The sequence below is a fragment of the Accipiter gentilis genome, chromosome Z (assembly GCF_929443795.1).
Source record: "Accipiter gentilis chromosome Z, bAccGen1.1, whole genome shotgun sequence".
Classification (NCBI taxonomy): Eukaryota; Metazoa; Chordata; class Aves; order Accipitriformes; family Accipitridae; genus Astur; species Astur gentilis.
The window spans coordinates 18,126,904-18,271,082 of record NC_064919.1 but is presented as its reverse complement, the minus strand read 5'-3'; the positions used below and the strand labels follow the sequence as shown (position 1 = coordinate 18,271,082).

The 144,179-nt window shown below is 41.5% G+C and overlaps 2 protein-coding genes across 6 annotated transcripts; one reads left to right on the top strand and one right to left on the bottom strand.

Annotated features, from left to right (window-relative positions):
- Window positions 1-71,619: 71,619 nt before the first annotated feature.
- Window positions 71,620-100,557, top strand: RIGI (RNA sensor RIG-I). Of its 3 annotated transcripts, none has more exons than XM_049795880.1 (18): window positions 71,620-71,790; window positions 71,935-72,066; window positions 74,947-75,125; window positions 76,457-76,607; window positions 78,343-78,468; window positions 79,278-79,388; window positions 80,947-81,100; window positions 82,008-82,263; window positions 82,911-83,073; window positions 83,491-83,592; window positions 85,690-85,847; window positions 86,165-86,300; window positions 87,200-87,348; window positions 88,643-88,733; window positions 89,460-89,630; window positions 91,186-91,337; window positions 96,118-96,264; window positions 98,032-100,557. In XM_049795880.1, exons 1-18 carry the CDS (start codon window positions 71,685-71,687, stop codon window positions 98,329-98,331), a joined length of 2,784 nt encoding a protein of 927 aa, XP_049651837.1. In that variant the 5' UTR covers window positions 71,620-71,684; the 3' UTR covers window positions 98,332-100,557. The 3 variants fall into 3 exon arrangements, with proteins under 3 accessions (XP_049651837.1, XP_049651836.1, XP_049651838.1); XM_049795879.1 differs by having other exon boundaries at window positions 79,275-79,388; XM_049795881.1 differs by lacking the exons at window positions 71,620-71,790; window positions 71,935-72,066; window positions 74,947-75,125; window positions 76,457-76,607 and adding an exon at window positions 77,694-77,858 and having other exon boundaries at window positions 79,275-79,388; window positions 98,032-100,556.
- A 1,368-nt stretch (window positions 100,558-101,925) lies between these two features.
- ACO1 (aconitase 1) lies at window positions 101,926-141,713 on the bottom strand. Of its 3 annotated transcripts, none has more exons than XM_049795885.1 (21): window positions 141,587-141,713; window positions 129,615-129,735; window positions 127,935-128,103; window positions 126,400-126,537; window positions 124,333-124,402; window positions 124,041-124,224; window positions 117,814-117,953; window positions 116,652-116,823; window positions 116,078-116,178; window positions 114,915-115,031; window positions 113,490-113,649; window positions 110,053-110,188; window positions 109,454-109,538; window positions 109,022-109,178; window positions 108,336-108,460; window positions 107,456-107,560; window positions 106,660-106,802; window positions 105,104-105,251; window positions 104,562-104,684; window positions 103,878-104,063; window positions 101,926-102,622 (listed from the first exon to the last, which is right to left on the bottom strand). In XM_049795885.1, exons 2-21 carry the CDS (start codon window positions 129,709-129,711, stop codon window positions 102,509-102,511), a joined length of 2,670 nt encoding a protein of 889 aa, XP_049651842.1. In that variant the 5' UTR covers window positions 129,712-129,735; window positions 141,587-141,713; the 3' UTR covers window positions 101,926-102,508. The 3 variants fall into 3 exon arrangements, with proteins under 3 accessions (XP_049651842.1, XP_049651844.1, XP_049651843.1); XM_049795887.1 differs by lacking the exon at window positions 141,587-141,713 and adding an exon at window positions 139,462-139,481; XM_049795886.1 differs by lacking the exon at window positions 141,587-141,713 and adding an exon at window positions 138,004-138,086.
- Window positions 141,714-144,179: the final 2,466 nt, after the last annotated feature.

Genomic DNA, 144,179 nt, shown 5'->3' with positions numbered 1-144,179 from the left:
AGCAAATGCCTGCTTTGGGCTCCAGCCTCTCCTGTGTGTGAAACTTGCAAGCTAGTAGAGGTAAAGAGTTGGATTCCCAGTGAGCCTGGGTCAGGTTTTTCAGCAGATGCATTTTGGTCAGTCCTGGGAGATAAATAGTAGCCCTTGGCAGATGGTCCACCGAAGGCAGCAGGAGAACAGCCCATGAAGGAATACAATGGCAATACTGTTTCCCATAGACTAAAATAATGAATCATGGCTTCCCCTTGCTACTGTCGTTCACATAACCTTTACAATAATTTATAATTAGATTAGTTGCCCTTTGGATAGGTGCATATGCTTTTTTTTGAAGGGTTGCTAGGGTAACTGATGATTTCCTTATTTCATCCTGTTTAAGGGGAAATTTTACTTCCTAGTGAGCCTGAAATCGAGACTCACTGAAAACAGATACTTGTTTATCAGGACTTTCAGTGCTTCTACAGTTATCAAGCAGAGAGGACTGTCAACCTGTTTTATGGGGGGTTGATCGTATTATTTCATTTTAACGGTAAAAGAAAAGCTAGTGCAACTTTGCGAATTCCTTCACCTCAAAGATAAGAGAGTGGAATTTTTAATTTAAATTTTTAAAAGGTTTTGATACTTTCTTATAAACTTTTACTCAGCCTGTTTGCTTTGCTATTTTCTCTCCTCTAGCTAAAAATGCAGTTACTGCTGTGCATAAAAAAAAGAAAAAGCCAGAGCAGTCTGTGTGGGTGGATGGTAGTGTGCCTCTGCTTGACCTGACTTAATTATCTCTTTTGAAGAGTAGAAGCAGAAGTTTTATAAATCAAACAGCTGAGGGGAAAATTATTTCTAGATTTCCCCTCTCCTCTCCCACTTGCACAAACACAGAGGCCCCAGAACAGAGGGAAACTACAACAGAAACTAAGTTGCATGTCTCTCAGCTGCGGGAAACCTAATACACACCTTCAAAATAAACAGCAAAATTCCCCAGTGTCCTTGCCCTCTACCACTCTGTAGCACACAACAAGAGGAAAGAAGTTCTCCAGCTTCTGGGGAAAAAAAAATAAATCAGCGTACTAGATTCAGTGGACAGCTGACTCTGTAGTCCCTCTGAGACCCTGCGTGCTGTTTAGCAGCAGCCCTTTCCACCCACAGCATGCATACTGTGAGCAGCTTGCTCCCAGGCAGCCTGCTTGTGGTATGAGCAAATGGACCAAGAGGGCCGACAACGCCTTGGGAGGAGGCCAGAGATGGGTAACAGCACAAAGTACCAGATGGCCTTATACAGGGAATTTCCCTTGTCTCATTGAAACTCTCTTGTGCATCCTGCTCTAGAGATTTTATCCCGAAATAAATATCCCCTGGCTTGCCGTCAGCAGTGGGATGGAGCAAGTCAGCCCCAGACATCTCCCGCTCACCCTTCAGAGCCTGCGTCCATGCAAGGCACCAGAGCTGCTGGCAGCAGAGCAAAGACCTCCACTAGCCAGTGCTTTGCAGCTGTGCTCGTGTGCAGAGATGGAAAAGAAATTTATCGAGGAAATATTGGCTGGAGGTTTAAAAGTAGTCTGCAGTTCGATGAGATAAAGGACAAAGGTGAGTATATTTTATTGTTTAATCTGTCAGAAAGTTCAATGCAATTCAAGGTTATTGTAATAAATAGAAATGTTTACCTAACCTTTCTCCATCTGATTCATCATGAATTATATGATACGTCCTCAATGACACAGGAATGTATAACTATAATGAAGAAACAAGCAGATAAGAGCTTTGCAGTGTATATCTCTGGTTTTATATAAAAGAGCACATTAAAGATAGGCATGTCCTGGATGCAGGTCTTACGTATATTCCACTGACTATGTTGCTCAGATGAGGTTTCACACAACAACCAAACCCCACAGAAATTCTTCAAATTGTCATACCGAGACCTTCCACAGTTACCATTTTTCTTTCTCTCTCCTCCCTGCACTCTCAGTAAGGGTTTTCTGTAATACTCTTGAGTAATTGACACCAATATTGAGAACAAAATGGTTGATACCATTCTTCCTATTTGACCATGGCAGGACATACTGGTTATTTTGAGTCACTACAGAGTAAAAGTCCCAGTTCCTCATCGAGACTAAAGAATTGTGTCAGAAGGTGTCTCAAACTGCTTATGGAGTGTGAAAGTCTCCACTGTGCCTGTTCTCAGGTTTGTTTTTATTGGTAAATTAACATAATCATTTGTCAAAAAGATACCATACATTCTAACCAATGCTTTTCATAAGGAAAAAAGTAATTTCTAAGAAAATTTGTCAAGCCAAAGTTATTTAGTTTTCTTTTTAGTTCACAATTTAAAAAAAATTTAATCTTTATTTCTAAAAGAATTTTCATTTAAAACTCACTTAGAATTAAGTTTATGGTAGACCATTTAGATATTAATGATTATTGAGAGTAAGTCTGTGGTCAAAATCAAACCAAAACTCATGATGTTTGGAATTTCCAAATTTCCACTATTGATTTTTTTCTTCATTTTTTACCTTTTGTCCTGATTAGGTTTGGAACTCTGTATTCTATGTTGAAAACTTGATTTGGAGGCAGGAATTATTTTCCGCTTGAGATTTCAAGTTTAAAAAGGAGATATTTACTTGGCCAGTGTACAAAAACACACACACACACAGAGCAGCAGCAAGCAACTGGAAGAGTAACTCAAAACATCTTGCAAATCCTGAGTTTCTTCCAAGACCTCAATCCTTTTCTTCTGGAGAGTTCCCCCTTTTATATAAATTAATGGCTCCTCAGGAGAACCAAGCCAATTAATTATTGGGAAGACTGGCTCTTGCTAAATGCACAGAGAATTTTAAGCTGTCTATGACTGCCTGTTGAACCAAGTTGCACATTTGGTCTCATTCTGGCTTCTCCAAGAGTAGTGGTGGCACCCTTTAACTGGCAGAAATCCCAGCTGTCACCTCAAGGAGCATGGTGGGATTGTGGAGTGCAAAGTTAAGGCCTTTGTTGGACAAGAGTAGAACTCGTATTGTGTGCAGAGTGCATGGGAAGGGAGGTTGCTCCTGGAAGAAGTGTGATATTCCCACACTGGAACAGGTCGCTGATTTGGTCTGTTGAAATGCACTGTCGGAGCATGATTGCAGCAGTTGTTTCCAAGCCAAAGGGGGGACACTCACAGGAGGTAACAGTATGAGTAACTGTGGTTAAGCCCACATCTGCTAGTGGGGAACTAGAAGTTAACATTGCAAACTGAACATCATTTCTCTATAGATGTATCTTTTAACTTAAACAAACAAACAAACAAATCCAGAAAAGTCTTTTAGAAGTAAAAGAAATAGTTCCTTTTCAGAAAGTTGGAGTCCACCTCGAGTACTTGGACAAATAAATTGTTCAAACAATTTGAAATTATCGAAAAGATAAGCTGTAACATGTGGGAGTAACCTGGGATTTGAACTTGTCTGACTAGAAACAGACTCAATGAATTTCGGAGTGCCAAAGTGAGAAGGCAATTTTTAAAGGTATGAATAACAAATTATAAAGGTGCAAAATAAAAGTAATACTGATTCTTGCAAGGCAAAACACCCCCTCTTTGCTTTTTAAAGAGTGTTGACTCTTTATCACCTCAGGTGTTTCAGCTCTGCTAAATGGTACAAAATGGATGACATTTTAATCATTAATGTTATGTGGGCCTGTACAACCACAATCTTCAAGTGGCTATTCCCTTTCTTTCTATAAAACAAAGCAAAATAATGGAAGTTAAGGACACAGCCGTTCACACAAAATTCTACTGGCAGGTCAACACTGATAAAGGAACTGAAGAGGTAGGATACTGCAGAAAACAATCAAACCATGGCATCAACTTTGCCATGCTGCATGTAGGGAAGAAAAAAAAAGTATAAATAGAATACCACGTATCTATTTCATTTCTGCTGTCGTCTTTGCTTTCCATGCTAGTATACTACATAGCAGCAGTTCACCGTGTGTCATAAAATATAGAGGAAACTTACTGTGTCCAAATTGGTGTCAAATTAAAACTTTATTAATCATTCACATGGAAAGAATAATTAACATTACAGTTACACTATTTGCAATACTTTGAAGAGTCCTAGGCATGTAAAAACATCCTACTGGAATAAATTAGACACAAAATGTCAATTGTAAGCCATCTAAATCCAAATTTATACTGCATCTACAGTCCTTTAATTTGGCTCTGATACTCTCACACAGAAAAAGGAGTTTTCTCCTCTGAGCATTTTTGAATGGCATCTTAAAGGTGTTGGGAATACCACAAGAGTGAAACTGTACAGCTTATTTGAATAAACACTTGTGTTCATTGTGTTGTTGACATGCTTTAGTTCAACTGGTTCTCATCCAGTAAGGATATATTAACAGTACTATCATCTTTCCAAGGCAGGGACTGCTTCTTACCAAGAATATGTAATAGTACCCAGAGAATAAGTAATAACACCCAGAGCAAAAACAAGTTAATGTTAACCAGGACTGCCACACGGTTTTGTAACACAAATAATAAGATTACCATGAGACAGTGATTATGCCTGCAACCTTGCATAATCTGGATTCTTGCCAGCTCTGCTTCATCTCTACCTTTATAAGCAAGTTCCTATTCAAATCCTCTCCTCCTTGCTTTTAAGACCTTCCATGAAACAGAAGTAAGCTGTTCCTCAGCTCTTCTAAATATTCAAAACACCATCCTCGCTACAACAATGTCTGTTGCTCCAGAACAGATAGTCTTTCTGGCATGCTGCTGCTTCTGCAGAAGACACTTACTCCCTACCCCAGCCCTTCCCCCTGCCAGCTAGTTATCATACTGCCTTTGGGTAGGAGGGTAAGGATTTTCCAAATGACCTCAGCACTCGTTTTGTTCTCTAGATTTGCAGTGCCTATGGTGCAAGCATGACGATGCCTCTGGGCAGGTAATAGAGGGATTTCCACAGTAGCTGCCTTGGTACATGCCCTCAGTCATGAAGGGTGTGAATGTCCCACAAAGCACCTGGTTTGTTCAGACCTTCATGAACTGGGAAGTGCAGGGCAGTCAAGAGTCTTCCACTTCTGCTTCATTTCACCTGGCAGAGGGTAAAGGGGCTGAAGTGCAGCCTGTTTTATTCAAAAGGAAGATCTATGATGTAGTGCGAGGAACCTTATATACTCAAGTATTTGAGGTGAACATTGCATAATAAGATACTCTCTGACCTGATGTTCTGGTTTTGTCTGTGAGCACAAGGTTTTCAGCCTTAATGTCTGCACCTGGGACGCCTCTTCTGTAGAGATTCAGGAATTTTCGGCAGCAACCTCTGGAGGGGAGAATGTGCACTCTGTTGCTGTGGTGGCACAAGTCTAGGTCAAGGTCAAGTTGACATGAAGAGTGACTGGCAGCTGACAGTGAGGCAGCAAACAGCACGTGGCACTAATCACCTCTGCTTTTTGAGATCTCATCCCAGAGTTGGCAGCAGCATTTATGCAGTGCACCAGTATCACATCAGCATGCACTACTGAAGTCTGCCCAGACTTGGTCTTGGCCAAAGACTACTGGGTTTGGGAAGACAGCCTCTATGCATTTTCCCCAGCCATTTTTAGCTATTTATGCTCTTTAATTAGTGAAATAAGTACAAAAGTAATCAGCATGTAACCAGTGGCCACATTAATTTATCAAGCTTTATGGATTCATTAGTTTCAAGTGGGTGGCCCTCTCTTTCAAAGGCACTAAAAGCTTGCGGCTCCCATGTGTGTTGGTGGGACTGAACACATTTTTGGCCACTGTTAATGAGAAATCTGATATCTGTTACCACTAGATGAACTAATGAAGCCCTTCACTGTTAAGCCACACAGCCTAAACAAACTTCTGAGCAATGTGAAGCTGAGATATGTAAGGCCAAACAGGATAGACATTTGCATACAAAAAATCTGTAGGCAAAACTTCTTTTTCTCCTATTCATACTGATTCTTCAGCTATTAACACTGTAACTTTGGACTTTTAGTATCAACTGCAGTTTTTGTCCTGCTTGCATGTTTCATAATTTCTCCTTGGCTAATCTTGGCACTGCCCCTCTAATCAGCCATTGCAGTTAATTAGGAAATGGGATTGGAAAGGGGTCCTAACATGTAGGCATTCATAGAAGACAAGAATGACTGTGAAGGACTGACCACAAGGCTGTGGGTGGCTGCATCCGTTTGTAACATTATTGAGAGACAAATATCCGGAGGCTTCAGTGGAAAAAAACAGTCAGGAGAAGAGAGGAAGTTCAATGTACTTAATGCAAAGTCCTCAAAAATTGTAAAGGAATGATCCTCCAAATAGGTAATAAAAGGGGGAAATGAGAATCATTTGGGGATTTTTAGTGGTATCCTGTGATTTAGCTTATAAAACATGTATTTTTAGGTAGTTATTTCACTATATATTTTTCTTTATCATATATAAAGAGGTTTTGGCTACCGCTGGCTTTGGAAATTTTCCCTTGCCAGGTATGGATTTCCTTGATTCTGCCTCTGGGTGCATGATCTTTTAGGAAGGACAGACGATTTAACACATATTATGAGCAATCACACTTTAGACCAGGGTCCTGGTGTCTTGAATCTCAAGGAAACCCTTTCCCCATGTGTGTAACTAAGGCTTAGAGCTGTATGAGTGGGAATACACAGCCAAAGCACCTATGTTCAGCAGTTCAGTTAAAAATGTTTTCCCATACCTAGTAAATAAACAAACGATATTTTCCAGTTGGCCATTGAACATCAGCAAGGAGAATCCATAGGTCACTATCCCCAGTCTTACATTCTCTTTTAACATGTGAGAATGAAAAGATTATACAAATCTGGAAACTTAAACATTGAATGACTGAATGACCTAAGTAAAAACTCTTTAATGCTGGAGTTGCCTACAATTTGCATCACATGAGTCTTTTTCCAAAATTAATAAGGTATAAGGACACCTAAGCAAAGTGCACACAAGTTTGAGTTGGAGTACTATTAAGTAATCCAAATTATTTATATTTATTCTTTATTAGTTGGATTAAAATAGCTCCAGGCAGGTGTGGAGCCTGTTCACCTGACACTGCAGAACTGAATGGCAACAGCCACCCAGCCCCAGGCCCAAACCCTTTCAGTGTGTAAATGGGTGCTACCCACCCCTTATGGCTATACAGGTGATTTAAACCCTGGTGGGCTCTGGAGAAGTGGCACCCTGGGGGCTGATGAAAGCCATAGACTGAGCCCTTGTAGCCCAAAGAGCCAGAGAACAAATGGAAAATCAAGGCAAAGGGTTCATCCAAAAATGATACAAGATTTTAATGGTATGTCCAAGGTTATTTATCGTGAGTCATGTATGCAATGCTTTTACTTTCACAGATCTCATCTTAATGAGGAAGCTACATGGGACAAAACTGTGAAAGATGCTTGTGGATAAATGAGCAAGGCAGTTTTACATCACAGAGAGGGTCAGTACGCTGGGTAAGTAATGGCAGAATAAGAGAGAAAAGCAGATAAGTAAGTGTGTTGGGAAAACTCTCAGAACAGGAAGCTGGGAAAATTTTATAGTGCGGTTGGAGGTAACAGAACAAGCTTGGAGAATGTTGTGAGCCTGGAATATTATCTTGGACATTCAGAGAAAATCATATAGGAGGGATCTTCAAAGTATTCAAATTAAGACTTAAGGTGCCAACAATGGAGAGGATGGAGTGCAACGGACTAAACGAAAAAAGAACAAAGGAAGCAATGGCTTGTTTTTTTAGGGCAGAATAAGCCAAAGATTTCGCCTATGATATGGGAAGGGGTAAAAATACTAACACAGTTGAGAAGAATGCCAGGAACAAGATGAAAAAGAAAACACAACTTAATCTGTCTGGAACAGAGGCTAAGTCAGAGGTGCTTATGGATAGAATCAACAGGATGACAGAACTGATTTCATTGCCCAAGGAGAAGGCAGAAGCAGAGGGAGAAAAAACAAGCTCTAAAGGACAAGTGCCAAAAATTGTAGGAGTGAAAGGTAAGCCTATCATGAAAGTTAGGAAGGAGCAACCAGATGTACACAGAGAAGGACTGAGTCATGAAAGCCAAAAAAGAAAAAAAAAAAAGACAAGGAAAAAAAAAAAAAAAAAAAGACAAAATCTCCAGCAGATAATGGTTGATAATCAAAAGAAAAAATACTTTGGAAAGCTTTCCACTCTGAAGTACATAAATAGTATTTAATTATTGTGAGTAACAGGAAGAAAAATCCCAGGACTCTCTTTAAATCCAAAATAGATTGTGAATCCAAAACATAGGAAGAGGAAGAAAGCATGTACAATATTGTTTCCTAAAGCAGTAAAAACTAGACCCATGAGATACATTGAGTGCAACAAGGCATTTGTTTGAATGAATTAAGTTTGGATAGTGCATATTACTCTTTCTATTCAGTCTGAGAGCTAGCTAGCTAGTGTTTACTTGACCTTTCTCCCTGCTGTACTTGGTGTCTGGTCACACAAGTGTGCCATTCACAGAAATTCTGTATATTCCTGTCATGTCTGTACCTGCTCTTGACTGTCTTTGTGTCTGTCTGGGTCTATATTCAACCCTGAATTTCACCGAAGGAAAGCCAGTTGGCAGCAGACAGATGAATTCAGCTCAACACATGTCTTTCTTGCCCCAAATGCAGATGTTCAAGGTGACACACCCTTTGTGTACTAGTACCCATGAACAACTCTTCTGAGAATCCACAGTGGTGGGAAGAGCATTGCATGTATTTCAGCAGATAGAAACAGGCAGGTGTTTGATAAATCAGCTTACATGTGTGTGTTTAGTTGGGGAAGTGGTTATCATGGTTAATAGTTATAATGACTGTCATTTACTCCAGCCTCTTAGACAGAAGCTTGATTTCTGGGGGTTGATTATAGACATGATAACCTTGCAAATTCAACAAAGCTCAATTTGCTAAAGCTCAGGTGCTCTGTAAAGTGGGTGCCAAGGGGAAGAGAGTGTCTGTGGCTCTTGGCCATCTGGCAGCACGCCCATCATTGCACCAGCAACAGGCAGCCTGGGCATGGGAAACTACCCCTGGAGGAACCCACCACATCTCCTGTCCCTCTCTGTGCTCGGAGGAGACACTCTAGTTTCAAAGCAGTGATGGAGGTTGATGAGGCACTTGGTTAGAAGGTGAGGCAGCTTTTAACACAGGGTGAAAATATTGAGGGAGAAGGAGAAATTAAGGCTAGTCAGAAGGCTAATGGTTGTGGAAAGTCTGATGCAGACTACAGCGAGCCAAGGATCAGACTGTGTAAAATTTTTCTGTGTCAACATGTTTGTTTTTACAAAAAAATGTAGTCCCTTCTCAGTGAGCCTATTCACCATCAGCAACCTGTAAGTCTTGATTTTGTAAGGAAAAGGCACAGTTTAAGCTGAGCCAAAGGCCAGCCATGCTATGTCCTAGACATGGTCATGTTCAATGACATTCCTTGAAGGCACTCATCTTGTCTGATCACAAGAGTAAGTGAGATGGTGTAAAATATTGTGTAGTCCAGATTTTGATTTGATACAGGTCAGCTGAGACCCTGATGCTGTTGTACTGGTTTATGCCAGTCCAAGCAAAGAGTAAGCCTTGAGTTCTTTTATACCTGCATTTCCTACAGGGCACACAGTGCTTCAGTGCAATTACTAAAAGGTAGCTACCCATAGTTAACAATAAAATAGACTTAGGCCATAAGAAGTCTCAGCACAAATTGTCAAGCAAGGCAGTTGTTTGGTTTTTTCTGCAAATGTCAAGGATAATGCTTTTTAATATATTTTTCTTACTCATCAAAACATCCAACATAGTCCTAGGTCTGTTGCTCTGACAAGTGTGTATTTGTAACATCAAAAAAAGGCCATAAGAAGTTAGACTCATCTCTATGTATGGACTATGTGAATTAACTGGGCGTTTTTGGCATTGTCCTGTTTCCTTTGTGCCTGAATTATTGAGGTCACTCTTCAAATCTTACTATGAGAGACAAGGGGTAGACTTCCCAATTAATTTGCAATGCTTCTGAAAACAACCTATCTTCTGAAATGCATGGGCTATTTCCTGAGATCGTGGAAAGGATCTCTTAAAATTGTCCATGGCCCCACATATTCATGGAAAATGTAGCTCTAAGACAGCATTTATTCTGAAAACACCGATTACTAATTAGGAAGCTCCTCAGATATATGCATAGAATTAGATGCTCAGCCAAACCTTGAAGTGACTGAATCCCAATGACTTTATAGATGTTTGGTTAATTTTAATACCTTTACTTGCATTATTTTCTGGTTCCACCAGAAGCAGAAGGTTTGGAAAGTCAGTCATGCAAGTGTTGTCTGAGTCTTGAGCTAACCTATTGTTGCAAAATTTATCTGAATCAATAATTTTGTCTACCTAGAGGAAAACTTCACATCTGGGGGAGTTTCATTCATTGTCAACATCCAAATATTTGGATGAATGCAAAAAGCATATAGGGAAAAAAAAGAAGAAAGAGCCTCAAAAGGTGGTTATAAGATAATTACATGACAGACTGTGCTTTTGTGACTTAGCAAAAATTGTTAATATTTAGCAATTATTTGCGTGTGCAGAGAGGTGTATGATCTGATGACAGTGAGACCTAGTTACTCGTTTCAAGATTTCTCTTCTTCCTTTGAGCTGAAGAAACATGCATCTGAAGCCAATCAATTTGCAGTGATACACAGGGGAGAGTCTTAAAAGTGGGTGTTTAGGCTTGTTGTTTGTATTCAGTGTAATAGTTCATGGAGCTGTCTATTGCGTAATTTTTTGAAATTGCTTCAAGCACCTGACAATACTAAGAGGACTCATTCTTACAGATCTCTGTGGATACAGGAACCTTGAAAGAATGAGTAGAAAGCACAGTCTACAGACAGTGGAAAACACAAGAAAACATATTGCCATTTACACACACAAAAAAGGCAGGAAAAATAAGTAGTAGGTTTGGCTACTTAGGTGTGTTGCGGACTTCATGTTAAAATTTTCAGGTGGAGGAAGTGTTTGGGGGCTGGTGAGAACAACCTTCAGGGAGAAGAGTTGGTGTTGAGCAGAACTGCAACAAGTAGGGCTTCTGTGGTGAATATTAAATCAATGGGAACAGTTCTGTCTTCATGAGGTTGGTGCCCAACTCTGAAAAGAGGAACTGTTGCTACCCCTTGCCACTCACACACTTCCTCATCAGCACTGAACTTGATAACATGGCCTGCAAAATACTGCTGTATTCCCTGGACCCTTGCTGATAACAGCAGATACACCATACCCAGCACTGAACTCTGCGAACCCCATGAAGATGTGCTTTGCTCCCAGAGTTGTCTTATCAAACCCCCTCTGCCTCACCACTCCTTGGAAATGATCTTTGCTGTGGAGACCTGATACCTGACCTGTATGCAGAAAGTAGATACATAAACAACCCTCTTACCTAAAAACACAGTTGAGGTGGATGTTCATTGGAAAAATACTCCAGGCCTTTTGGTTGCTGAGGTCCCTCTGTGCCATCAGGTGTGTGGGGAAAAGAAAAGGGCCTCTTGAGACTACAGGGAGCAGTGGGCTGAGCATGTGCTGGCATGAAGTATCACATTGGTCATCCGAAAATCACTGTGAGGAGTAGGGACCTCTACTTCCAACACCACATGTACCTTTGGTAGAAATGGACCCTGTAAATCTCCCACCACGCTGGCTTTGTCCAGCATATCACACCTACTCTTTCTGCCTGTAGGGCTGCATGCAAGCTGCAGGAAAAATTTTGCCAGGTGGTAACTCTTGTCTGCACGTTTTGCAGGCTTCCATGCACAAAATTCAGGTGACCTCAGTCTAAAAACTTTGGTCCTTGCTGGGTCTCACCATGAGACTGTCGGTCAGGAAAACTCAAGCAGGCATATATGAGGAGCAGGAGGAGAAGGAAAGAGCCCAGGTCTCTTTTGCTGAAGGTTGAATCCATGGGAAGACTTAAAGATGGCTGTGGTGTCTCTGAGTGTGCTGCGGGGTGGAAAAGGGAGCTCTGAAATAAGAAAGGTAAAAAACAAACAGAAAGCCCTATCAGCTACACTGGAGTTAGCAGAAAGTACACACAATGCTGGGAACAGTTCAGACTTCCCTGTCTACACCGTGCCCCTTGGCTTTCTCACTCACCCATGCAAAATGCTGGCTACCAGTGCGAAAGACTGGGGCAAGGTTGCTGGTCCTGTGGGGGTGAAAAAAATAGCTGTCAAGTTTTACTTTGCTTTCTCTCAGCTAGTTATGGATTCTCCAGGCAGCCCTCATGCAAGGAAGACAAAGACGATCTGGTGGGGTCTTCACAGCACCCTGGCAGCACTTGGTGTTGAGAGAGCTGCTCTGTGCTGCTGGGTGGTGTCTCTGCAAGGTGCTGGAAGTGCTCCAGAGGGAGCGGGGGTACAGGTTGCACAGGGCTGTGCACTGTGCATTCAGTAGTGCTTTTCTTCGGTGTTACTTGCAAATGCTGTTTGCAGCTATGTCCTGTTTACAACTAGAAGTGGGCAGCTGGCTGAGTGAGTTTCTCTGCCCTTGTGAGATGGCGTTGCTCTGCAAGCAGGCACAATAAGGCATGTGAATCATACCATCCCAAATGCTTGGCATCCGCGTGAGTCATTGTTTTGCTACCACGTTTTACAATTCCTTCCTGTTTTGCAGCATCTGGGAGTTTGTTATCCCTGTGACCTGCCCACAGCACTTTGAAAACTGACCGAGGTGCAAATGTAAAAGTTGGCTGGGTATGGTATTTTTCGTTTCCTAGGAAATCTCACAATTACGGTCTGTTTCAAAGAAGAATGAAAAAAAAAAAGAAACCTTTGAAATACCCTGCAGGAATGAACACTTTGAGCGCACCTTTGGTTGACTGCTTTTTAAAAAATTTTGAGGCATTTTTGATACTATTTTCTTCTGATATTAGCTGTTTTAAGGTTTCTAGACATCTCCTAAATAAACACTGAAAATTGGTTGAACTGAAAAATCAGTGTTTCCTTTATTAAAATGTCAGTAGCAAGTTTTGACACTACCAAAACACAACACTTAAAAAAGCTTACAAATATGGGCCCTGTTTTGAAATGTAATTTTGACAAAAAATATTAATTTGTCAAAAGGATTAATCAAAAGATTTTTTTGCCAAATCGTTGTATACTGATTCATACACACAGAGATATGCAAACAAAAACTTGTTAGAAGTTAAGGATGAAAATTTGGAAACATAATTATGCAAATTGAAGACTGTCACAATTTTATAGGTTTTGGAGCAGGTGTTGAAATTCTTTTTCCATTTCCATTCCATTAAGCTTAAGTCTAGCACATTTGACACTTCAGTCAGTTACTTAGGGAAAAAAAAGGGGCTAGTATTTAAAGCTTGCATAAGACATATTGGAGAATTGCTGAACTGCGAAGAGACTGCATTATGGATTTAGCAATCTGATTTAAATATATAGATATGTGCAACAGTGTATGTTACCTCAGGGTGAGAATGTAGGTGACATCGTCTAAATGGGAACCAGTGACAAGATATTTGTGGGTGGTATGTAAGTTCCCCCTGTAATGCCAGTGCCAAAATAGCTTAAGAAATCTATTGGGAAGTATAAAGTGGAAACGAAGCTTTGGCCTTTTTTTTTGTTGTTTTGTTTTGTTTTTCTTCTTCTATGTGTGCCACTGATGCAACTATTTCTGCAATACTATTAAAGATGTTGATAAAGTACAGAGGGTTCATAGAGGAGCCACAAGGATGAGTAATGGCTTGAAAAACATGTCCCATACTAGCAAACTCAAAATAGTTGGTTTACCAAAGAGGAAGTTAGGAGAAGATTTGATCACAGCCTGTCAGCACTCACATAGTGAGCAAACCTTTGCCTTTTATCTCCTAAACCTGGCAGATGAAAATATCACAGGAACCAGTGAATGACAACTGAAGCAAGACAAATGAAGTTTAGCAATGAAGTGCAGATTCCCAGCAGCGAGGCTAACTAATCTTTGGAACAATGTATTAAAAAATATGGCAGGTTCTTCAGCTGAAAATTTTAATTTGGAATATTGTTGCTTAAAAGAATAAAGTCTGATTTTGTCAGATAAAAAGTAATGCAGAGAAATTTGGTGATCTGTGTTATTTAAGAGGCTAGCCGGGATGACAGAAGTGATTCCCTTTCACCTTAAGGTCTAGAAATGCTTGGTCCTTGCTTACTGTCATCTCGTTTTGGTATGCTTTTCAATATGAAGGTGTGATGCATGGTGTTTGTGTTGCTTGGGTGTTTTCAGTGATACATTGTGTTCCATTAAGAAGTGAAGAGGTTGGCTTCAACCCTCTGGAAGGAAAATGAGTGTAGGTTGCTGTTGCCTAGGTAGGGACCAGACATCCAAGTGTCAGAAGGTTGGAAAAGGGAATTTCCTAGAGAATACTAGGAAAAATCTACTGCCACTCAAAAAGTCAACAAGTTGGCTGCAACCGGCCATGGGCATGAGGATCTGCCTGCAGAGGCACAGTGGGCAGGGGAAGAAATGCATATAAATCTTTCTATTTCTAGACTGTCTGATCTAGTTGCTTAGAGTTTTCCCAATTAATAAAGTGAAGTGTTCTAGTTTTAGTTCCATTAAAACTAAGATTTTCTCACTTTAATTGATATTTGGTAATTTTTGAAGGATCTAATTTAAGATAAGGCTTTAGGCACATGGCCTGAAATCTGGCCAGGTTAAGATATCCTCGCAGCTTGCCTTTCTTAGTTTAACCCCCCCACTCCTTCCAGAAGTACTAAAAACTTTTCTATTGCTTCTCTACAGTGTGGTGCCCATGTGACATGTTGGAAGGTCTGGAGCAGGTTCAGACACAAATCTTGTTCATCTCTTTCTTTCTGACAGCTAATAGTGAGGATTATTTGTTGGCTGTGTCTACAAGAACTTTTGGTGGGGAGCCTTCACAGTGTGTCCAGGTGACATGAGCTATCCAGACCATGCCAGTAGTGTCTGATCTCCACCTCTCTTAGTGCAGGTTCCCTAAGCTTGTCAGTCCTACTCTTGCCCTAGCCTCCCTTTAGTCCTTTCTCAAGTAGATTACTTCACTTCTTTCAGCCTTTCCTGATCAGCTGAATTTTCTAGCCCTCTGATCATCCTCATTCTTCTCTTCTGGATCTCCAGTTGTAATGTATGTAATTGTAGGTATATTTCACCCTTCTTAAGAAAGGATGCCTAAAGTTGAGCACAAAAATAATTTGAAAATATATCAGTGGAGGACAAGCAATTTCTCCCTGGATGTCTCAAGTTAGACATCTGATCATGTGTCCCAGTGTGAGCTCTTCACCTTTCTTGACACAGTATAAGACTTTGGCTTGTTTGACTTAGAAACCACTTTTCCCCAGATGCCCTTTGCAGGGCAATACCCTCCTATTATTTCCCACCCTGCATTTGAACTATTTTATTGCCAATGTTTGTCTAGAATTTTACACTTACTGAAAATTGAACCCAGTGTTTCTAGACCTTTTCTTTAATGTTTAAAAGTTATGCTGAACTCTAACCTTGCTCTCCATCACATCTGACCTTGCAGCTCATTCCATACTGATGGTACAATAAACACATTTACTCTTCAATCATCTAAGCTGTTAACAAGAATATTGAATACCATACTGGGATAGACCCCAGGAAAACTTACTCAATACATATGTCCTGTTTGACATTTGTGTCATCATTTCTTGAAGTGTGCTTTTCCAAAATGCTTAGCAACCACCTTAGAACAGTATAATCTAAACCATGATCACGTAAGAGAATGTCATCTAGGACTGTGTTTCAAAAGTCCTATTTAAACCCAGATTTCTAAAAAAATGAAATGCATACCAGAGGACACCCAGCATGCTTTTACTTTATTTCTGGGGCCTATTGTCCTGTTATGTCATGCACATACTCCCTTTCGCTTTGATATTAAGTTTACACTTCCTTCAAATATCCAGAATGATGTAGATCTTGAACTACCGAATGGGACACAGAAAACAGGGACCTAACAGCTGGCTCAGCAACTGTTGCTTTTCATTATCTACATGAAAAGCAGGTTATGATTTTGGTTTCTTAAGAAAACTTTCATAGAGGGAATAGTTTGGATGGGAGCTTAACACAAATAAGATAAAGAAACTCAGTGTTCCAGTAATAATACTATGCATTTATAAAATTATTTTCTTCAAGGCCCTTTATAGATCTTATATAGTAATTGCAACAAAATATTCCTGGATCTATATGGATATAGGAGACAGAATATCCTGTAATAACTTTGAATGGGGTGGAAAGATTTAAAGGCAAGAATGGCAACTAGAAAAACCCATTAAATGTTTTGTGTATGGTGTTCTATATTCCCTGAATTTTACATTGATATCTTAGGAGAAGAATAATAAAAAGCTGTATCATTTGCAGTTCCATCAGCTGCAAATGCAACGGATAGAAAGAGGGGAATGAGCCCAGTAAATCTTTGTGGGAGTGACAAAAGCATAAACTGCTAGGTGTACTCATCACCCCAGAGAAATTGTTGTCATCTGCTTTCCACACACTGATAATAATAGAGCTGTGAATTGGGTGGGTAAAGAAGAAGGTTATCATCCTCCTCAAGTGTGAGACCTCTTACCTCTTGTCCTCACTGTACCCTTGCAATGCTTGTACTCTACCTACACAGTTTTCTTATTAGCCACCCAGAGGTTCCCAACAGCTATGTAACATCCTACCTTACAAATCAGCAGTCCCCCTTGCTTGGGATCCCTACTGCTCTGTCTCTATTAGGAAATTCTGCCTATATGAAGGATGTAGTCTGGGTGCCATAGCACCTACCTCTGTCCTCAGTAATGGAGCTGCAGTCAGTAAGGGGTTGGCACCTGGGATCTGGGGACTGTAGCACACACAAATTAACTTCAAATTACTGAAACAGTGGGCTTCCAGCTGCAGAGAATGCAATTCAGGTTGCAAAACCTGAGGTCCTTTATGAGCCCATTGGTATCTCGCCCTACAATTCTAGGACTAGGTCTGCAGCTCAGACCTTTGCATGACATTCATTCACGCCTTTCCCTCAAGGCAGGCATTCACTCTTGTACAGATATCAGCTAACTCTTGTTTAAAAATTTGAGAATGCAGGTCTTTTGCTGGCCTCTGGTGTTTGTTTGAATCTGAAATTTACTGTTTTGCAAACCATTTACACTTAACCTGCTCTGTTTTGCTTGAGTTTCTGCTGACTCATTTCCATCAAAGTCCAAGCCAGGGCCTGAGAAATTACCTAAGTTCAGTGAGATAGATACTTCAGGGATACTCAGCCTTTCCTTTGAGAAAGATGTGGCTGGACAGACTTCATTATTTCCCCTGCAGTGCTATCTAGGTTTTAAATGGCAGGTGAGTGTAATGGCAAGTCTCCAGAGAAGCACTGTGGAAAAGGCCAAATGGCTTTACTGACAGCAACAGCATCAGACTACTTTCACCCCCATGTATATCTGGTCTCACCAGACCTTTTTTCTTTAAGGTTTCCCCATAAGGATTCCTATACAATACAGTACTTCTGCTTTGGAGACAAGATGCTGCCACAGCTGTAGGATTTATCTTTACAGTTCCAGGAAGAGAGAACTTCACTTTACTTTTTAATACACTTTTGATGTTAGACCAAGAGCTTGACCAATTCTGAGCTTATTGTGATAAAGGTCATACAAAGATACAAAAAATTGTGGGTCCTGTCCAAAGAACACTCAAAATTTCAGCCCAGCCTCCTTTTCTGCTGACCATCAGTCAAGAGAGGTATTACATCCTTGCATCAAAAAGTCAGTATTGCACCTTTGTGTGCAAATGACAGTCTCAGAAGTATTTTGCTTTCAGCTGTGATTGTCAAAAAGGAAGTGTATGGTGAACAGGATGCAATCAGGCAGTTCATAAGATGGGCAAGACTGTCTCACCGGAAGGGTTACAGTGAGGTGAATTTCTCGTTGTTGCTAAAACTTTGTCTGAATGTATTTATGTATGCTTAGTTTGGGGCTTTGGCAGGAAGCTTTAATGCAGAAACAGCATACCCTTCCGTCCTCCGTGTGTTTGAAAGCTCTTTCAGTGTGAGTCATCGGAATCCTGTGGTTTGTGTATCCTGAGAGGAGAAGGGCTCTCTGTGATTATCAGACACCATGAAAAACTAGCAGTTTGAAAATAAAATGATAAGGAAGTTCATTATTTCATAGGAAATGTCTGCTGATGGCTTTTTTTTTTTCTTCTCCTGTAGGTTTATTGTTTTGTGTGGAGGTCTTGTGAGTGTGCATGGTCCTCTGTCATTTTGCTTTGCAGGCATGTATCATTTGTCACAAGTGCCACTGGTTGCTAGAAGGTGGCTCTCCTTATGAGCTGAAGGAAATAAGATTTAGAAAATAAGACTCCTTGAAGCAAGGGAGTCATCCTGAATGGTTGTCCATGTGGTGAACTGACATGCAGACCTGTGCCACTGTGTGATACTGCTCAGTAGCTGTCACAGTGCATCTTATCTTGCAAGACATTGATGGGAAGATGTCCATTGTTACCAACTTTCTGTTAGTGCCCCAATGACACATAAGCGGGCGAAACCGAGTATGTTTCCCCAAAGTGATGAGGATTTCTTGTGGTGCTTTCTCAAGATGGTTCTCAGCAATTGCCATTGATTTCTTTGTCTTTATACTCTGCTGAAATCAGGGGACATTAAGGGTCCTGTCATTGTGTCAGGTTGTTGTGACAGACATGTTAACAAAACAGGCAAATGGCATGCAGAATTATAACTAAGTGTTTTTAAATCTCCTGTTATGTCCAGAGTGAATCTGTCACTGTCGTGGGATCTCCAACATTTTACAAAACTATTTCACAAAAGAGCATTAGGAGAATGCTCTCACTGATGTGTTTGGGGTGTATTTGCCTGAGGGGCCGCTCACTGAGTGAACAGAAGTGCCCTTTGAGAAAATTCTCTTCTTCTTGGCAGTGGGGTGGGAGAAGAGGAAAAAAGAGGCATAAAATAACTCCATGGATCTAATTATTGCTGACTAGTTCAGCAAGCTTGTAAAGCTGAATAACACATTGGAGAATTGTGGTATGTGAGTTTATTTAGAAAAATTAAACAGCCTTGTAACATTCTCAATGATCTTTCATCCCACAGAAGCAGGCCTTCTAAAAATTTAGAGAAAATCCAAATTCTAGGAAGTGCCTGGAACACCAAGGCCTGTGTAATATTTGAAGGATGAGTTAGAGTCTGTGGGCTGAACTTGAAGTGATGTTCTTAGGATACTTTTCCGGTGTTCAAAAGGATTCTTTACAGATAGCAACAAAGTTACTGTTTCATTAGAGAATGTGTGCAGGCACCCTCCCTCCCTCCCCTGCCCAAGCACACAGGCACGCTGGCATTAGCAGGAGCTTTGTGAAGGAGCTGAGAACTGGAGCAGCATTGCGGTGGTACGGACCGCACCACTGCTCTGTTGTGTCTTGTAAGCAGTGCCTATACAGGCATTTGGAGCAACATAACCAAGTCCAGGGCGTTTAAGTTTGGAGCAAAGCTGCCATGTGCTGTATTAATTTGGTAGGAGTCTCTTAGCATATGAGTAAGACGATAGCCCACGCGGCATAGTAGAGTGTGTTGTAGTTTCTAATAATAACTGTATTTCTTTGTGTACACTGCCTTAGAAGAAGCGTATTCTCCACATGACCTTTATCTTGACAGTCACTTTATCAAAAAAATTAAGAATGCACAACACTTCTAGAAAATATAATTAGAGATTCTACTGATCTTAGAAAGAAGAGAGGGTTATAAAGGACTGCCAAGTCTTTTTATGGCTGTAGGACATAAATGAGACTGCTCTCAAGTAAAGCAAAATATAATTTATGTGAACATCTGGGTGACATCCAAAGTCTTCGGTTAAATAGAATTACAATGAAGAAGAGAGTTGCAGCCAGTAAAATACTAGTAATAAAAAAGTTAAATACAGTTGGTGAAATTCTTCTCAACTGAGGTAAAAATGGCAGACTACCCTTTGGTTTTCATCTGGGCAGTGTTTCACTTTAATTCTGAACCCAGCAATTTAGGGAAGAGAAACTTAAAAGATGGTTAATTTGGAAAAAGGCAAAAATTTGTATAAAGCATTACCCGGGAGGATGAAGTTGAACTCTGTTTAACCCAGAACCTTGTGTAATTGGGATTCCGTTACAGAGGACTGTACATATTTCCACAGGATATTGATTCATTCTTAACTTTGATAGGGACTCTCCATAAACCTCCCAAGGCATTCACAGAAAACCGGTCACGTGCTGTGTTAGAATCTTCTTCAGTAACCTTAGGAACTGTAACTAAACACTTAATTTCCCACACAGAGCCTGATGCACTCAAAATGTACAGTGACATTTGCAGTGGCTTATTTGTTCCTTGTTCTTCTAAAAATATGAGGCTCACCTAAAAATATGAGGCTCACTTTTGCAATCTTATAAACTATTTGGAAATGTTGTGCCATTGCTAATCACCTGTGTCACATGTATTGGTCAGGAATTTGACATGAAGTGGTTTGCAATCTATTTTACATTTTGGAGAAATTTGAAGTTGTAAGCAAAAGTTATAAGCCCTAGAAAATGAAGGCCTTTGATATGGGTGTAAAGAACTGTGGTTGATCTTGTCATATTTTATTGCCGTGTAATTTGTTCTGAATCACAAAACACTGTTTGTTTGTTGTTCTGTCCTATTTTGCACAAAGTATTTTCCTACATTCTCTTTCAAGTATTGAGTGAAGTCAGGAGAAAAGCATAACTGATGTTTTCTTCACTACATGGAACTTGGTTCATTGTAGGAAAGTAAATAACAGAATGTCTCAGAAGAATTAGAAAACCTGTTTGTGTGCTGATTTGAATGAGCAGACATGGTTGATTCAGGTTCACTAAATATTGGATCAAGTCAGATGTTTTATCAAAACTGGCCTTGTTGTTCACAGTCTCAAAGATCAGTGAGAACTACTCTGCATCCGGTCCCTTCAAAACAGCTGACATTTTTTATTCCCACCTCTACCACACTGATATTTTTATGACTTCTTATTTTACTCAGAAATAATATCTGTGGAGGATATACTTCTGTTCTGTAAATTTGCTCCTAGTGTAAAACCTTACAAGGCAAGTTACAGACACCAAGTGTCTTGCTGAAATTGGGGAAAGGAGATTTGACTCTAAGCTCTCTCCTGCTTTACAAGCAAGATAACATAAAGACAAAAGGTGCCTGTAGTGAATGGCATGATTGCGCAGGCCTTCTGTTGGCTAAGGGTGTGTTGCAACCCACCATTTAGGGTTTTATTGTTAGCAGTTGAAAAGTGGTACTCGGTGGTTTAACCCCAGCCAGCAACTAAGCACCACACAGCTGCTCACTCACTTCCCTCCCACCCAGTGGGACAGGGGAGAGAATCAGAAGGAAAAAGGTAAAACTCATGGGCTGAGATAAGAACGGTTTAATAGAACAGAAAAGAAGAAACTAATAATGATAATAGTAACACTAATAAAATGACAACAGTAAAAATAAAAGGATTAGAATATACAAGTGATGCACAGTGCAGTTGCTCACCACCCACCGACTGATGCCCTGTTAGTCCCCAGGCGGCGATCCCCCTGCCCCCACGCCCCCCAGTTTATATACTGGACATGACATCCCATGGTCTGGAATACCCCTTTGGCCAGTTTGGCTCAGCTGCCCTGGCTGTGTCCCCTCCCAACTTCTTGTGCCCCTGCAGCCTTCTTGCTGGCTGGGCATCAGAAGCTGAAAAATCCTTGACTTTAGGCTAAACATTACTTAGCAGCAACTGAAAACATCAGTGTTATCAACATTCTTCTCATACCTAACTCAAAAACACAGCACTGTACCAGCTACTAGGAAGACAATTAAGTCTATCCCAGCTGAAACCAGGACAGATACCAATAGCCAGCTGATGTAGAGCTTCTGGAGAAATCTTTACAGGTGTGTAGAAGGACGTACATTTTTTTGGTAGTTATAATATGCTCACTTTTATGTACACCATTTTGTGATCCCCTAACATATGAAGTCCCATTTCTTTTCAAGGATGTCCTTCACAATGAGATTGCTCCAACCAATAAAGGTGCTTTCCACAACATACCTTGCAGATGGGAAGTGTTGCTTAAAAGCTAAATTTTGTATGTTTTTAAAACTTAACAGTGTGTAGGAGTAAGAAAACCCCACTAATTTTGAAGGAATCTCAACCAGAGCAGAAATTCTTCAGGGCGTATGTGTGTGTGTGTGTGTTATGGGGTTTTTTTTGCTCCTTCACTTCATTATCTGTGCTGGTAGCTCAGACTTCTGATGGAATGTGGTTAGTCCTACCTTAGCACAAAGTTGTTCTATTAAGACCTCTATTTTCTTTAAACTATTGGATTTTTGTGTGTATTAGCAGTGACACTACACTTTGAATTCAATGGCATATCAAATTAAAAAAAAAATCCATATAGCTTTTATGACAAGTAAAAGTGATAGGCATCAAGAAGAGAGCTATCTAAGCAGAAACCCATCCTCAGACATACCTGTCCCTCCATATTTCCTAAACTAGGCAGGTATTGCAGCTAGGTTTCTGCTTGAAGCCTACTTTTAGTTCATAAATTCAAGGAAGCAAACAACGGTAAAGCTCTGTTTCTTTCTTTCAGAGCAACTTGTTCTGGCCTTCGTGACTACTAGCTCTGGGTGTAGAAGATGTATTTAATTTCTGCATTTCTTACTGTTTACCTGCTATCTGGAAAGCATCTGATGTTCCTGTCAATAACCAAAGCAAAACTTCAATGGAAGATTTTTTTCAGACTTTGCTGATCTCTTTCTTATAGGCATTCAGCATCATCCATAAAGTGATCTTTAACCTGTCTTTGGTCATGGTCCTCTGAGAATCCCTCCTAAGTCCTCCTTGGATCTCTGTTAAATATATAAAGTCCTACTACAGCCAAGGCCATGAATACCTCTGACCTGGATTTGGATCATCTGTCCTCCTCATGACCTTCAAATCTTCTTTCTCTTCACTAGACATACCAAATTAATGAGTCCATGGATTCCTTTTCCTGCCTTTTCCCACACTTCTTCCTAGGTGCCTGTTGAGTTCCCACAGCAGGAGATGTTTCTCTGTGAATTGTTTCTCCAGGCTCTTCTTCAGCCTTCCCAAAGCACCAGTCTTCCTCATTAAAAAGCCATCTCCAATCTGTTCATTTGTGCATTGGACAGAGCAAGAGCAGGGCTTGCAGTTAAGTGCTGCATGAGACATGCAATGTCCGGACAGATGAGCAGAGGCAGCAGCATGTACACTCTATAAGAGCATGGAAAGGAAGCAAGGAAATTCAGCAAGTGCAAACTTAGTGTAAGATGAGAAACCAAGCCAATACAGTTATTGTGAAGGAAAGTAAACAGTTAAGTTCCAACTTCTTCCCTGGGTGTCTCAGTGGCAATCAGCTTGCTTTGTGATTAAGAATGCTCTTTTCAGGTGTTTGAGAGAGGAATGTGAAATTCAGCAGTAGAAAGATGAATCAGAGTCTGTTGCGGTTAGTTTGTAAATTCCCACTGCATAGTGTAAGATAACAATACCCCGAGACCTGAATTCCTCCACCTTGAGGAAGCCCAACAACAACATCAAGACAAGCTTATTTCTGCACATATCGATGTACATGCCTTGAAATTATGGATCAATTTCCTTGTAAAGAAGGAGGTAAAAGGTTATGTGAGAGAGCACGGGTCACAGAGAAACGAATATACAGTCTGGTGACTATGAAAGTGAATTATTGTGGGCTGCTTGGTAAATGGCAGCAGATTTTTGTGGAAGATAATCCTTGTGAATAACAAACATGAAAGGTATTTATGAGAAGGATTTGAGGTGTATAAAAATTATACCAATCAGATCATTCACTTGGCTTAAAAATACAGAGTGTATGTGCTTTAAATGTATGAACTTCTAACATTCACAATAACACAGTATTTCATTAATGCTGAGCTAATTGGTGCAACAGATGACTGAATAAATTTTAGCAGGTTTAAAATCTTATCACTTACTTACGTATTAGTGACCACAACCCCTAGAAGCTTGGAAAATATACATGACTTCCATGAAGGTAAGTTCAGACACAGAGACATTCAAGTGAAAAGAACATAAAAGAAATAATTAATTAAAGATATTTTCAGTACAACAAATAAGGTTACCAAATACTGGACAACTACCTGTAGCGTGTTAGATTAATATGATTTATTAACTTCTCTTATGTCAATCTAAAACTGTATAACTTTATCTTTTTTTTGTTGTGCCCTGAAGCACTAAGTTTTGCAGTATAACAAGACAGCCTGAGTTAAATGTTCAATAAACATTAAACCTTAAATATTCTTGAATCTCTTTGTCCTGAAATTATGCTGTTGATTCTGCTTTTACAGTCTCCTCATTCTCTGTGACCAACCCTCCCAAGAAAAGAAGACAGACTTTGCAGCTGGAAGTTGGTGCTGTGTCCAAAGTAATTATTTTGGTAGCTAAAGTGAGAACTAGATGTCACTTACATACAATGTCCTGTCCTATAGCACCAAGGCCGCAACTTTCTTGTATATTTTTACCTAAAAGTTATTAGGAAACAGGGGTTGCATCTCTGAGCAGCCCAAGACCAATCCTATTGTGAAGGGGGCTGTTTTCCATGTATTTCGTACCTCACTCAAATCCAGAAATGGAGCATGTCTACTTTCCTGGGGAATACTGATTCAGAAGCTGCTCTCAAAACATACTTGAACATGTGCCATTGCACAAAAGGGCATGTACAAGGACAGAGAGGGAAAGGAACACAATGAGTATGGCCTTCAGACAGAATAAGAAGACATATCCTTCTTCTAAAAATTACTCTCCATTTTATTCCAAATCTGTTTAAGGTAGGATAAGAAAATAATAAGTGCATCAGGGCTGAGACACAGAATTATTACTGGCCAGTTATGTACTCTTTATTTGCCACTAGAACTATTTTGAGGGAGCATTTTCATTAAAATGGTGGAGGCACTAGAAAAACAAGGTATTGCAATATTCCACTGTTCCTGACTGAAATGGTGTGTCATCTATCTGTCTTTGACCTGTGTTTGGTGTTGGTGAGGCTGGGAAAAACACACTGAACTCTTTTTCACCCATTACGTTGGTTTTGCTATTGGCAGTATTTACTGGCATAAGTCCTCAAATAGCCATATAACAAACAGTCTTTTGTATGATACCATACTTTGCTTTCTCATCTGTTCTTGTTTTCATGCCAGCTTGTCTGTAACATATAGGTCTTTTTATTGTTATCAGATACTGTCTGCCTAGCAGTAGTATGGGTAGCAACATCCCCTCCCCTTGCCTGGCAACATTTAACCTGCTCAGTAAGGGAAAAGAAAATGTTTGCTTGAAATGCAGATGTGGTGTGTCAGAGGCTGTGTTACACCTCTGTAGGATTTCAGTGGGAACTTGAAGGGCATCCAGAACTCATGGCGCTTGGAGTCAGGGAGATGTAGCAAAATCAGTTATCACTTCTTCAGGGCATGGATCCCTGCATCTAGGTGTGACAAAAAAATTCAGTTGTAATTCGAAAGGTTGTTCCAGGCTAGGTCTGGGTGATTAATTAACTTTTGTCATGCTGACTGAATGGGGGGAACTGCTGACTAAACAAGGAATAGAATTAACTAAAGTCTGGCTGAAACAAAACTACTTTCTGCAAAGCAAGCCAAGAACTACGCCCAGATTTATTTGGGTTCTCCATTAGAACAAACATTTTGTATATTCCTCACTAATACCTCTTCCTTATTTCTAGATTATTTAACCCCATTCCTCCCCACTGACTCCCCTTAAATTAGGTCCCATTTTCAAAAAAAAAAAAGTTGCATTTTCAAAACTTGGAGTAAAAGTGTTCTGTTTTGAAAAAGGGGAACAAATGCAGACCTTTTCCAAATGAAATACATGCGGAAAAGCAGAGTTGTGAAGTTTTAAAAATCCTCCTATGCTTTTTTTAAGATAAGTTTTGATAAATTTGCTCCAATTTGTGAATAGTTTTTCTCCCTGTGCTACTTCTTTTTTCAGTGAAGTGACAATTTATTTGAATGTTTTGTCAAGCTCTGTTCCAGCCACTTGCTTGCTGCATGCAAAGCTGAAAGCCACTTAAGTATTACTTGTGATTGCTTATTCCTTGGATGTGCTGCAGAGCAAGAAAAGAGAAATCATCTTACTTGAAGAGCTATGTGTTAGTTTTTACTAATTTCCTGCAAAAGCTTAGCCTAAACATATCCAGCAAACCGCTCCTATTTTTATAATACTACTTCCAGCTTGGTTGTCAGTTTTCCTGCTGCACAGTACTTTCGAAGATGCTCGGTCAGTCTGTTGATCTTCAGGGAAACCCCTAGATTTCCCTTCCTATTATTCACGGGGATTTCCCAGTCTGCTGCAGAAAAACAAGGGTCAAAGTGTTTTACACGCTGTCGGATGTCTCCAGCTTCTTCATCACACTTAAAAGCTTAAGCAAGTGAGTGACCATAAATAGAATTATTGAAAAAATTGAAGTGGGAGGGACACAAACATATTTTACAAACTGTTTTATTAAAATAGCATACATAAGACAGCTTAAGGATTTAGTTTTTACCATACGACATGGACTATGGAGAACAAAAGAAAGTAAATCTGCAGTTTTATAACTGTATTTTTTTCTAGCAAGGTAAGTAGGAGAGACAAAGTTAGGGACATGTCTTAAAACAAAATGAATTAGAGATAGACCTGAGTGTGCTGTTTGAGATCTCTCTGTGTAATCGGCCTGTTTAAGGACAAACAACATAGATCTTTCAAGTCAAACTGAGGGCATTGGGCTGGAGTGTAGATTTGTGTCTGTTTTGCTAGTTAAATATAGCAGGAGAACAGCCCAGTTCTGCAGTTTGCTCTGGGTTTCAGGAATCATAGGTCTCCCACGTATGCATCTGGAGTGCCTGGCCCTGTTTCCTATAGCTCACCAAGCCATTAAAAGAAATGTCATATTTATGCACACATACACTTCCCTCAAATGTAATAGAAAAGAATGCCGTACCTGGAGAAGATATTTTCACATGTAGTGGGTAATTGCTACTTTGTTTTCTAACAGCAACAATGTTGGAAACGCTGACTTTCAATCATTGCCAAGAGACAGTATATCTGTCTTAGTAATACTAGGGTGGAAAAAGAAATAGGCATAAATTTTGCCAGAATTTATCTTGCATACCATTAACCAATCCATGATATCTCTAGATTTCAAATTATTTACTTATTCAACCTTGTATTTGAGACAGGTATTAGTTATAGGGAGAGTAAATATTTAAAATATTTATTAAACAAATATTTATTTTAAATATTTATTTATTAAAAAATCAAATATTTTAAATATTTATTTACATATTTAAATAAATAAATGTATCAGTGTTTTTACAATCCAGTAGGGGTGGGAACTCTTTCAGGCAAGATATAGGTGTACAATTTATTTGCTCATGTATTTAGAACAAAAGTGAAATCATGATGAAAGGAGAAGTCCATTTCCCACCAGTTTGATGTGACTGAGACTGAACACATCTCCAAACGTAAGCATGTATATGGTATAATGCTGTTTTTACTCCCTGCTAACTTCAAACTTGGCCTTTTTTTCAATGAGTGTCATATTTTTATGTTAAAAATATGTTAAGTTAAAAACCCCAAGAAATCCTGCATGTATCCACAATTGATTGTAATCATTATCTTTCAGTTTTTCAGCAATGTGAGGATGGTTGCAGTCCCTCTGAGAACTGTGCAAAAACTTGCTCGTTCACCCTTGAATAACGCAAATGTCTGCAATCACAACTAAGTTTTTGAAGTGTGAGGGATTTGAAAATGAAAGAAAGATAGCCACTTTGACTCTAGGTGAAAATCTGTCCTCATAAGGGCTGGAATTCACTGCAGTCTGCTTGAAAAATGTTGAATTAAATGTTAGAAAATAAATGCTTGCTTACATATTTAGGAATAAAAGTAGCAAATATTAAATGACTATTTTTTTTGCACCTTTTGAGAATAGTGGGCCAAGTTAACTTTAGCAATGAGCTTCTTCCTCTTATGTTTGAGTCCTGAGTTCAATATGTTTAAATAAGAAAAGATTAAAAATCTGTGGTAAAGTATTGGTGGAATTATGCAGGAGTTAACTGTATATATCTAGGGAACGTGAGAGCTTAAAATAATGCTCATTTATTATTTAATTATTTAATTCAGCCACAAGGAATTCTTTTTCATGCATTTGTCATTGACTTTCCTATTTGGCTTGATGTTATATTCTGCTGTGTGCACAGTATGGCCTCCTTGGCCCTGTGTATGTACGTTTGAATCCGTCATAGATTTCTGTACACACAGAGAAAATCAGGCTGACCTCTGTGTGAGATGCCTGTTGGTGGAGGTTTTTTCCAAGCCTTTATGTCCTTGATTGCTTTTTTGTAGTGTATGGATACTGTTAGAGTGCCTGGAAAAGGTCCCAAAACTCTTGGCAAAAGATGTAATAATGCCTAATACTAATTATTTTTAGTTTTGGTCTTTAGGGTTTTTTTAATTCCCTGGTCATGATCATCTTGCTTTGGAGGATTGATTGAGGGAGATAGCTTGATGCACCCTTATCAACAAAGGAAATAAAACTATGGAGGGCATGAATTATGGTGTGGCTTTGAGCCTTTCTGTGTCCTTGTTCAAGACTGCTTGGGACAGAGATATCTAAGAAATCAAACTACATAGCATGTTTCCACGCTGTTGAGAGATACTGGAATGAGCTACCTCAAGGGCCTCTACCCAGAAGAGCCGCAGGGGCAGGGGGCTCTCTGCTTTGGCTCATTTCCCTTCCTAACAGAACCATCTAGACCCTCAGACCTCTGTGCTAATAAAGTGATGATGCTGCAGGGCTGCCTTTCTATGGGCAGAGGGTGGCACCCTCTGAGGTTACTGTAGTGGACAGCAGTGATATTGCCAGACTTTTTATCTGCTGTGAAGGGGACTAGAGCTGGGAAGAAGAACTCTCTCTTGCTGTAATGGTGGCTGCTCTGTGCACAAATGCACATATGAAATACACTGGTCATGTGAGACTTAGCTGCAAACTATGCATGCATTCAATTGTTTTTGTAATGCTTAGTCTTCAGAAATTATGAAAATAAACCTCACTTCTTCTAAGTAATACAAATAAAGTGGAGAGAAAACTCTTGCCCTTAAACCAAAGGCTTCATTGAGTCCAGTATGGACAGTAAGCATAGCAAAGCAAAGCTGTCCAAGCCTGTCAGCTGCCTGGTTTCCTAAAAGGTGAGAACTAATACTGTCATGGCATTGTACCTCGTTTCCTGAAAAGACGGGCTCCAGGACCTGTCATTTATTGTCATCCAGGTTGTTCGCTTTACGCTTTTCCCTGATGACCGATGTAGTAACAGAGTCGGTAACTCTTCCTGCCACCCTTCTACCTGTCCCACGGTGGTGGGACAACGGTTTACGGGGCTGGGTCACACCGTGCTTTTTCCAAAGGCCAACGCTAGATGGTGTCCCTAAACCTCCCGAAAACCGCTCAGCCTCGTCTCGGCTTGGAAATCTCAGAAACGGTTAAAAAAGTGGAGTGGTGTGTTGTGCTGGGATGGGATTCGATGGGATATGTGTGTGTGTCTGTATGTGTGTCTGTGTGTTTTAACCCCCACACACTATTTATGTGCTTAGTTAGTGATATGTGAAACAATTTTCTGTGTTAGTCCCTGGTAATAATTATTTTAAGCAAGCACGTGCTTTTCCTTTCCTGTTTTCCCTGAACACCCACACGGAACTGGAGGACAGTTGATTTGAGGGCATGTTAATGATATTTCCAGAAGACAGGACAGATGTTAGCTGTTCTGGTCCCGATCAAGTGAGCTCTCTGTATAAGGGGCAGCCATCCTAGTGCAAGTTGCCTCCTTGAGTATCATAGCTGTGTTATGTGCATGTATCTTTGCCAGACAGGGACCTGCATGTACACAAATGTCTCTCTAACATAAAGTTTTCTGCAGACCATGCTGAATAAGATGGCAATACACACTTTAGGCTTGATTCTGCTCACACCTGAGAAAAACATACATAAGTTCACTTGTAAGAGAAAAATCCACAGGCATGCTTGTGTCTGGAAAATTGGATATGAAGCCTTTTTCACCCTGGTGTTATAGTGCTTAGGGTGTTTTGGTTTGGGGTGGTTTGGTTGTGGGTTTGGGTTTTTTTTTTGGTGTTCAGCAAGTAGCATGGAAATTGCAGGAAGATGTGCAGGTTGCAGTGTGGATAAATGAGGAATAGACACCGAGCTGGCACCCTTGTTGCATCTTTCCTGAAGGTGCAGGATCTTTTAAAGAGGAGCCAGTTCAGTCCTAAATGTTTGCAAAAATGCATCCCCTGTAACTCAAGGCACCCACCTGGACCATCAACTGGCTAATTTCCTTGTATAGACAATGAGCTGGGGAAGACAGGCATTTCCTAGTACAAGGGTGAGCCACAGGGAGAAAAGTTTCCAATTTAGCTGGCAAGAACTAATTCAGTGGGTGTATAAACCAAGCTGAAATGACTGTCAATCACCCAATTACTCAGCACGGGATGTATTATTTGTTACTGATGTTAGCCTTTACTGTCTGTTAGTGTATTAGAACTGTGGCTGATGTTGCCTTGTGGCCAAATATTTCTTTTTTTTTTCAAGACATTGTAGTTAGAGGTTTTCTTCAAGCCTTACTTCCTGCAAAAGGGACTATGTGACATAACCTCTTTTTTTTTTTCTACTTAGTTAATTTCTAGAAAGAAAAGGATCATTTCAAGCTTTCGTGATTGACTTAGAAGGCCTCTGTTGTGGTTTAACCCCAGCCAGTAACTAAGCACCACGCAGTTGGTCACTCACTGCCCCCCTCTCCCCCTCCAGTGGGATGGGGGAGACAATCAGAAGGAAAAAGGTAAAACTCATGGGCTGAGATAAAAACAGTTTAATAGAACAGAAAGGAAGAAACTAATAATGATAATAAAAAATGACAATAATAATAATAATAAAAGAATTGGAATACACAAAACAAGTGATGCACAATGTAATTGCTCACCACTTGCTGACGGATGCCCAGTTAGTCCCCTTTGGCCAGTTGGGGTCAGCTGTCTGGGCTGTGTCCCCTCCAAACTTCTTGTGTCCCTCCAGCCTTCTCACTGGCTGGCCATGAGAAGCTGAAAAATCCTTGACTTAGTACAAACACTACTTAGCAACAACTGAAAACATCAGTGTGTTATCAACATTCTTCTCATACTGAATCCAAGGCATAACACTATACCAGCTACTAGAAAGAAAATTAACTCTATCCCAGCTGAAACCAAGACAGGCTCTTAATATTTGAAAGACAGGAGCTGGCAGCCTACGTACCATGAGTGCTAATACTGTTTCACATACTCTTGCAACCTGCTACGCCGCCAACACCTCAACCCACCTCTGCCAGATGGCCCCAAGAACCTCCTGCAGCACCCTGCAAGCTCTCATCCCAAGGCTGGATCAGCCCAGGACCACGCTGCGAGTCTGGCTGGTTCAACCAGGAGCTCTCTCTGCTTCCTGCACAGCCCTGAAGGAGGTGATGGGAAGAGATCGACAGAGGTTAAAGCACGGGTCGGTCCTGAGCAGTGGCTCACTATCCCCAGGGCAGTAGGTGGCACGTCTGCAACTTTCTTTAGCATCTTCCTTCACGGGATTTTCTGTGGTTGTCCTGTAAGCTGAAGGGCATCACCCGCTGACCACGCAGCGCTGGGGCTGGGTGGCACCTCTGGACGAGAGGCCGGAGCCGTGCCTCCGGTGGTGACACCTCTGGACGAGAGGCCGGAGTCGTGCCTCCGGTGGTGACACCTCTGGACGAGAGGCCGGAGTCATGCCTCCGGTGCCCACGGAACACAGCAGCTGGCAGTCAGGTCAGGCGTGGTGTGATTCAGTTCCCCCCGCTGCCCGTGACTTGCGCTGGCTGGTGTGCTGAGGGCTCCCTCTCCCGTCCCCACGCACGGCAGCTGCACAGGCCCTTCAAAGGGTCCTTAATTCCCCGACTGCTTGCGGTCACAGCGTGATTCACGAGGCTGAGGCCAGGGCTGAGGCCAGGGCTGAGGCCAGGGCTGGTGCCAGCCGATTTCAACCCTCCTGCTGTTCGTACAGCCTCGCTCCTGGTGCTCCAGGGTTAAACTCCATCCCTGAGCACTACTTGAGTGAGATAATCATTCTGGACCTCAAAGGGAGATGAAGTAACTGCTCTAAGGGGGGAAGGCTAAGAGGCTGTGCAGCTGCTTTCCCTGACAGCCTTCACTGCTGATGTTAGCAACTACAGCCGGTTTGTATCTCTAAGGTTAAGGACATGGTGAGCTTTAGGGTTAGATTTTTGGGAATATAGAAAGTCCAAACCCTGGTAAGATATTTTAGTTTCAGAAGGTGGAGTCAGAATGTCGGTTGGGAAAGCAATGCGATTTGACCATAGCATACTTGGGATTAGAAGGTGTTGATGTCTTACTGGAGGAGGTGACTATGCTGAGATGTTGGTAAGGGCTAGCAGCTGTCTTCAGGGGAGGAAAGGTGTGAAGGGAAAAGGAAAGCAGGCTCCACTTATATTTCCTGCCAAAAAGCTGTTTCCCTATTGCCCTCTCATCCAATTGAGTAGGCATGGTAGGTAAACTCTGAGACAGGGATTACAGTCTGTGTTATTAAAGTGCTCTGAAAAGTGGGGGCAAGCCCAGTTTAGGACTGTTTCTAGTTAGGACCGCTGAGCAACGGTCAGACCTGGGCTGAAGTAGTTCACTATGGGTAGGCTATTTCTCCTTTGAAAGGGAGGTTCATGGGGACATACAAGAGAAGGCTGGAAGGTATCCTGGTGATGGTGGTGTGGTGTGGTGTGGGCAGGGGAGCCATGTCCCACATGTCCCCATGTATGGCTCTTAACAAACCGCTGTGCCACCTTCTGGAGTTAACAGGTTGCTCGGTGGGTTAAGCTTAGGGTAGGTTTAGCTTTTAGGAATGGGAAAAACATGGAGATAGGGCATTATGTGTTTGCAAAGCTGGACCCAGGTGATTTGAGGAGTGGCACCAAAGAAGGTCTTCAGGATAATCTCTGGGGTGGGCCAACTCAGGAGGTCCTCACTGATGCTTTTGTCAAAGCTGAACTTAAGGACATCGTTGGGGAAGGTCTGCACTACGGTCAAAAGGGGCAAGCATCCCTTTTTAACACCCGTTCCCTAAAAGAGGTTGCTGGCTGCTGTTTCTTTCTGCAGTTGGTGGTTACGCGTGGGCCAAACACTTATGCTGAGGATCTATTAAAGGAAAAAAGTACGGAACTAGTGCAGAAGCATGTTTTAGATGTTGCCAGGCTGGTTTGAGGCTTGGTTTTTGAGCCATTATGACCATTCTTTTGGTGGAAACAGTGCAAAACTCTTGCTGTTAGAGGGTTTCACTGGGAAACAATTTGGGAGTTTTAGTGCTGCACACAATTTCTCTCTTTTTACCTATTAATTCTCTGCTTATTTCATGGGGCTTATAGACATTATTGTGATAGTGGAAATTTAGCACTCTAATTGTAAGCACATGCATTACTCACCTCACTAGGGGTACCACATTTGAAAGACACATGCACTTGTGAGTCGGAGTTACTACACATTGCACTAAGTTTTTAAGAAACCTTCCAAAAAGCATACTAAGTAAATAAAACCAAACATGATAGGACAAGTAAAGAAAATTATCATTAGGAGAACTTTGTTGGACTTCTAGTTGGTTACATCATCATACAACATCAATCACCGGGTCTTTCCATTTCTTACTTTTGTAAGTCACCAGAACACTTGCAGGTGTTACTTTTGTCATGATTTTTAATATAGTGTTAAAATTTGATCATTAGAAATTAGTTACCTACAGTAGCATTATTCAAGCATCAATATGTTGTGATTAGAATTGCTTGGAAAAAGTAGGAATTGTTTGAGTGTTGTTTAATTTTTTTTGGTCAGAATTTGAACCAGGTTTTTTAATTGATAAAATACCTTAACAGACTTTAAAGGCATGTTTTGCTAAATATGTGTATGCTGGCCATGATTTGAGCAATTCCAAAATAAAGTTTTGTTTTATGAAAGATTCAGAATATGCCCATGAAAAATGGGCAACTTAATGCATGCAAGAAATATTGTTTAGACAACTACTTTCAATACCTCATTTTGCCAACAGAGACTGAAAGGGAAGAGCTGTATCTGAATTTGAGGCTGTAAAATATGGCAGCATCATTTGGCTTCTCTGCTCAAGAGAATGGAAACAGTATGTCTTCCCTGTCTGACATTGAAATTGTAAGCTTCTCACTTCTCATAGTAATGGGGCTCAAAGAAGTGCTTCAGGTACATTTGTGAAACAGGTCTATTCTGCTATACTGAAATTTTCCCCCTGTATTTCTCTCACACCCTGGGAAAATGAAGTTCCAAACCTAAGTTACTGAAAGTAACTTCACTTTTTGTCTTTTGAACTCATGGGTGGTTCTGTGCAGATCCACAAAGACGTGCAGGTCCACTTATCAGCCATGGACAAATCGAGATAATGAGTGAAATGTTCCTACTTATACATTCCTCCAGAGAGTCAGAGGTGGTGTCCCTTTTTTTTTTGTTGAGTGAGACAAATGTAAATAGGATTTACACTAATTTTCTATTTCTTAAGTCCACATTTTTGCAGATTTGCCTTATCAGTGTGTGGCTTAATAACAGAGGGTAGACGTATATTCTAAAAAATCATCAAAGGCTGTTCAGAAGTGGTGTGTGTTTGTCTCTAAGCATAACCATGCAAAAGACAGTCACTTGTTTAAAGGCCTGAAAGGCCTTACCATCTGGATTTCCAAAAGTTAGATGAACACAGAAAGGAATAAAAGAGAAATATTAAGCACTCTGAGATTGTTACAATGGGTTCTCAAACGGAAAAAAGCCTACTGGGAGAAGGTAATACTTCATTAAAAATGTCCCATAACTTGCTTTTTTTTTTCCTCTGTGTGATTTCAAGAGAAATAAATAAAATATTTACTTTTTTTTTTTTTTCCAGTTAGAGATGTAAGTAAAGAGCCAGATTCTGCCCAATAGTGCTCAGTGAAAAGACAAGAGACAATGGACATGAAGTGAAATACGGGAAATTTTACTTAAACACAATTAATATTTTTTTCACTCTAAGGGTAATTCAGCACTGGAGCGGATTACCCAGAGAGGTTGTAGAGTCGCCATTCTTGGAAATATTCAAAACCTGAGTGGAAACAGGCCTGGACAACCTGCCTTGCTTGATCCTGCTTTGAACAGGGGACTGGACTAGGCAATTTCCAGAGCTGCTCCCAACCTCAGCTATTCTGTCATTCTGTGAAATACATTTTCATATAGAATGACTTTTATGATTTTAGATTAATGGCAGTAATAATAAAGAACACTCAATACACTAATAGTAAATTGTCAAGGGAATTAAGAACCTAAAAAATTTAAAATTGTATGATTGAGGTTTTAAGACTGAAGTCTCAGAAGTCTGTTTTGAGAGCTCAACATGTGCCCCATCTGGATCTGTATTAGTTTGGAAATCTGGACTTTGGGTCCTTGATCACTTAGCTCATTTTGAAAAACATACTTCAAAACTGCTGTTTGCCTGGAGTTGCATGGGAATTGAGCTTTACAATGAAGTTTTGCTCTGAACTACGGTGCACATTTTTGAGGCATGCTCTAATGACTTGGTGTACTGCCCACAAGCATAAATTGCTACTTGATCTGACAAAAATCATTTGTCCCCACGCTACTTTATCATCTGATGTTGTGACATTTGAAATTATTAGCTGATTACTCTGGGCTTCGTATTTGTTCAGAAGAGCTTTTACAGGCACAAGCTCAGCCAAAAGTGTCAGATTTGTTGTATTTCAATGTTTTCTTCTGGATGTGTTTTCTCATAAAAGTAACAAACTGACTCCTTCATTTCATTTTCCATTAAAAACTCAATGATGTCCACTCAGCACATTAATAATTCTTGTAATTACAAAGTGAGGGGGTATTTTCCCATGTACAGTTATGTCTTTGTGTGACTGAGCAAGAGATCTGTGCAATGATGTAATGGATTCAAAGTTCACAGTATTTACGCTGGCTGGAAAATAACTTCCAACATTTTTTAGGGTGGTTAGAAGTATTACATTTGAAGAAGCCCCCTGCTTCAATGCCATGGCATACCTACTCATCAGCAGTGTCAGTATGAGGAACTTTGTACCTTAAACACGAAAAGTTTAGAACAATTTCATTGTTTGATTTACATTCCCAGTGGAGGGAGGTTTGCCACCCACGGGCAGGCATGTCCTCAGGGAGTGCCTTTGCCAAATGGTGCAGGTGTGCTCCTGGCCCTCATCCCTGGTGAGATGTGAGCAGGCAGTGCCTGCATCGTGGGAGCAGGACAGCATGGGAACCGCTGCCTTGTTTTCCCTCCCAGGTCTTTCAGATCTTCTGTGCTCACAGCCAATTTCTTGGCCTGTTTTCTAGGGGGGGGAGGACCTTGCCTAGTAGATACATTAAAATCAGTTGTGTACAAGCCACTGAGGCCAGCAGATACCATTGGTTTTCTAGTTTACAAATCCATAATCCATGATATATCACAGATTTCTGTCCAGCAGGCAGCTGTGAACTTAAATTAAATGATTAGTTATTTCTAAAATACACCAGCAAGCATAACTGGATTAATTTGGCAAAACCAAAACTCCACATTTTTAACAGACTGGCACTCTGTTTTTCACAAGGAAGTTTGCATCCATGCTGTGGCATTTCCATCAGCCACCTTTTAGTGACTGGGCAGTAGGATCACATGTGGGAATTCAGGAAACGTGAGAAGTTGCTGGGTACATTCATTTAATGAGAACTGTACATTTGTGCTTACAGAGAGAAATTTTATTGGAGGTATCGTGGTTTCGGCCCAGCTGGTAGCAAAGGACCACGCAGCCGCTCGCTTACTCCTCCGCCCCCCTCCGGTGGGATGGGGAGGAGACGGAGGAGAGAAAAGGGAAAAAAAAAACCAAAAAACCAACGAAGCAAAACCCCCCCGGAACCTCAGGGGTTGAGATAAGGGCAGTTTACTGCGACAACACACACACAAAAAAAGAGAAGTTACAACAACAACAACGGTACTAATGAAAGAATATACAAAACAAGTGATGCACAGTGCAGCTGCTCACCACCCGGACCCTGATGCTCCGCCACTTCTCCCACCGAAAGTCGAGAGAACCCCCCCATCCCGCTCCCCATTTATATACTGAGCATGATGGCACACGGTATGGAATAGCTCCTTGGCTAGTTCAGGTCAGCTGCCCCGGCTATGCCCCCACCTCCCAGGTGCCTGTAAAAATTAACTCTGTCCCAGCTGAACCCAGGACAGGAGGGAAACAACATACGCTCTCAGGGTAGTACACCACAGTGCTGGTTACTGCTGAGGGACCCTGGGACTGCTTCTCGGCTTGCTGCTTGGATTGCAGGTCACGGTACATCCACTGTGGTCAGTGGTGTCACATCAGCGGAAAGGTGGCCTGAAAGAACAGTCAGAGATTAAAGGACTTGTCAGACTCATGTGAGTCATCCTGTGCTTAGTCCACTGACTCATTCGTGCTTTCCAGTGTGACTACTTTTACTGTATTTTAAGCACAGAGGTGGACACAACAATTCCTACTTTTGCAGAAATTCTTGGCTCTGAATATATCACAAAACTTGATGACAGCTCTGGACATACTGAGTTTTTTCCCCTGCCCTTTGGAAATAAAACCTGTTAACATCTTGTGATAAATATTGAAGAGAAAAGTTAGATACTCAGGATAATGGCTGAAGGAATAACCAGCCACATTTGAATAGTGTAGCATGCAGTTAAGTTCAGGTTCTGATTCAGGTCACTAGCCAATGATCACATAATAAATGAGCATCTGCTTAACTGTATTAAATGGCTACTGTTGTTATTTTAAATATTATGATTAATTTTTATTTTCCATAAATCTGCTAATGGTTTCTGGCAAGAGCAGGACAATATTGTGCTTTCCCAGGACAACTTCCCTCAATACTTGAGTTTGCTGAAGTTTTGAATATACCATGGGGTGAAATGTATTGCATAGTTTGATTGAACTGATTTCAACTAAGGCATAAATCAGAGAATGGAAAAGGTAAATTGGAAATTGTATGTGGATTAAAGGAAAAGGAATTAAGAAGACTTAGGAGGAGCAGCTGAGGTCACTTGGTTTGTTCAGCTTGGAGAAGAGAAGGCCAAGGGGTGACCTCATCAGAGTTTACAACTTTCCCAAGGGGGGCAGCGGAGGGGGAGTGCTGATCTCCTCTCTCTGGTGACCAGTGATAGGACACGAGGAGATGGAATGAAGCTGCGTCAGGGAATGTTCAGATTGGACATTAGGAAGAGGTTCTTCACTGAGTGGGTGGTCGATCACTGGAACGGGCTCCCCAGGGAAGCGGTCACAGCATCAAGCCTGTCAGAGTTCAAGGAGCATCTGGACGATGCTCTTAGTCATGAGGTTTAGTTTTAGGTAGTCCTGCGAGGAGCAGGGAGTTGGACTTGATCCTCCTTATGGGCACCTTCCAACTTGACATGTTCTATGATTCTAAGAAAAAAACCCTCTTACTGTAATCTGTGGATTGGAATGAAGAGTCTCCTGTAAAATTTTGCAGTATAAACTGATTTCTTTTGTTCATACCAGTGTAAGAGGAAAACTATATTCTGAGACTACAATATGTGTGTGCATACCTCACTGAGTTGAACATAAGGTAGTGAAATTCACAGTTTGGTGTGTAGTACTAAAATTGAAAGTCCAACATGTTATTGACATATGACTAGCTTCTTCTAGTTTTAAATATTTCACAGTAGACTAAGGATGTTTGATCTTGGACAACGAAATGTCTTTTCACCTTCACACGAAAGTGAAAAATACTTTTCCCGTTTGCATAGTGAAAGAAGCCAGCTACATGGACAGCTGCAATTTCCTGCTTCCAGCTTTTCATAACAGAAGCTGTACAGTTTATTCTTGCTGTATGTCAAAGCTGTGTCCCTCTTGTAAGCCATTACATTCTAATTATCCAGTTACTCTATCACAGGATACAAGTCAGAAAACGGAGAAAAAAAAAAGGAGGTCTCATGAACTCTGCAATCAAATCAAGTCATTATTGATTTTAAAGTATTTATAAATGAAATATTTAGCAGACAAGAGTTGGGTGTCATGCAATTTTTTAAATAGGGCTATATAAAAGAGCAATTATGCAGTTAATAATATAATTGCCAATATTTCTTTCTTTTTTGACTTATTAAAAATAGAAGACATCTTGACTTTCCTGGAACAGTTGGTGTTTGAGTAAGCATGTAGTACGCTTGCTCAGTGTAAGCACTTTTCATTTGTTCACCCAAAGATGAACCCAAAGGAGGGTCAGCCAGGCACAGTTATGTTTATACACATAGACAAACATACTGACATGAACAGTCTTATTGTGTGAAGTGTTGCTGCCCCTGAGAAGGGTGACAGAGCTCCCACTGACTTTTATAGCAGCAGCTTTTACCCACTGAATCCAGGTGGATTATTGTGTAAACAACAGTTTGGTGCAAACAAAACAGTGGCTATAAATAACTGTAATGGCTGTGGCGCTGCAGCGCACCTGAAGTCTGTGTTTGTTGGCTGAGCACCTGTCCTACCTGTGGTGTCTGTAGGAACCAAGTATTTGCAGGGGTGCAGGTGGACTTCAGTGTTGTGAAAGCACTTGATCTGCAAGAAACTTAGGCAGACACCAGACTGAGAGCTGAAAATATGACAATGTATATATTAGGATTTGCTTAATAAATTGAGCACCCATCAAGCCGGAGGGTTCAGGCTGCTCCTCTTCACATCCCTCTGTCAGTCTGCACTGCAAGAGGAGATACATAACTTTCTAAATGTTCTCATGTCCTTAGATTGAAAATGTCTCACAATTTTTACACTAATTCAAATTCTTATTAAAAAATAAACATTTCCACATCATAACATGGAAATATTACAGGTATTTCCTGCCAATGTGCTTTTTCTAGGTGGAACCTGATAGAAGTGGTAGTAATTTCTTTTTTCACCAGATGCTTCCCCTGCAAAGACACTGACCAGGATGTCAGTCCCACTGTGTGAATGTGCATTTCTTTGAGAAATTAGTGAACAGGGCATTCTCTTTCTAAAGTCTATTACAGCTAACCATGAGGTTAGCAGTGAATCCTGCCCTGTGTCTTATCTGAAGCTTGGTTTTATTGCTCACCTGCAAGTCAGGCATTATACACTTATTTTTACTTTTTTTTGCTCAGGCCACAGGTAAAGTCCATGAAGCCCGAATTGGCTGATAATTCTGACTATCACCTATTCGTTACTTCATGCAGGAGGGAGCCTTTTCGGCCAATCAAGCCTGTAAACTCTTTAATGCACATTAATCATTTGAATATAATTGCTTCTTGGTACCTATGGGACATGTGTACACTCAATAATGTGGGGAACGCACAAGATTATACCAGAGATTTTCTTTCCAGTATGAGCCTTCAAATGAAAAAGTGGACAATAAAATAATTGAGATAATGAAGATTTTGGGTCCTTCAGTTGCTGTCAGTCATACGTGCAGTCATTCTACTGCACTACTTTTCAGGATTTAAAAAAATATATTGAACCAATGGCTCCTACAGTATTTTGGAGGATAGGACTGTGGAGTTCCAAACACCTGTTGAAAAACAGAACTGAAATACCATACACATTGGTTGACACAGAAGCTTTAGAAACCTTGTGAAAAATAAATTTAGCTCTCAGATGGGCAGGGTTTTTTAGTGAGCAGCACTGAACAGCACCGCTGGCAGCACTCACCAGCTCTGCTCCTTAGGCCATAAACATTAATGACAGTGGTCAGCCCCGGTGCTATTCCCTCTGGTTTTTTATATGTTAAACTCCCTGGTTTAGGTGTAGTTTCTGTCGCAGTGTATCAGGACCCAAAGGGCTTGAGATAAAATATATTGGAATGAAAATTTCACGGGGAATGGGGGAATGTTGAAAGCGTTAGAGGACATTCAGGTCTTCTTCAAATGACAGTACCTTGAAGAGTCTCCTGGAGCCAAGGATAAAAGAGTGCAACAAGGATCATTTCTCTGTTACAAAGCTACTTACAAACTATGCTGAGTTCCTGACATAGTACAGGCAAAGGTAATTTAAATAATCTTTTCTTCCATTTCTTGTCCTTTGCCTTGCTGAGGGTAAAAATAATCTCTAGTATAATTTTATTGTCTTAGAGCTTTGCATGTTGCTTTCCCATGCCTTCGTGAATGGCGGGATATAGAAATCTTCAGATAAGAGAAACACTTTTTTAAGGTGGAGAAAACAATTTTAAACCACAGAGACAATGTTTTTCCCATGAAACGTATAACATCATGCCAAATGTCACTTTCAAAGTGCATTAGCTGCTCTTACAGGTTAACCTGAGGGGACTCTCAATGGGATCAAACAGAGGACACACCAAGGAAGAGGACGATGTTGTTTGTCCAAATGCTGTTCTGGAGCCTTGGCTTAGAGCCAGAGAACTGTGAGGACACTGCAAGTGGAGGCTGCTACAGAAACATTGGATTCTGCAGTGATGCACCTAGCCGAGGTGCTGCTTCTTATTTTGAAGCATACCCATGCATTCTGCAGTAATGAAAGGATTAGGGTTTGCACACCCCGCCTTGTGTGTTGTCCTCCATCAAAAACTTTATGCTTTTCTCTTGCCACAGCAGAATCTAGCATCTGTCTCACATGACATTAATTATGACATAATTAATTTTTAGTAATTAATTATTCTCTGCATAGTGGACAGTTATTGAGGAACTTATGAAAATGGGCAGTTTTAATCACCTTAGATTCATTCTGTAGAAATAAAGCTATGCTCAGAAAGCTGCTATTGACCTTTAGGTCTGATTTTAGTTTTGATCACCAGAGGGAGTTACAGCATAACTTATTAAAACATTTCTCAGGTGAGTATACAGTCCATTCAAATCTTCCACACAAAACACAAGGGACTTAACAGATCTAATTAATTTTGTATTGATGTTCATAGTTAATGTTTCTTAACTACTCACCATACATATAGTATTATGGACTCAGGACCATCGAAGAGCTCTTTTGGGTCTCAGTGCTAAAGAAATGCTCCTGTGTACTCTAGTTTTATCAGCATTAGTCATGGAAAGCCTAAGCAGGAGTTTGTGCACATTGTAAACAGCCAAGGACAGCGTGAGGAATGTAGGATCCCTGGGGAGAGAGGTGGGGATACATGTAAAGAGCCAGGCCGGGAAAAGAGCACTCTGGCTCCCACAGGCACCTTACCTGCTGCCAGATCCCCTTGTCCCTCAACAGCCCTGCTCCTGTGTTTGGAGCCAGTCTAGTCCTTAAACAGAGGCATTAGCCCACAAGCAGCCTTTTGGCAAAAGACTACTATGATGGAAAGAAGGCCTCTGAAATTCCTGGGGTTTCTTATTAATATCCTCCTGACTTACAGAAGGGAAATGCAATTACCCGTGGAAGACCTGCTGCCCCTTGCCCACCCTGTCGCTACAACCCACATGCTGCTCTGGCTCACGCTGTTTCACATCAGGTTTGCATGACAAGACATGCTGAACACTTTTGCAAAGCTCCCTAGTGAACTTTATAGCCCTTTGTTTGGGCTATCAGAGAGGGGAAAACACCTGCCTATGACTTTTAGTCTTTCTTCAGAGGTAAGGTTTCTGTGTTTTGTGGCACAGGTCTCTGATCATAAGCTGAAACATTAAGTTTCAGCTGCCCTATCTGAAGACAGGCAATGAAACTACGGAAATTAGGTCAGGCATACAGATTTTAAAACTGGTTTTAATGCTTACTTGTAAAATGTTTCAGAGAGCAGCTGGTGGTTGTCCCTGGTTACACCTGCATTCAACAGGACACTGATTGAGAGCAGCTGGTCCCCAAATCTCTCTCTCTCAGGAAGGGAGCTGGGGGAGGAATAGCAGACAGAGGAGGACATACAAGCTACATGCCATCATCTCATCATCTCTTCACAAGCTGATAGTATAGGTATCAAGCCACAGAGCAGGATTCACAGACAAGATATATGCCAGCTAAGGGAGCAGCAGTATTTGCCTATCTGCCACAAAATCACTCTTCATGAGAGATGTGTCAACCAGCTTTGTTCAGAGACCTCTTTGTTACTTCTGACCATGATCTCACAATGTCTCTTCAATCGTTGTGTCCTATAGTAACAGAAAACAATCTCTCAGATATGCTGATTAGTTAGTCCTACTTGAGGTCTTCTCTCAATAAAGCCAACAGGATTTAGAAGAACAGTATTTTCCTTATTTACTCTGATATAATCCATATGACCAATTTGCTGAATTAAAACCATAATTTTCTGGGTAAACAATATACAAATGTCAAGAAAACAGAAGGGGAATAATTTAGTAAAGAGTATCAGTGAAATAACGGAAATGAAGTCTTGAGTCCTGCAATAAAGAGTAGCATACCATATTAAAGGTGAGTGAGCAGAATACAGGAAGATCAGGTTACTTCATTTGGACCAGGATATATAATATGTGGTCCTGTTCCTTGTTTATCATGCTGGAGTATAATTTCATAGCAAAAGAGTCACTGGAGTTACGGGCATTAGTTACTGAAATTAGTATTTGTATCCTAACAAATGCATCCACCTGATAACATGTGAAAGATGCATTTTTCAGACCTCGAATTCCTCTTGCTCAACACAAAAATCACACAATCCAATACAAATGGCAAAAGGCATCTGAGACACTCATAAATTGTCATTTCCCTTCACTACTTGTCCTCTTTATAAGTCTGCCCTTCCCCAAGGCACACTGATCACATATTAACACCAGCGTTAGGGTACATTGTCCTGTGGGAAGGGGAATGAGCGGGTTCAACTGTCTGTGAGGCGTGAAATTTCTTCCCTTCATGGTCTTAGAACCACCGGACAATTGGGGCTGGCAGGGACCATGGGAAGTCTCCAGTCCAAGCTCCTGCCCAGAGCAGGTTCTGCCATGGGGTCAGACCAGATTGCTCAGGGCTTTACCTGGTCAGAGGTCAAAACCCTCCAAGGGTGGGGATGACCCCAGCACTTGCTCTTGCTGTTTTCTGCCTGTCCCTGAAACTCTCAATTCAGAATTCAATTCAGTTGTCACAAACACAAGGCATGTCTTCTCCTGATTACTGGGAGGATTTGTACAGGGCTAAGAAAAAAAAAGTTTATTGATTAGGCAAACCATCTTTGAAAAACTAATAATAGCCTAAATGGCTACCAAACACATCACCATTATATGACCATACAATGATATCACTGCAAGTAATACTCAGTTACAATTCTATTGCTTATTATTACTATTAGTATTGACACACGGTTGTACTACTGTGAAGATAATTTATAAATCACCCACAGAAGCACTGTTTCTACTTGCACCATTTCACTTCTCAGAAGATCCTTTTTTAAGGCTGTTTGCGGCACATTGCAGAAATGTTCTTAAGCTATTACCTTTAATTCACTATACAGTACTTTGGTTTTCGTGGAGGGGAAAAATATCCAGGGCCACCCTGGACTGGGATGCAACCCACAAGACTGCTATGCAAAAATGGTGATTTTGTCACATATATTTACTGCAGCAAAATTTAAACCGTGTTATTGCAATAGCAGTTAAACATGAGTATTCATTGTGGCTGACAGTCCTCTCTTGCTGAAGACCCAGGGCTGTGGCAGAGAATAAATAGATGAATTCCTTAGTGGATACTTGACAGAGAAATGAAGGGTAATTGGATAAAAAGTTAGAAAAAAAGGGACTGTGCTAGAGTGGTGAACACTCATTGCTGGCTGTGACTGCCAACTATAGCAAGAGTTTTGGTTGTGCTAAACCCAGTGAGAAACCAAGCACGTCAGAGTCGGTGAATGCTTGGCACTCAAGTTTTTACTCTATGAAACACAACATCTTCACATCCAGCATCAGAGTTGCCACAAAAAAGCTATACTTAGATGCAGACTGCAGAAATTACCTCCTTGTCAGGATTTTCTTTCTCTTTGGAAAGCCAGTAAAATGTGCCGTTTAATGCAGAATCTTGGTCCAAAGGCCTTAGAGACGGAAACCTAGTGGGTTTATTGTTAGAATGTGTGCTGATGCAAGGGGCAGTGCAAGCGTATTTGTCTGTACCAGGCTATACCAACACTTAGAACTCACCACAGGGTCCTAGAGGAGATGGTGTGATGTGTTGGGAGGGGAGTGTGGGGTAAGTGGGAGCTGTAGGTGGGGGAAAGCCAGGCTGTCAGGGCTGGAGCCAGGGTGGGGTGCGCATCCTCCTCAGGCACTTCTCTGTGCTGGAGACCTTCGGTCACCCTCCTCTTCAGGCAGGGTCTGGTCTGCAGCCCCCAAGGTACACTAGCATTGAGTGATGGCATCGCAAAAGGAGTGGATTGATCAAACAGGCTGGAAAGAAGATTGAGGGAAGAGGCTGGAAAGGGGAGGCCGTCATTGGTGGGTACAATTTTTGCTGTTGTTGGCACTGAATACATTAAACTATACCCTGTGTGAAGATTTGTAAAATATTTTAGTTCTGGTTTAAGGGAAAATCTGCGCTGTTTTCATACTGATCAAAAAGTGCAGCATGTAGTGACTGTAACTGATGCATGTGATTAAGTCTGATTTTTGATGTGTACCTATTTACTTCTCTAATGCTAAATGAAATTTCTTTTTGATAAAGGAAAATTTCTGTTTATTTCCAGCAGTTCTTATTATTCTTATTATATTTTATAGCTTTTAACCTGTTCTTGTAGGGTCTTATAAAGCTTGGATGTAGTGGTCTATCAAATGGAATTCTAGGCATTTGCTCATAAGATACTTTTACAAAACACACAAGAGAGTGCTCATTGTCTCCAGTAGTGTAAAAATAACAATTCCAGACAAAATATGGCCATGTTTTCTTAACTTTCAGTTGATCTATAGGATTGAAATATGGGGGAATATTTGTATTTTATTTTACACTGAAAGTTTCATTGTTATGAAAACTGTAGGATTTGGGTTCAGATGAAAGAAAACCCTACAGAGTAAAGCTGGGAAAAAGTCTGCTGAGATGCCTGCAAGTAACTCCATCTATGTGTCTGACAGCAAAAATTTGACCTGAAATGCAAGCATGGCTTTAAGGCTCATGCTGGCTGTGTGCAGACAATCTCATGAAGCTTTCAGAGTGGAGAGAAAATTCATGGGTTCAGTGCAGAACTGGACATCATGGGTTCAGTGCAGAACTGGACATCTGTAGGATAATTAAATTCTCAGAGATGGCAATATTTAAGATTAATGCAAATTTTGGAAGAGATGTAAATGCTCTGCGATCTGTCTAATCGCTAGCAGTTAGAGATCTGGATGAGTCACAGAGCTGGCTAACATGAGGGTCTTGCACCTTCTGAGGAAATGGTACTAAGTAGTGTTGGAGACAGGATGCTGGGCTAAACCGACCTCAAATTTTATCTTACATAATAACTCCTGAAAACTCTTGGGACTTTATTTTGCCTTTTTTTTTTTTTTTTTTTTTTTTACACTTGAGGCCTGTGGTTACCTCCTGAATGTTCCTGCATGACTTGTTTCTGGACTTCTTTGATACCACCATATGCCTTTTTCTCAATCTCAGTTGCTCTGTGCATTCAAAATGTTAAGTTCTCTGGGACAGCATCTGTCTCTTGCCACATGGTTGTATAGTTTCTGGAGGTGTTGTACAAACAAACAGCAGCAACAAGCCAAAATCTATAGTGTATCCATTCATACTATATTACAGAAAACTAAGATGTAGCTGGAGGTTTCCCAGTTGAAATGATATCCTCATTGTTTGCAACTACTAAAAATTTTATGCTCTCTAATTTGCAATCCATGTCAATTCATTTAACAAAACATAACTCAATGACAGGCATGTCAGTAAACATTCAAACAGGCTCAGCACACAGAAGAGCTAGCACAGCCTTCCTTCGAAAAATATATCCCATATATAATTTACACCATTTTTTTCTGAAAGAATAAATTGTGTCTTCTGTTATGTATTTTCCATGAGAAGAGAAGGTGTGGCATTAGGTTTTCTGAGAATGTTTTTTTGGGTTGTTTTTTGTTGGTGTTTTGGTTTTTTAATAAAAAGTAGCAATATGCACCACCTTAACTGCAGGTCAGTAAGGAAAATGAAACTTACCATGCTATTTTCTTCTAATATGTAACTCCTCCTCCCCACTTTGATACTTCACATGACACCATATGGACGGAGAGTCTTGAAACGGTGCCTGTGGCTGTGAGTGTGGTGCTTGGGCAATACTTGCCATCATATGTGTCTTGCACTGAAGGAAGTGTCCCAGAGATGTGCTCTTCCTGGCCAGTCACACGTGGTTCAGTGCAGACTGTCTCTAGGCAGCACACAGATCTGGATACAAGAAGTCTGTTATTTCACATTAGCTAGTTGGTTCAATGCATAGACTCATCTGCAGCACAGGAAAACCTGCTGTCCTATTTGTTTTAAATCAGAGGCGTTAATATTGATATTAAAAAATTTAAAACCTGACAGGATTTGAAGAAGGAAAGAGCATGATACTATGCAAAAATTGCAGAAACCCGAACTCCTCTACTCTCCAGCATTTTTTTGCCTGGGTGATTGAATATACCTTATGGAAAAAAAAAAAAAAAGAAAAAAAAAAAAAAAAGATTTTTTCCTTAGACAGACATTCTCAGTTTATTCCAGTGTGATTTCTTTCAGGTACCTTAATACAACTTTTTTGACAGGATGGTGTCACTTCAGGTATTAAGTTCATTATGAAAGAACCTTCTGAATAAGACTGATTTTGTTTCTATTGATTAAATAGTGGTGTTCTTTGTATGTGCAGGGTTTGGGTGTTTTTTTGATGAAATGTACTTAATGCACTTGTAAGACAGTTTATGGCAGCATAGTTCATTTTGTTTTCATGCTGGAGGTGACAAAATTCAGTCTGACCTACTCTGCCAAGAAGCCTTGAGCTGGGTCTGCTCAGATACACCAGAATACAACTATACAAACACCTGGGAAACCTGGGGTTACAATAGCTGTTCCTGTGCACATTGCACTTTATCATAGCCACAGAACAGATATAATTATGGAAACAGATATGACTGGGACAAGAACTGACTGAGAATGAATAAATTCAGACAGCCTCCTAACTATTACCATTAGGTGGGATTATTTATATAGACCTGAATGATGGCACTTGTGAAATGTATTGTGTGTGCATCGGCCCTGCTGAAGTGGTTTAGGACTCGTAAATCATTAAGGCAACCAAACACAAGTTTATATTTGTAGTCAAAACAGTGCAAGCATTTCTTTTAAAGATATTTTGCAGTTGAATATAGGTTAAACAGATCCAAAAAGCATGTGGAGAGATTTTATTGGCTGGCATGTGTTTGAGTAATAACCAGAAGACATAGCTACTTGCACTGGCCAGTTCCAGATGCAGAAAACTGAGTTCCATTTTGGGGGGAAAAAATTCATTTTAAAGAAAGAATAGTATGTGGCTGTGTAGAAGTGTTATAAATACTTTATTTCCTTTCCAGAAAACTTTCTTTCTTCCTTGGTGCATATTGAAGCACACATTCCCATATGCCATTGTGTACCAGTGTAGAATTTAAAGTTCAGTGTTGACTTTGCCTTTGCTACTACTTAGTTCAAAATAAAAATAAGTGGCAATTTATTTGCTAGACTTTGGTGGATTTGTACAAAAGTGTTTAGGATATAAATAGTTGCTCAGATGGCTTCAGTAATCCATGCCTTAGTGTGGTTGTATGAACCTCCTGTGTATATACTACAACAGAGATGAAATGATAAAACCTAATGAACTTGTCAGAACATGAGGAAAATGAGGAAAACCTGGGTTTTCTCATTTTTTCACTTTTGAGAGGAAGGAAGTTAAACATAAGGGTTTATATCAAGATTTTTTCCCCCCATCTTTTTAATAGGAAAAAGGTACTTACTATTCCTTTCTCAGAAGACTTTAGCCATGCCTTAACTCTGCAGTCTGGGGACCTAGGGAGACATAATGATGTCCACAATGAATTCTGCCATACATTGTCATTACTTACACAGCCATTCAAGCCAACTATCTCCACAAAATACAAACTCACTTCTCCGTCTACAGCAGGGACGATACTATTTCCTAACAATTAGCTTTTGATCACCAGAATGTGAAGAACTACTGATGCATAATTAACAGTCTTGTACAATCTTAAATGTGAATAATGGTTAGTCATTGCCACCATCTATCTGTAGCTGAGAGACTAAAGATCTAATTCCTAGGGGTAAATTCTTCTCCCCTATGGAAGAGGAAGTGTGTTTACATTGCGTGGAGACTGACAATGGCTGATTTTGGGGGGAGATTTTAGAAGGACATTTTTAACACTTGACTTTAAAATTTATTAGCTGAAATTTCTTGGAAGAAAGGATGAGATGCTGAAATTTATGTTTTCTCTGTTCACAGTGAATCTAGATACATGTACCCATTAGCCAATGAGAAAGACTTCTCTGGAAATCATAAATAGAATGACTGTTTAAAGAATTGAATTGGGTTTTTTTCTGTGTATATATATATATATATAAACCTATTTTATGAGAAATACCACAACAACATTTATAAAACTTATCCTATACTTGGATATAACCTAAAGAGGATATATACTTATCCTATGTATCCTAATTTAAAAAAAAAATTCCTATATTGCAAACTTTAGAGATGCTGTACTTGCTATCCAATATCTGCTTGAGCTGAAGCTGAATTATGTAGTTTGGCTTCTAAATCCAGGAAAAATTAAGCAAAGCATTTGCTTGTTTTTTTAGATTTGCATTCCCACTGACAGAACCTGATGAGTCCTTCTATGGCCCCTTGAAATTAGCAACCATATTTATTTATGCATCAGCATTGCTGAGTATGTTACTACTGTGAGGATGCACAGTGCATTAAAGATAGTAAGTCTGAATTTTTACGCTGCTTGTGTCAGTACCTGTGTGACTGGATGTCATGCAAACCCAATACACCGGAGCAAATCCAGACACCTCACTCCACTATTTTTCTGTCTGGGGGACAAGAGCATTATGAAGTCTGATCTGTACATAGTTTTTCAGTTCACATATGATGAACACTTCACCAGAAGATCAAACAATGTCCGTCCTGCTAATATCATCCCTTGGTGCCACAAATCCCAAACGTAAAAAAGAGCAAGATCCTGTTTGTGTTGATCCAACTGTGGGAATAATCAGGACTAATTGGCAGAAAAAAAAGAGAAGGTTGATTTCAGTTGTAGTGATATGGCTTCTTTGTTCTGCTTGAAGACAAAATCCTTCTTTGCTTTTGTTTTTTCCAACATGAGGCACAGAACTTTTCCTGCAGCGAAGTACTTTACTTTTCAAAATGAAAGAAGTTTTGAAAAATCCCAATAGAGTAAATTTGGTAGAGATTTTGACCATGTTGCTATCTTCAGATGTGATGAATAATCATAATTTGTGAGTCACTGATCGTGAAACAAAAGACAGACCTGTGAGTGGAAAGAAATGCTTACAGCTTTGTTTTGTTAGCAACAGACAGAATATTTTATTCAGTTCTACTGATGCAATTCCATTTTCCACTCCATTACACCTAAGAGCACTTCTCTAACTTTGAAATAATTTGTTTGAAGAACACATTCTGTGGTTCTTTTTTTTCTTGTATTAAATTGACTTGGTGACATTATAGGGCTTATTTCCACTGTATGAGTTAGACGTTATGTGTCCATGAACTGTAGCTGTCGGCTGGCCACCTGGAAAAACAAGCTGCTCAACAACCATGTAATTTGTCTTTTGTCTGGCTCTTGGTACTGTGGGGTTTCTTTGGATTAGTGCTGAGCAAACACTGAAAGGAAGCTTTCCTTGAAGCAATCTCCTTTCTCTAAGGGGCATCTTACTCAGTTACAAATTAACAAATGGTGTAATGCTGCTAAAAGCTTTAGTTAACAGCATTTCTGTATAACTGGATTCCATAAGAGAAAACATGTCCTTTCCTTTCCCTTTCCTATGACCCCAAAGCAGAATTAACAGCTTTGGAAGAAAGACATGTTCCTGTGTTGATTCAAAATGTGGCTGCCTGCCACATACCTTGATGGAAAGGGCTGAGAAGAAATACTTAACTCTGTGTCTCTCTATCTTTCATGTTAAAATAAGTCATATTTAAGAAAAGAGCATCTTCTCTATGGAATAGTGCTCCATAACCCTAGTGGTGACCAGATCTGATCAAAAGGACGCACTGACATGGGACTTAAATGATTAATGTTTCATTGATTAGGTGTGACATAAAACATCAGTATTGGCTCTTGAGGGGCTGTAGGTGTTTAAAACCCAAATAGGAATTATTTAACTTACTGTCCTGGCCAAAGTTCAGAGCTTGGCTCATTCTGTTTATCCTAAGACATTTGGTGCTCATCAGCTGGAGCTCCATCTTAGCTCACAAATTAAAATGTTCCTGTTAAGCAGATGCCAAGTTATAACCGAGGCTTGCATTTCACTGATGATTTTAGTAAATGTAAGGCTACTGTATATGCTTTTGGTGCAATTCACTGACCATTAAGCTGATCTGGTCTGACATCCTCTAAAATGTAGGCTGAAGAGCAAAACCCACTTACTTTGCCTTCAAGTCAAATACTTTTTATTTAAACTACAAACATGACTTTTGAGAGAGACATCCAACTTTGTTTAAAGACTTCAAAGTAATGAGAAATCCATCTCTTCTCTTGGTAAACTCTTACATTTAACCTTATTGTTAAAAACCAGGTTCCTTACTTCCAGTGGGTTTTTTTATTTTTCATTTCACTGTTATTAAAATTTATAACACATCCATCTGCAAAACTGTTCAAACCTAAGCTATCACACACATCCTTTGTAGGTTGACCAGAGGCTCTGAAAAAATATGTCTTAATTGGGCAACCCCTCCCCAGTGAAAGCTTGCAGCACAGGTTTCTCAGGACCAAATTTTATCTATGGAGATGTCAAAAAACTCACTTAAAAACATCCTCTAAACCCACAGCCAAATCCTATTCCATTTATGTCCTGTTCTGAAAAAATGAATAGGATTTTTTAGGCTAATATGTAATACAGAAATAAAATGACAATCATCTGTTTTTATAGGATGGAGCAGAGAAAGCAAAAAAATGAAGTAATGTCTTGTTACTTCAGCTGCTGAAACCATCTTTTTGCTTATGTCTTACTATCCTACTCTTCATCTTGACCTAGTATATGAAGAAGCTGCAATTACAAGAAACTAAGATCAGTTTTGTCTCACCTTCATCTAGGCTGGCTTTTGCTGTTTCTTGTCAGGTCCAATGAAGTCTGGCTGAGCCGAAAAATCTTGTTTTTTAAAAACAGTCCCAACTGCTCTAAATAAAGTGGTTACTCCTCATTACAGCTTTGGCATAGAGAGAGGAGAAATGGTCATTTGAGGTGAACCAGGAGCTGATGAGTCACTCAAACCTCTAAAATAAACAAAAGACAAATTAGGAATATATAGGGGTTTTTTTCTTAATGTTTGCAGTGTTTTACAAAGTAATCTCAGGATTGGAAAACTTCGGATAACTCTTGTGTCTGACATTTTCCTTGTGTCTGATTTGCAATCCTGCCTGCACCTCTGAACATAGATGAAGACATAGGTATAGTTTTGCATTTATCACAAAAGTTCCTCATTTAAAATTTCAGTTGACTTTGTTACTTGGTCTGCTAAAGTCAAGACTGTGAACCCAGTTTGCTGTTTTGTTATGCCTACTTTATGTCTGTGTCATTGACTGATTCCACCAGTGCCATTCATTTGAAAAAAGAGAAGTGATGATACAGACCTGAAGTGGAACTGAAACTGAACTCTCAGCTCTTACAAGTTGGCCTTCTTCAGCAGATGTGGCATGTTTATTCTCACTTGGAGTCACAAAAATAAGACTCAAAGTCTTTGTGAAAGACTTAATGTAAGTTTTCCGCAGTCAAGGGGCAAGTGGGTGGTGTCACTGAGTGCAGTTCTGCAGGACTCTTTACCCAGAAACACAAAGTACACTACATTCATAAAATCTTATCTTCTGTTGTTTCAACAAAAGCTAAGGAGGAAGTGACAAGGAATAGTCAGAAGAAGAATAAACTTTCAGCAAGAATAGCTATGGTTTTCTCAGAAGAGATGTATAGTTCACAAACTCTTTTAGACACCATTGCCTCATCTTTTGATTTTTTTTTTTCTTTGACAATTGCTGTACCCTGCACTCATTGTTGACTTATATTGGAAGAAGGCAGTTAAATTGGTAGGTGGAGAATTAGCAAAGCTCTTCCTCCACTGCCATAAACTACCTGTGGCAGCACAGGCAACCCGACAGGTAGTACCTTATCCCTGTTCGCAGGCATGAAAGCTGGAAGCCACTGAAATGTCAGAGAGTGTAAAATATGGACATTTATCTCTGGGCATTAATCATGCCTTAGTTTCCTCTTTATAAAATGGAGGTGATATGAAAGTGGTGTGAAGGTATTTGGGATCTAAAAGAGTAAATAGGACAGGGAAACTATATGTTCTTTCCATCTATGAAAATCAAGCTATTACATCTGGCTGAATATTTAAGAAATAGTCAATTACCAACCTTATGGAATAATTACAGTTCCAGTTGAGTTTAAGGTGAGATGTGGGTGTTCAGCCTCTTGGAAACATGGATGCAATAGCATCAAAAGTAATACTGCAGCTGAAGGAAACAATGCTCCCTCCCAGTTAGGGATCTGTCTCAACCTGCATGCTCAGGAGTTTTCCAGATGCCACAGAGAAAAAAACCCAACCCTACTGATTTTTTGTCTGTAATGCACAGAAAGTTTGTCATGTAAGGACCTGAACTGTTTTAGTGCTGCTTAGTATACCTGTGCTGCCTTTACCATGAGGGTTAAGCATACTTGCCAAGATCTATTCAGTTTTTTTGATCTGTGTTTCTCTCAATGGCATAATATGAAACCTGCTTCTTGAAGTATATCATAGTTCACTGCTTCTAAGGAGTACTCTTCTTAGTATGCATAAAACTTATTTATGTTCTCCCGGTAGTGTACACAAAACAGAATACTTTCAAAGCAGCTGACAACCTGTAAGAAGAAAAAGAAACTTTAGCATTTTAATGCCACTAAAGTTTGCTGTGGGAATGGAGTAGTGTTAGATTTTCCCACTGCAGGTTACGAAAAAAGTAATTACGTGGATGTCCTTGACAGTTGGCATAGCAAAGCAGAGACATTCTCTTGATCATGTTTCTTAATAGCTTAGCAGTGAGGGCTTATGAAATGAAAATATTCTTTTGAAATCATACAGTGATAGGCCTGTTCAGTTATATGATACTGTAAACCAGCTGACATAATAGTAGGTGGCTGGATAACCTACCCATCCTGGCAATGCAAACCAGAGTTGTGCTTGATAGTGGTCATATAAACATGGTGTGTCCTTAATTTATCCAAGTAGCCATTGAAGGAGCTTGCTGTCACAAAGCCACTTCAACTAATGGGCATTTCACTTCATCTGAGTGATTTTTAGCCTGGTTTACTTCAAGTAGGTGTGGTATGGGGGACATGTGATTCATGAGCCAGCATTACGTGTCTAGCACACGTCCTGGCACAGCGTTACTTCTGATCAACAGTCTCTCCCTTTTTTCTTTTTTTTCAGGTTAGGTCAGTTTGGAAAATAAGCACCTCACTATTACTGCTAAAAATGGTAATTACAGAGAGGACTTTCAAGGCAATTTGGTTGGTACCCTATTCCTACTGGATTTCAGTGAGTTTTGGGTGGTTTTTTCCATTTGGGACCCTGAAATGAGGGCATGAGCCAGAATAAGTTCCTGAAGGATGGCCAACCTTCTTCCCATTACAGAGCTGTGCCTCTTGCATGATCTTTTCTTTTTAATGCAACTGCTAAAAATGGCTGGAATGCACTACTGTATCATAGAATCAGTCATAGAATCATTTAGGTTGGAAAAGACCTTCAAGATCATCGAGTCCAACCATCATCCACGCCCACTAAACCATGGCCCGAAGTGCCTTGTCTAGGCTCTTTTTGAATACCTCCAGGGATGGTGACTCAACCACTTGTCTGGGCAGCCTGTTCCAATGAGTAAAGAAATTTTTCCTAATATACAACCTAAGTCTCCCTTGCCACAACTTGAGGCCGTTTCCTTTCATCCTATCTCCAGCCACCTGACAGAAGAGACCAGCACCCACCTCATTACAACCTCCTTTCAGGTAGTTGTAGAGAGAGATAAGGTCTCCCCTCAGCCTCCTTTTCTCCAGGCTAAACAGCCCCAGCTCCCTCAGCCGCTCCTCATAAGACTTGTGCTCCAGGCCCCTCACCAACTTGGTTGCCCTTCTCTGAACACGCTCCAGCACCTCAGTGTCTTTCCTGTAGTGAGGGGCCCAAAACTGAACACAGCACTCGAGGTGCATCGTCACCAGTGCCAAGTACAAGGGGGCGATCACTTCCCTGCTCCTGCTTGCCACACTATTTCTGATACAGACCAGGATGCTAATAGCCTTCTTGGCCACCTGCACACACTGCTGGCTCATATTCAGCCAGCTGTTGACCAACACCCCCAGGTCCTTTTCTGCCAGGCAGCTTTCCAGCCACTCTTCCCCAAGCCTGTAGCGCTGCATGGGATTGCTGTGACCCAAGTGCAGGACCTGGCACTTGGCCTTGTTGAACTTCATACGATTGACCTCAGCCCATCGATCCAGCCTGTCCAGATCTCTCTGTAGAGCCTCCCTACCCTCAAGCAGATGGACCCTGCCTCCCAACTTGGTGTCATCTGCACACTTGCTGAGGGTGCGCTCAGTCCTCTCATCCAAATAATTGATAAAGATATTAAACAGAACAGGGCCCAACACCGAGCCCTGGGGAACACCACTTGTGACCGGCCACCAACTGGATTTCACCCCATTCACCACAACCCTCTGGGCTCGTCCATCCAGCCAGTTTTTCATCCAGTGGAGTGCACTTGTCCAAGCCATGAGACACCAGCTTCTCAAGGAGTATGACGTGAGAGACAGTGTCAAAGGCCTTGCTGAAGTGGAGGTAGATAACATCCACAGCCTTTCCCTCATCCACTAGGTGGGTCACCTGGTCATAGAAGGAGATTAGGTTGGTCAAGCAGGACCTGCCTTTCGTAAACCCATGCTGACTGAGCCTTAGTAGTAGTTAGTATTGAAAAGCAATAGAGAACAAAATATGGCTTGGAGTGATGAAAATGAGCAACATGTTTTAGAAAAATCCAAATATGTTTGAGTCTGACTTAACATCACTTGTTTGAAGAGACAAATAAAACATGGTAAAGCATTACTAACTTATATAGCTTTGAAAAATGCATTCTGCATTTTCCTCTGTATCTTGTGCAGAGATGACCAGCTTATAATTCAACTTCTACCAAGCGAAATTACATTAGCTTCCTTGTATTCCGGTGGCCGAAGTAAGATATGTAGATATTAAATCAAATATTAAACACATTGAAATTGTAAGGTTTGGTTTTGAGGTTGGCTTTTGTTGGTTTTTTTTTCCTTCCAGAATATGCTCAGCTGTTTATTCTGTCAAAGTGCAAGGAGGTACCTGAAGGTACTCACTTGGTCCTTGAAGGTACCTGCATTTGGTACAGCTCCAGAAAATTTGCTGTTAAGCTTCAGCCTCCAAACTCATTTTACTTATGTGCTAATCTGAAACTGAACAAATTGACTCATGCTTCTCCCATGTGACCAAGTGTGCATGTGTTTTCTGAGAAATTTGGAAAGCATACCTGTACCCCACTGAATATTCTGTCTATATTAAACTGTAACAGAGGAAAAGAGGCTGTCAAGCCTAAACAAACCCAAAATAAAAATAAAATAAAAATGGGGGTTACTCTTTGTATAATCTTCATCTGAAGGAGCAGACAATTACTGGGGAAGCTAGACACTCAGAAAATCATGGTGGCAAGAATGCCCTGTGCATTTCCATAGAGCCCAGTAGTTACCCTGACACAGTAGGCAGGATTAGTGAAAGCTATCAGGTGTAACAGAGTTAGTATTTGTAAGAGGAGGCAAGTTTTCAGCCATTTAGAGGCAAATATCCACTATAATCCTTTCTGCCTTACCTGCTGTCTCTTCTCCTGCCTGTTTTTCCAGCCTTACTGGCATTATTCTGTGGCAAGAATGGGGAGCAATGATTTCCATGCTCCTTTCCTTGAGCTTTTGTACATATTTTCCAGGGTTTAGGGCTGTCTCATCATCTGGCTTTTCACTCCTGTCCTTAGTCATTGTGTGCAAATCAGCTGCACCTTTCCCAGCTAAGCCATGCCACATGTGGGTCAAGTAACATACAGTGTTATGTTTTGTCTTGCTGTCCCTAGAGTTTCAGGGCTTCAGGGGAAGCTGAGGACAGATGTGAGCTGTACTAGCTTATATGGAGTATTTGCTTTAGGCCTATGGGAAATTTTGACCATAAAGGATGTTAAATGAAGAAAATAATAGGGACACAAAAGGAAGATCAACAGCCTTTCAAATCACTTATCATGTTCGGCAAAAAAGGTACATTTTTAAAAGCAAAGTTAATTTTCCATCAGATATTATCATGCTATCCAAAGAATAAATTGTATCTTGGGTTTTTCTTTTTTGTTTAACATTCCCACCTCAGTAAAACTTGAACACATGTAACTGGAGGAGGTATTCTTAAGGTAATCCTGCCCAAAGGCTAAGATTTTACATCTATTGTTATATATTTGTTCTTTATAATTCTTGAACTCACTATCCCTAAATCAGCTCTTTCCTTTATTCTTCATATTTTCCTTTGCCCCATTTTTGTAAATGAACTGTGAAAACACACTTCTCTCCTTCTTCTCCTGCTTATGTCTGCCAGTGTTGCAGACAGTAGGTTCTCCACCTTTTGCTATGACTACATGTTTGTTTAATTAAGGCTTGCAAGGAATGAAGGAAGGAAAGGTTTTTAGGACTAATTCATGCACAATGGTGTCACAGCAGGTCTTAGATGAAGGTTGAGGTTTATATAAAGGATATAACTTCTCAATGTAACAGATTGACTGTTTTCTAGATCTTTTGTTTCTGCTTAGCCTGAAGGGAAATGGGGTTGATCTGTAAAGTGACTACTGCTAGTTTCAAAAGCAGAAGCAGCTCTTTCGTCCTCATTTTGCAATATTCTGGCAGTTGACCCCTGTGCAACCTAACCGAAGACAGCTTCTGCAGAGTATTTGGCCCACCTCTTCTTGGCAGAGCCAGTAACCAATTAGATGACTGTGTCAACAAAGTAGGGAGGATAGCGGCATGGCAGAGAGCCTAGGTGGCTCATTCAGCACAAGGACTCCCACGCTGCATTATCTGCAGAATTGCTCATGGTTATAAAAGCAAATCACAGTTTATGACAAAAATAGTGTAGAGGTAGGTCAGAGTCAGTTGTAAGTCAGAGCCAACTGTAAATCAGTCAGCTATGAAGACCAAAGTCTGCAAATATATTAGATCCTACTTAGGTACCTAACTTCTAATTGATTTCACCTGAAGATCTCTGAAACATAAAACAGGAGTAAATTAACTGTCACCAATGGGTTTAAAGAGACCTGAACATTAAATATGGAGCACTTGTGCCACTCTAGTTGCCTAACATCATGTTATTCATGTCATGTTCATCAACACCTGAATGCTTGCCAGCTGGCTCTTTATTTTTTTAAGTGTTCTTATTTCTAATACAAGGAAATGAATAAATTCAACAAATTACTCTCTGGAACATAGAATCATAACATGGTTTGGGCTGGAAGGGACCTTAAAGATCATCTAGTTCCAACCCACCTGCCATGGACATGGATACCGTCCACTAGACCAAGTTGCTCAAAGCCCCATCCAACCTGGCCTTGAAAACTTCCAGTGATGGGGCATCCACAGCTTCTCTGGGCAACCCGTTCCAGTGCCTCACCACCCTCACAGGAAAGAATTTCTTCCTAATATCTAATCTAAATCTACCCTCTTTCAGTTAAAAGCCATTACCCCTTGTCCTATCACTACACTCCTTCACAGAGTGCTGTCCCATCTTTCGTGTAGGCCCCCTTGAACTACTGGAAGGCTCCAGTAAGGTCTCCCCAGAGCCTTCTCTTCTCCAGGCTAAACAACCCCAACTCTCTCAGCCTGTTCTCATACAAAAGGTATGCCAGAGGCCTGATCATCTTGTAAACATCATCTAAACTTTCTCTTAGAAGTATGTCATAAAAGCTTAAGGTAGAATCATAGAATCATTTAGATTGGAAAAGACCTTTAAGATCATCGAGTCCAACCACAAACCTAGCTCTGCAAGTCCACCACTAAACCATGTCCCCAAATGCCACATCTACACATGTTTTAAATACTTCCACGGATGGTGACTCAACCAATTCTCTGGGCAGCCTGTTCCAGTGCTTGATAATCCTTTCACTGAAGACATTTTTCCTAATATCTGACCTAAAGTTCCCCTGGTGCAACTTGAGGCCATTTCCTCTCGTCCTATCACTTGCTACCTGACAGAAGAGACCAGCACCCACCTCACTGCAACCCCCTTTCAGGTAGTTGTAGGGAGCGATAAGGTCTCCCCTCAACCTCCTTTTCTTCAGACTAAACAACCCCAGCTCCCTCAGCCGCTCCTCACAGGACTTGTGCTCTAGACCCTTCACCAGCTTCGTTGCCCTTTGTAAGGTTCGGCGCCCGGAAGATCTCGCGATGTTACGGAAAGACGGAGGGTTAGTCACAGCCCTATGATGTATCCGTAACCCCGCCTACCCTTGTTAATATAAAAGGAATCAACTGCGCAATAAAAGGTGGAAATTGGCGCTCACGCTGTGTTTGTTATCTGTCTCTTTCCCCAGTCCGGGCCGACCAATGATCTAATCGCGGCACCTTGATATTTAGCGAACGCTACACCCTTCTCTGGACACACTCCAGCACCTCAGTGTCTTTCCTGTAGTGAGGGGCCCAAAACTGAACACAGTATTTGAGGTGCAGCCTCACCAGTGCCGAGTACAAGGGGGACGATCACTTCCCTGCTCCTGCTTGCCACACTATTTCTGATATAGGCCGGGATGCTAATAGCCTTCTTGGCCACCTGCACACACTGCTGGCTCATATTCAGCCAGCTGTTGACCAACACCCCCAGGTCCTTTTCTGCCAGGCAGCTTTCCAGCCACTCTTCCACAAGCCTGGAGCATTGCCTGGGGTTGTTGTGACCCAAGAGTGAGGATCCAGCACTGAGTCTTGTTGAACCTCATACAATTGGCCTTGGCCCATCGATCCCGGCTGTCCAGATCCCTCTGTAGAGCCTTCACGCCCTCAAGCAGATCAATGCTCCTGCCCAACTTGGTGTCATCTGCAGACTTACTGAGGGTGCACTCGATTCCCTCGTCCAGACCATTGATAGGGACATTAAACAGAACTGGCCCCAATACAGAGCCCTGGGGAACACCACTTGTGACCGGCCACCAACTGGATTTAACTCCATTCACCACCACTCTTTGGGCCCAGCCATTCAGCCAGTTTTTTATCTAGTGAAGAATACAACTGTCCAAGCCATGAGCAGCCAGTTTCTCCAGGAAAACACTGTGGGAAATGGTGTGAAAGGCTTTACTAAAGTCCAGGTAGACAACAGCCACAGCCTTTCCCTCATCCACTAAGCGAGTCACCTGGTCATAGAAGGAGATCAGGTTAGTCAAGCAGGACATGCCTTTCATAAACCCATGCTGATTGGGCCTGATAGGTGTAAGCCAGTATGTTTGTTATCTCTGCTAGACCCATATAAATCAAGAGTTTCACTTTGAAAACTTCACATTCATTCAGGAAACAAAAGAGCCCATGAAGTCCTAGGAGTTCAAAACGAAGGGTCAAATATGTCATTACTTTTGACATTAAAATATTTGGATGTCTTTCATCATTGACAGGCAACAAACTAAGTGAAGAAACTCACTCGAGATGGGAAAAGGACCTGGGCTCTTTCCCCATCCATCTGTTCTCTGCAGCCACATAGTTGGGTTTTGCTGTAGGAATAATAAGGACATTCTTTTTCCTGCATTCTCTTTTTCCTAGCATCCTGCTCAAGTGACTGCTCACTGAGGCCAGTGGTACACAAAGCAGCATCACCAACACCACTGTTATCATGAATATTTATATTCTGGATGTTCTTATCTAACAAAACTAAATAAAATATTTAATATCTTGCTCCAGCCTGCAATAAGCAAGCTGCTTAAACTGTTGGACTTTTCTGAAGAAGAAGTGTTAGGCAGGTCTGATGTCTTCTTCTGTAGACAAGGTGCTCCTGCAAGACTATGGAGTGCTCCTGAGTGTGCTGTGCTTAATCTCTCTTACATTCAGTGGGAAAACTCTTGAACAGCTAGTGTAATTCATGTCAGCTTCGAAAGAGGTGAAATTTTGCCCCAAAGGTTCTGGTCTGGAGCAATAAGAACACCTGGCTTCCATTTTATCACATCAAACCAGAATTACCAAAGCTGAATTTCTGAAAGCAACTTCCTGTAGAAGTCTGTCTTCAAACAGCATGTGAAGTCATAAAATAAAAGTTGTGCTTCATACTTTTGTTACTTTATTTACCTCTTTGTTAAAACAGAAACCACAGAACTATGTCATAGTTAGAACAGGAGAAGAAATTTCAAACTGAATCCCCTCTTCCTGCAAAGACTTACACAACTGCATGTCTGCAGGTACATGAACAGTAGCAGTGGGCACAGTGGGACTGAGTTTAATAGAGAGCTATGCAGCAACAAGTCATTCTGCAAGTACTCCATCAAACTGCAATAACCTTAATATTACTAAGCATGGTCCCTATTAAAAGTTTCCTTTCAGCAACAGATTGTAGATTCTTCCCAAAATATTGGGAAATTATGGTTATTTTCAAAAACTTCTTGTGCTTATTGAAAAAAAAAATAATTAAAAATGGAAGACTACGATTAGCCTAGAGAAAGCTTTTGAGATGCATAGAAATTTGTGAGGCAGTATGATTTAGAAGGAATAAAAAATGTAGGTGTAGCTTGAAGAGAGAAGAGTGGGGAGACAGAAGAGGAGTGGCAGGAGCTAGTGGTAAATAAATAACAGTAGTCCAGGCAAGAAAAACTAAAAGACAAAGAAAATCAACAAGTGATTTGACTTAAGCAGATTCAACTGTATTTACATTCAGTGAAAGGGTAGATACATGGTCCTGAGTATTTACGGGCTCCAAGAAGAAATTACTTTAAGTGAATTCTTCAAATCTACTGATATTAAACCTCTGTGCAGACTCTCATTCAGTGTTAAATTAGATTTTCTTTAGTTCTGAAGTATGTTAAATTAAATTGAATCAAAGCCATTTAATTTTGAGCAAGAATATTCACAACAGGGTTTTGCTATACTTCAATATATCTCCCTAAGATTCTTATCTTTGGACTCACTTTCTCATCACTCTTCATGCTGACAGTTGCCCATGTGTTTTATTTGGATACTATACAAATTTTACAAATTAGAATTCCAATGCTTTGATTGCAGTGGTGATAAGAATGTAAAAATGTTCTTTAAAAAAGAAAAATCAGTTTAAGAAATTCTCCAGGCTTCTGCAGCATCCCCAAAGAAAGCCACTAATAGAGAACACAAATCCTTGTATGATATCTGTCATGTTAAATAGTTCATACTTTACCACTTAGGACAAGAAAATGGTAACAAACAAATAATAAAAAAATACCACATCAGGTGTATTAAATGTGTCTAGAGCCTGAAGTTTCTGTTGCCTCCTGGTACTTGCCTTTGTATTGTTAGTGATGGCTGCATACAGCCTGGAGGAGGAGGTAAGTTTAATTTCCCCTGTCTTTGCTTTCCTTCCAGTTAAAAGTACATCAACAGTGAAGATCTCTCTGTTGGCACACAGTCAAAATTAGCTTACGAAGTTAAATAACAGTTGCCTGCATCTTCAAACAAAACCAAATATAAAACTTTTCACAGAAGGTTTTCTTTGCAATTTGTACTGGAAAATATTGAGTCATTGTAGCAAACCCAGGATGATAAATTGCTGTGGAATCTCCCTTTTCGTGCACTTTCCTTGCCTGTCTCCTGAGGTCCCAGTGAAATGTTAGATCATGAGATGAGGATGAAATGTAAACAGAGCAAAGACTCGTGCATGTTGGAATTTCTAATGTCATGTTATTTTAATTAACTCTTACAAAAAACACCTGGCCCATTCGCATCACGTTGTTCTCTCAGCAGTCGCACTTATGAGGGCAGGGACCGGCTGCCTTGCCGATAACCATGATTGCAGCCTCATAATACAGCTCAGAGATAGCTGACAAATGTCATGTCACAGGCAGTGCTGGGGTGAGGGGAACCTCAGGGGCACACTACGTTCCCTGCTTCCACGGTGTGTTGGGGCTGAAAAATGCTCAGTTTTTCAGGGCTGCTCAGCAAGGAGTGCCTTAGCACAGGTGGGTATCTGCACAGCCCAGCAGCCTCCACACCAGTTTGCCAGTGCTGCCAAGAGGTACGATGCTGTCTTGAGGGAGGCAGCTGAATTGCTCATACCCCTTGATAGAGCAGGGCTAAAGGCTAGCAAACTGTCACTGAATACCGAAACTAAATGGGAATGTCAGGATCTCTCACCTAATAAATACCAAAGTGAAAACAGTAGCTAAGTGTCCGCTAGGAAAAAATAAAACTAACCCTCCCTCAAGCCCAGGATCTTAGAAATTAGCAGGAAAAGAGTAAAGAATAAACCAGAGGAGTTTGTTATGTCCTTGTACAGCTCCATGGTGTGCCTGCCTCTTGAATGCTGTAGGGAGGTCTGATTCCCCCCATCCCCATCACAAAAAAGATAAAGCAGGAATAAAAAAGGTTTGTTCAAGTTCTCAGAGTGTCAACATGAAAGCTCAAACCTGCAGGATTGTTCCCCTGGGAAAAGCAGACTGTGGTCAAAAAAGCAGACAATAAGGGATGAATATGGCAAGACTATAATATCATGAGCAGGATGGAAAAAGGAAAAGAAAAAAAGAATGTTGTCATGTACAGGAACAAGGGAACAGCAGGTGATACCAAAAGGTGTCAGGTTCAAAAGGGAATGAAACAAATTTTCCCACGTTGTCAATCTGTGGAAGTGAATGCCACAAGACATTGTGGTTGATGAAACTGTATAAGGATTCCAAGAGCTTTAGACAAGTTCATGAAAGAAAAAAAACATCGAAGACTAGAAAAGTCTGGAAAAGAAGTCCAAGGTGCAGGTGACTGGAAACCAGGAGAGTAATACCTGAGAGGTAAAATTGTTTGGTTGCCTTTATCTTACACTTTTGTTCGACATCTGCAATTGGCTGCTAAGTTTGACAGGCCTTGTGGTCCAAGCAAATTCTTCTCTGAAAGATCACAAAAGACAGAGGACAACCAAAAATAAGACCATCAACATGTATTTTGGGCACTGCCATCCCTAAAGTAGTGGCTTAATAAACCACCATGAGGCTGAGCCAGTTTAACAGAGTTGTGTGGACTGTTTATACCATGTAAGCAAAGGAAAGGGCTTGGAGACCAAAACAGAGCAATTGGACAGGGACTCCCAGGGCAATGACATACCTCACATGTATATGTCACCTAGATGAATTAGTATCCCAAAGAGATAATCTCTTTTCTCCTCTTGCTTCTATCTGCCTTACAGGAACATGGCATAGGATGCTCTCCAGGAGTCTGGCTTTGCTCTACAGATTGTTTTAGTACTTGGTCCAAAGATTCACCACTGTTAAACACATGAAAGAGTCTCTGAGGCTTCCAAAATATGAGACACATGGGAAATCCTTAGTTCTTAACCAATTCATTAATGCTGCCAGGCTTCTGATATTTAGTCAATACCTCTTCTCATACATCAGCAAAGTCTAAGCTCACAGAAATGTGATTTATAGGAAAATCCATAAGAGGATTCTAGGCACTGTTGCCATACAGCTGTAGTGGCTCCTCCCTGGTTATGGAGATTTAAAATATAAGGAGCCTTTAAAGGAAGCATATTTCTCTGTGTATGAGTGTATTTGTACTCTAAGAAAGAAAAGTGGCATCTACTTTCACTGCTCAGTAAGAAAATAATTTTCTTATACTGCAAGCTTTAAAAGAACTGCTTTTCTCAAACTGCCTCTTGCATCATTCATATGAATGATCTGCTGGCAAAACACAAAGCTGGAGGAGGAATTTCTTCCTTCCAACAGCATATTTCCCTTGCTGACCAGGTGTTTTCTTCCCTTAGATTTACAAAACCAGGAGAATGACTGCCCCTTTCAGCTGAGGGTGGATGAGGATGCTGGGCACTCTCTGCAGGAGCTGCTGTCATCACCAACGCTGAAGTGAACAGAGACTTTGCTGGAGCAAAGCTGGAGCTTTCCTGAGTAGGTATTACGTTGCTGCAAAAAAATGGAATCCAAATCATGATGGCACATTTGTGGTGTGATGATTAAACAAGGGATAAGCATCTGCAGGCAAGCACTGGGCTGCAGAACATGTAAAATTCCTACTTCCCACCCCGAAGCTCAAATATTCCAAATGAACAATCTTTTGAATAGTGGCATTTTTAAGTGCTTAGTTTACCTAAGGTGTTAGAAAGCAAAGAAGTGCCGCTTATTTTCCCACCAGAAATAAGCAAGTTTTAGTATGCTTTTTTAATAGATTTTGTCTCAGATCTTTTCTAATCTGTTTCTGTATTGTTGGTTTTTTTCCCTGGCTTTTTTTCCCCTTTGTGTATTGCATGGTTGCATATTGGAGTATTTTTGTCATCATCTTCATTACTGATCAACAGAGATTTTAAGTACTAGTTCAAGGCAGTTTCATTTAAAAAAATCTGAACAGTTCACATATTAAAATCCAGTTGTCTTTAAACGATTCAGGCAGCTCAGGATTAATTTTCAGGCTAGTTTTCAGAGACTCCTGTCAACATATTCCTCAGTTTTATTCAAACATGTTTGTTCACTAAATTGAACTAAGTTAACGTAGTTCACACCAGTTCCTTAAATACTCACTTTCATTCAGTTTTAATAATAAGCTAACTCCCCCCCCCCCCCCAAGTATTTCTTTAAACATTTTCACTCTAGATAAACACACTGAAAACCTGAGTTTCCATTTGTCAGTGGTGTGCTGTCTTTTAAAAATCTACAGGAATAATCTGGGGGGCTGAGAAGGGGAGACACACTTAACCTCAAGGCTGAGGAGTGAAGATTTGGAAAAGACATTAGGAAGGCTGGCTGCCATGATTTGGGTGTATATTACAAGAGATTTCACAAAGCTGTGAAGATGTATTTTCTGAATATCAGGATCCAGAGTCTGTTTAGCTTGTCAAATTTGAAATGTCAGAATGACATTTCAAACTTTTTAATTTAGAAGATGGCATTTTATTTCTCATTTCTGCTGTGGGCTCCTAGTATGGCCTCTCTATTAAGATTTTTAGCTTTTTCAAATGTATAAAATTATCCAAGTCATATTTCCAAATAAGGAATTCTTTCATGCCACTTTAAGTATTTTTTACTCAGAAAATACATCCATTCCTTTCTATATACCATTTCTGAGGAGAGCTGTTTCCTTCATTATTCAAAACCAATTGATTTGGAAATCAATAAATCAAGATGGACTTTTCTTCTGTTTTGAACAGTGTGGGAAAGACTTGCAAAACTTACTTAACCCCTTCTGTTAAGTAAGACTGTGTCTTGGGTTGCAAGTTTCCTTGTATACAACTACAAACTTGTCATATTTTTTCTACAAAGGGAAAACGTTACCAAAATTTCTTTCTGATTGAGTATTTAATTCTTATTCCTATCTTTTATTAAGGTTTGTGTTGGCCATAACTGCAATGTATTAGTGAGTTTCATCAGGGGTTTGCTGCTGTCTAAGGTCTACTTGGGGAAAAAACCCCCACCTGTTCTGATTTCAAGCTTGATTCTGACCTCAATTCCAATGAGAAAAAGCAAGGTACTAAAAACCTATGGGGCAGGCCCTCACCTCTGATCAGTCAATGGAACTTTACCAAGGGTATCTGGAGGAAGAAGGATGTCAAGAAAGGGTTAACTATGAATGTGGCTGCTTCAGACAAGTCCTGAAAATGGCTATTGGAGTTCTTTCTGAGCAGGAATATTCAGTACCTGACACCTAGGCGATATGCATTAGATATTCAGCAGAAATCTCAATTTCTGAAAAGCAGCCATGGTAGTGGGTTTGATTAGAAGTCGTACTTTGAGGTCTGCTTTAGGCTTTTTTCTTGCCTTTTAAAAAACGTTAGCCAGTACAATATTTTAAAGCATTTCTCTTTACAGACCTTGTACCAGGGGGTAGTCAGACCTTGGAAGTACCTACAGAAAGTGAGCGCCATCTCCTGGCCATTCCCGTTCACCGCAACTAGGTGTGCTGGTCTGTAAGGACTATTTTACCTGGAGAGCGGGAGGTGTTTCTTCTCCACTGATACTCGAAATTTTTCTTCCATGATTAAGTTACAGAGTTCCCGGTTGCCGCTGGTTGTCTTACATACGAAAACATGTGTCAAGGAGCGTAATTAGCAGCAAACAATGTTCATGCAAAGGATTTACGTCTGCTGCCTTTTCCTTTTCCTCCATAATATACCTACCATTGAACTCAGGCTCTTGGGTGAGATCCCTGTAACTAGTGAGAATGCCTCTTAGGTAGGGTGCTTCGATATGTGCCATGCAAATACTTTGCTTTGGGCATGTTAAGTCATCCTCTTTGGTGGAAGCATTTGTGTGAACTAAGTCATGTGCTCATAACCTGTTACAAGACTGGAGACACAAAGCTATGTCCTCCCTAGGGCTGTTAAGCATTCAGCAAACACTGCACTTCCAAGGTGCTTTTGTTGCTCCAAGTACAGGAAAAAGTGTGGATGCATATGTGTGAGTATTTAAAAAAACTTCCATAAACACCAGTGCTTATTTTGCTTGGTTTTAACAGTTGGCCAGTTAGTGTCTCCATCAAGTGTTAGGAATTTTGCAAGTGCTCAGAGGACTCAGTCAAGCAAGAGGAAAGCGTTAATGGGTTACGAAAAAGGTTATATTTAACAGTACTTGTTAAACTGCATTTTAAAAATAATTTATTTTTACTGAAGTATGGAGCAATTTATTTGCAGTGGAAGGCTTGAGTGTTCTTTAGGGATGAGGGGTGATATTTTGGTGAAAACTTTCTAACACAATTCAGTAGATGTTTTTACTTAATTTTCTGATGTTCTAGGAACCACCAGAATTCAGAAATGTAGTTAAACATGTGCTCAGTGGGCACTTGTGGCTGGGCTAAGGACCATTGTGTACATATACACAAACACTCTGTAGGTCCCTAGAGTAACTGGCCTTACATGCTCAGTCTACCCAGTAAAAGGCCTTTCACCTGATATTCCCTTTCCCCTGCTTTCCTCCCCTGAAATAAACAACCTGCCTTATTCATGTTTTCCTCATTTGCCCCGACCTGCTCACTCAGCACCCTTATTTGCTGATTCTGCACCCATGTTCAGCAACACCAGTAAATCAGCATTTTCCCCTTGTTCAACATCTTCTGTCATTTGTCACCTTCAGGCTCCCTGACAGAATCCTTCCACGCCTTTTCTCTGGTAGTTTCTCCCATTGCTGCCTTACTACTCCAGGGGCAAGTCAGGGTTGGCCAAACACCTGTTTGCCACGCCTGGTAGTTTCTTTCCTTGTGCTCCCATCAGTTTAACTTTGGGCTAAGGCTGGCCATCGGCCTCAAGACCACCTGTGGTCTTCACTCTCTGCCATATGGACAATTGCTTGGCAATCTCCAGGTGGTTATCCTGGGAAAAATCTACAGCTGGCAACCTGCAAAAATTTTGGCCTGCAAAATTTAAAGCTGAGGACCACAGCCACAGGCTCTGCTTTGAAAATGGCAGTGAAATGTGAGTAATGAACCACAGTAGCAGCATTCCCTCCTTCAGCTGCTGGACTGCACTCTAAAGCAGGATTTGTCGGGTCGCCTGGGGATCCTTCCAAGCACCACAAGAGTTTCAGTGGGAAAAACTAACACTTCTCCTACAGCCTGGCCTAGAAAGATCTCCAAGAAACTGCTCAGCACCATGATTTGCTGCAGCATGAACAGGTTAAGGCATTCCCACCGCTGTGGCTTGTTCTCACGTGACATAATGCTGTACCCTCCCAGCCACCGCAACCCACCGCTTGCGCTGCAGCACCCAGACACTGAGCGCAAGAGCAGTATAAAACAGCCACCGTGGACATCAGGGTTGAGAGGTTCAACAGGCCACAGCCTGGCTTGCTGCACCACCACCATGCAAACGTAAAGGCAGGCACAAGCCTGGGAGAGCCGCCTGCTTTCACCAGGTGCATTTCCAGGGAGGTGGGACTGGTCCCCACTCTCTGCTGGACCCAGTCTGGAGCCACCCTGCTCAGTAAGTGCCATCCCACCTCCTGTATGCAGCTGCTTTTTCCCTGTGCCAGCTTTAAAAGCAGTGTGTCAATCTGCAAGGCTGAAGAAGTGACAGGCAAGGATTTTGTTTCCCTCTTGCTCTCAAAGCACAGGACTGGGTTTCTGCATGGCAGGGTGTCTCCTACGCAGTTGCAACACTGATTTTTGAGTCCCTGAACACCCTCTCTCTGTGACAGGCAGAGCTTGAGTACTGAAATCACTCATCACTGATAGAGTGAAAGCTCTAATAGGGACTTCTGAAGTCAGCTGCTGAGCAGGAAATGCTCTCTGCTATGTCTGCTACTGGCCCATCTCTGCAGGGTGAGCTGGGTGACTAGCCTGAGGGAAATTAAGCCCTAAGGGATCTTCTTACTGCAGCAGACTGAATAAACAAAACCAAAAGTGATCCCTAAGAAGTCAAAGCAGGCTGTTTGCCACATCATTAGGCTGCAATTCACTTACTTTATAGAGGTGAACAGGAAGAGTTAGTGTCCTTCCTTCCCACACCAAATAAGGAGCTGGAAGGTATATGGTCAAACCAGAATTCCAGGCTCATTACCAAACCAATTCTGTAACTGTGTGTGTGATTTTTTTATTTTGAGTTATTGATGTGCTCTTGAAGTGTGGATGTGGCACTTGGGGGTATGCACAGAGCTAAGGTGCAGAGTGGCCTGGATCTCTGCCTGGAAATACTGGCTTTCCCTTTACTGGAGGGAGAAGAATAATTTTGGGGGTTTTGGAGAGGAAGGTTTGAGTTCTCAGTTCTAGGAAATCTGGGGTCCCCTGTGAGGACAAAAAAAGCATGTTCAAGGGGAAAATTTAACCTACCCATTTGCTCATTTTAATATTAAACTCACTGGCTGTTATTTCTGTTCTTCTGTAATTGAGGGCTGATGTGCCTTTCTGTGGAAGCTGAGCTCAGGTACAGAGAGGTGTGAGGAGCTCCTGCTTTGTTCACAGCACGGGAGGACGTACAAAGAATGGAGAGGTGACTGATGCTGCCACTTAGGCCTTACTCACCTGTCTTTTCTTGCCATAGACACTGTCCTCTCCCAGTTGTTTGACATTTCCGCAGCTAGGGGTGGATAACCTTCAGCTGAGTGTGGCATTTCCCTGCTCCTGCACAGGGTTAATACTGCATAGGGTTAATACTAAAAGTCCAAATGCAAGTCTTTCCTATGCTAGGGTCCTTTGAGAGGACAATGGCCAACGATACTACATCATGGTGGTAGAGGGGATGTTTCAAATGAAATTTCCTAGAATCCCTTTAGAACTGGGTGGAATAGACAAAAGAGAAGACTTGAGGGAACGAAAAGAAATAATATTAAGTACTTGAGAGTAAAGATGGACTTAGAACAGAGTAGAAAATGTGATGCCAGCGGCAGTGCTTCCTTCTGCCTCCCTCCACGCAACTTTCCACTGTAAGCCCAGTGGCCTTGTGCTGCCAATGGCTTTGGGAAGCAGGTATCTTGTATTGGGGCAGTACCTGTTAGTTGTCTCTTTGAATATGAGATTTATGAATCTGTAAACAGCTGGATGCGTCCACTCGATACACTAGTGGTTAGAGGGAGGTTTGCATATGGAGTTGTCATGTTTAGCAGCACTTCAGAACTGTGGGTGCTTTCAGCTCTGCGACCCGCTGGCCCCCTTTGTGAGACTTATCCTTTGATGCTCACTTCGCTGCTACAGGGCAGTCAGGCAGACTTCTCATTTTGACGTTCCCAGGCTATGCTAATGCTAGCAGCTTAGCAAGCACTTGCCCAGAGCATGTGGGGGTCTTGCCTTCCTGTAGAGGATTATTTTTCAGTCTCTAAAAACCAAGGATCCAGCCCATAAAAACCAGTTCAGGGTTTTCTAGGGGCAAAAGGGAAGAGAGGGTAAAGCGATGCCTTTATTCCTGTTACCTCGCTGTGCTTTCGCTCACCCCGACGACCGCAAACGGCCGGTCACAGGCTTTCCAACCGTGCGCGGGCGCATATGCTTGCCTTTTTTCTTTTTTTCTTTCTTTTTTTCATTTTCTTTTGCTAAGGGCAGGCGGCAGCGGAAAGCAGCCGGCTGCCTCCGCCGGCGGCCCGGCCCCTCTTTCGGGGCCGCTTTCGGTTTCCATTCTCCCGCCGGCCTGAAGTTTCTTTTTCCCGTCCTCTCCCTGCCCGGCGTGGGCGGGGAGCATCCTCTCGCTCCCCGCCGGCTCTCCCGGTGCAGGGGCAGGGTGGGGGCTCGGGGGCCCCCGCACGCAGCCGGGGCCGGGGCCGGGGCCGGGGCCGGGGCCGGGGCCGGCGGCGGCGCGAAGACGCCATGACGGCGGAGGAGAAGAGGAGCCTGCAGTGCTACAGGCGGTACATCGAGAAGAGCCTGAACCCCGTCTACATCCTGGGCAACATGACGGACTGGCTGTCCGACGGTGAGCGGCCGGCCGCGGCTCGCTTCCCCCGGCGCTGCCCCGCGCTCCCCGCGGCTGGCGAGCTTTGCTCTCGCCGCTGCAGACACCCCCCCCCCCCCCCACCCCCCCCCCCCTCACTCTTTGCTGGCTTCGGGTTTTTGCTAGAGGTGAAGGAGAGAGTCCGGAAGGAGGAGGAGAAGGGGGTGACGGCGGCCGCCGCGCTGTTCCTCGACGCCATCCTGCAGCTGGAGGCGGAGGGCTGGCTGCGGGGCTTCCTGGACGCCCTGGTTGCAGCAGGTCGGTTCCCACTCGCAAGCGTGGTTTCTCTCCGCGTCTCCCTTTCCCTGCCAGAGCCACCGGCGCCGCCCGCCTTCAGCGGGGCAGGGCCGGCCCAGCGCACCCGGGAGGTGGAGGGTGGCCCCCTTTCCCTCGGGCGCCTGCTGTCGGGCCCTGTCCCCTCAGATGAGAGGCGGTAGGAAAAAGCGGGCCGCCGGCGGCTGGAAGTCAAGCTCTTCCGGGGAAACGTCCATCTGAGAAGCAGCTGGACCCATTTCGATTACGGAGAAAGTCAGTGACGGGTGAAGGGGTGCAGGATAAAGCCGCACTGTCAGGAGACTTGTCTGTCTCAGGGTGTTTAGAGGAGAAACGAGGCGGCCATTGTTCCCGCCAGCTGTAGTTAAAGGAAGCTGAATTCCCTGGAAGAGAAAGCTAAATGGGTTTCAGGGTGTGCACGGGGGCTAACTGGTGGGGTGGGATAACTTCATTCAAGGACAGAGTCTTAAATTAGGAACTGATTTTTAAAATTATTCAGGAGTCTTAAAGGTCCTAAGTTTCAGGAAGTAGGTAACCATTAATAGCTTATAAATTCTGGTTGTTCCTCACTAACTGTGACTGCTTGATGTGTGAAGTCCTAATGCAATTTCCTTCTGAAAATGTGACGGAAGAGATCGTGAAGGTGTAAAACTAACAGGAGTTGCTGGCTTTCCTCTATACCTGTAGGTTCTATTGTAGATTCTTCTTGGTGGTTTATTAGGTGTCTCAAACCCGAAAATCTCATGCCATAAGCTACTTTGGTTTTCATCTACTCACTGTTAACTACAGATAATTACAGTATCTCAGTGAGCAATTATTACAAAATTTCTTATCGCTTGGATCTAGAGCAATTATTACAAAATTTCTTATCACTTGGATCTAGCCCACCCCCCCCTTAAAGCAAATACTAGGTCCAGAGCAACTTTTTACCTGCCTGTAATAGTCCTAACTTATGAAATACAAACATACCTTCTTTGAACACATTGATAGCGTTCAGTTTAGTGTATCTTCAGCAGAAAACTGAAAAAGTTAACCTGCTGACTTCAAGCCCTATCCCAAGTACTTACTAATTGGGCCCGAGAGTAGCATTTAGCATTACTCTCTCGTATTTGGCAGATGCAGAGGTGATAATTAGCTTAAAGACTCTGTGGTAAGTATCCACACCATTCTCCTGCTTCTCCAAAAGAAAATAAAAAGTTAGGCAAATTCCTTCTGTTTGCCCACAGTTCATCTGGGACGCTGACCTGCTTGCTTCCACCTCTGGAGCCCACCCAGCAAATCACATAAATCCTCTAAATCCGATTCCCTGCCACTGTCTGTTCCAGGACAGTATTTTCAGCTGTTTGCTGACTAGGCTGCAGGTGTCTGCATTGCTAAGGAGGGTTGTCGTGTCCCAAGGCTGGAGTGTCTCAGGTTCATAGATTTCCTTTGTCAGAAGAGGGTGAAACGACACCAGGGGAGTTCAAACAACAATCAACATTTATTCAACCAAGCTAACCTTGCCCAAGTACAAGTGAACTTATCGATATGAACCTTGCATCATGTCATTAAGCTGCCGTTTGAAAAGGGAAGGTGTAGAAAAAGAAACGAAAAAAGGAACATGAAACTGTGTCAGTGAACTGTACAACGCATGCTAACCATATGCAAGCCTTACTTAATTGGGGATCAATTCAAAGAAGAAAATACGGAGATCTCTTCTGTTGAGTCACGAGGTTCAGAGTGGACCCCCTTGCTTTCTAGACTCCTTTTCAGAGAGGAGTCCAGGGGTGGCTGGATCCACTCCTTGTCCCAGACTTGGTCAACGGTTTATGTTTAAAAGGATGAGGTGTAGGGACTGTGGAAAAGAGAGAGAGAAAGAGAGAGAGAGAGAGGAAGAAACCGAGAAGAAAAGGATTTTATCAGTCCTGGGTCCAGTGTTGGTCCAGCCAGTCTAGAGATCCAGCTCCGGAGGACGCTTGCTGAGAACTCGTCCTCCCTTCTTTTGTAGCCAAAGGGTCTGCCCCTGCAGTTGGGGGCTTGCCGCCAGTGAGCAAGCGCAGTGTGAACTCAGGAGTGTTCCAGAAGTGAGTCGGTGGTCTCGACATGCGCAGTTCACATTCCTGGGATTCTCTGGAAATGGGTTGGTGGGTTTGGGGGGACATCATGTAGTTGCTTCTCTCTCCCACAGGCATGACCTTTATCTGGCCTTTCCTCCAGGTGTGTACATTGTGCTTCTTCTCATGGTTGCTTAAGATAAGGAATTGTGCCTTTGGAGAAGCGCGGTCCCACCTTCCGTGGGGCCTTCTCCTCCAACCACATTTTCCTGTTCACACAACTCCAGCACTTCTACAGAGGCTGTCTTCTCCACCAAAGTTCTTCAACAAATGTTTGAGACATTGGCTATAATTTGTCAGACTGTGACAAGGGTGTAGCCAAGGACAGGACTAAAAAGGCTAGTAAATAAAAGAAAAGAGGACCAAAGGTGTTTGTCATTCTGAGTAGTGTTCTGTACTCTGGGAGATCCTGTGGAAGAGTATCATGGACTTGCAAGGATCTAAGGTTTGTATGGATCAAAGAAAGGGGTTTGTTACAGTTGCTTGGGTGATGTGAGCTGTGACATCATGTAGCTCTTTTTCCTCTTTGCAAGTGTTACTGCTCTTTTAGCATAGGGTTTTTCATGTTATAGTTACAAGTGCTGTAAAGGAAAACGCTCACTTAATCCATAAAATCCATAAAATTCTTTGTGGTTCACCTGGATTTTTGTCAGTTACAGGCCAAAATAATTTTAATTTCTCCAGTGGGGCTGAGAAGGTGTTTTTTCAGCTTGTTCCTACCTATTCTAGCTAGACATTGAATTCATAGGAACAATTTGTCTTTTTCTGAAAGGGTACACTGGACTGGCAGAAGCAATTGAAAACTGGGACTTCAGCAAACTGGAAAAACTAGAGTTGCACAGACAGCTGTTGAAGCGGATAGAAGCAACAATGCTAGAAGTTGATCCGGTAGCACTCATGCCGTACATAAACATGTGCCTGATAGAAAGGGAGTGTGAGGAGATCCTGCAGGTATGGTTAATGGTAAAATCCTAATTTTTGCCTAGTTTTGCTGTGGAGAAGTGCTGGCTGCCTCACTTGCTGGATGAATTAGTGCCCATACGTCAGGCTGGTGAGTGAGAAGGGTGGCCAGCCACAGTCCCCCAGGGAGGGACTTTACTTTCCTCTGCTTAGAGGAGGCCTTGCTGTGTGGCTGCAGCTCCCCACAGCAGCGCTGTCTACAACAGCTGCACGCCTCGTTCTTCACCCCTCTGGCTTGGTGGATAAGGTGGTGTGCGAAAGGGTTGCAGGCAGGGAAGCAGAATGGGGTGGCTTTGGCATTGACAGTGCTCAGCTCTATGTCTTGGCGAAGTCCAGGCTCCTGTGAAGAGACCGCAGGGGCTCTGGAAGGTGTCATATCACAGTGAAATGGGTGCCTTGCTATGCCTTTGAAATAGACCCCTTTCTGGAGTGTTCACTCTGCATTAATGCTCCTAAAAATACAGATGGAAGTAGGCAAAGCGGCATTTAGATGTTGCCTAAATTGATTCCTTCTTGTCATGGGATTTGATGTAATCATAGTCTATTACCTTAACTGTGGCAGCCAATAGAAACTATGTGTATGGCTCTTCGAGTTTTGTCAGCACCCAGAGGGATGGTCATAGGGTGAAAAGAAACTTCTAGTCTGAAGTCATTAGCTAAATACTGTGTCACATAAGTCAACAACATTTTCATTGCCTTTGGATGTGAAGCTGCTGCACTGTTAGGCGGTTCTAGCTCAGTGTTGTTATCGATGACTGATAACAAGTGATATTACCGATCACTCATCATTTATGACTGGTTAATAATAAGTTATGATGCTGCATGAAGGAGTCTTCTAGGTGTTCTCACTCCTTGTGACTCCAGAGAAAGATTGTTTGCAGGTGTTCTGTTTTTAAAGCGGTATTTCTTTATGGAGGTACATAATATTTGGAAAGCTATTATGTCTGACTAAACATCAGGCCTGCATACTTTTGCATTTTCCTATTCTGGAATGTTTTTTAATCAGTTCAGCCTCAGAGATTTATGGCACATACGACTTATTACAAGGACCTTGCCAGATGAAATTTCACAGAATAATTCAGACCTGGTGAATATTTAAGCAAATAGCCTACCTGTTGATGTAGTCCAGCTAATTTTAGTGTATGCCTAGGCTGGCAGAATTGCACTGGTAGGTAAATGACTGAATTTTACTGGAAACTTTTATTCTGTGAGAAGGAAATGCAATTTTCAACTGAACATCAAACAAAACAAATCAAAATATCAAAGAACAGTGGTTTTGCTCACTCAGAAGCTACAGCAGCTTCTGTTTGTTGTGTGTGCAGGTCAGCGAATACAGAAGCAAAGCAGCTGGGATAACTAAACTCATTGAATGTCTCTGTCGATCGGATAAGGAAAACTGGCCAAAAAGTCTTCAGCTAGCACTAGATAACACAGGATATTACAATGCAAGTGAACTGTGGGATATAAGAGAAGGTAAACTGCGAATTGGTTTTATGATGCTCTTTTCCTATTCTTGTACGAGACAGTAATTATTTTTTTTCAGGAGAGTAAGACTAATTTAAAAGGATACCATCAGACTGCATTGCTCATTGTTGTTTAAAAATAAAACCTTTTTTTTTTTTTTTCTATTTGAAATGTCTCATATATAAAATGAAATACGGGTACTACCCTACAAACCATCAGAAATTATCTTTTGAGTATTTTTGCTCCCATATGGTTATGAATGATGCCTTTTTTTTTTTTGGCAAACAGAATCGGACAGCATACAAGATTCTGAAGGTACAAAGCTAACAAAATATTTATCTTCTTCCCTCCATTCTGCTGTAATTCACCTTTTGCCATCTTTTTGGTTGCTTGAGTTGTGATAGATGCAATGTTTTCTGATAAAACATGATTAGTAATTTGATATTCTAGAAGGTGATATATTTCCATGGTGCACAAGTGACTAAGTTTGTATTTTGTAAAAATGCAGAATTTCCCCTAAGATTTTGCTTTTGTCATTGATTTACCTCTCCCCACTTGAAAAATACCTATATGAGTGCCCTGCAACATGGGAGAATTTAGAGCAGAATACAGTATTTCACTACAAAATAATCGAGACAGACAAGCAATTTTAGATAAACTGGACTGTGGTTCTTTATATCTACATTTGCTTTCTTCCAAACCATAAGTGATTGTTTGAATTGTTTTTAATTAGCAACTGGGACAAGCTACTTCTAAGTGGCTTCTTAAACAACATTTCTTATTTTGAAATGTTTTTTTTGCTGTAGTCAAATGTGTGTAATTTCTTATCTGCAGATTTAATCATTATATATATAAAAAATATATACATTTATAAATAATAATATATAAAATAATATATAAGAATAATACTTATATAGATATTATTTTATGTAGGTGATGGCTATATATATTATTTGGTAAATGGTTATATTTTATAAGTTAAAGATACCACTGTCTTTTGGCACAGCTTCTGCTAACATCCAACTTAATAAAGCCAAAGTCAGCCTACTGAGCAAATGTTGTCCATATTGGAAGCATTTTAACGCTAGCAGTTAAGAAGAGTTGCTAGTGTACGTTAATCACAGATACTGTGTGCTTTCTGGAGCTGGATTATGGTGCAAATGTGTTCTCCCTCCATCTCCAAAAGCAGCGTTTTGTGATCATGTGTTCTGTTTGCAACAAGACTCTTCATGCAAAGCCCAGTGACAGTTCTTTGAGAAGGTAATGCTTATGGGGCCGAAGAAAATTTTGGCAAGCATCTTTGGAACCTCTCTTGATTATCATGTAAGATAAAGGGTGGAGATATTCTTACAATTTCTAGGTTCTTCCAAAAGGTAAGGGGAAAGGGAGAGCAAAGTCTTGAATTTACAAAGCTTCTTAAAACTCCTAAGTATTTTTCATGCTTGTGGTTAATGTCCATGTTAAATCTGTAATCTTGTCACTTAATATAGAGGATATAACTTTCTTCCCAATCTATTATCTCCTTTGATTTTTAAGGGATAGGTAAATGTGCATTGTGTACGTGGGTCTTCTAAACCCAAGACTGTCAGTGCTATCCATCTTACTTGAAAGGGAGCCTGGATGCAGTGTCATTTTATGTCGTCTTTCCATGCTAGCTATGAACTCCTCCACCTTGTCATCGCAGCAAATACAACATTTTAAAATCAAAAGGATCATTAGCATGCCTTTTTTTGTAATTGTTCAGATAATGGCAAAGATGTGGATGGTGAAATGACAGATGCCTGTGAGAACAGCTTTGAAACCGTGGTGACGTTTTCTGAAGAAGCAGAATGTGATAATAATCTCAGTGAAAATCTCTGTTCAGCTTCAGGTAAGACTTAGCAACTTAAAACAGTTTGTGGCTGGAATTCTCTGTTTCTTTAGACTCCTGAAGGATGCAGATGCGGTGTGCCACAAAGGAACTAGTTCAAATCTCTGACTTGATTTAGCTGTCTTCTGTTTTAAGGATCTCATGCTGGGCATCATGTATGTTGGGCGTTGCCACCTCATTTACCACATTTCTCGTGCAAAGTTGTTCTGCCAGCACATTATCAACAAGGTCTCCAAACACCAGACTGTTGTAGATACATCTCTTTTCTGATACAACTAATTCACACGTGACCTGATATTAGCCAGTTTAGAGAGCTGAATGTGGCTGCAAAGGATCTGTGCAGTGGCTGTCATGTGTCCTATAGCAAATTTTGCTCCACAAGTGGTTTCTAGTTCCTGTTCCATAAGTGCAAACCCTCTGACAAGACCACAATTTAAGAGAGTATTAACTTCAAAAGTCTGTAGAGCAGAAGGCTAAAAGGAATACTGTGCATATATTTGGGGGAGGATAAGCCCTTTTGTTTTATTTCTGAGTTGAAAAAAGACCAGTTGAGCTGACACTTGTCAGCCAAGACTTTGAAATTAGTTCATTTTAGGAAACACAGTCAAGTGGTAACAAAAGTATGCCATCAAACCCACACAAAAATCTTGTCTGGTGCGTATGTCCTGTTAAAAGGCTTGTCTGTCAGAGAATGCTCCATGTAGACTGCAAGGACTCTATCCTTTTAAATAGCAACTGTGTGGGGCACAATATATTTTATGCATTTCTGTTGCAATACTTGTCAAAAAAACATGGTTCTCTCCTAGAAGGGATCTATCAGTCTTCACGTGTTTATGAACCAAAGAAGGCTCGGAGCTACCAGACTGAACTTGCGCAGCCTGCTATCAATGGGAAAAACACATTGATATGTGCCCCTACAGGTAAGAAAACATGTCTCTTAGAAAAATTCTGTTGGTGGAGAGGGCTATGAAGGATAGGGAAGGGTAATGGTTCAGTCAACCTTTTCCAGCTGTTTATTTAAAAGCAGTCTTCCTTGCAGGACTAGATCCAGATCTAACCTGAAATTAATGACTAAGGGCAGCACAGAGACTGAGCAAGACAGATGTGTCTCTTTGCACTTCAGTGCTTGTATTCAGATTTCTGTGTTCGGACCTCTGCTTTCTCATTCTCTGGTGCAGATTTCTGAGTTAAAATCACTCACTGGTCTTTGCAGATCTTTAAGAAATTTGGACTGCAAGTTGAAGGAAAAATAGGTTGAGTTGCCCTGAGACTCCCCTGTCTTCTGTACTACAATGCCTACAACATCAAAACAGCACAGGGAATTTTTGCAGTAGCTCAGGACTGTAAGAAGATGGAAGTTCAGCAGCAAAAGAGAGATCGATCAGCTCTTTCTCTCCACCTGTGTTTTCCATGTTGCTAGCCTGATTCTCCCCTAGGCCTTAGAGAAGCAGGTGGGTGTTGTGGTTTAACTCCAGCCAGCAACTAAGTACCACGCAGCCGCTCACTCACTTCCCGCATCCAGTGGGATGGGGGAGGAAATCGGGAAAAAAGGTAAAACTTCTGGGTTGAGATAAGAACGGTTTAATAGAGCAGAAAAGAAGAAACTATAATGATAATGATAACACTAATAAAATGACAACAGTAGTAATAAAAGGATTGGAATGTACAAATGATGCACAGGGCAATTGCTCACCACCCACCGACTGACACCCCACCAGTCCCCGAGCAGCGATTCCCTGCCCCCCCACCACTTCCCAGTTCCTAAACTAGATGGGACGTCCCATGGTATGGAATACACCGTTGGCCAGTTTGGGTCAGGTGCCTTGGTTGTGTCCTGTGCCAACTTCTTGTGCCCTGGCTGGCCATGAGAAGCTGAAAAATCCTTGACTATAGTCTAAACAATACTGAGCAACAACTGAAAACATCAGTGTTATCAACATTCTTCACATGCTGAACTCAAAACACAGCACCGTACCAGCTACTAGGAAGACAGTTAGCTCTATCCCAGCTGAAACCAGGACAGTGGGGTAGCAGAAGCAGGGACACAGAAGAGCTCTGGGTGGCCTGCACAGTGAACCTGAATGCTGAAGGAAAAGAAATGTGAGGAGAAAGGCTGCATGGGGAAGGATGGAAGCTGGAAGTGCCCAGTGTCTGTACCATAGTCTGATGTGGGATCACACACTAAGAGCAGAAATAGACTCAGTGATTTCAAAGACCTCAAATAAAACTGCAAATGGATTTTCCTTCCCATTGACTGCTACATGGTCTTTACAGACTGAGACTGCAAGGGCGAAAGGGATGATTACTCACCAGAGTAAGCAGCAATTGTGTGTTCAAATCTGTCCCCAGAGAGTCTGGAAGTGTAACAGCCCCCATGTCAGCTCCCCATTGTTACAGGGCATCCAGATGAGACAGGCATCTGCTTGCAAATACACCCTTTCATGCTAGTACTTTACCTTTCATGTTCTTCATTTAAAGGATCTGGAAAAACCTTTGTGGCAATTCTGATTTGTGAACACCATTTCCAAAACATGCCCTCAGGACAAAAGGCGAAAGTTGTCTTTCTTGCAACCAAAGTGCCAGTGTACGAACAACAGAAAACTGTATTCAAGCAGCATTTTGAAAGAAGTGGGTAAGTGTAATTCTACCTGGTGGCTTCCTCTGCAGAAAATAAACTGCTCTCTAGGTCAGCTGTGGCTAGGGAAAAATGTAATAGGTTTACTGGTGACGTGAGTGTTTGGCGTTAACATGAGGATAATGCCTAATGGTAAGAATGGCAAGTTACTGTGGTAGACTTTGTTTGGAGAGTCTGAAGTCTGCTTTTGGAGAGTTTAAGCACCGGTTGTGCAGCATCTATGGAAATGGCCAAAGTATACCTGTGCTTGCCTCTGGAAAAGGGTGAAGTGTGCTCTCTCTTGAGACTCCTTTCAGTCCTGCTTCCAAAGATGAGGCAGTTCCAGGCAGCAGTAGTGAGATTCCACTTGCCATTCTCAAATGGCAGTCTCTCTCTCTTTTCCAAATGGAAGGACCCAAACTTCTTTGGTTTTTCAACCTCTAGTCAGAAAATGACAGCCCATCTCTCAGATGGGACTGAAAATTGTGTAGGGGTGTATTGACAAGCTATAGCTTCTGATTTTGAAGGAACTGATTACTGAACATTCACATATGAATCCTTATAGCTATGCGAAAATGAGGCTGCTGGACAGATATCAGTCCCGTGCTGGTAGACGTATACAGAAAAGGGATGGAGGACAGGATCTCCAAATACAGCTTACATGTGAACTGACAGATGCAGCTTAAATGTACAAATTAATCACCCCTCAAATCTAATATAATCTAGTTAATGGGAGTTGAAAATCCAGTTGTTTACCTTCAGCAGTTTTTTCTCAGCTTCTGTCGGTCAAACTGCCAGCTCCAACAATTTGACATTTTGAACTTAGTCACTATCCTTCAGGCTTGCTGAAAACTCCATTCTTCTAGCTTTGCTTGCCCTGCAAGACATCCTTTTTCATACCCTATCTTTTGCCTCTTCTTTCTAGATATTCTGTTCAAGGAATTAGTGGTGAAACAGTTGCAAATGTCTCCGTAGAAAAGGTTATACAGGACAGTGACATCATTGTGCTAACACCCCAGATTCTTGTGAATAGCATTGAGGAAGGGATCCTTGGCTCCCTCTCCATCTTCACTCTGATGATATTTGATGAGTGCCACAACACTACGGGCAATCACCCTTACAATGTGTTAATGAGTAGATACCTGGAACAAAAATTTGACTCTGCAAGCCAGCTGCCTCAGGTAAGGCCCAGTCTGCCAGTGGTGGAAGCATTAAAGAGAAGTATTTTGCAGTGCAGTCAGCAAAGCCTGAAGTCTTGCCTTTTGTGTTAATGCAATTCAAACTCCCATTTAACAATGGCTGCAAACTGAAATGGTAGCATCTGGAATACTTTTTCCCTTTTCTCGGACACCTCCAGGCTGTTTTCCTGTGTTACGTGCTCCCTGCAGCTGCCAAGAAGGACTGATGAAGCATGACAGAGACTGGAGTACTTGAGAGCAAACAGGATTGCTGGGCTGGGAAGAAAGCATGTGCCCCAGAACTTACATCATCTCCTTGTCACCTCTCTGTTGCTGTCTTCTGCAACAATAAAATGGATTTGCTGTTTCTGTGTATGATGAGCACTGACAAATACAGCTGGTTATGGATTTAAGTGGGTGGATAATTTATTATCAGTTTGAATACTCTAAGCTTGAGTGCCTTGGAGAGGGCATGAGTGGGGACAAGGTTTGGCTCTGAAGATTTAGTCCTTGCACTTATGTCTACTTCAGTTGCCTGTTTTGTTTCTTGTTTTTGAAAACACTAACAACTTGGCAATGGGTAACAGCGTCTCCTGGGGATTTTTGTTTGTGACAAAGGAGCAACCACTGCTATTCATGTGTATGCTCAGATTGTAGGTTTAACTGCTTCTGTTGGAGTTGGTAATGCCAAGACCACCAAGGAAACAATAGAGCACATCTGTACCCTCTGCTCCTACCTTGACATACAGGCCATATCCACTGTCAGAGAGAACAAACAGGATCTGCAGAGATTTGCAAACAAGCCAGAAACACGTAAGCACACTTCCTTTTTATTTTCCTGTGAGATGCGAAGCACTGTAATTAAGGAAGCTATACAGTTCCCCTTCGGTCAGGTGAAATTAAAAGCTTAAAACTAAGCTGGAGCTTTGCTTCCTGCTAGCTTGAAAGGAGTTTAAGCATGCACTTCATTGTTGCCCCACAGTAAGGCAGTGCCCATTTGGGCAAATTTTCTCTTTGCTGAGATACACAATCTCTGATTTTTATTCAGATCTGCCAGTGAAGATTGAGCACTGTTTCTTTCTGTGCAGCTATAAATCTCATTAATGATAAACATCATTATGATTGCATAAAGCACCATACGTAGCATTCTTCTGGACAAGAATTTGTTCTGTGCTGCCCAGGCAAATGTTTTACTTACTCAGGCCGCTGACTTCCATTTCTTGCCTCTAGATGTCAGATGGGTTAAAATGCGAGTTCAGAATCACTTTGCAGACATTATCTCAGGTCTGATGTCTGAGACAGAGGCGTTGATGAGGAGGATTTACTCAGTGGGTAAGATACTGTAATATGCCTGTAACTGGGATTCAGTCTTTGATTACATCAATGTGAATCCTTGTGGCTGCTAGAACAGTCACTCTTTTTCCACTTCCTTTCTCCTTCCTTTTTACTTGCCTTTAACTAAATTTTCCTAAATAAGAAATTACAGGTAGAAGAGTCAACTATTTTCCTGTTATACATGATTAGTTTGATAATTATAAATATTTTTGCATGGATTTCAGCCTGTGTTTTATTCAGCTAAGGATGATGTGGTTTTGACACTGTCAAATAATTTTGAATGTTTAAAGAATCTGAAAGAAAACTACCAAAGGGCTTGCTTTCAAAATGGAGTGAGCTGGATTTCGTTGATGAGAGATACCTGTATATTCTTATTTGGAGAAATGATGATACCTAAATCTGCCTCTGCTAAGGAAAACAAGAAGGGTCTCAGTTATGGTGTTACTTTGGTTGTTTTAATTTCTTCCTTTCAGCGACAGTTTACTTTCACTCTTTCTGCTCTGACATTTCTTCTCATACTTTCTCTGGCCTCTCTGAGTTGTGCTCAGAGTTATTTCTAGGGGTACCCTGACCACCTTTTCTGGTCAGCATTTTGTCCTCTTTTTAACTCTGGGTACCCCTATTTCCACTGTTTACCAGGTGTCCATTATTTGTTACTGAAAAGCATTTAAGGTAATTTTACAGAGGAGCATCTGTGGAATATGAACACTGCCAGAGAAAGGATGTGGCTGCCTGAGAAAGGAAACACTTGTCTGTAGGGTTCCAGCCTCAGGAGCTGCAGTGGTGTGAAGGTTTGCAGAAAGGAAGATGCATGGCTGTGAGAAAAGAAAGGGGCTCACTGTCATGAGACCTAATTCTGCAGCCCTGCAAAAATCAATTGATCTTTTCCACTTTTGCAGAATTCCTAAGAGGTGCCCAGTAAGTGGCTGTTATCAACAAATTTGAGAGCTACAGGGGGTACAAAGCAGAGACCGATGGATGGCTATGCTCAGGATCAGCCTTGGTCTATCCAGCTCTGAATTAAAGGAGCAGGCTTTTGCAAACTGTGCCTTAAGTGCCTTAAGCCTGTTTACCTCATTTCTGTGCTTTCTAGATTTACAACCACACTGCACTTCCCAGATATTGGAGAGTGAACTATATTCTGGGGCAGGAAGGGAGAATTAAAAAAACCCCACCAAAACAAAAAAAACCTATCCAACAAAAAAAACCCAACCCCAAACCCAAGAAACCCCAACAAAGAATAAATACAGTGCGATTTTCAAACTGCAGGCTAAATTAAGCAAACACTTCTGAAGTTTATTTCTGCATCACAGTTCCTCTTGCATGAATGCCGTTGGCTTCCCTTCTGTGGACCCTCTGATTACTGAAGTTTGTGAAGCACTCAGACAGAGTATGTATATGACAAACAGGTACTGACTAGTTCTGCCTCAAGAACAGGCCCTTGGATAATTCACCTTTAAGTACCATGGGCCATTTAGCAAATGAATACTTACCTGTTGAGTAGCTGGTAACTCAAGGAGCAATGCACATGCAGTTTCTTGAATACTGTAGGTTTCTTATAGGACAAGTGAGCTCTATTTTATTCCTAAAGACTCTGCAGATGTGTGTATGTACACAGATCCTCAGCTGAATTGTACTAGGATAATTTTAGCCTAACATGTATACACTGAAACACAGGGATTGAAGAAGACAGAGCCAGACTCTTCTCAGATGGTTCCCAGAGGCAGGACAAGAGGCAGTGGGCACAAACAGAAATACTCAAACAACAGGAAGAACTTCTTTGCTGTCAGGGTGGTCAAACACTGGAACAGGTTGCCCAGAGAAGTTGTGGAGTCTCTCCTTGGAAGTACTCAGAATCCATTTGGACATGATCCTGAGCGACTGGCTCTAGGTGACCCTGCTTTGAGCAGAGGGTTGGACTAAAGACCTCCACAGGTGCCTTCCAGCCTCTGATTCTGTGATTGTATCATACAGTGTTCTTCTGTATAGGTTTTTTAGACCTAACATTCATAGAAAAGTGTTATCTTCTAGCTAACTGTTCTGGTTATTTGTTAGTCAAGATTTACAAATGTTTGTTTCCTCCTTCTTTACTAGACACTATCTCCCAAATCAACAAGAATGATTTTGGAACACAGAAATATGAACACTGGATAATTGCCACTCAGAAGAAATGCAGGCTGTTGCAACTGGAAGATAAGGAGAAGGAGAGCAGCATTTGTAGACACCTTTTCATTTGCACTGAACACCTGCGGGTAAGTGTATATCCTCTTTCCTTCCATATAGAGGTGGAGCCATCCTGTTTCTTCTGATACAGGTATGTTCACCTAGGAGCAGGTTTGGAACCAAATAATTTTATTTGATGCAGGCTAAAGCATAGTGTGTAAGAGTTGTCTTACGATACTCACTAAGAACAGTATAGTGCAGAAGAGACTTTGTAATGCTTGTGTTGACATGCAAATGGAAGAACAATATAAGTTTGTAATACTTAATCTAGTTAAATTAAATTTGCATTCATACCCTATCCCACAGAAAATGAGGCTTAAATGTGTATGTCTCTCTTTCTGAGCAGAAATTCAACGATGCTCTTATCATCAGTGAAGATGCCCGCATTGAAGATGCTTTAGCCTACCTAACTGAATTTTTCACAAATGTCAAAAATGGACCATATACAGAGTTAGAGAAGAAACTGACAGCCAAATTTCAAGGTATTTCACACAGTACCTGTGGCAGTGGCAGGTAAGAAGAGGGCTTATGGTAGGATAATCCAAGTGTTTTCTTCAGAGTAAGTGCAGTTGTTTTTCCAGAAGTTTTGCACTTTTCAGAAGATCTAGTGTCTGTCTGGGTGCAAATGTAGTGTTGGGGTAGGCAGGGGGGAACTTACTTTCTGGGACTGCAAGCTTTTAGTGCAGGAGCTAAGGAAGTAGTAGTAATGGTAGCTAGATGCTATAGTAGGCTCTTGCCTGCTTGACTTGGAGATAAGGCAGTGATGTCCTTAAGAGTGTGCCCCACAAGTAGGGGGATGGTCTACAATCATGGATGCTGGCATCATTAGATAAGGCAACGTACACTGCTTGATGCACTGCCTAGCCTCCTCTTGCCAATGATGCTGGAGGAATCCCAAACTTCTGGGAAGAAGCAGGTGGCTCTGGTACCCTTCTGATTAAAAGTTAGAGGTGGCACTGTTCTCTAACTGCTGATTTAGTAGCAGTGTGCTGTAAAACAGCCTATGATCTGGTGTGTTGCAGTGTTGACCGCAATTTTAAATCACTGGGCTGTCTGCCCTCTGGTGTCAGTTGTTTCCTAAAAAGAAATAGCACTGCTCTTTGCAAGAACTGAGTTTGTTTTGATGCTGTCTTTTGACTCGCAGTATGTCACAGAGGTTCTCCTGTCAGTCTGCTACAAAATGTGAGAGATTCAGAATTCTTTTTTTCTGGGGATTTTGTTGTATTTAACCAATAGCTTTCTTGCTTGCATCTGAAAGAATGGTATAGAAAATAAAAATAGACACTAAAGAGAATGTGAGTGGCTTTGTAGGTTTGAGTGAGAATTCTGGTTTTGGCATTAAAGAAGGTGAATTATTCAAGACACTGCTGTTTTCTTCCAGAGAAAGAACCAGAACTGACTGCCCTTTCAAAAGATGAGTCAAATGAGAATCCTAAGCTGGAAGAGCTTGCTTGCATCCTGGAGGAAGCATACCGCTATAACCCAGAGACTCACACTCTTCTCTTTGCTAAGACGAGAGCCTTAGTAGCTGTAAGGCATTTCTTTTCAAAGCTCTTAAAATGGAAAGTGAGAAAATAAAATCCCTCATCTATTACCCTTCCCATTTTGATCTGAAAATTGAAAAATATGCATGTATTTGATTTTCCTAAGAAAATAATTATCTTTCTATATCTTCCTAAGCACTGATGCTATGAGACAGCATGAGGGGTTGGGTTTTTTTTCCTTTTTCTAAAAACTACAGTACAGGCGTGGTGCCCTTCATCACTTTTTCTTGCTACGTGTCATAGCTGGTCATTAAGCCATCAGATTTTTACTTTAGGTCTGAAGTAATTTTTAACAAGATGTATTACAATGTTTTTGGCTTTAATGTGGCAGTATTATAAACCAGCATCTCTGCTCTATTACAGGCTGCACATCAGGAGGCATTTGTAGGTTTCCCCGAGGATTCCTATAGGCCCAAAGGAGGCCTTTGCCCTAGTGTGTTCTTGATCAATAAAAAGGAAAGACTTTGTCGAGCAGATGATCTCTGGACCCTTCTGATGCACTGGTCTATTTCATACTTGCCTAGGATCAAGAATCTGTGCTGCATGATCTTTTTTCTCCCTTCCAATACATTGTTCCCAGAAAAAAATCATGTCTGAGTTAACTGTGCTGCTAATCATTAGCTTCAGTAGCTCTTAAACCTTTACTGCAGGGTGTCATAGTCTCTGGCTACTGTAAACAGATTTATCAGCTCAGAGTCCCAATCCCCATTTTATCCTTGGGTATAGACATGCTGGATGAAATGCAAACCAGAAAAATATTAAAGGCAGGCTAAAGTCTGAACTAACAACACTAAGCATTTGCTGGCAACTTTCCATTATAGAGGTAAAAGCCTACTGTAGCTTGGATGAATTTTGTTCTTATGTAACAGCAGTTTGAAGGTGCTACATTCACTGTGCAGTGAGAAAGTGCAGTTTGCAAATAGCAACTCATTTCCTTTGGATCCCAGAGGTGTAGTATTCAATGATCTGCTGGTTTATAAGAGAAAAAGGCATGCTTTTTAGCGGTGAAAGGCTGCTTGCTCTCTAGTCTGTCTTTAAGTTGCAGGGGTGGGAAAAGTGGAAATCACCTGTGGCATGGTTCAATCTGGCATCATGGCTGTGACCCTTGCTTTCTTACCTATTAATAGATGCTCCCTCCTGATGCACAAGTCCCACCTTCTTTTATGCTTTTGCTTCTCAGAAGTATTAATTGTCTAAGCAAGCGTGGGCAGGATCTACGTATCTATCCCAAACTAACATTTCATCTGGACAGGGATCTAACTCCCTGATTTGCTTTCCAGGCTTTGAAAAAGTGGATAGAAGCAAACCCTCTACTTAGCTACATAAAGCCAGGTGTGTTGACGGGTCGTGGAAGAAGAGATCAAAAAACAGGTATGCAGATTTGCACTGAGGAATACCAGTTGCTAGACCTATGGTGGCTACACTGCTGAAATTGTTCTACTCTTCCTGTGTTCATCTTCTGTCCTCTTAAACAGAGGAAGGTCATGAAAGTTTGTACTTTGCTTTCTTCCACATCTAGAAGACCTTTAACCAATCCTAAGGAAATGCTTACTTTTTCTGTCCAGAATCTTTGGTTAAAGCAGCAGTAACACTGTCAGTGACCCTTTGCTGCAGGATTCTTTTGCTAGTTCAGAAGTTTAGAAACTGTTTGCTATTGTGGCTTCTCATGATTACTTCTAGTGGTATTTTCCCTGTTCCTTTTACAGATCCCTCTCTTATTTTGTGTGTGGTTTTAAGGTAGAACAGAAGCTATAGCTGAAATGAATTATGCATGGCTTAAGTTAAGAGTTAGCTTGGGCTTAAAATAACTAAACTGTATAGGTCTCTCTAATAAAGGTCAGCTAGGTGTTGCATCTGAAATCGTATTTCCCAGGATGGCAGTTTGTGTGGCACATTAACAGGAATTCCTGCTCAGTGGGTATAGTATGCAGCCAGCTGGATACACAAACTTAAAGTACTTTTCCAGATCAAGAGGACATGCTCATTTTTAATCACTTAAATAAGAGAAAATGCAGGTATCTTGCTCCAGGAATTCTTAACTCTTCTTAATTTAAGGAAATTAGTGTTTTTTCCTGACACAGTTTCTTGGTACTGTAGGTATGACCCTCCCAATGCAGAAGGGTGTGCTGGATGCATTCAAAACCAACAAAGAGAATAGACTGCTAATTGCTACATCCGTTGCTGATGAAGGCATTGATATTTCTGAGTGCAACCTTGTTGTGCTCTATGAATACTTCGGTAATGTCACCAAAATGATCCAAGTCAGAGGTATGGAATTTCAGAGCTATTACTTTAGAAACCTGTTTTGGCCTAGAAAGGGACATAAAGTGCTACTGAATTACACTTTGGAAATACTATAGTAATATGTGCCTGTCTTGCTGTTATTCCTCTGTGCCCCTGAGTGAAGTCAGATGAATGATGGGACTAGACATGACAAATTTGTTCACAGAACTGAGTCCTTGATGTTGTGTGACTTTTTTTATGCCATGTAAATTAGCCATGCCGCACAAGGTTATTGAACTGTTGGGGACTGATCCCTCAAGTGACTAATTATACATATAAGCAGAAGTATGGCTAGAAGAGCTGTAGTCAGAAATAATGTAAATCATTCTGTGACAATTTACAAAGGACTGCTGTAATGGAGTTTCATGCATTGCCATGGCTTCTGAAGACCTTCCCCTGCCCAGTGGCTTATTGCCAACACAGCTACTCATGGGTACCTGAGACCTTCACATCTGCAGATCTCTAACATTCAAGACAAGAAAAAAGGAAACTCTGTTTCTGTCGTGGCTTGTCTGAAGAAGTCTGTCAAGACTTCGGTCTTGAATCTTGGTGATTTTACAATAATGCCAGTGGAGGGGAATGAAGACCCACTAAATTAAAGACCCACTAAATGAAGAACACTAAATACTGGTTTCTGTTTATGACATTCCTAAATGTCATAAAACTGCCTATGTCTTTCAAGGGTGCATCTGCATTACTTTATCATATCACCCAAGTACATTACTTCATAATTTGATGGTAAGTGATCTTAGTCCTCTGCTTTCAGGGTTTGTGTCCTGTGACTTTCTTATTTTTGTCTTAGAATGAAATAATTGGCCCAGAATTCATGTTTATGGATGAAAGGGTAGTGTTTCTTAACAAGCCATGAAAGATGCAAAGAAAATAGGCTGCGTCAGTTTTAAACAACATAAAATCATGATTTTGGGGGAATAGGAGCTCAAAAGCTAATGAACACTTTTTCTAACCAAAATATTTCTGAAGTGGTACGAGATCCCTGTAGTTCTTAGTTTGCCTGTGACACAGCAGCAAAAAGCAGGCAGGCAGTAGGCATAGACAGAGATGGCACTTGCTCTTGTCTCTTTTCTTGCCATCACCGTATTTCCAGTTCCTCAGGTTTTTTGTGATAAGACTTTTTCTTTTTTTAAATAGACACCAATTAGCAGGGCAGAAAACTAGTAAGTAAGACTAAGATGAACCTTTTTCCTCTAGTTTTTTTCCCACGAGAAGACAGCAAGATTCTGTACAACAACTGAAGTGTCAAACATGCCTGAGCTTTAACTGAGGCAGGCCACAGAAGCAGTCAATACAGTACTGGCTGGGCGATATCCATGAGGGTGCCTGGAAAGGTGCATCTTGTTCTGTTTTGTGATTGAAAAAGAGCGAGCTGAGAGACTGCTCTTCAGAAGCAGCATTATCTGAACCTGAACATGGGAAACAAAAGCAGCCACACAGAAGTCCTTTATGCTTTTTTATGGCATAGCTGCCACTTTTGCACATCTTGTTAAGAGTAACTAAAGAGGATAAATATGTTGCTGTATAGGTCGTGGAAGGGCAAAAGACAGCAAGTGCATCCTTGTGACAAGCAAAACAGAAGTGGTTGAGAATGAGAAACACAACCGTTACAAGGAAGAAATGATGAATGAAGCTATTGAAAAGCTACAGAGTTGGGATGAAACAACATTTGCAAGAAAGGTTTGTACTTCTGTGGAATTTTCATACGCAAATCTACAGGCGTAATCTCTATTGGCCTTAATCTACAAGGGCTCTATCTAGGACCAAGTGATAACTTGAGGAAGGTATTCGCTGTATTTGGTTTCAGACCAAGGCTAAATCAGCAGAGAAGGGATAGTGTGTACTGCTCGCTTGCAGAATGTCATCTGTACTGTAACTGTAAAAAACTTAGAAGTTGAGGTAGAATTTATGTAAACTTCTCAGCTTAGAAATAAAATATAAACTACTCTGTCCACTGAAAGAAAAATATTACTGTGTCTGGGATAGTGGACAGGGGGATGAGTAACTATGCAGACAGGGGTAATAGGTTCATCCAATTCTTGTTCAGAAGCACTTTATCTTTGCTGCAGGCTGGTAGAAGTGCTTTTCTAAAGTTGTTTGTTGTCACAACAAGTGCTTGTTGATTTCAGAGCAGTGGTTTCTGGGAGATGTCAAGAAATCATTGTCTGAGACATTAACAGGATGACATTTGGGTTTGCACCTGCTCTTCTGCTGGTGACTTCTTTTGTACTGCCTACAGTACTGTTAATCTTTGCTTCAAGCAGCTTCTGGCAGGTGAACAAGCCTAGTAGAACACCTCAGTACACATTCAGTGCTTTTCATTAACCCTGCTGTGTGCTGTGCACTTACCAGATCAGAAAACATCATGAGGGTAGAAAGAAGTGTCAAGTACTTCTCGTGCTGAGGTGACATGTAAGAGGTGTTGCGGGCTAAGTCAATGACAGACTTTTGGCTGGGCAGTTTTCTGCCTGGTGCAGCAGGCATGTCTCCTCTGTAACCACCCCACCTTCCCAGATGCCCTTGCATAATAGATATGAGGCTCTGCAGGTGGAACCGAACAATGATGAGGATGATGGTTCATCTAGCTTGGAGGTGTCATCAAGGTTAAACTGGCCTATGCCCTGTGTCAAAAACACTTCCATAAAGAAAAAAAGACAGGTCACTGTTATAGGAGACCCTCTCCTGAGGATAACAGAAAGCCCAATATGCTGACCAGACCCACTTCTTAGGGGAGTCTGCCACCTCTGTGGGGCCCAGGTTAAAGATGTGAAGAGAAAGCTTCCTACCCTGGTATTGCCCTAGTATTATTATTCATTATTGATTTTTCATGTAGGCAATGATGAAGTTGCAACAAGAAGTCCAAGGGCAATCAAAGAGTCTTCAGGGCCTTGGGACAACTGGTTAAGGGATCAGGAGCACAAGTAGTGTTCTCCTCTATCCTTCCAGTTGCAGGGAATGACAAGGAAAGAAACAGGAAGACCCAGCAGGTCAATATGTGGCTCTGAGCCTGGTGTCACCAGCAGAATTTGGGGGTTTTTGATCATGGGTTGCTCTACACAACACCAGGTCTGCTGGCGACAGACAGGGTACACCTGTCTCAAAGGGGGCAAAGGATCTTTGTGCAGGAGTTAGCAGGGTTCATTGAAAGACCTTTAAACTAGATTTTAAGGGGGAAAGGGATAAAACCAGGCTCGCTGGAGATAAGCCTGGCGGTGGCATGCCAATGTTTAAGGGATGGTGTGCTAGCGAGGTCCTTTGGTCTGCCATCTCAGTGGAGGTAGGGGATGGAGATCCATGCAGTGGCAAAGAATCAAGGGGTTTTGATGTGTTAGAAACCACGGGAGTGACTGAGAACAGTCACATAGGAATTAGGGCTTCTTCCCCCCAAAAGGTGGCAGGATCAATAGCCCAACTGAAGTGCATCTACACCACTGCACACAGCATGGGCAACAAACAGGAGGACTTGGAAGCCGTTGGGCAGCTGGAAAACTATGATGAAATTGCAATCACGGAAGCATGCTGGGGTGACCTGCACAACTGGAGTGCTGCAATGGATAGCTATAAACTCTTCAGAAGGGATAGGCAAGGGAGGAGAGATGGTGGGGTAGCCCTGTATGTTAGGGAGTGGTATGATTGTTTAGAGCTTAATGATGGTGATGATAGGGTTGAGTTTTTATGGGCAAGAATCAAGGGGAAGGTCAACAAGGCAGAGGTCATGGTGGGAGTCTGTTATAGACTGCCCCACCAGGATGAAGAGGCAGAGAAAATATTCTATAAGCAGCTGGAAGTCTCATGATCGCTAGCCCTTGTTCTTGTGGGGGACTTCAACTTGCCAGGTGTCTTTTGGGAATACAATACAGCAGAGAGGAAACAGTCTAGGAGGTTCCTGGAGTGTGTGGAAGATACCCTCCTGACACAGCTGGTGAGTGAGCCAACTAGGGAAGGCACTAGGGAAGATGGTTGGAGGCCATCTTGGGCACAAAGATGATGAAATAAAAAATGTTTCTAAAATACCTTAGCAATAAAAGGAGGGCTAAGGAGAATCTCCATCCTTTATTGGATGCAGGGCAGATGCACAGTGACAAAGGCTGAGGTAAAGGCTGAGGTACTTAATGCCTTCTTTGCCTCAGTCTTTAATAGTAAGACCAATTGTTCTCTGGGTACCCAGCCCCCTGAGCTGGAAGACAGGGACAGGGAGCAGCATGAAGCCCACATAATCCAAGGGAAATGGTTAGCAACCTGCCACACCACTTAGACACACACAAGTCTATGAGGCTGGATAGGATCCATCCAAGGGTACTGAGGGAGCTGGCAGAAGCGCTTACCAAGCCACTTGCAATCAATTATCAGCAATCCTGACTAACTGGGGAGGTCCCCATTGACTGGAGGTTAGCAAGTGCAATACCCATCTACAAGAAGGGCTGGAAGGAGGATCCAGGGAACTACAGGCCTGTCAGTCTGACCTTGGTGCTGGGGAAGGTTATGGAGCAGATTGTCTTGAGTGCCATCACACAGCACATACAGGACAACGAGGTGATCAGGCCCAATCAGCATGGGTTTATGAAAAGCAGGTCCTGCTTGACTAACCTGATCTCCTTCTATGACCAGGTGACTCGCTTAGTGGATGAGGGAAAGGCTGTGGCTGTTGTCTACCTGGACTTTAGTAAAGCCTTTCACACCATTTCCCAGTGTTTTCCTGGAGAAACTGGCTGCTCATGGCTTGGACAGTTGTATTCTTCACTAGATAAAAAACTGGCTGAATGGCTGGGCCCAAAGAGTGGTGGTGAATGGAGTTAAATCCAGTTGGTGGCCGGTCACAAGTGGTGTTCCCCAGGGCTCTGTATTGGGGCCAGTTCTGTTTAATGTCCCTATCAATGGTCTGGACGAGGGGATCGAGTGCACCCTCAGTAAGTCTGCAGATGACACCAAGTTGGGCAGGAGCATTGATCTGCTTGAGGGCGTGAAGGCTCTACAGAGGGATCTGGACAGCCGGGATCGATGGGCCAAGGCCAATTGTATGAGGTTCAACAAGTGCTGGATCCTACTCTCGGGTCACAACAACCCCAGGCAATGCTCCAGGCTTGTGGAAGAGTGGCTGGAAATCTGCCTGGCAGAAAAGGACCTGGGGGTGTTGGTCAACAGCTGGCTGAATATGAGCCAGCAGTGTGTGCAGGTGGCCAAGAAGGCTATTAGCATCCCGGCCTATATCAGAAATAGTGTGGCAAGCAGGAGCAGGGAAGTGATCGTCCCCCTTGTACTCGGCACTGGTGAGGCTGCACCTCAAATACTGTGTTCAGTTTTGGGCCCCTCACTACAGGAAAGACATTGAGGTGCTGGAGTGTGTTCAGAGAAGGGCAACAAAGCTGGTAAAGGGTCTAGAGCACAAGTCCTGTGAGGAGCAGCTGAGGGAGCTGGGGTTGTTTAGTCTGAAGAAAAGGAGGTTGAGGGGAGACCTTATCGCTCCCTACAACTACCTGAAAGGAGGTTGTAGCGAGGTGGGCATTGGTCTCTTCTCCCAAGTAACAAGAGATAGGACAAGAGGAAATGGCCTCAAGTTGCACCAGGGGAACTTTAGGTCAGATATTAGGAAAAATGTCTTCAATGAAAGGATTATCAAGTACTGGAACAGGCTGCCCAGACAAGTGGTTGAGTCACCATCCGTGGAAGTATTTAAAGGATGTGTAGATGTAGCACTTGGGGACATGGTTTAGTGGTGGACTTGCAGGGTTAGGTTTGTGGTCGGACTCAATGATCTTAAAGGTCTTTTCCAACCTAAATGATTCTATGATTCAATTTTCCTAGACCTTTGCCACAAATTTCCTAGAGAAGACTGGAATAAGCCAGTGATAGCCACTATGAATAAAAAGACTTTGTACACGGTTCTGCCATATTCCTATGCATTTGCAGATCACCTCATGTTTCCAGGCAAGCTTTCAGGGACTGAGAAACAAAGGATGTCCAAGACCCTCTAGCCTTTGTGAAATTTCCTCTCCCACCTCTGAGTCTTGCTTTGGCTGCTCTGCTTCTTCTTGGAGGATTTTGTTTCTGCATGAGCTGCAGGTTCCCAGGCCCAGGATGTGGCTGTTGCCTCTTTCTCTGCCTGCAGTTTCTGTGGTCTCTGGAGCATTCTTTCCAGAGCAGCAGCACTGCTGTAGAGAGTCTCACATGACTTAGTCTTCACAAGGACTTAATAGCATTATGACCAGAAGGGCCATAGCGAGGTAGAGGGGAGGAAGGAACAGATGGCATAAATGCTGTCCATCATGTGCCTTACTTATTCTAGCCTTACATTCTTAACCTGACAAATGTACCATGTTCTTCCTTTGGTATGAGTTGCTAGAACAAAGCCTGGTTTGTTTGTTTGCTTTTAAGTAATAGGTTCCTAGATGTTACATATCCTGAGTCATGTTTAGACAGATGTAATTTCATCATGATCTTGATTTTTATTTATTTATTAAAGATACATGACCTGCAAATGAAGGAAAAGGTATTACGAGATTCCAGGAAGAAAGAAACAAGAAGTAAGGTAGTGGAAGGGAAAAAAAATCTTCTGTGTGGAAAATGCAAAGCATATGCCTGCAGTACAGATGACATCAGAGTTATAAAGGTATGTGTCTGTATGGAAACCTACATCCATGAACACCAGGGAAGTCAACATTATTGAACTAACAACAGTGTTTATTAGTGTGGAAAACAGGCTATTTTGTGCACACTGGAGCAGAAAAAAATTCTGAGTAAATCGGAAAGCCACAGGACCAGTCATAACTACTTCTGTAGCATGTTATGATGGTAGCTGATGATATCTAGGGTGTGCAAATATGTGATATGACAGGAATCACTTCAGTTTTCCTGAACCCCCTTCTATTAGAAACTGATGAATTTTGTGGAAAATCATGTGATCTTCAATGGCATAACCTATTCGTATAACTGCTGGGTATTTACTTTCCCGATTACACAAGATTGGGAGTCTTCCTGCAGTTGAGAGATTTCTCCCACCATTTCCATTGATTGCAAATTATCCATACAAAGTACTGAGATCAGCTCACTGTTTAGCTCCTTGGCTTATGGGCCAGTTTTCAGTTTTGAAAGGCAGGGCAAAGCATGGTTTTACAAGAGGAGCCCTTTAATTCTTCAGTATTACTTTGTTTTCCATTCTTTAGGTAGTTCACATTGCTTCGATGTATCTCATGGGGACATTTTTATTGTAATCTTTCTGAACTTGAAGAATTTCTCTGCAGGCCCAAGAAGCCAATACTCTAAACATGGAAAGTGGTGATCATGAAAAAGACCCTTTTGTGGGCACTTTGAGCCTTTCTAGTATTGAAATTTGTTCTTCTGAAGCTTCTATTTGTGCTGCTCTGAAAAGTGCGGTTGTGATGTGATAAAGGGCTTCAGGCCACAGCTGAGCATTACAGAATGCTTGCCTTCAGCCACTTCCCTTCTTAATCAAGAATATCTTTTTTTTGTTTTTACCAGCTGTTTTTGGAACGTAGATGGAGTTCACTACTCCTCTGCATAGGGAATATCCACAGGCGAGGATCTGGGAATAGCTCAGCCTTGTGAAAACCTAATTACACTTCTTTGACAAATAACAAGGGATATCTAATATGCACCTCTGACTGTTACTCCATTTTGTGCTGCTGGCTTATCACCTATACCTGGGCAAATAGATCCGACAGTTCATAAAACTCTTAAGGAAGAATTTTTGCTTAGTACTCTGCAAATAACCCCTCACAATATTTTAAATAATCCCTACAAACTGAGTTCTGTCATAGTTCAGCCTACATATTTAATTCAAGTTGGATATCGAGGAAGAACTAGCATTTTCAGACTCCAGCTCAAATTGTACATATGCTTTCAAATTAAGTTTTTAATTTTTTAAATCTTTAATTATATATGTTATAAACAACAACTGCTACTCCTTTACCTTGTTAGGCTTACTTTTTTCTACCATTCCAATGTAACTGCATCACCCCTCGTGGAAGGCTGGGGTGATATAGTTAAAATAAGTGAGAAGCAAGAGTCTTTCAAGTTGGCTGTTGTCTGGATGACTCTGTTATTTTATGCAAAAGGCTCAAATACTGCAAGCATGGCTTTTAGAGAATCTAAGCAAGTTCAAATATGTGTAAGCTAGTGACTTGTGATATATAGTAATTTGGGGTTTGATAAGACCAGGCCTGGGCCTTTCTAGTACCTGGTATTTAATGAATGGGGAAAAAAGAGCGATGAGTCAAGGGGGCTAGAAGGTGAGCCTCCTTAATGACAGGAAGCACCTTACCGGGGAAATGGTATTTGTGAGGGGAAGGCGAATGTCAGGGAAAAAATGAGGAATGGTGTTTCTACTAGTAAGTGCTTCTGGCATGTGTTGTTTCAGGAATCTCATCACACTGTCCTAGGAGACGCGTTCAAGGAGCGTTATATAACAAAGCCTCACCATAAACCAGTCCAGTTTGATTGTTTTGAGAAAAAAAGCAAGATGTACTGCCAAAATACTAATTGCCAGCATGACTGGGGAATCATAGTGAAGTACAAGACATTTGATAATCTACCAGTGATCAAAATCAAAAGCTTTGTATTAGAGAACGTTGAAACTGGGACACAAATGGATTTTCAGAAATGGAAGAATATTAATTTTTCTTTGAAGAATTTTGATGTTGAAGAAACATTCAGCTGAACTGAGCATTTTAATGCATGTATCAACCTACTGCACCAAGCTGAAATAGTGGATAATCTCTTTCCATGTATAAAAAGTTCTTGTTCTTTATGCTGTTGGATATACTAGGCCCCTCATCAGCACCTGGCTAGATTAAAAAAGGCTAGTATGGCCACTAAAAAAAAAAAATCTGCTATCTAATTAAATATTTCACAAGAAGTTTTAATATAAGCATGGACAAAAATGTGCTCTAAGCATCTAGATCTTAATCTTTGCTACGAAGAAGCTGGTCTGAAAAATACAAAATCAAGCTGAATGACTTACTAAACATCTGATTTTAGGTGACAGGCCACAACTTCAAGCATTTCTGTGTGAATCAGAATCTTCTTTGTTACCAGTTAGTTCTGGTTGGATTGCACCTCCAAGCAGACAACATGGGTTATACAAACACTTTAAGCACTACTTTAGCTACTTTTAAAGCTTTTAAAAAAAATTACTTTTAATGTTCTAGGCATTTTGGTATATAGAAAATTAAGATAAAATGTCCAGTAACTTTTGGTAAGGAAGATACTGCATGTTTTAAATCCATCTTTAATAGAGAATGCTTCTGCAACAGTCTGACAAAAGCAGTAGGGCTTCACAGAGCCCTCTTGGAGGATGCATCTTCTGATTAAAATGGTAGCACTGTTTTCTTCTATCACTGCATGTTTGTCAAGTTGCTGAAGTTGCAGAATGGACACCTTTCTATGTGTTGCTTAACTGAACAAGCCACAAGGAGGACAACCAGTGCTCTGCAAGATGGCTCAAGGCTTAATTTAGATGGTGATTAGCATTTACCCTGATGTCCTGTCTCATGAATTAGATTCTGAAATCTCTCAAGACATTAATATTAATTCTGCAGATTTCCTGTCAGAGCTGATCTAGAATTGGAACAAAGTCTAGGCATTAGTGTCTTTAAATCCCTCCTCCCCATCCAGATCCCAGACTTCTCTCAGGAAAACAGAAATTGCTACACACACAGTTATAAAACCTGGTGTCCTGGTTTCGGCTGGGATAGTTAATTTTCTTTCTAGTATTTACTATGAGAAGAACATGGATAACACACTGATGTTTTCAGTTGTTGCTAAGTAGTGTTTAGACTAAGTCAAGGATTTTTCAGCTTCTTATGCCCAGCCAGTGAGAAGGCTGGTGGGGCACATGAAGTTGGGAGGGGACACAGCCAGTACACCTGACCCAAACTGGCCAAAGGAATATTCCAGACCATGGGATGTCATGCCCAGTATATAAACTGGGGGGAGTTAGCTGAGGGGGGTGGATTGCTGCTTGGGAACTAACTGGGCAGCAGTTGATGAATGGTGAGCAATTGCATTGTTTATCACTTGTTTTGTATATCCCAATCCTTTTATTATTAGTACTGTAATTTTATTATTATTATCATTATTATTGTCTTCCTCTCTGTCCTATTAAACTTTCTTTATCTCAACCCACAAGTTTTACTTTTTTTTTTTTTTTTTTTTTCCTTCTGATTCTCTCCCCATCCCACTGGGTGGGGGGAAATTGAGCAAGCAGCTGTATGGTGCTTGCTGGCTGAGGTTAAACTTGTACACTTTAAAGCACTTGCTGATTCTATGTATCTTCAATGAGCTTAATCTTCAATATTTGTGGAACCAAGATCAAATATATTTTCAGTTCACTTTATGCATTTGATAGTGTAATAACGTATGTGTGTAGAACAATTATGTGTCTGAAAGACCTGAACTCTGAAGAAAACAAACCACCTTGAACAGGAACCTAACTCAGACTCCAAAAATTACTTAACCTAAACCCTACTCGGTGAGACTTGCAGCGTTCTTTTAAACAGTGTTATGTGGTATTAAAAGCAAAACAACTTTTTAAGCACTGCTTCATGTTCCATCCCAGTCCATGCCTTTTACTTTGAAAGCTGTTTGCACCATACAGGAAGCCTGAATCTGTCCTACTCTGTGCTTAGTTTTTACCTAGTAAATTCACTGTTCTTAGAGCTGCTTCCAAAAAGGAAACACAGAACAATGCATAGATGATTTATGGTTGGATGATGCCTCCCCTCCAAAAATACTAGAAACAAAGATTTTGAAAAAGGCTTGTTTAGCAAAAAGGCTGGTTTAGCACTTTAAAATGAAAAGTACATGGAAAACCACAGTCCTTGAGTATGTTTGCTGTGTGAAAGGGCCATCTACTTTGGGACTCTTGGCATAAAAAATAATCAGTCTTAAGTTTCACAGCTTATAGTAATAACTACTGGGAAGTTAAGGGGTTGGAAGAGTTTTGGTCTTTTCCTATTGTTTGAATGCAAGGATTGCAGACTAAAACAATTCTGCGGTTCAGCCTAAATGAGTGTAATAAAGGTTGATGAGGTAACACATTAGTTAGAATTCAACTTCATACAATAAGCCTACCTTCAGTATCCAGTGGAGATAGGAGGGTGGGTAAGAACACCAGCACTCTACTTGGCCTTTGAGAATATCTGAATTTTTTTTGCAATGGAACCAGAAGTTGCATATTTGTTATCAAATAATGCTCAAGATTATGACCATATTAATAGCTTTCTGTTAAGATGTTGCACAGAATTACAGAACAGCTGCAGCTGGGAGGGACCTCTAGAGGTCATCTTGTCACCTACCACAATTTGCCCAGTACCATGTCCAGACAGTGCTTAGTCGCCCTCACAGTAAAAAAGTGTTTCCTGGTGTTCAGAGGAAAGCTCCTGTGTTTCAGTTTGTGCCCATTGCTTCTTGCCGTTATTAGGCACCACTGAAAAGAGGCTGGCTGCATCTTCTTTGTGCCCTCCATTCAGATACTTGTACATAAACAACGGAGATGTCCCCGAGCCTTCTCTTCACTGGGCTAAACAGTCTCAGCTCTCTTAGCTTGTCCTCATATGACAGGTGCTCCAGATCCTGCAACATCTTAGTGGGCCTCTGCTGGATTCTCTAGAAGAGCTCTGTGTGTTGTAATTAAGCAAGAATACCTTGTTGTAGGTACAGTGCCATCTCTATCCCCTCCTGAAGCCTCTTGACTTCTTTCAGAACTATTTTAATTGTTCTGGAGCCAACTGCTCCAAAAATACATTAGGAAATTATTTTGAAAGACTTTCTCCATTATGTTAATTGTTGTGGCAGTTACTCTAAAGACAGTTAAGAGTAAGAATTAGTACTATAACCTTGTTTGTCTCTGCGTAAGAGGATATTTGTTATCACTGTAAATAGATTCATGTGCTATTGTGGATTGGGCAGTCACTGGCTTCAGTGAATGCATTAGTGTAATCACTGGTTGCTAACTGCCACAAAAGATGCTGACAAGGATCTTGAAATTGTGGTAGATTGTCTTCTTGAGGACACAAAACAGAGGGAAGTACATTACAGCAGTATTCTGTTGGGTTACAGAAGACTGCCAGTGTCTGACAGTTTTTTTATTATTCATCCTGTCTAATGCAGATTATTCAAAGAAACATGAATTAAAATACGAGAAGTCAAGACTTATATGACTCTGATCCTACAGGGACAATGAGAAGAGTTTAAAGTCAAAGCTTTGTTCTGCATCTTGGAATGAAGGATAACATGACAAAAACCAACAAACTTCTTGAAAATAAATTTAATTTTATCCATTAGAAATATTATCCCCAATAGGTCCACCTTTCCACAAAGGCTTAGATTTTAACAAACAAAGTTCACATTTTTTAAACTTAATAAACAGCTAAATAATTAATTTTGGTATTAGATTCAGATTCTGGTCAACTGAATAAGAAAGCAAGTCAATATCAGGAAATCAGAAAGGAAAAGAAATGACTTTTTATACTGTCAGTTAATTTTTGGACCACCGATAGTCAATCTAAATGGACCAAATATATGAAATCAGCACATGATCTTCAACAGTTCCACAGCTTCCAGCAGTATTTTAATGACTTTTGCACTGTATTCTAAGGTAAGTCAAGCCAACCACCATATAAAACAAATAATAAAAGCTGTTTACTTTAAGTGGGCAAGCGTGTCCAGTTTCCTACTACACAGAATAATTCAGCATTTTAAACAAGCCTTCTAATACAATTCATGAACAAACTGTTCACTTTATGGTTCATGCTTTCAAGTTTATGATTACCATAGTTTTATTGTGCTCACCAGAAGCAGGCTTGTACCTGGATGTTTTTGCTTAATGTTTTTGATTAGGAAGCCATTTTACGGATCATGTAGTTCAGAATGCCACCATTGTGGAAGTAAGTGAGCTCCACGTCAGTGTCAAATCTCATGATGGCATGAAAGGTTTTCCCAGTATCCAGCTGTTGGGGTCAAAGAAAGTCATTCAAGCAGCAGAACCTTCCACATGTTGCATAACATCATAGTAAAATAAGGACTATTATGATAGTTTTGCCATCTTAAGAAATTGTAATAGAAAGCTAAAGTGAACAGGCACTAGACACAGCATTTCTTTCCACACTAGATGACAGCAAGCTGCTTAAGAGGAAAGCAGTTTAAAACAGACAGTATTGCATTTTCTGCCTCATTTAGATTTATTGTTGATATGCCTAGAGACATGAAAGCTGACCATCCTTTCAAGTGGTTATACTAATTCTTGATGTTGTTCTATGTAGTCAATTCTTCTGGCTTAGGTACAACAGCAATACTAATTTAATTAGCTTTCTCTGAGGCCTAGTGTTTGGGAATCAAAAAAGCACAGACAAGTACATGAAGTTAATAAAACCATTATGTTTTACTGAAGACCCCTCTAGTCAGGTACTTCCAGATGAATGCATAATGTTCATCTGTGGCTAATAAACTGACCAGCTCTTTGGGATCTATACTTTCTCCATTTCAGGGCAGTTAATGAGTCACATGTAAACAACTACTGTTAGAAAATAATCCAGGGAGACCAGCTGCATTAAATGAACATGCGTACGTAGATTGTTTTGCTAACCACAGTAAAAAAGATGAGTTTGATGCTATTAGGTTAAGTCAGTTTTACAGATACTCCAGTGAAGAATAAACCAAATTTTTATTGTAGATTATATTTTTCAAAAAGGGGCATAGGTTTGGAGGCAAAGCTAGACAAAAAGCGGTCTTTCAAATATAGGGGTTGAAGTTTAACTAGATTTTATGCTGGGCATGCTTAGACTTCATACTGACTGTTGCAGTGTACAATATTCTGTCAGTTAAATTGTCAATGAATTATTTTAAACTGGTTTAAATAAATTAGTTTAATTTATTTAATACTTACTGTTCACTTTCTGTTGTGCTTCAAATGTTTAACTGAGACAAAATTATAGTGGACTTTGAAAGACTGGTTCAAAATATTTGTGCTAACTAAAATAGTCTGGGCTGTTTTTTTAAATAAAACATGCTGCTTTTATATCCCATCATAGTGAATCCCTGTTAGAATGACTGTTTCCATCCCCCCCCTTTCACCATCTCAATTCTTCTCCCTTCCTCAAGTGAGGGAATCTTACTGCCATTATGAAAGCACATTGTTTGAAGAGACAGTTAATTTTGAGTGAAATTACAGTGATTCAGAAAATTCAGCCCTTAGCTGTTTCATACCTTAATCTGGATGTTCATCTGCGGTTTTAGTTTTTCAGGAATGATAATCGTGTAACGCTCCCGTCCAGTGAGTCCTAAAGACCCTGCATCCTCTCCAGGCAAATATTGCAGAGGAATCACTCCCATCCCTACTAAGTTGCTTCGATGAATTCTCTCATAGCTTTCAGCAAGCACAGCCTTGACACCCTGGGAAATACAAAACAGGTACAGTTATCGCCATACTTTAGGACAGTTCCTCTGTGCTCATAGAAAAGAAATTGGTACATTTATGGTCCCGTCCATTTAATTTACCAGCTACTCTTAGAGTCAGCAGGTCAGTCTGACAGTGGACTGTCCAGGATGACTTGATTATATGTTAACTTTCAAACATCTTTAAAAGAAGCCTGACTGTCAAAAAATTACATATGCTTTCTCAGGAATCCTACATACTTCTCCATAGCTCTTGCTAATTCAGTGTTGCCCTCCCACACTACAAGCTCCAGGATGCAGTTTAATTAATTTCTAAATTTTTACACGTTAATGTAAACTCTACTGTCACTCTTGGAGGCAGCTAAGAATTCAAAATAGCTCTTGCTACCAAAAGTGAGAATGAGCTACCCCAGATGTTGGTCATAAGCTAGTCTTCCTGACAAATGAATGCACTTCTAAGTACTGTCATCCTTCTAGTTTACTGTAGTCACTCACCAAGAGGAATGGTCCTTTAGCTGCCCAGTCTCTGGAACTTCCTGCACCATATTCCTTCCCAGCCAGCACAATCAGAGGATGACCAGCCTGCTTATATCTTTCTGCAGCATCAAACACATCCAGCTGGAATGAAAATAACAAACACTTTATACACTTTTTGGGGGTGGAAGCACAGTTCCAGGAAAACAAGGGAAAAAGTGTCTCCACATAAAGAGCTGAAGCCCATACTTTCCATCAAGCAGCACTTTAAGGATATTAACCATACAGTGCTTTGTGGCTTCTATAGCCTGATCTTACCCCCAAAACAAACCTGCACCTTCCACTACTACTTCTGCAGTGGTTATACTCTCCACTGATATGCCTGATAGCACCACATTATGTAGGTATGCGTGACCTGCTTCCTTAGGTCAATACAGCTCCTGTCCCCTCATTAGCTTTACCTAAAAGGCACTTAAGTAAATGACCTAAGCTGTAAGATGGAGAGCCAGTACTAATCCACTCTACTGTCAGTGATCCTCAGTTAGAACAGCATGTGTACTTACAGTTTCCCCAGAAGGGAAATGGATAGTCTGAGGTCCTTGTTTATCAATAAATTTGTTCACCAAGCGAATGTTTGCAAATGTTCCTCTGGCCATGACAGCATCATTCCCTCTGCGGGAGCCATAAGAATTGAACTCTCGAGGAGTCAAGCTATTAAGGGAAAAGAAAACAAGGAAAAAAAGGGAATTGTTGTTTTTAGGCTGAAGCACTCTGTGCTTTAAAAAAAGAAAGCAACGAACTGGCATTTCTGAGGCAGGTATGTACTTAGCTCCCATCATGGCAGTAGCATCCAGTTAGCTGATACTTCTACTTTTAAGATATTTTGAAGGAAAAAAGAGTAATTAAAAAAAACAGAAGTCTGCCTATAGCTTGGTCACAGAAAGCATCTTCCATATCCTCATCGCTTGCCCTAGAAACAGTGTCTGATAGCTATGCAAGGATATAGTTCATGTTAGCTCAAAAGACACAGTACAATTCTTTTCTTAATAGCTGGCTACTGAAAATCTTCCTTGTTATATGTACATCACCACAGCATCTAGAACAAAGGTAGAGACACCACTGTGCTAAATATCTAAAAGACAGTGAGAGCCCCTGCTGCAAGTTAGAACTACAGAAGAAAAAATTCATTTGTAAACAGAGATATGGGAAAGAGGGGACAGGCCAGCCTAACCAAAAAACAAAAAACATGCTGGAATGTGACAGAAAATTGGATATTTGCATTGGGCTACATCCAAACAGCAGCTATGACATACAACATCTGTTTTGTAATGTGTGTAGGACTATCTAGATTTCAAAGTGGTTGATACCAGAAGGCCAAAGAGTCCACAGCAGTTAGTTTTCAGTAAATCACACTTTTTTAATCAATTTCCTCTCCAGAATTATCAGGTCTAGTGAATGTATATTTTTTTTAATAATGTCAGTGCTGTTCCTCAAAACACCACTGAAGTTCTAAGAAGTACTAAACCAGAGAATAAAAGTATTACATTATCTGTGAAGACTGTGAATTACATTACATTACCTGTGAAAGGCAACTCAGCAAGTCTTAGTCTTGCACTAAGTTGAGCCCAGAGTACTAAACTGGCAGGCTGCCTATACAAAAAGACCAACATTTTACAGCAGTTTGGACTCCAACCACAATAGCTTTGCCAGTTTTTGTAGCTGCGCTGAAACAAACTTCTGGGTGTTCTGCAGGTCCTAACAGCCTAAATCTATGAAATAGCTGCACATGCTAGAAGACGTGAATACAAAAACCAATTTTTGGCATTAAGGACCCTGATCATTTTGCTTTGATGTGGAGACAAATCCTGATTCCCTTACTTATGAATAGACTTGCTGCAATAAACAGCCTGAAAGTTATCTTCTTCCCCTTGATGAGAGCTGCTGAGACAGCAGAGAAGGAAATGCTTTTCTTTGTTCTTTTATATATTCTCCAGGCATCCATCAAGGTATACAAGCGTATGTGAGAAGAGAGCACATATGTGTGCCTGTTAACATGGTGTAGTAGTTGTGGCTTGTTTCCTCTTCCCAATTTATAACAAGAACAAGAAGTAGTGCTTACCCTCTGCTCATCAAGTAACGGGCTGCAGGACTATTTCTTGCTATATTCCCAGCTGGAGATATGTGGTCAGTTGTCACAGAATCCCCAAAACTCAACAGGACATAAGCGTTTTCTATTGTTTTCGGGGTCTGAAGAGCCAAAGTCTATACCATCGTAAATATAAACAAAATAATTGAAATATGACACTGCATTCCTTTACCTTTCTCAAAAGTGCAAATTGCAAAATAAAGTCTTCCTTTTCATACAAATTAAAAGAAAGACAAAAACCCAACACTATTTAAAATGTTTACATTCTTGAACAAAATATGATGTCCTGTCTGTCAGCAAGTTCATGCATGAAGAAAACAGATGAGGCAAAAAATTAGCTGAAGCTTCCTGTGGTACATGCATGAACACAGACAAAAACCCAGGATTCCTAGATTTCTGCATGCATTGAAATCTGCATTTCCTTTAAATGGTACTGAACACTGAACTATTCGGTGCAAAATGCGGGCAGGCAGAATTGTGAGTTTCTTTTCCTGTCCTTTTCCCTCGCTTGCATGTTGAAGAGTATTTCAGCTTAAAAGGAGACTTTTCAAAAGCCCTGAAGTGACAGGGAATCCTTACAATTTTTAGATTCACTCATGCCTTTGTATTAAAATGAATACAATAGTGTAATTCTAACATTTGAAAACCAAGGCCTCAATAGGCTATGATGGATGCTCCCAGGCCCCTTGAAGTAGCTTTGCTTCACCTTTAACATTAGTCAAGGTCACTACACACTTTGGCTTGATTCAAAGGGAAAGCGTGCACATACCAGACCATCAAAGAAAGGTGGAGACTTGATGTAAGTTGACCTGGGATTCCAAGTATACAGTTTATCTGAAGGAGCATCTAAGGCATTCCAAGATTCATTTACTGTCTGAAAAACACAAAAACATCATACTGATTTCTAAGTTTTCAGAAGCAACAGAATTACTTCAGAATCCAGGTAAAATTACAAATTTGACATCAGCAAAAGCCTTGTGTATTTCTTAGAGCATTTCAGGAAATTCTTAAGACAATATATCTTATGTTTGAGGTGGGTTTTCTTTAATGATTCTATCTATTAAAAGAGTTAGGAAAATCCTCAATTCATTGCAATAGAAGAGCTGCTTATCCAGTTTTCCGACAATAACCTGTCTTTTGTAGACAGATAACACTTTATAACTCTCAGGTATATCTATCAGTAATCTTAAGAAGCTTTCCTAACATGAAAAAAATTTTCTTAAGGTTTACAACACTTGAGAAAGGCTTGCAGGAAAACATTACCAAGTACAAGTTTTCTTCTGATGTGAATGCCATTAAGTCATGTAAATTAATTTTATGTCAGCTGAAAAAAAACATACTTCTGTGAAGCTGGAATATCTCACTTTCTAATATCAGCCCGGGATGACTGTTTAAAACACATCATCCATACGTTACATTAAAAAAAAATCATTAAGGAGCAATTTTCAAGACACAACTGTCTGTAAGAACCAATTAATTAACCAGAAGCCATTGAAACAACAAAAAAAATACCTCATTTGAATAGTTGTCTGAACAGGACCAACAGCAATAGAAGGAAAAGATTCATTTCATTATCAAGATCAGCTTATTTAACATCTTCAGAATAGCACAGTACATCAATCAAACTACTACCCAGGTGACTAACTCACCTCTATTTTTTGATAGACCTCCTTGAACATCCCAGGAATAACAAACTGACGCTCAACAACCTGAATCTCATTTCTTGTTGGCCAGATGTCTTTCAGGAAAATCTTCTTCCCTGAAGCATTTATTCCTGTAGAAAATGGTATTGTTATGTTTGTTGCAAAAATTTTCTATTAAGAAAGAAAGAAAAAGTTTATCATGGTGTCCTTTAGCTATGTGCTCCATCTAACCTTGTCAACACTCATGAGACACACTTCATTTTGCTTACAAGGGTCTGACAGGAGCAGGCCTCATAAACTTGATAATGCCTGTACATAGGCCTTCTTTTGTGATTTGCAGTGGCCTTCCAGAATAATTTATATAACAATTTAAGTTGGGAAGGATCTTTGAGGGTTGTCTAGATGAACTACCTGCTCAAAGAAAGTCTTCTAAGTCAGGTTGCTCATGAGATACTGTCACCCAGATATAACCAAAAAAATGCCCTTGTGGAATTAGAATACTGGTCAGGCTTGGCTTCCCCCTTTCTCTGTCATACAGACTCCTTGTTGCTCTGCTTCTTACCAATCACATGCTTTGTATCCCAGAGGTACTCAGCCATCTGAAGCATCTCCCTAAGACAAATGTTTCTGAAGAGCTTAATTCCAACTTTAGTTTATAAGCTGCGAAAAGAAGCATCCTGACACTGTCTTACCCAAAGGCTCTTTCTCAAAGTCAATCCGGATAGTCCCTGCAATTGCATAGGCTATTACCAGTGGTGGGGAGGCTAGGTAGTTAGCACGGGTGTTAGGATGGACACGTCCTTCGAAATTCCTATTACCAGACAACACACCCACTGCTACAAGGTCTCCCTGTAAGAGAAAGTTTGAAACAAAAGTAGCTGAGGTGCTTGCAGACTCCACACACCCAGCAGGTCTGCAGAGCTGCACTGTGCTGCAACATCAATGACTGGACAGTCACATGACTGTCTTCTTTCAAAAAATCCCAAAGCATTTCCCACAGACAAGAGAATACAGACTTCTCAGCACACAGCTGAGAAGAGTTAGTGCACAGTATAACACAGCTCAGAACAGCACACAACAGAGAACAGCTTACCTAAATAAGCTGCACAGGGAAAACTGCATACCTGTGTAATGGCCGCAACAACAGACTCTGGTAGGGGTCCACTATTGCCAATACATGTCATACATCCATAACCCACGACATCGAACCTAGACAGAGCACAAAAATAATCAGTGAACAAAAAGCTATTTTGGAGCCCTTAGCAGTTGGCTAGGGTTACTCTCAGAAGATACACTGTTTTAACAAATTAATTGCTGCCAAAACCAGCATTTTTGAGAATGCTCAACTCTTATCATTGCAGACACTGTCCATGCACACAGAATGAAGTTCAGGGAAATGTGTTATCAAGCAAGATGAACAATAATAAAGAGTCATTTATGCTGTTTTAAAACCATTAGTCTTGAAAAACAACCCATTTCCTGCTTGATAACATGAGTCTTCAAGAAGCTACGGCAGGCAACAGGCCTTCTGTCCATTGGTACAAAGTCAGCCAGCACAACAGCAATGTGTGAACAGCAATGTGTGAACTCATGCAGGATCATGCCGTTGGTTACCTGTCATATCTTTTAAGCTGTACAGAGAAATATTGCATCTATTGCATCGCTTGTTGTCAATGCTTTTAGTTAAGCAGCCATAGGACAACAGTAAGAAAAGCACTCTTACCCTAGTTGGGAAAGGTAACTCATAACTCCACTCTCCCTCAGATAGTATGTGACAACCCCGCTTCCTGGGGACAGGCTAGTTTTAATGTACGGCTTCACTGTCAAACCAGCTTCAACAGCTTTCTTAGCAAGCAATCCTGAAAAACGCAAAGGATAGTTGCAGTTTGTCCTGGAAATGGGACAGTTTGGCGGATTAACAGGTTAACAGAAGTATCACTAAATAACTGGAAAACAAAAAAGGCTCCATTTCCAGCAATTAAATGGTACAGTGAGCCAACAGCACTAGTCGCAGAATAATGAGCTAGAACTCAAGTGCTCTGTTGAACTGTAGATGCAGTCTGCAATTTCTGCTCCACTGGAAAGTTGCTGGAAGTTCCATTCACCAAGATGCACTCCCACTGGGGCAGCATATAGACATTCAAAACTCAGAACAACATTTGCAAGACGAGTGTCTCACAAAAAATGCAATGAAGAATTGTTAACTTCCCACTCATGGTGGTCTAGTGACCCAGTGCTGAAATAACTGCCAACACATGACTTGCTGCCCTCAGAAGCAGATGGCCATAAGAGCACCAACTCCGGCCCTTGCCACAAAAAAGCTATCTCACAATCTACAGCTTGTTGCAGGAGTGCTGTTTTACCACTCCTAGATTTGTTACACGCATAGATATGTTTTAGTGGAGCATATGTGTTACCAGAAACATATTTATCCTGAGTTTCTTCCTTCTAAATGAATTGTCCATACACAGACGAATGTTTAGAAAACAAGCCCCCTCCAGCCCTTTCCCAGGATGGACACAGAAGAAGCAGCAGCTATGCAAACTATGCAAAACTTCACATTCCCATGTCTCATTCTCTCTCTCACACATCCACTTACATAAGAAAACATTAATCAGCTGTACTTTGATCCAACATGATCTCCAACAGGAAGATGTCATCAAACTGTTTTGTCTTTGCCAGCTGTTTGGCAGTTCTGTTAGACATGGCCCAGAGACCTCTGCTTCTAAGTGTTGTGTGAAAAGGCCTACAGATAGATTCGGAGGCCTATAGGTAGATACATGAATTTAAAAAAGCAGTCTTATGCCTGAAGTTGCCGAGGCTTCTTAGCTGCCAGAGGAAGCTTCGGAAACTGGAGCTCTTGGATACTTTCGAAAATGTGACCATGAATAAATTATCATCCTAGGACCCAAAAGCCTGACAACCTGTGTGAAAGTGTTGACTTCTGTTTTCCTGCCAATACCAGTTCTGAAAAGAATGCAAAGTCAAACTCTAAAAACTGGCAAGGAAATGCCAGAACTTAGGTTGCTTTGAGCAACCTTAATCCAACACCTTTGCAAAGTCAGATTAGGCTGTCAAGACTACTACAGCATACATTGACTATCCTCACAGACGCACAGCCCCTGCACATCATTTAGTGCACAGGATATACAGCGGTAGTTTGAAACAACTATTCATATTTTGGATTTCTTTTAGCTTACTTAGTGTGGGAGCACTGTATGTTTAATTTACTTTCATTTCAAACCCTATAATGAAGGCCAAATTATCATGTTTCTTGCGGGTATCTCAGAGGTTCTCAGCACTGTAGTGTACAGTTACTGGAGACCGACAGAATTACTTTTCCCTCCTTGTTGAGGTCAAAGCTGAAGTGCAACTGTAGGGAAAGGTAGTAAAGTTAAGAGTACCCACTAAATCTGAGTGCATACGCTGAGATCCTTAGGACTATGTTCTTTAGGCTGCTGTGCATTAAGCAGCAGTGAATGTATTCAAAGTACCAACTTCACTTGTACCTGCAGAGCATTCTGCACTTTAAATTCATATAGCTATTAAGCCAAGCAGACTGAAAGATCACCATCCTCACTGCCACAGAGTGGGTTAAAAATGCATGCCGATAAGTCTGGGAGCCAAACACTTGAGGAAACTATATCCTAAGCAGGTGGCACAAATGACAGATACATCCACCTAGAACTAAGGGAATAGGACAGAGCAAAGATAGTTTGCCTGAAAGAAACCTACTTCTTGATCCTTGGAAGAAAGAAATAGAGCTCTATTTCTGTAATCATGATCAGGATGGACCCAAGGAAAGAAGTATGCTTATTTGGCTGCCCTGTCAAGGGCAAGTGAATTGGGAGATTTTGTTTAATTCTGTTCCTCTCAAAGGGGTAAGAAATAGAGCACACCTCTCCTCAGCTTCCCTTTCCACTCCACATCCTGGTTTGTGATGGACTTTGTCCCTGTTGCTAGGAATTAAAAGAGCTTTTGTGCCTGGGAAGGGGGTGAGCTGCCGGTACTGTAGAGTATCAGAAGATGCTTTCTTTTGAAAGCCTAAGAACAGGTGACCAAAATCACTCAACAAGCTAAATGCAAACCGATTGTTGACAGAGTTGTCCACAAGCCAAGATCCTCCCCCAGCACCACATAGAAACAAAGGAGACAAATTATGTGACTTCAACCAGTAAATAATCGTTTCTAGTCAAGGGCCCTTGCATTGTCCATTGTACATCCCTTCCAACCTTTGTAGAAAATAACCCTGCATCCTACAAACAGCCTGACAGACTAGGAAGCCCTAATGCAGTGACGATCTTACAGTAATAGAAAACATCTACGTTTATGTTTGCAGAGGAGAGAAAGATGTGAGCATGTAGCCAAGTACCTGGGAAAGAGGGCTGAACTGGTCCTAGTATAGGAACCCTCTGAGCTAACTCTCTTCATGCATATTTTGTTACCAGAAGCACACATTTGGAATGAGAAATTTTCTGCCCAGACTAGCCAGGTTAAAAATGAACAACCTACTTCCTGCCCTGAAATTTAACGTAAGCAACTCAGACTGTTTTGTAGTGTTTTGTAGTGTTTGAACGGTGATAAGCAAGAAAGTGGGGGATAAAAAGTGCACCCCTGACCACTTCTTGCATGCAATTAAGATGTAAACGACAAGGCTGTGAAAGATGGCAACCCCCAAGAACACAATTTTCCTCCTGTACTCACCCCCCACATGCCCTCAGAGTCTTGCTGTAACAACTTGATACACCTCTAGCTAAGTGTGTGTTTTGTACTCTGCTGCCAGATCAGAGCACCTTCAGACTTAAACCCATAGACCGTTCTTCACTGCCCCTCTTCTTGTGGCTCTGACTTCCAATAGCCCCTTTTCAGGTCTATATAACAGCTTCTGTGCATTTGAACAAACGTCAGAGGTGCTGGTTAATTCAGTTCCAGCTTGCCCTGTGAAGAAGACAGTGCAGAAAAAATCCATTTTCTTCAACCCATGTTTCTAGCTGCCATTTCCAGAATTCCTTCTGCTACTTAGGGACTAAGTGCAGTTTTAGGACTCCAAATGACAAAACCAGCACCGTGCATGTAGAATTACATCAGTGTTGTATTTGTCTTTAGGACACACAGCCAGAGCTACAGAAAAACTACTGCACATTAAGCAAATAAACTTACCTGCTCCCAACATAACTGAGGGGTTACTGGTGTTTGTACAGCTTGTAATGGCAGCAATCACTACTGAACCATGAGCAAGCTCAAAGTCACAGCCCTCAAAATTAAATTTGACAATGGTGTTGTGTTTGTCTGGGGCAATTTGGAATCCCTTGAATCCTTGCTGTAAGACAAGAAAGTAAGAATCAAAAGGATGTCATTAATATAAATATTTTTAGTGGAAATTGGTATGGGCTGGGTATTTCACGAATGAGAAGCATCTGTCAGTTATATCCATGCTTGCACTTTTACATCTGATAGTGAAGGCTTGCATCACTGATTAGTCAAAGTGGTGGACAAAAATTATTTTTCTGGGGCCTGTCCTAGTCTCTGTTTACTGGTAAAAGATGCAGCCTTTGCAGTAAAATGTATTTGTGTTTTCTTCCTGCATGAATATATCCTTCTTCAGACTGCTCAGATGCTTCTTACTCCCATATGCTCCAGATTCCTGATCACATACAGTCTTGTTACACAATCTAATCCTGAGATTTTAGCCATAACACATAAGATTTTTAAGCCATGAATATCAATGAAACAGCTTAAACTTATACTAAGAGTTGACTTGAGAGGCAAAAGCCTGATAGTTGAAAAAAACCAACAAAGAGCAAGAAGGACTGTTCACACCATGAAGAATTACGCTTAGAGATCTGAAAGCATAAGGTCATTTAACAGAGCTTGGAATATGTAACAAAACAATAATTATTGGGAATTGCTATAGTTTAGTTTTTTGATTTACATCACTAGAATTCTGTACTGCCTTTAACAAGGGTGGTCACCATATCGGCTAAGGATTCAAACAGATTTTGGAAACTTAAGTGTCTGTGCATATTTAAATTAAAGTCTTGCTCTTCTTTCAATGACCATTTTTGACTGGATGATGTACAGAATAAGTCTTTTTTCTTTCTATCTTTACCACCAACATCAAAGAGTCACAGAGACACGTGCAGTTCTGATCTGAGATTCATCACTGAATGAGAAACTATGTTGTGGAGCTCAGGGCCTAACTGGCTTGGAAAGCTGAAGAGCTGGGTAGTTAGCACAGAGCTCAGTGCAGTAGCTACTTGGTCCACTCTACTAACACCACCCATCGTGGCTAGTTCAGAAATCCCTAGTGTATGTTGAAACTGTGTTAGGCCTAAGACTGATCTAAAATCAGAAGGAACTACTACTTCAACAGGACATGAATACCTTCATGTGAGAGAAGTATCACCCCAATTTTAAACCACCCATTTGGGTGGTCATCTTCTAAACTGCATTCAAACATCCTCATTTACTTTTCAATAGGCAAACAAACAACACACAAATTAACCTGAGAACGTAGTTCCTGAACACCAAACAACTTCTAGAAGCATGCATTAGTTTGTATGCCCAAATGTTCCTAGACCCTACCTTGGCTCCCAGACAAGTCTCAAAGTCCTTCTTCATATCTGACACAGCAACTTTGTCCTGAGGTCTTTTCGGTCCACTGCAGCAAGGCACAACAGTATGGAGATCCAACTCAACAACCTATTCAGTAAGAGAAACAGAGAGTGGTTCAGCACTGCATGACCAGTTGAAGCCAGTTAAGCCACAGTTACGTTCACTCCTGCTGTTGAACCAAGGCTAAGTCTGCACATCTTTATGTTTGTTTGCAGAAATTATCAAAGACATACGAGAAGGAAAAGATCAGAAGAAAAGGAACAGTTCTAGTTTTAGACCCTGCCAGCTCCCAGGTATGGCTCTCAAAAGCATCCCCGATACTGAAAACTCAATGTGTGACTGAAGCATCTAAACAATATAGATGATTTTGAGAATTATATCCTTTCACATGCTAGCAGCAGGATGGTTTTCAGAAAACAATGATGTGAAGAAATCCTGGTACTGGCATAAACCAAAGCAGGCTATTTATCTTGGCCTTAGGGAAAAGTTCAGTCTATTATGAAACAGAGATTATCATATTTTCCTATTCCTCACCCATGTTTCAACTTTGATTTTATAGTGTGCTGCATCTTTCCATATTTACTAAGGTTTTTCAATAATCATGCAAATCTGAACATAAGTTACAAGATAAATTCTTACTGTAGAGAAAACCAGGAGTATTCTTGAGTTTCCTGAACACAGAGTAAGATCTTGATTTTCTTGCACAGAAAATGGCTCGTGTGGTCTGCAGTTACTACACAGAGCTTCTAAGTGTCCCAATTCATACAGTAAAAGAAGTTGCTGACAGAACAAGGTAAAACTGGGACAAGACTTACACAGAAAACATCCACACTATCTTCATAGCTGTGTTTGAGTCTGGACTGGAATTCTCAAAACCACATGGATCAAATTGCAGAATCTGCACCAGCTAGAGCTTAACTGAGAGCCAATCTATACCTACACCCAAGTCTTCACACCTGGAGAGCCAGCTGACTTATTCCACTAGGCCCTAAGTTAAGACAGCTGTGTGGACCAAGCCAAAGGATAAGGGATCCCCTGACTATTTCTTAGTTTCTGTGAAAAAACAGACAATTGTCATATTAAAATAAGGCAGGGCGTAAAGCAAGGAGCCAGAAAACAGAGTAGTTTCTAACCTGTGTGAAGTCCGGATCCTGAGAGGAGTTCTTGAAATCTCTTAGCATTCCCACAGCCTCAAGATACTTTTTTGTGCACATAACTTTCTCTTTATCACGGCCTAAGGTGAAAGCCAGATACAGCAAAAACAAAATGCAAATAAAACTGAGGAACTACCATGTCACAGAAAAAGGAAAAAAAGAACCATGTAACAGACTACTTCACTGTTCACGCTGTACATTGCACTACAAGACCTTTCAGCACAAATATTAGAGACTCACTAAAAACAAAGCAATTGAGCAGACTTGGTGGCTTTTGGACAACAAAAACCTAGGTTCCTGCTTCTGTCATCTGGACAAGCTAGGTTCAGGCAGGGCTAAGCAGGCAGTTGGCTGTGAAACAGTCTAAACCTTGGCTCTTCCTAAACATGGAGCCTAAGAACCACACACAGCCTGACTAAGCAAGTATGGACAAAAAAAGTACTCAAGCTCAGAAGGCTCCACCTGATTCAACCCCATTGCTGACTACACCATATAGACCTATAGTCCTTCATTTCAATTACACCTTTAACTCATGGTCTCCTCTTACACTCACCAGTTTGTATGAGGTACCCAATGCTAATATCATCCACTGGGAAATAGGCAGCTGTTGCTCCATACTCTGGACACATATTGGCAATGGTGGCTCGGTCAGCAATTGACAGCTGGGCTACACCCGGACCAAAAAACTCCACGAATTTACCCACGACTCCAACTTGACGAAGGTGCTGTTATAAAAATACAGTGCCTGTGTCATTGCTAAGTGTCAAATGACCTGAGCATGTATGTTATAAAATCCAGCTTTCGACTTCAGAGAAACCTTTCTGAAGGTTTCTATAGCCCCTTGAAACCAGGAAGCTTTGGTAAACTAAATCACAAAGATGAGGACACAGATATAAGGGATGTATTCCTTCTAAACTTCCTCTTCCACTCATTTAAACTAGAGTCTATCTTAGAACAACTGTATTTTTCTCAACCTGACGTTCTAAAGAGAGGAGAACAGTGTGGGGTCTTTAGCCAGCAAACCCTGGAAGATGGAGAAACAGTAAGAACCAACTGCACAAGTATGTGAATCAAACTGTAAATAACTGAACACACACAACATCTGGATAAACTCATAAAAAACATTGTCTTTCTCCATGTGGAGGTTCCCTCTAGGGACAGCATCCCATTATGAACATGTGTACCAGTTTTCTGACCTCCAACGACATTAATGCTGACCCAGCAATACTCTTAATTCAGCCACAATCCACAGGTGAATAAATATATTACGAACATGTGACACGTGAGCCAAGCGTGCAGATCAAAGAAATCAGGCTGCAGGACTTACTGTTTTCAGATTTTATATTGCCTTATTTTAAGTGAGGACTTCAAAAAAGAAAGTAATCTGTTTCTTTTGAGGCAGGAGAGAATAAAGATCCTTTTACAAGCACTGCTGTTCCAAAACAGGTCTGCACATGAGGACTGGAACAGGCCATGAGATACCAGCTCTCCATTCTATTTTGTCTGGCTTCTGGGAAACAGATTTGCCTAGCAAATTTGCAGTTGTCCTTGGGCAGCTGATTCCAACCCACAAAGTGCGACAAAGCTTTAAAAAAGTCCAAAAAGACTACATGGAAGCACACACAGGGCTCCTAAGCATGCAGTACAGTGACTGTGTCCTACAGAATATGTGTAGCTTCCAGCACTAATAGCAAAACAGCAGACACGTTCATTACCTTGGTAATGGTGAGCACAATGTCCGTGGATGTTACCAGAGGCTGAGGGTTTCCTAGCAGCTTATAGCCAACCACCTCAGGAAGCACCATGCTGATTGGCTGACCCAACATCACTGCTTCTGCTTCAATGCCACCGACACCTGTATGCAATAGGACTATACAACCCAACTATTCACAGAGATAGTAACGCGTCAGAGAGAAACCCATGAAGTACAATTGACTGATGACTACTCGATTTAAGGTGTGAAAGGGGAGAGAAGGCAGACAGCCAGAGAGCTTAGCCTTCTGCTGAGAGGCACTTATGTTGCTTCAGTTTCTGCAATGTTGGGCTTTTTAATTCCTTTCCATTTCATACTTTCATCCTTGTTCCTTAGCCTAATGGGGAATATTAGGGATATTATGTAAATCTAAGTAACTTACTCTGAGGAAGCATGACTTTTACAATAACAGATGTAAAAGTTTTATTTAATGACTTAAACATGCAATGCATAAACAAAGAAAAACTGACATGGCATTGAACATGGTGTGCTACGAGTGAAATGCATGCAGACCATGACTACTGGTCACCAAAATCTTAAAAGTTATTTTGAAGGAAGGATTGTTAAAGTCAAGAGTATAGACTGTTCCAAAGAATACTGTAGTGGGTTGACCCTGGCTGGACATCAGGTGCCTGCCAAGGCTGTTCTATCACTCCCCCACTGAGCTGGACAGGGGAGAGAAAATATAACAAAAAGCTCACGGGTTGAGATAAGACCAGGGAGAGATCACTTGCCAATTATCATCACGAACAAAACAGACTTGACTTGGGGAAAATTAATTTAATTTATTACCAATCAAATTGGAGTAGGATAATGAGAAATAAACCCAAATCTTAGAACACCTTTCCCCACACTTCTCCCTTCTTCCCAGCTCAACTCCACTCCTGATTATCTTTACCTCCTCCTCATGTAGTGGCACAGGGAGACAGGGAATGGAGGTTGCGGTCAGTTCGTCACACGTTGTCTCTGCTGATCCCTCCTGCTCAGTGGCAGGACTCCTCACACTCTTCCCCTGCTCCAGCGTGGGGTCCCTCCCACAGGAGACAGTCCTCCATGAACTTCTCCAACCTGAGTCCTTCCCACAAGCTGCAGTTCTTCTTGAACTGCTCCAGCGTGGGTCCCTTCCATGGGGTGCAGTCCTTCAGGAACAGACTGCTCAAGCATGGATGCCCCATGGGGTCACAAGTCCTGCCAGAAAACCTGCTCCAGCTTGGGCTCCTCTCTCCACAGATCCGCAGGTCCTGCCAGGAGCCTGCTCCAGTGCAGGCTTCCCACGGGGTCACAGCCTCCTTCGGGCATCCCCCTGCTCCGGCGTGGGGTCCTCCGCAGGTTGCAGCTGGATATCTGCTGCCCCGTGGACCTCCACGGGCTGCAGGGGGAGAGCCTGCCTCACCATGGTCTTCCCCACAGGCTGCAGGGGAATCTCTGCTCCGGTGCCTGAAGCATCTCCTCCCCCTCCTTCTTTGTAGAATCAGCATGGTTTGGGTTGGAAGAGACCTTAAAGATCATCTAGTTCCAACACCCCTGCCATGGGCAGGGATACATTCCACTAGACCACATTGCTCAAAGCCCCATCCAACCTGAATTTGAACACTTCCAGGGATGGGGCATCCACAGCCTCTCTGGGAACCCTGTTCCAGTGCCTCACCACCCTCACAGTGAAGAACTTCTACCTTACATCTAATCTAAATCTCCCCTCTTTCAGTTTAAAGCCATTACCCCTTGTCCTATCACTACATGCCATTGTAGAGAAGTTCGTCTTCATCTTTAATCCTGAGAGCTTATGGGTCAGGATTAAAGGGAAAGCAGGGACAGGTGACATTATAGTGGGGGTCTGCTACAGGCCACCCAACCAGGAAAACCAAGCAGATGAGGCCCTCTATATACAGATAGGAGAAGCCTCACATTCACAAGCTCTGGTCTTCATGGGGGACTTCAACCACCCCAATACCTGTTGGAGGGAAAACACAACAGGGCATAAACAATCCAGGAGGTTCTTTGAATGTGTTGATGACAACTTCCTTCTCCAAGTGACAGAGGAGCCAATAAGAAGAGGTGCTATGCTGACCTTTTCACTGACTTTGGTGTCTGCAGAGCTGTTTCTCTCACATATTCTCGATACTCTCCCTGGCTGCAGTTTCTGTTCCACAGCAACTTTTTTTTCCCTTCTTAAATCTGTTATCCCACAGGCGCTACCACCGACAGTGATGGGCTTGGCCTTGGCCAGCAGCGGGTCCAACTTGGAGCCGGCTGGCATTGGCTCTGTTGGACATAGAGGAAGCTTCTAGCAGCTTCTCATAGAAGCCACACCTGTAGCCACCTGTGAGGGACTGTGCCGAGTTGCTGACTCACGGTGATGCTGCCTCAATGTCCTGCTGTTGTAGGGGAGTATGCACAAAGACGTCCCGAAGAAACCACCACACCTGCACCTGCCAAGCTGTGCTTGCCCGATAGGATAATGAATTCTGTGGAAATGGGTAGACTTTTCCGAAAAATTGTGGGGACTGGGACAACAAGAGAACTGCGTACTCCCCTCTCACGAACGGAAGACCTGAACCTGGAAAACATCAGGAGGACTGTGACATCTGGCTCTGAAGAAGAGACACCTGGCTGGCAGCAGAGGAGCCTGACCCTCCATCACCGGCATCAGAACCGACTCAGCGGGACGGTGCTGGCTTCGTGGTGGTGGTGGTAACTAGTCTTGCTATCTCTCTTCCATTCTCTTGCTTAAGTTTGCCTCTTTTTCTCCTTCCTCCCTGTTTTATCACAGTTATTGGTTATTGTAGGAAATAAAAGTTGTAAGGTTGTACAGCATCTGACCTCGTTTGTGTCTTAATCTCGCTCTTGAGGTCATGTAACAACCCTCCCCAATATTGGATCGGGACACCACCCTGATACCAAAACCTTGCCACGCAAACCCAATACAAACACTAACAGAAAAGCTACTTGTTAAGACAGAAATATCTTCCTTGCATCTGTTAAGTTTCAACAGGTCTTGGGCATGTGCAGATAAGAACCTCTGTGTAAGCACACCTTCAGTATTAGAGAAATGCAATTCAAGTGACTACTTCATTTTGCTAATTTAATAATATAAAGTATTAAGATATCATAGTCATATGCAATCTAAAACCCATGATGTTTACTAGCAATTTGGCATTAGGCAGCAGTTTTATAACTTTTTGCCTGTAGAAAGTCCCTTCTACCTTTTGTTTAGCTTAATTAATAGTGAGGTAAAACAAATTGCCTGTAATAGTTGCTTATGTATGCCAAACCACTACTTGTATCCTTTTTCCCACTTAATCTAATAATGGTTCTGAAAAATTATTTCCAATTTATTTTATGCAAAATGATATACCTATGTTAATTAAAAAGGTAATTCTGTGACAAATCAAATTATGTGACTTCTTTCACTAGGTGTTGAATCATTTTTAAACAGTCAAGTTAGTCGACATGACTGACAGCCTACCACAGACAGGCATGAAGCAAGTTCAGCATTACCAGCCATTAGCAAGAAATGCTGGATCCAAGAACATGCACTTTGAGCACATATGGTATGGACTATGCCCAGCCATACTTTTCAAATCCTGGAGAAAAAAAAAGGCTAAGTTCACAGGCACACTCTTCCAAGCAGCAATTGGTGTTGCGACATCATCTAAATGTTGGTTCCATGTGGAAGGTGCAACCAAATATAGAATAGAAGAGACATTTCTTATCCCAAAGATGTCATGGTTTAAAATAAAGTGAACTTGTTTACCTTTGTATGCCAAGCCAGCAGGAATTCCTGCAACCTTGACAGAAAGTCTCAACCAATATTGCTGCAGTAGTATAGGCAGGGTAGAAAAAACAATGTGCTACTTCTATCACATGTGGTATTCAGAACTTGACAAGCATCTTTGTGAACAACTAGCAAATGCTGTTTAAAAACACAGTGTCTTCTGTATTTGTAAGATATCTGTTTCAATGGGGCTCCTATCACCATATCAGAGGAAGATAAAAAGCTCAACTGAAGTTTTTGCTACCATGTGTGGGATGATTGCCAATACTTTCACTTCATACCTACTTATTTAGTCAATAATTCAAATACTGCAGTTTGCCACTACAAGCAAAAAAAAAGGAATTATTTGTATTTATTTCTTTAATAAGCATTCTGCAGACTACTGGTATTGAAACATACTTCATAGTACTGTTTTTGACAATGGCCTCTCTGGCTGTATTTAACACACTCAGATTTAACTTTCAGCATCTTCACACTAATAGAGAATGTGCAGTACTTTTTGATAAGGCAGCACTTTGAAAGCAGCTAAGTGACTAAGGAACAAATGGATGTTCAATGATGCTTCAACTCCCTTGCCTTCCGCAATGACTAAGATGCTTGCAGAAGTCTTATTTATGATTTTCCTTGCCTGCTTCCTTGTGATTTAAATGCAGAATAGAAAATATATAAAAGAAAAAACCAAACCCAACAATACATGCACCAGAAATCATCTAAGACTGTTACCAGAACAATGAGCTTAGTTAAAAAGCTTTAAATAACTGTAAAAGAACTTATTAGGTTCCTTGAATTTGGGGTTAGTCTGTGTACTGTGTCTGGCTGGCACAGAAGTAACTTTTCTTTACAGCAGCCCACACAGTGCCATGTTTTAGATCTGTGACCAAAACAGTGTTGATAACTGTTTTGAGTTTGTGTGGCAGGGTTTTTTGTAGTGAGGTCTTGCCTTAAGCCTTCAAAAGACGAATCAACAAATAAGAAGGTGGTGACAGTTTAAAGAAAAAAAACCTAAAACATGAGAAGTGTGATATGTTTGCTATTCAAGGACTGTTTAGATTATGTGTACTCAAGGTGAAGCTTATCTAGTTTAAGATTCTACTTACAATAGAGGATGCTTAAAGAGTCACAGACTTGCTAATTAAGGACATACATCCTCCTTCAGCATTGAGACAGGAGGGGTTGGCAAGAGAAACAAAGAACCTGGTGTCCTCAGATGACACATGCCCATAAAAGGACAAAAGGAGTAGGGGTATTCTTCCCCAAACGACCACCGAAGACCCCCTAAAGCCCACCAGAGACACTCGCACAGGCATAGAAGACTCTGGGATGATTGCTCAAGACAACAACACATTAGGCTTGCTCCACATAATGAATATGCAATAGTTAGGTGGAACATACGTATTAGATAGGCGTGGTTTTAACTATACAAGTACAGACTGAAAATCTCAGTAGGTGTGCTCGATTTGTGGAAATCTTCCACCTTGCACTCTAAGCAGAATTAAGCAATGCCTCCTCTTTAAACATACTTTGTGTGTTTCAGGAGTTACTTTCTGATCAGGTAACACCCTGAGGAGGAAGGAGCAGCAGAGATAACTGCAACCCCCGTTCCCCAGGAGGTGGAGAAAATCGGGAGTGGAGTTGAGCCGGGAAGGAGGGATGGGTGGGGGAAATAAAGATTTTGTTTTACTTCTCATTATCCTTGTTTTGATTTGATTTGTAGTACATTAAATTGATTTTGTTTCTTCCCCAAGTTGAGCCTGTCTTTTGCCCATGACTATAAGTCGTGAGTGATCCCTCCCAGTCCTTGACTTGACCCATAAGCTTTTCTTTATATTTTCTCCTCATCCCACCTGGGCTGGGGCAGGGGGAGTGAGCAAGTGCCTCGTGGTGCTTTGTTACCGGCTGGGCTGAACGACGACAATAACACACCAATGTTTTAGCTATTGCTGAGCAGTGCTGACACAGGTCAACTGCCCCTCAGCAAATAAGCTGGGGTGGGCAAGACACTGAGAGGGGACAGAGCCAGGACGCCAGGACAGCTGACCCAAACTGAACAGATAGTCCATGCCACATAACATCACGCTCAGGATTAAAATTGGGATGCGGGGGGAATTTTTCCAAAGTAGCCATTGCCCAGGGACAGGCTGGGCTTTGGTGTGCTGTTGGGAGGTGGTGACTGATTGTCTTTGCATCACTTGCTTCCGTTTCCTTCCCCCCACCCCCTTCACTTATTAAACTGCCTTTGTCTCAACCCATGACTTTTTTCTTGCATTTCGCTTCCAACTCTCTTCCCCTATCCTGCTGGCAGAATGAGTGAGTGACTGGGTGGGTGCTAACCTGCCAGCCAGGGTCAACTCACCAAAGTCTGAAATAGAGTTTAGTCGGCCAACAGACTATTCACAATACACTACTGCACATACCCCAGCCAAGCACTCCCAAACCGTCTATCATGGTGGTGTGCGAGTCAGTGCCCACCACACTGTCTGGATAGTAGTAGCCATCCTGATCCATCACCACTCTTGCCAAGTACTCCAAGTTCACTTGGTGGATGATCCCAGAGCCTGGCGGAATAATCCTCATATTTTTAAAAGCCTGAGAGCCCCACTGAAACAGAAGGAATTGGAGTAAAAAAATTTCAATGCACATGAGCACTGGAAGAACTTTTGTTCACTGCACTTTTCTCCATGCAAATAGAATTAATTCTTTCGGTACCTTTAGGAATTCAAACCTTTCCTTGTTCCTTTCAAATTCCAGGTCTTGATTTTTTTGCAAGCTATCTGATCTGCAAGTGAAAATAATCAGCTGTCAGAACCAAAAGTATACACCTGAAATTTATGTCTGGTCAGGTATACCCAAAGGCTGAAAGAAAAGAAGAGTTATTAGCTAATGTTAATGCTGATCAATCTCATATTTTCAATCTCACTGCAGCTGTGAACTGCAGGCAACCAATTAAAAGGATTTAAGAAGTCTTAAGAGATAACACCTGAAGTCTGGTTCAAATGTGAGTGCTAATCTGCATATTATATATGTGACAGGCATAAAACCTGTAGCTTCAGAATAGCTACACTACTTTTTAGAGCAATGTAAAGTTCCTAACACCTAAATCGGAAGCAACCAGTACACAACTGCCCTGCAACTTCAGTTTAAAAGAGATTATCACTGATGATGCAGTGCTGCCTGAAGCCCCTGTGTTTCAAAGCAGACAGGGCTAACAAACTCTCCACTTGAATCAGCTGCCTAACTTAGGCCTGAAGAGTTTGAAAGAACTGAATTATAGGGCTGGCCAATGTTCTCTCCATATATACATGAGCCTAATAGAAATAAAATAAGGCTGTGAGAAAAAGTAATTAGCAAAAAATTATCTAAGTGAAGTCCCAGATACTACTGATAACATAAAATTAATGTTATTAAAATAATACAGAAACAGAATCATAACAATTGATTTTGTCCTATGGTAGAGATAAAATCATATCTTGTTCACAATGAAAGACTGTTTCTGAAAGATCTTAAAAAATGTGAGGCAAATTAAAAAGAAGAAAGGTTAGGTTTCTAGTTTAATAGATTAGTGCTAGAATACCCATTACCCCAGAGATCAGTCTTTAGACTATTATTTCTAATTTTGCATCTGTTCCTAAACTGCTTAGTTTTATGTTAAGATTAAGAATAGATACAGCATCTCTAGAAAAATGTTAAAGGGAGTTATTTTCAACAGTTACATAGGTAAAAAATTTTTGGCCCATTTTCTCCCCTACCAGCTATGAAATGGCATCAGTGAGAATTTGTATCCTTACTAGTCTACTGCTAAAAAAAATAGGAAAAAAGTTGAAAACTGTCTGGTAACATTCTTCTATGAAGCAGGCTTCACAATGCATTTCTGCTCAGAAGTTCCATATTTTTATTCTAAAGAAGCCTCTAAATATTAGTACTGAGAAAGTGCTCTTCATGGTCTTTAATTTCCACTTTCTAGGAATATTCTTCTTTGCAATGCTATAACTTAAGTGGCCTGCTTCAAAACTGTCTCTTATAGAGGACAATAAACAGAGTATTTCAGCAGGCAAGGTAACTGCAGACCAAAAAACTTCAGGAGTTTGGAACATGGAAGGAAACCACTGAGAAACATGTAATTGCAGGATCTGTTTGGAGAAGGAGTTCTGTAGGCCCATGTTTAGATACCATAGAGGGCAGAAGGACCCCTATGCAGAGGTCTTTTATTTTATTGTGGGTCTAGTGAGTGCGCATCTTTCTGTAGCATGCTGAGGATTGAATAGCGTTATGTTTCCTTCCTGTACTTATAGGGACCTTATTAATTAGTGTCTTGTGCTCCTCTGCATGGAGGCACTGAACTAGCAAACAGTTCCTCAGAGCTGGGCTAGGGCAGCTCAGGTCTATTCTTATATAAATAAGAAAGGAGACATTCTTACTTGTCCTTTCCAAGAAACCCTACAGGGTCAAAAAAAGTGCATGTGGAAAAAAGCTATTTCTGAGCAACTAATAATAATGCAGTATTATTATGGAAAATTACAATCACCACAGGTCTGGACTGAGCCTGTTTCTGTTAACGTTTAGTCCAGGCTTGCGCTGCTGAGAGATGCACCACAGGAAAAACAAAATTCCTCCATCTAATTCACAGCAACTGATACAACACCCTAACTTAAACACTTCTTAGAGTCTAGGATGTTACAGTCCAAATGCTAGGAGTATCACCAATAGAACTACCTTTATTATCAGTAACTGGATCCAGCTTACTACCATTAAGTAAGAGTTATTTTGTATCCTTACCGCCTGTTAAAATCAACCTGGATGGAGTGATCTATCACTAGATCAGCAGGACAGATAGGATTGATTTTTTCAGGGTCCCCACCAAGTTTCTTCACAGCATCACGCATTGCAGCAAAGTCAACCACAGCAGGCACTCCACTAAAACAGAAAAGAAATAGACAAGGTGAAACAATTTGGAAAAGAAAAAAACAAAACAAACACAACTGAGATCCTGAGATGGAGAATAGACACCTACTGCCCCACACAAAGCAAGCCACAGCCTTACCCTGAGTCTTGGGATCATTACTCTAGAGCAGAGACAGTACCCTTGGAAAGACAAAGTCAGAAGACAAGAAGGGACAGAACTGTATATCCTGAGCACTGTAAGAATGAAATGCTAAAACCAAAATTCATCAAGTAACAGAAGCTGTTTAACATGCTTGGCTGGGAATCTGGAAACTTAGTCCTAGTCAGCATTCCTTTGGGACCTTAAACTGGTTTCTCTTCTTTTGCTCCGTTCCTCTCTCTCCTCCCCAGTCTGTTTAAAATGAAGGGAGGAGGGGGAAAAAGACAATGTCCCTTCTTTGACTCTCTTCTGTGTTTGTTTAGCTTATTTTAAGGCAAGGGTCATCTCTGAAGTTTTGCAAAGCACAAGAGAACCTTCTCCATAATCAGGACTGTTTGATACCTTCCACACTTCAAGTGAAACTGGCAGAGCAAGGCATCAGATTTCTTAAATTACAAAAGGACATGACTGCAAAACACCTTTGCAGAATAACTGTATTTTCAGAAGTGGATTTAACTGCCCTGCCAGATCACTGAACAAACATGAAAGGCAGAAATAAGGTGTACTATTCATCTTTACTAACAAAATCTTGTACTCACCACTGAGAAAAGACCTTATTTCACAAATGACACTCAAACAGCACGTTTTCAGGCTATGGGCCAACATTCATGTTTCTGCCTTCTCATGTATCTTGTGACAATCCTGCAAGCCCTTGAACTTCAAGTGACTCAGAATAAAGCTAACAGACCTTTTTCCTCTATGTTTATATGTCCCATTCTCAGCTTCTACAGGGGTAAGTACCACCATGACACTTTTTTTCAATCAGTTTGGGAAACCTTCCTGCATACCAGCCTATCTGATTTTGCTGGCTACTAAGACAAAAAGAGCTATCTGTGATGTGCTTGTAAGGATGTGCCATCATTCAGTAACGCACTGAGAACACTGTTTCTGCCCAAAGCAGTGAGAGATCCCTCATCCTGAATTCACTCTTTTGGATGCAATTTATCTAACCCATTTTCTTCCCCTCTGTTTTGAAGAGTTTCATAACGATATTTATTTCTTGATCTCAGACACACTTCATTTAATGCTTTTATCATGAGTGTTTGCCTCTCCAAGTGTTGTCTGTAGCATGACATCCAGGAAAGCTGAAAAATGTCTTTCCAAGCATTTCACTGTTCTTCTTTCCCTCAGCTCCCCCCTCCACACCAAGCTGAGCATTGCTGCACTTTCAAGAGCCCCTCTTCCTAGCTTTGGAGACCATCAGACTCACGTGAAGTCTTGCAGAATAACTCTTGCAGGCTTAAATGGCACTTCGACATTCTTGTGTTGCACCACTTTCCAGCTGAGAATATTCTCAACATCTCCCTTCTTCACTAGGAACTCATCACAGTTACGGATTGCTGCTTCCAAGAGGACTCGAATAGAAAACGGCAGGCGTGCTGCATGGGTAAGAGGCAAGAAACAAATTCAGTTTTTACCTTAGGGCATATGTCAGCTCGTGCAGTTCCACACCTGGGGCAGATGGGTCTTCAAGTGCTGCCCCCTTATTCTCACGTGGTTTTATCCCAAATTATCAGACACCCTCTTCCAGCCTTCAGCTTTGTCAGTAAGTCAGTGCTAAGTGACCTGTCCCACTCAATTCTTTGAGCAGATTTACTATCTCAGTCCCTGTGAGACAGCAGACACCTTTGCTGAAATGACTCCTTTCCACAGCTCTTCCATCCTCCACAGCAATATACTCTGAAAACATGCTGTGCTCTCCTTGTTTCTCTGCAGTTTCCTCTCACTCTTGCCACTGAACACAGTCATATAAATGCACTAGAAAAACATTATTTTCCACCTGACATGTTGGAAAGCATAGCTTTAGTGGTGTAGGCAGTCTCTTCTTCTCCAGAGCTGGAAAATGAAACTGAATGGCAGTAAGACTGTGCATCTGCTAATCTTCTTTTACTTCAAGATAGAAATACTTATAGAAGACAACACAAAATATTATTAGACCAGTCCTGACAGCTTTACTATAAGCAATGGATGTGAAGAAAAAAAATGAAAGTTTCTCTGTCTTTCCTCCCCTGGTCCACTGTAATAATAGCTGTTTGATTTCCTCTCAGAGTATTTACATTCAAAAATGTCTTGAGACATTTGTCTCAACTTTCTACACAGGACCTCTAAGACACAAAAGTCACTTAATCACAGTGAGACCTCATTACTTCTATCATAAAAAAAACCCAACTATTATTCAGGACCCAGTCATTCCAAATCATTTGAGGTTTTTTTGTTGGGTTTTTGGTGGTGGCGGTTTGGGGTTTTTTTAAAATCTTCTCCCCCTCACCCCTCCTTTTTCTGTTGCTAAGTTATTCCATTTTTCTGCTGGATAGTGAGCACTGTGTCCTTTTTTCTTAAAGAATCTGGAGTTTATCACTCCTGGAATCCTGGAATGATCAAATGGTAATACCATACATGTATTTGTCTATTTCTTAAGACTCACCTTTGTTTTTCCCACACAAAGTCTGTCATTTACACACTACCTGAGCCTGCATTGGTATATGCGCTGCTGACATTCAGAGAAAATGTTCCCCCTCTTGCTTCTTTAACTGTGCTTAATCACCTGTTTCCTTTTTGAAAGAGGAAAAATACCCAATATAGACAGCCTTAAGCTACAGATACTTGCTTTCTAAGTCAGTGGCATGGATTGTAAGATTTTTACCAGTACCACATGGAAAACATCCAAGTACATGTGTGCACAGCATGTAGAGAAAATAATACTGTGATCTTGACAGTATTTCTGTAGTTCTAAATTTCCAGAATTAAATTTTGCTAAATTTTGTTTTCAAGAACCATCTTTTGAATTCATAGTTCTCTCTAAATACCAAATATCATCCAATGCTGCAATGTCTTTTCAGGTTCTGATCATCAATGTTAACGAAATGTTTTTCTTATGTTGTCAACATACCATATCTCGCATCTTCTAATTTGCTTAAATTAAAGAACTTCTTCAGAGGCTGTTTAGGGTCCAATGGCTCCACAATGTGTACAAAAGGGTTGCTCATGGTTATTCAAGACCCTTAGTGTCCCTAAAACACAAAAGAAAAATCAAAGCCATTTTCACAACATCTGTCCCGCATACAAAGTACGCATCCCACAGTCCCACAATGTACCTGTCCCACATACAAGGCCTGTACCAGACAAAAAGGTACTGTACAGTTTGTGTTAGTCATGCCTCTTCCCCCACAAATCTACTTGTAACATGTCCTCAGAGCTAAAAGGTCTGCAGGAAGATAAGAGCATTGTGAAAAATATGGATACACCACATGGTTTACAAAGGAAGTTCAATGTCTACACTATTCTCTTCTTTACGCTGCTTCTAGACAGGCCTTTGTGCCTCTGTGATCCACAAACCACCACAACAATGTGATCCCACTTCTTAAGTGGCACTGGTCTAAAGCTAAACAAACAGGCATTTGTATTCAGAATTAAAAATGCAACTAAAACAGAAAACAGAACAGTTGAGCCAGAAAGTGTTACAGACTAAGATTACAAACCCTGACTATCAGACACACAAGGAACCCTCCTAATTTCCAAAAGATTCATTAGGGTCACTACAAAAAAAAAACAACCAACCTAAAGTGGACTCTACTATAACCATTATTTTAGTTTGAGATCTTTTCTTCTTTTTATGGCTATCCCAATGGTGTACTACATAAAGCATTCCACTGGGAGCTAGGATTTTTAGGGTTCACTTATACAAGTTAAAGTACCCTGAGATATTCCCAATATCAAGGCCAACTAGCATAGAGGGACCTAAATTCACTCTAGAAACATCACTCAATCTCCAGAAAAGTTTAACTGCATGCAAACTGCCTAATGGAACAGTTCCTAGGACACTCTTAAGACCTAAATTCTGCCCAGGGCTCTTTTGGGAGCAATGGCTTAGGCCAACACATGCCAGGGAGCAAGCTAACAATTTAACAGAAAGGACAATTCTTTTACAATGCCTGGCAACATCCTCAGTTACGATTAAAATTCTTTTAGAATAGAGCCAATCATAGGCCTAATTTCCAGATCTGTTGTTTTTTTCCCACAGCACTGTTCCTGTCTTCATTCAAGTAACATTATCTTTCCTTGCCCCAGTTTTTCAAACAAACAAACCCCAAAGTATGAGATGCACATCCTTTGACAGGCCTTGGAGAACGTTTGGTGCAAAAGGATGCGCAAAGTCCAGTATTTCTTAAAAACAGTTAATGCGAGGCCAAAAAGTGAAATAATTTCTCTCACCTGTCAGTCTCATTGACTGTTCAGGGAATACTATTATGTGGAATACATAAGGGGGATTTTGAAGTATTCCAGCACAAATCACATTTCACATATTGAAGACAACAGCAAAGTTGGAGGTTAGATTGAGATGGAGAGATAGCAGAAATAGTGACAAAGGAAAGTCCACATGTAAAGCAGCAAGATAGTGTAAAAGCAAGAAAAATTTCCAGAATTCTGTCAAACAGAACAGTGGAAGTTTCTAGATAAAAAGTTGAATGCCCAGGGAAGGCAGAAAAGTAGGCAAATGAACAGACTGCAAACACCACTCCTCCAAACATTCGCACCTTTTGCATTCCCACGTACAAATTATTTTCTGAGATTCCTCTTCCCAGCTTTGCAGATACCCATTCTGCACATACGCCCATCAAGTTTTAGGTGTCATCTTCTTTAAACAGAATGAACTACTCAACTATTCCTCTTCGAAGAAAACTGTGCTTCTACGATTGAGCATGACCAAAATAAACTGCTTCCTTCCTCTCCTTGCCAGCTATGCTCCTGATTTGAGGATATGCTCCTCTTTATTTTCTGCCTTCCAAGCTGAGAACTTTATTTTATGCATATCCACTTCTCATGGGAAAGCCTAAGGGTAGCTGAAGATAGAAAATGCTGGGATATCCCCTGACAGATAAAGCAGGAGGTCATTACTTTGATATGACCATAACAAGTGCACTGTACTCAGTTCACATATACTCATCTAAGTATAAATTGCAGCTGTAACATTTCCCATCCAAGTCAGTGTCTTGGCAAACCACAGTAGCAATTCAACATGCTATGACACATTATCTACTTGTTCTCATTTCTCTGCCAGACATCACCCTCTTCCCTGAACACAGCTTTTTAGTTCACATTATGAGATACTTCAGTACAAACCTGCTTTCATCAATGAGTTACACAAATATGCCAAACTATGGGGTGACCAAGTTCTAAACACATGTTCTTTTCACCTGCCTGGTCACATTGATTTGAACTCTGTTACAATCTTGTAAACCATTTAGAAATCCCTGCAAAGAAGTAAAGTATCTCGAAAAAATACCAACTCGCAGCATTGCTGTAGCAAATTTCACATAGGTGGAGAAGCCTCAGTCATTCTAACTACTACTTACAGACAGTAAATTATAAACCAAGTGGCCACAGCACAGAACTCAAGCTAGTGATCTGCCAAAAAGATGCAAGGGAGCAATACTCTGCAGATTGAGTACACCAAAATTTTTTAAGTAATCACTGCAATAGATACAGATTAACTTGTGATTGCAGCACAGAATATTTATTCACATTTTCCAGGCACTGAAATGTAAATATGCAAACAGGCTAGCACGCAGGGGAGATGACATCTGTCTGCCTGGGATTGGCACAGCGCATAGGGTCACATGCATTGACCATGGCCAGTGCCACATTACCACGTAATAACTGATCACACGTACCAAAGAAAGCACTTGATCTTCTGCCTAACAACCTCAAAATTGTTTGCGTGGAGGTGATATTTGACATGGGATTCCATATAGCGGCCCTCAGGAAGACAGAGGTACAGATTAAGAGGTTCCTAATGGTAACAGCCACCCGCACAAACAGTGCTCATCCTGGCCTTGGAAAACAGCGGCAACTCTAGCCTAAGCTATTCCTGCTCTCCAGTTACCCAGACACATGTTCTTTAGTGTTTGTGCAATCCGGGACATAGCGCTATGACTCCAGGGCTTTCAGCTGACCGAAATCTATGAAAATGGTTCAACTGGGGATTTAAAAAAAAAAAAGGAGCAGAATCTTATTACTGGAACCTTCTCAAAGGGTTGCATGACTTGTATAAAGTGTACCAGACAAACAATAGCTTTATTTTAGCCCTTCCAGTGCCTACTAACACAATTCTGATAATTTGGCTCATACTGATGCTGATCATCTTTAAACCTACACTCCCTATCACTATTGTTTTCCACTCACCTTGTTACATCAATGCAGTTGCTTAGCACTGTGCCACCTAGTTCCATCTCTTATCAGAGTATGCCTCGAATTCACCCACAGACTGCACATCAGCTCGTCACAGAAAGTCTCTCTCTCCCAGCTCCACTTCTCTCTCCCTCACAGAAGCAAAAGTGCATAAGTATTCTAACCATGAATACCAGGAGGAGCAAATTTATTTGGACAAGGTCATAACTTTCCAAATATAAAAAAAGGAAGCTGTTTTTTGTGCATGCAACATTGGCTTTTCAGGATAGAGAATGAACCCTTGGCTGTAAGAGCTGTTCCATGCTGTCTGTACCCCTTGATAAAAAACAGGGGGGGTTCAAATTTCTCTGGCAACACAAATTTTACATTGTGATACTGTAACAAAGCATTCCTCACTTCATCTGTATTGAATGGGTCAGCAAACTCAGCTTCTACCATGAGAGCTCAGAGGTCTACTAGCAACAAAATAGCAGTGCAAAAATGCCTACTGGCTGTACTGTGTGTGTGGATCTCTATGGCAGCCTGAAGACCACACCATTTGATGATCATTACATAGGAAGCATGCACAACCCCAAGGGGACAGAAGGAAAAAGGTGTCTGTACCCTCCACTTTCCTTGTCTTCTCTTAAAAGTTAATCAACTAAATCAAATACACTCAAAGCATATTAAAGTCTCATGAGGATCTCCACAAAAAGGATTAAAGTATGTAACTTAAAATAACTTTTTTTAAAAAAAAAGAACATTCACAGGAGATTTTAAAATATGTTGCATGTGCTGATTTCAAATCTTAAGCTGATGTAACTTTTCTGAGTATCCAACATAAACACAGTACCGAAATCTTTATGGTTGTAACTTTTTTATAAACTTAGAAGGAAAAAAAAAAGTAATCTAAGTAAATCACTTGGGTAAGTAACTCTTGACAAGACAATGGAATAGAAGGAACAAATCAACTTAAAACTAGGAACCAGAAAATTTAATGGGCTGGTTGCCCAAGAAGCTTGGCTATACCGCATGAAAACACACCCTTTAGTTGAATTTAACTAATTATAATATGAAAACTACACCTCTAGAAGTTAAGATACCCACCTTCAGCTGAAGACCCTCACCCACTGAACTTGTGCAGTAAAATTAAAAGATGCTGCATGTTTAAATGAAGACGAAGACAATATACACCAATCAGCTTGAAGATACGGAATTATGGGCACAAGTAAAAGGTTGATAAACAATGAGTTGTTGCTAATTTACAATGTATAAATAACTGTTTTAGTACTGGATATGCAGCTTTGTGGGGATACCCCCTAGCAACCCTTTCTGTGCAGAACTGGCAATAAACAGCTAGTATCTCGACTGTGTGTTATTGGCTTGCACACTAGGTGAATGATCCCACAAGTTTTGGGACAACAGTACTAGTCACATCACAACACCTTCTACTGGAAAAGGACTCAGTCCAGTAACTGAGGTATTATTTAAAGCATGTTCTTGATTGACTGTGGGTCCTGGACTCTACTTCAGACCCCTTTAAAAGCAGCAGTGTGACTTGGAACAATTTCAACAAGCTGAAATCTTACTGAAATTAATGGAATTGAGAAAGCTTCCTTATTGTCGTGGTTTAACTCCAGCCAGCAACTAAGTACCACGCAGCCGCTCACTCACTTCCCGCATCCAGTGGGATGGGGGAGGAAATCGGGAAAAAAGGTAAAACTTCTGGGTTGAGATAAGAACGGTTTAATAGAGCAGAAAAGAAGAAACTATAATGATAATGATAACACTAATAAAATGACAACAGTAGTAATAAAAGGATTGGAATGTACAAATGATGCACAGGGCAATTGCTCACCACCCACCGACCGACACCCCGCCAGTCCCCGAGCAGCGATTCCCTGCCCCCCCACCACTTCCCAGTTCCTAAACTAGATGGGACGTCCCATGGTATGGAATACACTGTTGGCCACTTTGGGTCAGGTGCCTTGGTTGTGTCCTGTGCCAACTTCTTGTGCTCTGGCTGGCCATGAGAAGCTGAAAAATCCTTGACTATAGTCTAAACAATACTGAGCAACAACTGAAAACATCAGTGTTATCAACATTCTTCGCATGCTGAACTCAAAACACAGCACCGTACCAGCTACTAGGAAGACAGTTAACTCTGTCCCAGCTGAAACCAGGACACTTATATATCCTGTAGTTTTGCACTTGCAGAAATCATCTCATACAGACCCCAGACAGGCAAAAGGTGTGCTGCTTAGCCTCCCACTATAACTAAGAGAACCTGAAGACACCAGAGCTGTTCTAGACATCACTTTGACATACTATTCTACTCTCTTCAGAGCTGCAAGAGCATCTGAAGGTAAAAATGAACACAGCTAATCAGGCTAAAAGCAACAATCTCTTTCACACCATTAAAAAAAAAATAAAATTTAAAATATAACTGCTCTTATCTTCATTTGTTGTACCAGATCAATACCACCAACTACATTGTTCTGGGGGTTTTTAGGGATCTCAGGAGAGCCCACTCATCTCTCACTACCCAGAATAAGAGAAAACATTAGCATACAGGAGCACTTTTCTTCTAAAATACATGCTGACAGTAAATCATTCTCCTTCTGTAGTACATGACATGAGTGTTGACAAAAGACTCTGGATTAGTAATAATCCCATTTATTATAGAAGTGCCTGAGGACAAACCAAGGACACAGATTTATTTTGTTTGACCCACAGAAAGGGAAAAAAAGAAAAAAAAGCCTCTGGATGAGACAACCATCTAAGCTTCAGGCTGCAAAGTAAGAACAGAACAGGCACAGTCATTCAGGATTTTAATCTCAGGGAAAGGGAACATGTCTCTGCCACTACCTTTTCTATACCATCTTTGGTTTCTTAGTTGTTGTCTTTCAAATTGTGCCTATGTTATTAACAAAAAAAGTTCATTTTAAGCATCCATGCATAAAACTAAACATCTTATAGATTGACTAAAACAGATTTCAAGTAGCAAAAGCTCTTTTTCCTGGAGAGTGGGTATATTCTCAGCCACCACTGCGAAGCACACACTCAGCAAAAGAGCAGTTTAATTTGAACACTACCAGATGCTAGAAATGCTGGAAAAGGTTACACTCAGCCAAAGAAAAGAAGGTATTTTATCAGCCATCAAGAAAAGGAGGAAGGCACAAACTAGCCGGTACTAACAGGAAATCTGTGAAGAAACTTCCAACTGAAAACTGGGAAAAGCAGGACTGCTATGATAAAAGCCCTTGCCTGGTAATAAGGCAGAGGACATAGGGAACATTCATGGCCTTACTTGGAAAATACAGTATGTCCCACCCATACTGAATCTGATCTTACCACCTTTCATTGCAATTCCTCCTCCTACTCCTCCAAATTATTTCCCTTAGTTTTGTCCACTCAACTGATTGACATTGTGTGTGTGTGTATCTGTTCTTGGCTGCTAAGTGTGTGACAAGCACCTCTAAATAGGAAAAGCAAGTAACTAAAAAACCTAAGGGGAGCTGCACCACAGCAGCAGGCTACTGTAATGTCATTAAGACAATATTGAGCATGCATTTTCTCATATTACTAAGAATTATATATACAGCCAAACATCACTTCTTAAACTGAGGGCTATTCCTCTGTTCCCCAACAGAAAATGAGTCTCTGCAACTTACATAGCTCTTCTCGTGGTTTCACACTCTACTCAGCAATGGGCCTTAATTAAAAATGGTGATGACTACTTCCAGTTTACTTAAGTTATAGATCACTTAGCCATGAACAAAGATCTCTTAGCAGGTCCAGCATGTAGGAATGTCTGTCCTATTGGAACTGCAGCATGCTCTGTGTATGCCTACCTTGCCTAAAAAGCAAGGAAGGAAAATATCCATGTTAAGCATTTTTTATATGGAAAGACAACTTCTCCAATATTAGTCAGGTGTCTGCAGTAATAAAACTTTGGTAAGTAAATCCATCCACAATTCAAGTCAGTTCAGAAAAAAAACTAACACAGATATATGTGTGGTAGAAAAAAAATTTAGTTTAAATATCCAACTTGCCCAAGAAAAATGTTTTTGTTACCCTCGGAACAAAAAAAACCCCACCCAAAACAACAACAAAAACCCCACATGCACAAAATAAACCTGGCAAAAAAAGCAAAAAAACCCCTACAAATGCCCCTAGCATTTGGATGGAGGTCAACACCACTACTAGAACAAGCAGAGACTTGTTTTATGATGTATCTAGCTATAATTACTTTTGGATGCCCACAGAATAGATGAGTGCAACTACTGTTGCAATAAACACAAGTTTCTTATTTTGATTAAGAGAAGATCTTACCATTTAACACTTACTCTACCTGTGACAGATAAGGCCACTATATAAGAAATATACAGTGCTGCATTGCTGTAAGCAGTGACAAGATTTCAGTGCTAACAGTTAGATTTGAGAAAGAATCTTTGTGTTTCTCCATTACATGCAGAAGTCCTTGTTACATATAGATCCTTAAAGATAAGTCCACTAACAATCTGATGACTGAGCAACTATTCCGCTGGTATAAAGTACATCACTATTGTGCACTGGAAGAAAACATAGTCATATGTAAAGGAGGTTTTTTTAAACACTCTCTACGCAAAGTTTCAGGGAGCCCCTTTGAACTTTAACACTCAAGAAGAACTCTGTACTGGAACACAAATGGGACTCTGGATTGCAGACTTTACTGCTTTCTCCTGATGCCTAAAACTTTGACTGCAAATTCTAAAATATTTATTTATTCAGAGCCATAAAGTACTACACTTCCAGTGCACTGGACAGGTGAGTAAGTGCGTATTCCTATAGCCTGTACATTTCACAGGCTATCATAAGCGTTCTGACCATTTCACTTTGTTAGCAGTGCTGTATTGCACATATAGGAACTGAAGATTTAGTTCTGAGATCAGGTTTGCGAAATCAAACCATTAGGTCTTAAAGTAACTTCAGCTCCAAGTGAGATACATGCCAAGTTCCAAGATGTGGATATTAAACTCCCTCAAGTCATCCCTCCAGAAAGCCAAATGCTACCTGCCCCGCCCCCCTGCCCCCCCCCCCCCCCCCTTCACCACAGTTAGTTCACTTACTGCTTAAGGGACAGTCAAAACACTTCTCATGTATACATCTCACCAGCTTTTGGTGACCCAGGCAAGCACACATATCTAGTACTCTCAGACAGCCTCTGGAACACAATCTAGCCTTACAGTTAACAAAATCCAGATCCTAATTAAGCAGGCATAAGTGTTAAGGGAATGCTGTGTCAGCAGACACACCACTGAGCGTCCTAGTTAAAAAGTAGAGACTAATTTTCATTTTGCTCCGGAGAATGAGTAGTATTATGCCTGAGACTACAGTGAAGCTTATTTGGAGCCTACAGAACACTGAAAAATGAAGCCTTGAATCTTTTTTTTCCCTTAAAAGAGCAACTCTTAACTTTAACCTACTTCCTACCCCTGTACAAACTTGCTGCTCATTTCCCCTATGTTAGCAGTCTTAGACTGTTCATTAACAAACATGCAGCATGGACCAGTTTTAAGAAAGAACCAGCTTTCAGTGTTAGTAAAAAAAAAAAAAATTTAAAAAAATCCTGTGTTACACACAGAAACATGTTCCCACTGATAACATGGAAGCACTGCGAGAAGTCTGCAATACAGAGAGTGCTGTAAGTGTGTACAAAGGTTTGGTCTGAAATTTGGTTTCAATTTCAGTAGGCAGCATTGAAAGACATCTCAGTATTGGTCTGTTTGTTTCAAAAGGCTCATGTGAAGGGGGGAAGGAATGCTGCAGAGGTGCATGGGAAGGGGAAACAAAATGGGAGTATTGTGAATGAGCTCTCTACTAATGCCATTACCGTTGTACCAGCTCTGCAAACTGCTGTCTATGCACCCCTAAAACTCCTTTTGTGCAACTTGCCACCTGAACTGTTTCAGAGCTATCAAAGGTATGTAGGTGGAAGGAGTCCTTTCAGGATGAAGAAATGATGAGAGGATTACTACTGTTGTGAAATACATCTGGCATCATGGGGAAAAATTCCTAACTTTTCATGCCATTTCAAGACAAATCCTGAATTTATGCTCTGGAAATAATGAAGACAATTTTCTCACAACAAAACTTGCTGCCCACAATCTCAGCAGCTATTCAATTGCTCATGTAGATGAATCCAGCTTTCAAACACCCATGGCTTTGGTCTGTTAGCAGAAGAAATGCCTATCTGACAAGATTTTACCAATTCCAACTAGCTGTTACCAGAGTTTACTAGTCAACCTCCCTGGGGAGGCAAATTAAGTTTCCACAAAACATTTTTAATTCAGCTGGCTTTTTCAGAACTGTTTTCCACAAAAAGGGGGGAGGGGGAACACGACACAGCAACAACAAAAAAAACCCACAAAACTAAACACCCTCTTTCACAAGCTTCTGGAGTCCTGACCATAGAATTGTGGGATGTCCCAATTCCTGCAAGGAAGTGCCAAATACCTGGAGGAAATCTTCTGAACTAACCACTCCCTAAGGCAGCACTGAAGGCAAGAACCCTGAAAAATTCTGACCTCCTATTCATACAAACAGAGCAGACTGGAAATTAAGACTCCTCCCTACCTTCTCTCCGTTTCAAAAGAGAGAAAGGGACCACTCTTCAACTCATATCCTTCCAGTGATTTTAAGTGGATCTTTACTTCAGGGAGGGAGAAAATTTCCAGCTATTATGTGGTGAAATTCTACGGTGAGTCTATGCTGGAAAACACTAGCAAAAGAGATTTGCTGCTATTCTTACTGTTTAAATATTAATAATATTTCTTCTGTGGTTTTCTGCAATTATTGTTTCAGCTCTTCCACCATTACTACAAAAACTTCACTGAATAATAACAAAGTGGCAGTGTATTATCCTCTGGCTAAAGGGAACCAGAGAGAAAGAAAGGTGCCAAATTACAAATGTGATATGACAAAAGATGCAGTTTGAAACCCCTGCGGTCTTCAGTTCAGCAGCAGTCTGAATGATATATTGTGCAAAGCGCCACTAAGTGATCAGACTGCTTCATACAACAAAAATCTCTCCAGGAATTTCCTCTGTCTTACAAAGTCCAGGATGACTAAGGTATTGACAAGTTTCTGAATAACTCCTCACACACAGCACAGATCCTGGAGGGCACAAGAGTCAGATGCACTTCCTACTCTATGCACATTAAATTCCTCTTACTTTCTTTGAAGAAGTAACAATCCCCAGAAGTTTATTAGGACATTCTGATGGAGCACAATTGCTTTCAAGCACAGCAATACTAAATAAACATTCCAGTGTTAATATTTCTCTAGGGTGGTCTTCCTTTGGTTCGGTATTGCGGATTGATAACGAGCCAGTCTGAACAATAGCAACAACACTGAGTGCTCAGAGATATTAATTCAATTCCAATTGTTTGGAGAGGGAATCCTCTGTTTTAGACCAAGTTTCCTGCTGGTACTAAATAATGAAGCCCAGAGCTCTTTGTCTTTCCCCTGCCTCACACCTATGCTAGCTTTAGGGATGGAAACCAAATATCAAAGTACAGCCTCCAGTTAAAAAATAAGAGGGAACTGTGATGGTCTTATGAAACATGTCAATGAGCTGAAGAGGTACAGAGGGACTAAGCTACAAACACATACCTAATCCAGTTTCTGAAACCAGGCATCTCCACAGCCACAGTCCTCAGCCAGGTTAGACTACAAGGCAAATATCTACACCTGTGCTACAACCTCTGTGACTGTTACTGTTACAGAGCACCAGCTGTCTGTGCCATGAATGCAAAACAGATGATTTTCTCACCCAAAACAAAAAAACATAACTATTAAAAACTGTCACTTTACCTTAACATAGGCTTCACCTCCTAACGCTTTTCTTCTATCCCCTTCTGTCTTACCTGCTTATGTTGCAGTTTTATTGGGTTTTTTGCAGCACAGCAGGGTTGCTGTGTGCTTGAAAGGTACACTATGCACTACCCTCCACTATTTAGGTACTACTGAAATACCAATAGCCAAGGCTGCAGTTGTTCCAGTAGGAAAACTAATGAAAAGGCTTTGCCTAGATGAGGATAGGGCAGCACAACTTCTCTTCCATTCCCACTCTTCTCCTCTAGCTAAATCTATTCTGCTTCCTCAGCTCTGCAAAAGCTGACTCTTCGACCCGCCGTGAGCAGGTTCAAAGCCAGCTCTCGGCAGAGACCCCATTTCAGCCAGCCGGGGCCTGGCCAGCCGCTCCGCTCCCTGCCCCCTTGCAGCGCGGCGCGGGGGGGGGGGGGGGGGGGGGGGACTGCTCGGAGACGGTGTCACTGAGCCGCCCGCAGGACCGCTCTCCGAGAGCCGCCTTCCCCCCGCGGCACCGAGCCGCTCCAACGCCCCCCTCCAGCCCCCCCGCCCCGGGAGCCGGGGCCGCCGGGAGGCGGCAGGATCCCCCGTCCCACCGCCGGGCCGGCCTGGCCTGGCCTGGGCTGCCTGGCCGCCGATCCCCGCGCTCCGCCCGGGCCCGCACCCGCCTCAGCTCTGCCCCGAGGGGCGCCCCTCTACCCCCCGCCTTCTCCCGCGGCCGGCAGGGCCCGGCACCGCCGGGGAAAGGGAGCGCCGCGGCGGGGGAAGCGGCTGCAAGGCGCCCGGGAGGAGGGGGGAAGCAGGACGGCCGCTGCCGCGCCCACCGGGGCCCGCACTCACCAGGCAGCGAAGAGGAACAGACCGCCGCCGCTTGCCGTCAGGGGCCGCCGGGCGCAGGGAGGGAAGGGGTGGGGGCGGGCTGGCTCCGCCCCGCGTCCCTCAAGGCCGGCCGCGGCGCCCCGGCGGCCGGCTGGCCGAGCGGGGAGGCTGGAAGCGAGGGAGGGCCGGCAGCCGGGCGGCTGGCCGGGGCGCGGAGCGGGCCCCGCTTCCCTTTCCCGCCCGCAGCCCTGGCCCGGGCTCGCCCCTCACGGAGCCGCTGCCTTTCTGGGGCAGCGCCTCGCCCCGGACGGCGGCGGCGGCGGCGGCAGGGGGGGACACGGGGCCGAGGCGGTGGAGCTCTGTTCTGTATGGAGGGGTGGCCCCGAAGGTCAGGGGGTGGGCAGGATGGTGGCACCGGGGCCGAGACCGGGTCAGGTCGGGCCTCTGCTGCGGGCCGGCCGAGGCACGGCAGAGGCCGGCACCGTGAAACGGGCCGTGGGCCGTGGGCCGTGGTGTGCTTTGCACAGGCCACGAGCGCTCCGCTTGCTGCCCGCCAGCACACTTGGTCAGGCTTCGGACGGGCGGTCCGGGAGTCCCCTCGCCGAGGCCTGGACCTGGAAACAAACGGGTCTTGCTCAGGACACCGCCTGGCAGCGCAGGACCGCTCCCTCAGGGCAGCGCAATAGGAGGGGCACCTCGGGCTGCCCAAGGGAGAGCTTGCTGGCCTGGCTGTTGGCAAAAACAGCCTGTTACTTATAAACTGGTCAAGATCAATACCGTGACGCCAACATCGAAGAACAGTGTCAGCGTACAGGGCGTCCCAGAGGACCGTACTTGACATCAATCACCCCCGCAGCTGAGTGCTGTGGGGCGTTTTTCAGTGTCCGGCGTGCCCACAATAGAACAGCATATGGTTTGGGCCTGAACAAAGTAAATTAAAAAGCATCTAGTTCTAGGCAAATCATTAGATAGGTAAGAAAGGGGAGTAGTGTGGAAAGAGTTTAGATGTGTCGTCTTCCAAGTCTGGAGAAGATCTTGGAGAGCAGTGGCTAGGAGACTTGCTAACCACTGAGAGTCAGAGCTGGAGGAAAAGATGACCAGTAATGCTTTGTTTTTCCCCTGAAGAAAGCGCAGTCTGAGAGCAAACAGGGCTACTTGCTGGCTTTGCTGCAGAGGAGCAGGTGTCAGGTGAGCAAGCTGATGCAAAAAAAAGAAAATGGAAGTGCTTTGCTCTGCTTGGAGAGAAGGGTGAAACCTAGAAAATGCCCAAGATGGCCCACCTGGTTGTTTGCAGGTTGGATTCCTGCACACTGACCTGTGCTGGCAGATCCTGCTATTAAACCTACTATTCTATGACTGATACTCTAAATGTCCTGTCATTACAAAATACAGTACTTTTAACTTATAATTCAAAACCATTTCCAGGTTGGCCTGTTTTCTGTTCAGCATAAATATCTCATGGAGTAATTCACAGCCACCAAGTTCTCTTTTTAGAACTGAACGAGTTTTTAAAACATACCATTTGCTTTCACAAATTAGTAACTTGGACATGAAACCGGACATTCATTCATAATATTCTTTTCAAACCTTTGGCCAGAGAGGCTCACAAGACTGAGTTTGTCAGAACAAAGTCATATTTGTAGTTTGGCAGTGGAAGGAGAAGGACCATTTTTTCTTCAAGACAACCACAAAAGAGTAGATGACTGGTGGTATGAGAAGCCAGGAATTTCTAAAACTTCTTATTTTCTAAAACCTCTTCTAAATTTGTAAAACCTCCTTAGAGCTTTAGATGTTTCATTAATTGATAGAATTTTTTACTTTTGTGTATGTTTATTTAATAGTAATAAAAGCATTTCAATATGCTCCTCTTGATGAGATAAAGTCCTTAAGTAATTCTTTGGGTCACTTCCTTTTTAAAACAAGGATTGTGATTTTTTTGTTGTTGTTTCTAACAGAACAGACTTCCAAGGCCCATGTGCATCACTGAGTTTTGAATCACAAATAAAATCCTTCATACCTAGATACCAAAGCAATTGCTGACTGACCTAAAATCTCTTGGGCAAAGAGCAAAGACTAGTGAAATAGCAGGTCAGCAACAGAAATGGGAAATCCATTCATCAGCTCTGACTTCTCCCAGCAAGTATCTGCAAGGTTTGTATTTTCTGTTCTGTGTGGAGGGGAGACCCTTGAGGTTGGGGGTGGGAGGGAAGATTTCTTACCACAGAAAGAGAGGCAGCACTGGTGCAGCATCTGCTAGTTATATGTAAGGACACAGAGGCCACAATGGGATTGGAAGATAGGCTGTTCATTCAAGAGTTAATGGTAATGCTGTCTGAAGGTTATCACAGACGGGTGCTTGCAGCACGAGTATTTTGAGGCTGTCATTCTTCTCAGCAGGGCCAAGTTTACAATAACATAGCTTACTGAGTAGGTGATGAAAAGTTTGTGGGTTTGTCTCTCTCCCAGTACTGCTAGGAGGTGAGTACTACACTAGATCCATTGTTTGTAAGGAAGATGTTTACTGAAATGGGTTCTTGGTTTTAATATCAAATTATGAGGATGTCCAACAGTTTTCTTGGGCAATCTTACATTGTGCTGAATAAGGGTTAAAGGA

What these genes read in the sequence shown, in the direction of transcription:
- RIGI (XM_049795879.1), top strand. Translation starts at nt 71,685, where the DNA reads ATGACGGCGGAGGAGAAGAGGAGCCTGCAGTGCTACAGGCGGTACATC. An exon ending in AGTGTGAGGAGATCCTGCAG is followed by an intron (nt 75,126 to 76,456) that starts GTATGGTTAATG and finishes TTGTGTGTGCAG; the next exon opens with GTCAGCGAATACAGAAGCAA. An exon ending in TGCAAACAAGCCAGAAACAC is followed by an intron (nt 83,074 to 83,490) that starts GTAAGCACACTT and finishes TCTTGCCTCTAG; the next exon opens with ATGTCAGATGGGTTAAAATG.
- ACO1 (XM_049795885.1), bottom strand. Translation starts at nt 129,711, where the DNA reads ATGAGCAACCCTTTTGTACACATTGTGGAGCCATTGGACCCTAAACAG. An exon ending in AGACTTGTCTGGGAGCCAAG is followed by an intron (nt 113,650 to 114,914) that starts GTAGGGTCTAGG and finishes CTTGTCTTACAG; the next exon opens with CAAGGATTCAAGGGATTCCA. An exon ending in AGTTACCTTTCCCAACTAGG is followed by an intron (nt 109,539 to 110,052) that starts GTAAGAGTGCTT and finishes TGCTCTGTCTAG; the next exon opens with GTTCGATGTCGTGGGTTATG.